Below are 144,179 nucleotides of genomic sequence, written 5' to 3'. Positions count from 1 at the left end.
GTTGAAGAAGGATGAGACCAAAGCCACCAATCAGAAGACTCTGTACCATCCTATATTTCAGTTCACCGTGGTTGTATGTGTCGCCTTGGCAACAGTTGGCATGGGGATGTATGCCTTTTAATTTTTTTTTAAAACATATTTTGGTAGTGTACATTTCTGTACTGGCCCTACTTATATTTTTCCCACATCATTGAGGCAAGTTTTAAGATGAGGTAAAATACTTTTAATGGCATTACCTAAATTGCACATATTGACAGCTGTTAACCTCTATTGCTGGTGTCTGAAGTGTGCAAACATTACCTGTAAAAATGAAACTGTAAATAAACTTGAAAATTCAAAATATTGTCAATACATTACCACATGATTAAATAAAACAAATTGAGAAAGCATTTTGATGCATCTATGTCATGCTTTATATAGCCAAATGACAAAGGACAAAGAATTAACAATAATTTTCTTTATTTTTTGCCACAAAATACAAAACACACAGTCCTCTTTATTAATTGATAACAGTTTTATATATCTAGTGCTGTGCTTTCTTCATCATCATTTTTCATAACTAGAACTGTCACCACAACATCACAAAGCGTAGTCGTCATGGAGAAACATGGGTTCGCATTCAAACGCCACAATTTGCATGTTTGAACTTGGCAAGTTTTTTTTCATCCACCAGGTGTCAAATGTTTTGTTTCAGAAGCTTATCCTATTCAGGATATCAAGTATCTAAACATATACCACACCCCTTCTGTCTATTTACAAATACATGTGAAGTAATACATGATGCCTTTACATGGACTCCCTCACAACCTATGGTCCAACATAAGCCACAACTGGGAATCACCAGACTGCTATTTCGGTCTGCCCCAAAGAAACCTCCAAAAAGCAGACCTATATAGACCAGAGACATCCAGCAGCTCTACTTGACTCTGTAGAGAACCTTCCTCTGCATACGGTGCTGAAGCTCTCCCCTCCTCAGCATGAGGTGAAGCACCTTTAAGATGGCATGATCCGGGTACTTCTGCAGAGTCAAAACCGAAGAGGAAGAGGGAGAAAAAGGGTTCTGTTAAAAGAAGCTGGGCAAAGGCAAGTGTTTTCTTTCCGTAACAGAAGCATTAGATATTCATAGTAAATACCAATACTATTGCCCAGAGATCACTTTGCTGTCTGCACAAGCCATTCATTCCTGATGATGTGCGTGCTGGTGTACATAATATACAATGCCACGTGTCCCACACCTGTTTGGTGAAGTCCTGGATGATGCTGTGCTCAGACACCTGGGAGCCAATGGCGAAGCGCCTCTTCATCTGCTTCTCGATGCGGGAGAGCATCTCCTGGTCCTCCTGAGATGTGAAGCCCTCAACGCCTGCCAACCCAGCAGCAAACACACTTAACATCACAATGACGTACATTTATGTGAAAACATAACATTTCTAAATTTGTGTAATCCCATGACAATAGAAGTGTTTAAAAAGACTAATAAAAAAAACACACACACACACACACACACACACCTGAGAGGCTGCCAGAGTTGGCTGCGTCAAGTGTGGACACCTGGAACAGGCGGAGGGCCTCGTCCACCTCCTCCTCTCCAGCCACAGGCTGCAGTTTCATTTTGGCCAGAGACTCAGCGATGCGCACCACGGCCTCCAACTGCCTGCAGGGAGGACACAGGGTTAGGGTTACACCACGCTCATTACGGTGTCAACCCTAAACCGCACTTGGGCCAACACCGGTAGCAGTGACATGTTTAACTGAGTACACAAAACAGTATAAAAATGGGGCAGTCTCTTTTGCTAGTTTGTAAAAGTGGGTATGACCTTAACTGTGTAAGACTGGTTGAGAGGCCAGGTGTGGCTTACCTGACTGTGATCGGGATGGATGCTCTCTTGTCGCTCTCTCTCTCGTGCTCCCTGGCTCCGCTCCTCATCACCACGTAGCGGTTCTTCAGCTTCTCTGCCGCCGCTGCAGACAGACGTGGACCGCACTTCCTGTTGGGAGAGAAGATGAAAGAATACAAAATAAAGTAACGACGCCTTCCCCCTTCCTGTGCGATGACAGCTCACTGAATCAACACAATCAGGGCCCTGTTCGGCGTACAACTGAAGCTAAGATAATTAATTTAGCTCGCGACATGAGATAATATAGCTCGCTAAATGAGAACAGGCCAAGCCGGTCTGGCGACGTGCGCTAAAATAAAAAATTGTCTAGTTAAGTTATCTCGTCAGCTAAATCGCGCGTGCACGTCCTGCTTCAAAAGGCAGGAAAGGTCGATCACCAAAACCATGATTTTTAATAGTCTAAACTCAAAGAAAAATAATCATTTTTGTCTCCGCTGAGGCAGGATATGACCATGAACGCGTTATGAAGAATTCAAGACCATAATCATAGCAAAATTCAAAACTGCCGCGGTTTTGACACCAATATAAGAAACTGTGTATAGGCTGACTAATCCGTGATATTTTTTCCGATGTGGAATATGTGACTTTGGTGTAGTGGGTTAGAGTTCATGGATTGCATGCAACAGATCGGTGGTTCAACCCCCTTCGCCTCCGCAATAAATGTAGTTTTACATCTCCTTGTAAATCGCTTTGAATAAAGCCGTCTGCTAAATGACTGAATGTGAATATGTTAATAAGAAATTCAATAAATTGAAGCAATGCAAATAAATAGTGTTTATTTCTCCCTTCTTATCATGTATCCACCTTACCATCCACATCCACCCTTCACTACTGCACAAAAACTAGACACGTTTGCAAAACTAAAGGTTTGCAATGATGTAAGTTAATGTAGGTAAAACAACTTCAGCCAATATCTCCGTAATGGAGATGGGTTATGTGCTCAAATGTCCTGGGATCAAAGAAAACGTTAGTAGGCTATTCATGTGCAAACTAAAAATCACGTCTCAGGCTGCGAATGAAAGTTATTTCGGGTTTATCAACTCTACCAATGTCATAATTTTGAGTGCTTTGCAGTGGCGGTTTTAGACACGGGCCACCAAGCCACGTGGGGGGCGGAACGACCAATTAAATAAATAAATAATAATCTGGGCTGCAAAGCGGTTTTCTATTATCTATCATATCACTGTGTGGGGAATTGGCGAATTGGCGCCCCCTGCGGCTGCAGGCGCTCCTGCTTGCGCCCCTGCTTGCTAAGAAGGTGACATCTATGTGTGAAAACGGGGAAGGGGAGGGAGCGCGGGGGAAAAGTTCACCTTGGAACAGACAAGTGGGGGAACGGGGGGGGATCAACTGTAGGCTATAGAGCAATACTCTAATACAATTAGTGGGCGCAAGTCAGTCACACCTCGACTTTCTTGCAAAAAACGCACATTCATAATATTATAATTACAGGCCTATAATTCCTGCATGTTTTTTGTTTTTCTGAATTGTGTGAAGTGGCTTATACAAATAGGTAATGCTGAACGATTAAGTGTCACCAAGGGCAAGGTGAATTGGTTTAGTCTAAACTTCTGTACGAATGACAGTGTTGGGGGGATGGGACATTTGTTGATTGTCGAGTGCAAAATAAGCACAAAGATGGATAGAAAAAGGCAAAAGCCATCAGGAGCGCATTTTCGAAAAAAAAGAAAATAAGAAGAGGAGAAACGATCTAACAAAAAGGTATGCCACTATGTTCTCTCTGTATGATTATTACAGTATCCATGTCATGATGAATGGCTAATGTTAATTGGTGGAATAACTCTTACATTTGTTAGCCTGCTAATATGATGCCTATGATTATACAACAATAATTCGGTTTTAACTCAATAAACACGAGTTCTAATTTCACGATAAGATTGTGCTTTGCAACAAAACTGATACACGTTCAGTTATTATTTATTTCCATCATTTCAGTTGACGTTGGGCCGTGTAATAAGCCAACGGAATGTTCATCTTCTGAAGGCAGTTTCAAAGACCGAACATTTGCCATTCGCTCCATTTCGTGACAAAGTATAGTTTACCAGTCATAAGTCAAATCTATAGAATTATATGCAGTAATCAAGCAGCTAATTGTTCCTCCCTGAAAGATAGGTTAATATAGCGTCTTATGGCAGATATTTAGCATGTAGGCAGTAAGGGCATGTTTATTTAAATTTGTTTATTTGAATTCATGGATGTTTTGTATAGAGTTATATTGTAGCCTCCGGTCTTTTGATGTCAATTTCAGGGGCACTTCTAAAATATTTTGGAGCATCCTCTGCCACTGGTCATTGGAGGGCTCGGAGGGGTCTCGCCCGGGGTGTTATTCCATGTAGAACCGCCACTGGTGCTTTGTTCTCCGCATCGCCGACATTACAAAAAGTGAAGACATTCAATGTTCGACGGTCGTGTATGCAATAAATGTCTCGAGAAGGTCTTTTAAATTAATTATTCCTTGTCGGGTGGATCGGTAACGCTCCTACAAGAACTCATCATGATGGACAAATGGATCTTCTTGGCGATCACAAAGAACTCTTCCTACGCTAATCAAACTATTAATATGACTCCTTGTCAGGGATCCCTCCTTTTGGCGTGGGTGTGGCAACTAGTTTAGCCAGCTAAACTTTGGTTAGCCTGCCCTGGAGCAGGTTAGTGCTAAGCGATTAATTACCATGGTTATTGAGCAGAAGTTGGTTCGGCCAACTCGATAAAGCGGTGTTGTCTTTTTTTTGCCAGGAATTTAGCTCGCTAAACCGCTTAGCGAGCGTCGCCGAACAGTACCCAGAACTGAGACACTAAACCTGAACTTTTAGCCTAATGCTGCATGGTTTGGGAACACAATGAAGAGATCAAGAAACTGGTGATGTGTCAGTGACTTAAGGATGAAGCTGATAGAGAGGGGCTGTAACTCACGCTCTGGCATAGCCAATGAACTTCTTCAGCATGGCCAGCGGGATCTCCCCCTCCACACCATCCGACTGGGTCTGGGCACTCAGGTGGACATTCATCACGTGGCGGGCCAGAGTCTGAGCACAGAACAGCAAACACACTTAGCATACTGAACAAAAACACACTTAGCATACGGAACACAAACACACTTAGTGGGAGGGGGGGGGGGGTACATGTTAAGATCATGGAAATGGCAATCAAGCTCACTGACCATGTCCCTTTGCTGGTCGTGATGGTCTTTGACGATGAAGATCATGTCGAAACGGGACAGAATGGTGGGCATGAAGTCAATGTTGTCTTCGCCCTTGGTGTCGTCCCAGCGGCCAAACACGGAGTTGGCAGCTGCCAGCACAGAGCAGCGAGAGTTCAGAGTGGTGGTGATGCCAGCCTAGAATGGGCAGAGTAGACAAATGTTACACAATGACAATCATCAGTTGTACTATACCCAGGGTAATGGTGTTGCACATAGTAGCATAACATACCTTTGCAATGGAAATGGTCTGCTGTTCCATAGCCTCATGGATGGCAACTCTGTCATCTTCCCTCATCTAGAAGAAAGGAGGCATTGCATTGCTTAGAAGTCATGAACCGAATCATTCAAGTGAGAGAGCCCTCACAATATATCTTTCAGCATTCTTTACTAAACAACTTTAACACATTTTATAGCCTTCAGGAAAAGGGAATCAACTTCTCAACATTGACTGTTCCTGATCCTCTGTGCAACAGACTACACGAGGGCACACAAGAGAAAGACATGGTACGGGCAGCCCCATCCTCACCTTGTCAAACTCATCAATGCACACCACACCGCCATCAGCCAGCACCATGGCTCCTCCCTCCATGATGAACCCACGTGTGTGGGGGTCACGCAGGACTGAAGCAGTCAGACCAGCAGCACTGCTGCCCTTCCCTGAGGTGTACACCTGAGAAGAGCAGAGAGAGGGACATTACAAACACAACACCTAAAAGCAGAACACATAACAAAACAACCATAGAACTTATAGGTAGTTAAAACGGCAGCCATTAACTATCGGCTGCCATTCACAATATCCAAATAGCTTCACACAAAAAAATCAGTTTGTTCACTATGCATGTTTGCTGCTACCATCAAGCACAATCCAGACTAGAGCTGCAATTTCTGTAGGAATCACTGTTATTAGTCAAATAAGACATAAGACTGTTTGCAGTGGTATATTTTCACATGTTGCCTCACCGCAATAGGAGAGCACCTCTCCACAAACTTCAGCAGCTGGGACTTGGCTGTTCCTGGATCTCCCAGCATCAGCAGGTTGATGTCACCCCTGCGAGTGAGTCCATCTGGAAGCCTACGTTAAAAAACATTCAAAGATACAACATTGAAATTTCAATTACCCTAGGACATTGTAAGTTAACTGGACAAGTACAATTTCATTGTGACCAGATCAGGGGTAAAAGCATCCATGCCCCCATCTCCCCACTCACCTCTTCCTGGACCCTCCGAACAGCAGGCAGGCGATGGCTCTCTTCATGTCATCACTGCCATAGATAGAGGGAGCTATGGAGCTGGAGAAGGAGGAATAGATGTCGGGGGAGGCAGCCAGGGAGCGAAGCTCCTCTTCCTCCTGAGGGCTGACTGAGCTTGTGGCTCCACGACCTGTTAAGAATGAGTTCAGAGAGTGATTTCAGTGCCTTTGGTCCCACGTACAGGTGATTGCATTATTAATGATTGCTATGCAGAACCAGTGCAGGAGTAGTTCTCAATCGGCGGTGCCACTCACCACCTGCTCCATCCATGTCCACCTGGATGCCCACCACACGCAGGTAGGCAGCGCGGATGCCCACCCCCGCTCCCTTGTCACGCCCCTTGGCCTTTGTGGCTGCGCCCTTCTTGATGGAGTAGATGCCCATGATGGTCACCCTGTTCCCTGGCACCACACGGTCACAGAGATACCTGGGGACAGAAAGGGCAAGATTTGGTCAAATTTATATCTGTGATTCTTCATAACGGAAGCACTTCTTTCGTTCTGCTTTTCCATTTCAGCTACAGAGTACAAAGACCTTCACCCACTGTTCCTTCTCCATCTTCAGTAACAAAGCAGAGTGTGGAACTCCAGAGTTGCCTTCGGTGTTCATAAATCATTTAATTCTATGCTGTGTGACGCTAAGGCCCTACCTGTCACAGTACAGCTGCATGTGTCGGGGCATCTCTCCGTGAGGGACGGCGTCTGGTGACTCCTGCAGCCGCTGCGTCTGGAAGTCCACGCATACGCATCGGTCTGGAATGATGAAGTACGGATCCATTGGACACTTCGCACGGCCTGCTTGGTCCCTGTGGGACAGAGGAAGGGGAAGAGGTTTAACATGTGTTACATTCAGATAAAGCTTGATTATCTTGATTCACTAAAAAAATATATAATATAGACACTTGTTTGGGGTGTCTTTTCTATAACTCTACACACAGAGGGATACTAATGTGGGGGGGGGCACAGTGGCACAAGCAGTAGCCCCAACCATATAACAACAACGCCCACAGGGACACGGGTTCGAATCTGACCCGCTGTCATTTCCCAACCCCACTGCCCACCTTTTCTCTCCATCACATTTCCTGTCCAAACCTTCACTGTCCTCTCTCATTAAAGGCAAAAAGCCCAAAAACAAATAAATAAAAAAAAGGATAGGAATACTAACGTGTTGCATTTGCGGGGGAGCGCGTAACCCTGCAGGCCGGGGGGGATGGCGATGTTGCTGAGGACCGAGCGACAGCCACGGCACTGCAGACACACACGGGTGGCCTTGGCCCGCACCGGCGTGGAGGAGATGATGATGCCAGGGATCTTCACCAGACGGGACACCTGCTCCGACTGAAGAGAACATGGCATTCAACTAAAGTGGTAACTTTAGCCAGTCACGCCTACATTTTCTGAGTAGTTATCATTTATTTTCCTACTAAGCATCAAGTGCAGGCATGTATCACAGTCAACAATACGTAACAATCTGAAACATTGGAATAAAACTGGAGGCAACAGTGGGCTCTGTTTTACCTTCAGACTGCGAATGTTGAGAGGGTGGGCATCACTCCTCAGCATGACCTGGATGTCTTGCACAGCCTCATCTTCTACAGGACGAGGGCGAGTCACCTCATCAGCAACTTCTTTGGCAGCTTCCTCCAGCTGTGACGTAAACCAAAGATTTACACACAAACAGAAGACAAAAATATATATTGTATAATCACTTGCACTATATTGTCCAAAACACTGAACTCATGAATTGGATTATTTCACATTACCAGTGGCAGATTATCTGTGGGCAGCTTGTACAGGCAGTCAGAGAGATCTTCATCAAAGCTGGCCAGATCCTCCATTTCAACATCTATCCAGTACTCCCCTAGAGTGTAGTGTCTCTTCAACTCATCTCTAAGGAACAGAGAAAGACGGATTAAAAAGTACACATACAGCATACATGTGTTAGGGAAGCTTTGCGACTAATGGTTTAATTTCCAATCTGGATTCTGGCTAACTAGCTGGCATAGCATACCTAACTTTAACCTTAGTCAGCTAATGTTAGCAATGAGTTCAGTGAGGCCATCTAAAAATTGGAGGCAAGTTATGCCAGTACAAATGTATAAAGCCTTACCTGTATTTGTATGTGAATCCAGTGCGGTCGGTACCAACTCGAAACTGCCTAAGAAATTCGCGAAATCTTTTCTTTATGTGACTCCTTTTCAAGGATCCCTCATCTCCAATTGATTCTCCACCGCCGAAACTATCACTGAAGTAGATTCCTGGGTTATCAAAACCGGACATTTTGTTCAGATTGCTTTAGGATGTATCCTACTGAAAACCGCTGTTGATAATCCTAATGGTAACAAATCACTTAAACGTGTTCTTGCGGAAAAAAATCTGTTTATTCCCACTTCGTCACACGTTTGCGTACCCCTCTCAGCAAACAATACCCAACACACTCTGTAACTTTCGCGGCAAAACTTTGCGTCACTTTCCATTAGGAGCCCGCCCCCTGTTCTTCTTGATGTTCTCATTGGCTGTCATAGTGAGTCAAGTTCGCGGGAATAGCGACATGTGACTGAAAGGAGGAGCTTAGTGGGATTGTTGGCGCGAAATCTTTACAGGTTAGTTCAGATACATTACAAAGGCTTGAAAATAACGCTTTAATTCGTTTGGTCGAAGCAGAATCCCACCAGCAATTCACCGACGCAGTTCTCAAGTTACACATAATGTCAACGTGAGTGGATAAAGTCCGATTTTCTTGGTTAGGGTTACACAGTATAGCTCTATCTCACTGCCTTTGTCCTTGTAAAATAGGTCTAATGGAAGATAGAAAGGTCGCATGATTAGCCAGTACCCTCTGTTAATAAAACAACATCCATCTCCTTTTAATGACTGTGAAATATATCCCATGATGTTGAAATAAAACAGATAAAGGTCGTCCACTTATAATTGGTTTAATGTTTAACAGCATGGTGAATTAAGATGCAATATTAGATTGCCTCTTTCGTAAAGTATGCTTAACAAAAATTACTCCTGCAGCCAGATGTACTGTCTGTAAGGTAATTATGCTATCTTGATTCAGTATCTAGCGTTGAAGGTTGCCCTGCATGTGTTCACTGTTTAACAGCATACTGAAACTGAACCAACATGAAAGATTAGATGGCCTCTCCTTTCCAGGAACAAACATACATTGTCCCAAGCATAAGACTTAAAGGCACAGACCTTGATCCTGGTGAAATATGATGATGTTTGAGTTCAGCAGCCAATCAGGTACACCCCTTCTGAAGTATCGCCTGGACTAGTGTATGGTGTTGTCTGGGCTTTTTCGAAAATAGCAAAGGAATATGAATAAATAACTGTTTTCAGAAATTGTCAACAGCGCCCATGTTGCCCAGATATCTACAGTGCCCTCCACAAATATTGGCACCCCTAGTGAATATGAGCTAAACAGGCTATAAAAAAAAATATGTCTTTGCTGTTTATCCTTCCAGTCTTTCACTCGAAATATACACAAAAATCTTACCTTTTCATTGAAGAAAAATTGTTAAAAGAAAAAAAAAAACATTGACATTAAATAAATATTTTCCCCCAAAACATGTGTGCCACAATTATTGGCACCCCTTAATGTAATGTTTTGTGCAGCCTCCATTTGCCAAGATAATAGCTCTAAGTCTTCTCCTATAATGCGTGATGAGGTTAGTGAACACATGGCACGGGATCTGAGACCATTACTACATGCAGTATCTCTTCAGATCCTTCAGAATCTGAGGTCAACGTTTGTAGACTTGGCTACAGCTCATCCCACAGATTTTCTATGGGGTTTAGGTCAGGGGACTGTGATGGCCATAGCAAAACCTTTATTCTGTGGTCGGTGAACCATTTTTGTGTTGATTTTGAGGTGTGCCTAGGATCATTGTCCTGCTGGAAGGTCCAACCACGGCCCATTTTAAGGCTTACTGGAGGGGGCTTTTAGGTTTTCATTTAATATCTGCTGGTATTTGATGGAGTCCATGATACCATGTAACCTAGCAAGATGTCCAGGGCCTTTGGAAGAAAAACAGCCCCACAACATCAAAGATCCGCCACCATACTTCACATTGGGTATGGGGTGCTTTTCTATATGGCTATCTTTCTGTCTACGCCAAACCCACCTTTGATGTTTGCCAAAAAGCTTTATTTTGGTCTCATCTGACCATATAACTTGGTCCCATTGAAAGTCTGACTTACATTTGGCAAACTGTAGGGGCTTTAGTTTGTTGTTGATTGACAGCAGTCTTTTTTCTGGCAACCCTCCAAAACAACTTGTGGTGATGTAGGTGGCGTCTGATGGTAGTTTTGGAGACTTTCTGACCCCAAGACTCAACTAACCTCTACAATTCTCCAGCTGTGATCCTTGGAGATTATTTTGTCAGTAGAACCATCCCCCTCACAGTGCGTGGGGTCAATGTACAGACACGTCCTCTTCCAGGCTGATTCTTAACATCTCCTGTCGCTTTAAACTTCTTAATTATTTCCATGATAGTGGAAATGGGTATTTCCAACTGTTTAGAGATTTTCTTGTGTCCATTTCTTGATTTGTGCAGCTCAACAAATTTTCGTCGCACATCGTCACTGTATTATTTGGGTCTTTCCCATAGTGATGAATGACTAATGGAATTTGATTTTTGTGAATGTTTTGAGTGAAAAACCAAGAGGATTAACAGCAGACATATTTTTGTATAGCCTGTTTATCTCATATTCACTTGGGGTGCCAATATTTGTGGAGGGCACTGTACTACATTTAGCATGCTAACCAGCTTGAGCCGCTTGAGTGAGTCACTTGTAGTGAAAACAGCAAGGCAAAGCAAGAGTGGCATCATAAATTGTCAGGAATGGTGTTTTTAACAGCAAAAATCCCATTTCAGAGGCTAGAATAATTGGAGCTTGATGGAGCCTCAAAAGTACAGTCGTGGCCAAAAGTTTTGAGAATGACACAAATATGCATTTTCACAAAGTTTGCTGCATTGTCTTTAGATATTTTTGTCAGATGTTACCATGGAAGGCTGAAGTATAATTAAAAATATTGAATAAGTGTCACTGGCTTTTATTGGCAATTACATGAAGTTAATGAAAAAAGTCAATATGTGCAGTTTTGACCGTTTTTTTTTTTCAAGACCTCTGCAATCCGCCCTGGCATGCTGTCAATTAACTTCTGGGCCACATTCTGACTGATGGCGGCTCATTGTTGCATAATCAATGCTTGGAGTTTGCCAGAATTAGTTTTTTTTGTTTGTCCACCCGCCTCTTGAGGATTGACCACAAGTTCTCAATGGGATTAAGGTCTGGGGAGTTTCCTGGCCAATGGACCCAAAATATCAATGTTTTGTTCCCCGAGCCACTTAGTTATCACTTTTGCCTTATGGCAAGGTGCTCCATCATGCTGGGAAAGGCATTGTTCATCACCAAACTGTTCCTGGATGGTTGGGAGAAGTGGCTCTCGGAGGATGTTATGGTCCAGCAAGCGGCAGGACCGTCTCCTAAACATGATTCAGCTGCGGGATCGGGTCACCTCCAGCACAGAGCTTGCTCAGGAATGGCAGCAGGCAGGTGTGAGTGCATCTGCGCACCCAGTGTGAGGCGAAGACTTTTGGAGGATGGCCTGGTGTCAAGAAGGGCAGCAAAGAAGCCATTCTCTCCAGGAAAAACATAAGGGACAGACTCATATTCTGCAAAAGGTACAAGGATTGAACTGCTGTGGACTGGGGTAAAGTCCTTTTCACTGATGAATCCCCTTTCCGATTGTTTGGGGCATCTGCAAATAAGCTTATCCGGAGAAGACAAGGTGAGAGCTACCATTAGTCCTGTGTCAAGCCAACAGTAAAGCATCCTTAGACCCTTCATGTGTGGGGTTGCTCAGCCAAGGGAGTGGGCTCGCTCATAATTTTGCCTAAGAACACAGCCATGAATAAAGAATGGTACCAAAACATCCTTCGAGAGCCACTTCTCCCAACCACCCAGGAACAGTTTGGTGATGAACAATGCCTTTCCCAGCATGATGGAGCACCTTGCCATAAGGCAAAAGTGATAACTAAGTGGCTCGGGGAACAAAACATTGATATTTTGGGTCCATTGGCCAGGAAACTCCCCAGACCTTTATCCCATTGAGAACTTGTGGTCAATCCTCAAGAGGCGGGTGGACAAACAAAAAAAACTAATTCTGGCAAACTCCAAGCATTGATTATGCAACAATGAGCCGCCATCAGTCAGAATGTGGCCCAGAAGTTAAATGACAGCATGCCAGGGCGGATTGCAGAGGTCTTGAAAAAAAAGGGTCAAAACTGCACAGATTGACTTTTTGCATTAACTTCATGTAATTGCCAATAAAAGCCATTGACACTTATTAAATATATTTAATTATACTTCAGCCTTCCATAGTAACATCTGACAAAAATATCTAAAGACACTGAAGCAGCAAACTTTGTGAAAATGCATATTTGTGTCATTCTCAAAACTTTTGGCCACGACTGTAGATCGTAAAGTTATAAATATTAACTGACGTTGATGGGGACAGGCATCTTAGATAGCTTTCAATAACGCTTTTATGCTACAAGGCTTTTACCCTCTCCCACCTTGGGCAAACATTTTGTTTTCTTCTGAAACGGGAGCAGAGGTAGCGGTATACAGCATAGTAATACACTGGCCCAATCTGCCTTTGGTAGGGATTATGAAATCATTTAGTTTGCTAGCTGACAGCTATTCAAGCTTACAAATACAAAAAATACCCTTAAGCCAAGTGCTGCAAGATTTTTTTTTCATGATGCTAGTTTAAAATGGTACAGGTCATGTGAATTGTAATATTGAAGAACAGCAGACATAATTTCTTAGCAAAGTTATTTATTGGGCACTTATAAAGCAAATGCAACTCACGATTGGCCTTTCATGATTGTAAACCCGATCAGCTTTCTTGACCCTAACCCTCGCCATCTATAAGATAAGCACTTCAAATCTGACTGTAACAGTAGTTGCCGTCCAAGCCCCCTTCCCGTAGCTGTAACAGTTGATGGTGTTCTCTTGCCGCTCTGGTTATGAAATGACACCATGCTTGCGGCCTGTCTGAATGAAGCAGTCCACGGTGCGGTCGATGTCCTCATCAGTGTGGGCCGCTGAGATCTGCACACGAATACGGGCTTTCCCTTTGGGTACCACAGGGAAGGAAAATCCAATCACATACACGCCTAAGGACATAGAGAGAAGGAAAGAGCAACAGAGAGGGAATTTAATTTTCTGATGTTCAAGGCTAAGGCATAGGCATCCAGATGTTTTTATGTTTAATATTCAGGTTCAATTCGATTTGTTTTACAAAGCAAATGACAGACTTTGATTGAATTTGCATCCATGCTCAACAGGTTACATACAGGGCCGTTGATCCAAATGAAAACAGGAATATTTCAATCATTTTAGATCACATCAGCAGTTGACTCCTCACCTAACTTCAGCATGTCATCGGCCATCAATGAAGCTAGCCGTGCATCCCCTAGCATCACAGGGCAAATGGGATGGGCTGTTCCAGAAATGGTGAAGCCAGCTTGGGTCATAGCATTTCTGAACCTGAGGTAATCAGTGGTTCAACAAGTTAATGAAGTGTTTGTTTGACTTGTTTTACCTGTCTGGCTACTGGAAAATATTAGATGATATTCTAGTTAGTTTTAGGTAGAGAAAGTAGTCCTTTAAGCCAGCCACCTCCCATAATCACTCACAGACTACTAACAACCATGCAGAGCACCTGCTATTAGTTTGTTCTTGCTAGATACAAATGTAATACAGAGAGGTGCATAGTGTACAGACATTCATACTGTCTGATACTGTAGTCTCATGGGTACAGCACCTTGAGAATGGCCTCTAGGATATGTTTGCTACTATTTTGGAGTATATAACATGACATGGATCAAAACCAGAAATATATTGCTATCGTTTAAGTTAGTGTAGATCCAGAGTAAATTTAAAAAATATAGCTAACAAAGTGATACGTTTGTGTCAATTCTGCTACATATTCCATTAACAAATCCTGCCTTCTTTGAACAAGACAAAGACAAACACTGGGGTCTTATCGTCTTTCTGCAGGGAGGTCAGGTGACTGTCAAACAGTTGCATAAGCAATAGAAGAGGCAGCATTGGACACTTGCCGCAGCAGTTATATTCCACCCCTGGAATCCTACCTCATGGTTTTGGCAGTCATGCTCTCAGCAATTTCAGTGGACGCCAGGAGCAGCTCCACAGCTCGGGTGGCACAGGCCACCACAGGCGGGGGAAGAGAGTTTGAGAAAAGGTATGGGCGTGCTCGTTGCCTCAGAAGGTCAATTAAAGGCTTGGGCCCCACTGTATACCCACCTACAGAGAACAGAAACATCCAGCATAACATTTTTAAATTCAGAGTAAGAACATCTTTGCCAGAAGAACAATTAAACAGTATAGGGGAGTTAAATTTGTATAGCACTCATTATGTCCCCTGTTGTAAATCATGGCAGTGTTACACACAGCATTAGGCCCAATCTCAATACTTCCCCTTACCCCTTATCTTCCCCCTTACCCTTGAAGTTGCGCGTTCATGTGAGAGCTAGTGGTGTCTCAATACCCAATTTGATCAAGATTAAGGGGTAAGATTAAGGGGTGTATGGCCCTCGTTTTTGAGATGATCGGAGAGCTACCTTGCTCCTCCAAGGGCTATCCCAGAGCACACCGCGAAACCAGCTCGGGAATTTTCAAAAAAACATGGCTGCTTGAAGCGAGGAATATTTTACATGAATAAAGCTATCTACACAACTTTTTATATGTTCATAATGACTCGGTTTGATCTGAAATGTGCTACTCGAACGATGCATAGTATTGTAGGTCTTAACTGAAGCTTTCAAACGGTAGTTTTAGGATACAATTAGCGCGTATACCACCACTCCATTGGCTTATATGGTAGCTTGCCAGCTATCATGCTACATACACTACATGTAAGTATTTTTGGCTTATAATTAATTTAAAAATGACGACAGTCTTGTTTCGTGCTCTACACAGTTGTATACATATATATTTGCAACCATGTTCTTCATTAGACTTTTTTTTAAATCGCTAGCTTCATAGCTCATACAGTCACGCATGACGTACCCGAAACCGAGTGGCGTCTCATTTCATAGGGGAAAGATCTCAGCCCTTGGCCCTTACACTTGCAAGTGCTAGGGTTAAGACAAAGACAAGACAAAGCAAAAGGGGCAAGGGGAAGAATCGAGATTCGGCCTTAATGTCTATCTGATACACTCACCAGCTGCTCCACCCAGGGCTTTCCCCAGAGTTGAGTTGACAATGTCGACGCGGTCCATGACTCCCAGCATCTCATCTGTACCTCTGAAAGATTATTCAACAATTAGCCCTAAAACCCCATTACTACACCTGCAAACAAAAAGGTTTATAGCAGGCGTAGTATTTACCATGGCTTTGTTCAAATACAAATCTCAGCAGCAATTCTTCTGCAATTCACATCCCTGTCATGTTTGCTAAGTAGCCTGACGATGTCATACTCATAATTCTAGTCAGAATATGAGTCTGATACTGCTCCATTGGGCTGTGATTATGGGGCGTGTTTCAGCCGAACCAGGAAAAAAATGCCTCTTCGCTCAATTGGAGCAACGTAGTCGTCATCAGGGCCAGCTGATAAATAAAACTTTTACCGAATCCCTTAGGAAAGACGGCAAAAATATATTTTCGATCGACAAATGCCTTGGTCGCATTTCTCTGTTCCTCTTTCAATATGAATGCGCTGTCGATGTCTTCTAAAACATCTCTATCTACACATCTCAGCTTTCCATTTGATTGGTTCGAACCAATTTTTGATCGGAGATAGTTTCTCCCCAACGGAGCAATGCCAGACCGTACTTCAAGACCGTACTTCCAGACCTCAAATGTTATGGGCGGGGCTAAGTTCGGCTGGTACCCAGGCTAGTTGTTAAGTGCTTAAACACTGACTCACCTGCCCCTAGGTCCCAAGAAACCAGTAGCATGGCACTCATCGATGAAGACCATGGCTCCATACTGCTCAGCCAGGTCACAAATTCCCTTCAGTGGTGCCACATCACCGTCCATTGAGAACACACCATCGGTGACGACCAGACGTAGGCGTGACGACTAGGGATTCAAAAGACACATGTTGATGACAGAATGTGTGGTAATGTTTATGCAGAGGAACACTCTAACTTGTATCGCCCTGTTTCGATTGTCAACACATTTTCAGAACTTAAAAACCTACACATTCCCAATCACTTGCAGCATGGTCTTCAAAGTCATGTAGAACAGAGGGTAACAGCTCTTCACTTGGATCATATTGTTGTCTTTTTGCCTATATTATTTACCATTATTAGTAACTATTTTGGTCTCCATTCTTTGATGATTAGGTGAAGTAATGAAAATACCTGGGCCTCTTTCAGTTGGGCCTCTAAGTCATTCAGATCCATGTGCTTGTAGCGCATTCTCTTGGCTCGGCACAGTCTGATGCCATCGATGATGGACGCATGATTGAGTTCATCTGAGAGCACTGCATCATCAGGTCCTAACAGCACCTGAGAAGAAACCACATTTGAGCACACTGCCCTGACAGCTTGAGGCCAATAAGACAAGCACAGAGAGAATGCTGTACAATGGAGGAAACAAAACCATTCACAATGATGCTTACGAAGTGGTGAGTCAACAAGCAATAGAGACAGAGGTCAGAGGTCAAACAGAATAAAGGCCAAACCTCAAAAAGTCCAGCGTTGGCGTCGAAACAGCTAGCATACAGGATACAATCCTCCCGTTCATGAAACAGGGCAAGCTTCTTCTCCAGGTCCTTGTGAATATTCTGAGGGAAAGGGTCAGAACTAAGCTTGCTCACATTTCATTCAAGTGGAATTTAGACTTATTATTCCCATCTTGAACAGTGGAAATCAAGAACAAATTTACGGTGCGAAGATGGTTGCAGAGTTTACCGAATGTTATATATGGGAGCAATAAATTGTAATCTATTACAGAATCAAATCAGTACTTGCTGTATCATAAAATGTAAAGAATCGCAATATGTATCGGGGCCCAAATATCGTGATAATATTTGAATCTTTGCTTCTGGCAATTATCACCACTGAAAGACATTGATCTATGAAGTATCTACTGACTGTTATGTTATGGTTCTGCTGTGCGGAGGGCAGTGTTAATGTACAGTACTTATAAATGTATATAAATGACATGCCGTTTGTATACATCAAACTGAAATGCAATTGTTTTTCAATACTCTCAAACAAACCATATGTCAGGCACTTTTCAGTTAATGAGAGACGTCATGAATGTGATTACCTGTGTGCCACAGATGAATCTGACAGAACTCAGTCCGGCACCATACTGCTGTAAGGCTTCAATGCCCGCCTTGACAACCTCTGGGTGACTGGACAAACCCAGATAGTTGTTCGCGCAGAAGTTCAATATATCTGCAAATATAAGGAGACATTGAGGGCTCCTTTAGAATTGATGAATAGTGGCGTGTCACTGGCCTGTATAGGTCATCAACAATAAACAGCTGAAGTTGTCTAGTTTGAGAGAAAGATAAATATGTATAGTTAACAATTACTATAACATCTGTGTAACTGCTGTGACAATGGACTGAGACTAAGCAAAGGGAGAATAGTGACAGAAGTCTGGGCGATAAGCCTTTTCCATGCCAGGCTACAGACGAGACAAATTATGACCAACAGCCAAGACACGGAAAAGTTACCACACACCACACACATCATTTCAGGAAGGCACTAAGATGATACGCACTTGCTGTACGAGAACAGCGAATCTGCATTTCCCAACTTTTAGATAAAGCCGACTTCGTTAGATGAAGCTAGTTAGAAAGAGCTAGAGATAAGTTCATACACAGCAAACACCCGAACGTTGTTAACACGGTTTTACATGCATGCATGCCCATGTTATGTATATCAATTTCGTGTCTTTCGAGGTTACTCCACACGTTGTGTGGACACTTGTTAGCAAAGCGACGTTGCTCACCACCACGACTGCCGTCCACGTTGATATGTGGTCCCTGTTTAGAAGTGATCACTCGCTCTCCTTTCCAAGTGCCTGCCGCTCGGATTGTGTCAAGTTCATGTTCCAACACAGAACGGGCTTGTGCAACAGCAGAATATCCTCGGCTAGGGTTTGCAGCTGAGGGTCGAAGAACAGCCCTCAATGGGGTACTAATAACACGGACAGCTGATCGTAGCGGCATGCTTTCACCTCTGTCAGACACACACCACGCAAGACAACGTACAGCGTTGATGAGGCGTGGTTTAACGTGAAAACGTGACGTAAAATAGGATATGTAACATTCGTGGGCGTAACAAAATCAACCAATGAAATCCGTCGGGTGTATCTGATTGTCTGCTTATGCCAATACTAATGCCCAACAATGAGTTAAGTAAACATGACTGCAAAGTCTCACACTGAAATTGAATGTGACTTGAAAATACGCGATAACATACAGCAAGACACTCGTGGCCTTCAAATAACCTCCGAGGCATTAAAATGAGGAAGTTTCGCCACTGAGGAATGAAATGTTGAAATATTTTACAGTAACAGGCAGCAAAAAGGCTTACGGGGGACAATTTCATTTCCATGGAGATTTTTTCAGAATTTGTGCCAACCATCTGCCTAGCCCTCTCTCCACAGAGGACATGACTACTCACTGTGTAAAGTCAAAGTGTAATCTTTGCACCTAAACCCCCCCCCCCAAAACTTTCATTGCATGCCACCTTTTGACAATGAGAAAAAACCTTGTCGCAAAGACTGAGATGCTCATAGCCTATTAGGTTACCTGTTTTAATAATTTAATAATAATAAAAACATTCTACATGAACTGGTAACAAAAACACAGATGTCCATCAGCATTATATAAAACATTTCAATTTGATCAGAGCACTGCCATACTTAATTTGACCAGTAGAAAGTAGTTCACGTTGTTTTTTTTTTAAACCCATAAGCCTGCTCCCCCACTTTGGGAACCACTGTCCTAAACCGTAGGTGATGCCACTGCTGACTGGCTCCTGGCCATTTAAACAATAGCCTACTGTGACAGCTGACAAGAGCCAGCCACTATACTACAGAATAGCTCAAAGACCCACAATGGCCCATGTTTACATAATAGCAGCCGAATGGCAATACAAGTCTCCAAGTTCAACACAATGCTTCTGTAAAATGAGGCCTATACTAATAGTATTCACACCATCATCATCATCATCATCAGTATTCATTCATGATGCTTTAAGATAGCTTAATTAGCAATTGATCCTTCTTGCATTTTTATTTCTTACATTTGATTCTTTAGGACTTTATCTTTCAACCCTGATGAATACCCAGACTCACCTGTCTGAGTGAAGATTAAAGTTGTCCCATCTGTAAGTGTTGAACAGTGTATTGCTCCTCCGTATTTGCATTCCTTTCACTGGTAAACTTCTATAGTGCTTTGTGAGATAACCAATGCTTCACAAATCTGAAGAACTGAAAGCAAGTAACTGCAACAGATTTCATCAGAATTTTAATATTTCATCTTACCGTACCATATACATACGTACACATAGCACATGTGAAAAATACAGTGTTCTGTCATTTAGTACAGTTATCAGCTACATTGCATCAGTGCGGAAAAGAACTCAGTGACACAACAGTTTTTCTGTGGCTAAAAATAAGCTGACCTAATGCAGGTTGAGCTAAGTATGTCCCCTTAATACGCCTGACGTGTCTAAAGGTGAGACTGCCATGATTAATGACTTTGTTTTACACAAGCTAAAATGTGATTCAGGAAAGTATTTATTCTTACTTGCAATGGTCGCTCATAAAATACATGTTTTCACTTTAATTTACAGGTGTAGTGTTTCCATTTAATTAAGTCTGAAAAATATTCACTTCCTTTATATTATCACGTCAATAGAGTGCAAGTGCATGAGAAATATGTACAATTCAAGGAGTAAAGGTAGTACACAGTTTGTGCTTTTGTAACCTTTAAAACTAGTAAATGACATGCTGGCTAACACTTGTTTTTCTATAAAATGTTAATATACAAAAATATTAAAAGACTAAAACTTTGAGTTCAAAGTAATACAGTTCACACCTGAATGTATCTGGAATAAAATAGTAAGGTAAGGACAGGGGGGTGAGTTCAGAAAGTAAAAGCATGCCCAAGACAACCACCTCATTGTGCTAATTAGCATAATTAGCCTAACCTGGATGTAGAGGTAAGGGTTAATATCTAAAGTAAAGGGTTTAAGCCTTCACTAAAGGGTTAGAGCCAAGAGACAATACTCAGTGTTAATAGAGAAATGTAAATGAATGCAACCTGAAACCAAATTAAATAAATAAAGCAGCTGATACGAAGGTGGGGCATGGCTAGAGTTATCTAGTTCTTAAACCTGAAATTTTCCTCCACGCAGTTCTGAAATGACTGCCTGTGGGTGTTTGAAGTTACTTGGCTGCCCACTGTTTGCCATGGATGAGGGTCATGTTAAGTAACCGTTCTCAGAGCAGCCTTTGAGTTTGTCCTTTGAAGGGTTGTATCTAATGATACACTGGTGAAAAGTACTTTGTAGATCAGCAATTATGCTGTGAATTGCTTGGGTCTTGTGATGCCCTCACTGAAGGAAGGCGGTCTGCTGCTTTCGCCCTTTCTGCCAGAAACCTGTCGAACTCTGAAGGAGATATACGGAATTAAAAAGATAGAAATGCAGACAAACACACAGAATGATATAATGTGAAACACACAGCCCAGTGTCTGACACAAATAGAAATGTATAAACTATTTTACAAACCTTCACTGGTTACTCCTTCAGTGTCTCCCATGTCCTCTTCCTGCAACATTTCACATACGACGAAACAAGGACAAATATTCCTGTTTATAGTTTTTACCTTATGAACACTTTGGCAAAACATATTTCCTCAGATATGAAATCAGTTATTGTAAGGAATAAATTGATGAATTGCCACACAGTCAAAAACATCAGATCACAGAGAAAGAGAACACATAAAATACAAAAGGAAAATACAGAGAGAAATGTTGTCAAGGTGATGATAAAGAGATGGACAGACTGACTTACATCTTCAAACTCAAGCCATTGCTCAATGTCATCCATTACTGAGGCCTGATTGAGAGGAATCTATCAGAGATAGAGGGACAAAAATATGTCATTGGTTAGCAATTAGTCAATGCTGACTGTATAACCACCAGATAATCTTTTTCCAGAAATCGATGTGATTTTTAGAGAAAAGTCCTCAAACCCATTCCACACCCACAACAGTCTCCTAGAGATCACAGAACAGCCTCCCAACAACCATAGAACAGGCTGTCATAGATCAAAGAACAGCCTCTCATAGACCATAGAACAGGCTGGCATAGATCAAATTATCTTTAAGAGATGGAAGAGAGTCTTAACCACCAAAACCTATTCAGAACATGCAGAAGCCTGAGGTTATCCACACACCAGTCTCCAGGTGAAGGAGAGAAGCGTGCATGGGAAAAAAAGACATGTCCCTTGAAAAGAGCTTGCTTTGATTCTAAAAGAGATGTATGCCAATGAGCCCCAAAGCAAAGGGTTCATTGGGTTGGCAGAGGGTAGCAAGAAGCACACAAGCATTGCCTCATAGGCCAGAAGCACACAAGTATTGCATCACAGGCCAGTCAGACCCACCATTCCCTTTTCCATCATCCAGGCAAACTGTGGAGAGGAGCTGAGGGGGGTGGAGTCTTGGCTGTCAGTCTTCACATGCCGCCAGTGAGAGCATTTTCACACATACAAATAATGTAGTAGGGTACAGCAAACATGTGTGTATGGATCCAAAATGATCAGGTGAAACAAAGCTTTTAAATGATACTGTTATGGAATATTGACACATTCAGCACATTCACAACAAGACCGAGATTAGCTGCGAGATATTAGCTGCGATATGGTTGTTTCCATAGACAACACGTCTGATACATCTCTACTTGGTATAAAATGCCAATATCAGCTGATTGAGGGTGTTTCAGGGTGTTGTACTAACTAAGAACAGAGTAGGCTTGTGCTGTATGCAGGTTCAAGGTTAGGGTGAGATATCAAGTCCAAGTAGGAAAGCTCCTTTCAAAAAGGTAGGCAGGGGGAAGAGGGATGACAAATACTGACCGTTCCACTGTTTTGCCGTACACTGTTAGAAGCCCCAACTGCAGAGTTGACAAGGTGGTCACTGAAACACATGCAAGAGTTCCCCCACTTATGTATGAATGTTTTAACTAGTGATTCTTCATGAGCATACACACTATGTATTCTCTTTCCATTTCTGTGCTTATATCTTCTACCACTTCGATGATAATAACACTTGGTTATATCTTAAAGACTTTACCTGTTTATCTGTTGGATTGCCGAGTGATTCTGCTTCTGAGCTGATTTCATGTCTTCTGTATCTACAGAGGAGGCCCAATACACCAATATTGTAAAAGGCCCTAATTCTGACACTGAACACAAGGTCATAGTGTATGAAATTATTTATTAAAGGGCACTTACGAAGATCTGCCATTTGGCTGGAAAGACTGCTGATTGGGGGCTGTCTGCATGGCTTGAGTTCAGATGTACCAACTGACTGGTTAGAGGATGGGCTGATGTCTTTGAGGTTAGCATAGGTGGGGCACTAAGGGTTTTATAAGACACATGAATAAAGCTTTTAACAGCAGGCAAAACATGAGTTACAACACCACACACGCAGACTATGATGTGGAGTGTGTGGATTCTCTCCTTACCTGCCGAGGGGAGTCTGATTGTGTGTAAAGTCTCTCAAACCTAAACAGAAAAACATAAATTAATGAACTATTCTCCCCTATACCCACTGGCACTATTATGACCGTAATGCTTGATTTATACTTATTGGAAAGTTGCGCCGTCATAAGTATAAATAAAGCTTAAGGGTGAATTTGTTATCTCCTGAAACTAGTAAAACCCTGTGGGAAACCTCTTGTATCTTGTGAAGGTGGTGTTGATTTCATCGTTGGTGACCAGAAGCTCCTCAATCAACTTTTCCTCTGAGATCCGGGGGATCAGCTCCACAAGCTTGTCCTGCATGTCTTTACATGTCCCATACAACTGCTGGAGATAGGGAAACACAGACAGGAAGTCAGAGATGCTTCACCAAATATAGTTTCAGGAAAACATAAATTAACATATCCCACAATGTGAATCAAATGATAATATTAAACATAAGGAGATAACACACATCTCTTAGTATAAAATGTGTGTACATTGATAATGTTAATTATTTGGTTTGCTGAAGCCTGCCGGAAAGGAGGTCTCACCTGCAGCAACTCTTTATCGGACAGCTGAGCACAGCCTGGGTGCATCTGAGTCATCATGTCCGCCATGACAGTCAGGTTCCCCCTCACCACCTGGACATCTGACCTCAACCTCTTTAGCTGAAAGATGAGAAATAAAATACAAAACGTCCACAACAGATTTGACAACTGCCAGTCTACTAAATAATATTTCTTCAATAACTTCATAGAGAAATAATATCAATTAAAAATAGATAATCTCAAAGGTTAACGCTTAATTAATTGCAAAACCACAGCTAGCGTCAGTCTGCATGTTACTTCATGTAGTCATTCTCTTGTGCTGACGCCCAACTCCCTTAAGTATCTTTTAACCAGCAAACTATTTTAGGATGTAAACATGGCAAGCAGAGGTGTCACCCTTGAAACAAGGTGGAGTTCTGTTTGCTCCTTTGTTCCTTTGTAGTCACAGGACTAAGCTTAACAGCCACCAGCTGCTACAGCAAGAAAATAATTGTGCAGCCATGGATCACCAAACTGTCTTTTTATGTCTGTTATAATCACCACAGAGCCATTTTTGCATCATGAAAGCTGAAAGGAAATGTGTGTGTGTGTGTGTGGGGGGGGGGGGGGGGGGGGGGGGGGGGGGTGTGCAATTGTCAGTACAATGAATGACTAAAATACTGTCCTGTGCAGATGCAAAGGAAAACAACTGTCCATTACAGAAAGGCAAACAGGAGACCTTGAAAAATGAGGATATAAAGGAACAAAATAACGGATGCTAATGTTGACAAGGGCAGATTCCTTCATTTCATTAGTCCCATCTAGCCAGTCTACTCATCCCCTGCATCAAAATGGAGGTTCATTACAAAAATACAAACCAGGAACAATAAGACCCATAGTAAGCATTTTACAAACCTGCTGAGGTGAGAGTACGAGGGGATCATCTGGGTTTTGGTTCTGTGGAGGCTGAGGCTGAGTCTGGGGTGGCTGAGGATGGTTTGGTGTCTTGGATGACGGCTTTGGAGACTGGGGTACAGAACACATGGTGACAGGAGGGAGGGGATCTGCCATACTCTGGTGGTAGAGGGAGAGAAACAGTGTTTGTAAGCATATAGACTGCTGAAAAGTATGAGCTCAGAATGCCCTGGATGATAAATCATGTGTGCCATGAGTATGTAGTAGCCTACCCTACTAGGGGTGAGGATAGGGGGGAGAGCATCCAGGTCACTGTTGGGGAACTCCAGGCCTTTCCTCCTGAGGTCTTCATAAACAGAAACCACACCCGTCAAGTCGGGGGAGCTGCGGAATGCATCCGCCCACGCCTGTGGCACAGAGATATACAGTAAGGCCACAGTTCAGACTCACACCCTGGAGAGACTCACACCCTGAAGAGACACACACACCCATAAATGCATGCCTGATGAAAATATATTGCAGACTTTTAAAAACACCACAGGGCCCCAACAAACACGCACAGAGCATGTCTCGCAGATCTCCAGGCATGAGAGCACCTGTTGACTGACTTAAAGTGTACTTGCCTGTATGAGGCTGAGTACACGGTCCTGCATCACCAAAGGAGGATTGTTCCTGGGCAAAATGGCTCGGACCAGAACCCCTTCTATAAACTCTCGGGTCGACACCAGAACATGGAATCTGTGACCACAGTTCTTCACACATGCCTCCAGTACCTGTCACCATACAAAGGACACTAAAGCATTAGCTCTATTCATCCTCAATGGGCATACAAAATAGATATTGTAAAAAGGCACATCATTTAAAACACAAAATGAGATGTTGATATAATAGGGGAACTAAAAAAGAGAGGAAACAGAGAGAAGTGTGATGATGCACTTACTGTTAAAGCCAGGGTGACTTCTTTGAAGTTCTTATTTCCCACAATCCTCTTTTTAATTGCCCTAACCGCATCTCTGGGTCTTAAGAAAAAAAGGCAAAATATATAATGATGATAACATAAGCATCAATTGCTTTACAGTACATCTGTGCCAACAGTGCTGTTAGCTTATAATATATCTATAATATATTTGTAGTCACAACAACACAAAATACCAATAGTGCATGGTTATTGTGAGGCGTCTGACACTAACTGGTGACATACCCCTCTTCTGTTTCATTGACGATGTCACAGATCTCCATATTGAGGGCCCAATCTTCTGATGGTAATGTTGGGCTGGTAGCATGCTCTATGGAGAAAACATTAGCACAAAGAGGAAGAACACACTTTTAATTGGGTACTTTGATACTTGGATCAAGCATTTATAAAATACAGGCTTGCACACAACTGTGGCATTATTGTTTATGGACTGTGGCAGGGGGGCCGCAGTTTTGTGAATATGAGCTTCAGTCAACATTATTGTGGTATGAAGTTACCATGACAGATACAAACAACCTTTGGAAAGTTCTGGAGCCTTCTGTTCTGATATAATACAAGTAGATTAAAATTAAATTCAACCGTGACTATGCCAAGGCTACACCTACTTTGCACACAGAACACAACAGGGCTCTAACTGACCATATTCGGTGCCCAAATCAGGCTTTTGGATAGTGCTTATCTGTCTGCAGTTTAAATCCCTCTTTGTTAGCCTAACCTCGTCTCGTATTTTATGCCACGTTCATGTGACAGTCAGCTGCTTTTGCTATTTTGGCACACATTAATTATGGTAAATTAAATGTTATTCAATTCATTCATATGGTGAAGAGGGGTGTGGAAGGTATGCAGCGTCGATAGAATGCACTAGTTTGACCATCCTGCTTCTTCAATCTTCTTCAGAACACCCCAAAACAACCTATTTCTCAACTACACGTCTTCCCGAAATAGTAAAATTTACTAAACCAAAGCAATTACATTGACAAAATCTCAAACCATTATCAACCCATTGGCTTATCTTTTATCTTTTGAATTATCAGCGTAGCATCATTCTTCTAGCATAGCATACAACTCTACAACTAGGTCACAGCTTACACTTTGTATACATGGGCTATAGGAAGTTCATGCAAGTTTTAGCCTCTGCTCCCACCTATCACCAGCCAAAAGAATACCCCTTTCACCAATCGAGTCAAAGATTAAGAAAAGTAAGACCCGCCTCCGTATTTGGATAGCATACCGAAGGTGTCAGTCCAACCGTAATCATATGTTATACTGTCAATCTTGATCAATTAATTAGGTACATTTCACACGGTTCAAGAAGTGCATATGTCTAACGATCTAGACGTTTCTTTATTCGTATCAACTAAGGATCTATTTGGAGTTTCTCGCCAGCACTAGCATCCTAAAAAAATCATTCGAATGTAACAATGGTAAACTGGTATAGCTATGTGGGATCATTGTAGTTGCCAACTTAGGTTTAGCTAGTTAGTTTAATAGTTTTGAAAATATCATAGTTACCTATTTGCTGACCCACTGGTGTGGAAAAAGGATTACCGGTTAAAAACTCCATATCTTTGCCGGTCCGGACACCAGTGTCCTCGCTTCGTTCTGCGATGCACAGTCTTTATTCAGGAGGGAGTTCAGGCGGCGTTGAAGAACGCCAATTTAACCCGGTTACGTCACCTGTTAAAGGGAAAGTTTCTCGTACGATGGAATTAAAATTATTCGTAAACCTTTGCTTTTCACACTCACGAAAGGAGATACATTGCCTATTTTAAACGTTTCGATAGAAGACTACTTATTAAAAGTATGCCGGAATTCTCGTGAGGGGATTATCCTGGTATACACTTGTTGAATGAAAACCCTAAAATGAGCATCATTGGAAAACCATGCAACAGCATCTCCATTAAACGTGTTGTCCACACAGTGACGCTGTTTCATAACAATTGTGAAGACATCATCCGTGCATCACTTTCATGCATTTGCATTTATGTTCACAATCATGAGTAACGAGAAACATTTACATAAAATACAACGGAGATAATACCAGGTCCACTCTACAGGATCATAAAATGTTCATTAGCAAGACCTACGAGTCACCAGAGATAGCTCACATTGTTGTTCCATGTGCAAAACATATGGCTTACTTTAGGATGCCCAACTTCATTATGGGCGCACTATAACTTTGTGGTCTTTAGAATGAAACTGATTAAATATGGAGTGACACGTCTTGACCTGTACAGCATCCTCCTGAGCCTCTAAGGCCAGTTTGCGTGTTGTCTATGGGAAGTTCAGGGGTGTTGGCCTGCTGTCTTACAAGGACAGTCCTTCACAGCTTACACCACAATCGTTGTCATCTCTAATATTATACTGGTAATTTATATGATGTACACAGGTGTGCTGAAACGAAATTTTCCTCACATGTCAAATCACTACCAAGATCTAGGGATATCATGCTCCTGCTCAGTTGCAGCTTTCTGGCTTAAGGAGGACGGCACCTCAACATAACAGGTGTCATTATTTGGGAAAGGCTCAGGATATAATTTCCATGAAAGATTCGTTAAGGACTGTGACGAAACGAGCCTCGGTTGCCGTCAAAATGTGTGGGTTTGGCCCGCAAAGCTCAGAGACGGAGTGAGGGTTCAAATATAACGTTTTTAATGGGGTTCAAACTACCCAGAAGAACTGCTAAGCCTCTCAAAATAAACAGAGGACAAAAAGCAACAGTCTCCAGTTGCCTCACCTGCTCAGCCTCTAAATGGGGTAGAGGACAAATTGCTGCAGTACATAACTATTTAAATTCCTGGTAAGCCTCAACTGTAGTTGAGGTAAAATATCAGCAGTCACAAAAGGTCCACATACAAGACAAGACTAACTGAACTAGACAGAACAATGAGCATATATACCTGGCGGCCAGCACCATTTCTACACACAGGGGTAGACACAAAAACTAAACCATACAACAATGACACACAGACCTGGAGACATAAACATAGTATTTCCTCAATATCAAACAAAGAAATAACTATGTTAAACATAAATACATAATGTCTCACATGTTTGTAAAAACCACCTTACTCAAGTGGTATGGCCTAGACCATTTGTAGTGTCCCCTCTGCCAGGCTAGGCAATTCACATTTTCCATTAGGTGGATCCAATTCAATCAGTGGTCTTTGTGTGTGCGTGTGTGTGCAAACCATGTCTGTTTGGGTGCAATAGTGGTTGAAAAGATGGGGCAGGAGTGTGCGGTTCATGTGCAGTCACACCACGACCGTCACAAGGACATATAATCCTTCTCTTCATCTATTAAGGGACTGCTCTGTCTGACTCATTCTTTTCTGATGCCTGGAGCAGTTTCTCAGGCATAAAAATAATTCAACACCTCTGCTGACTTATAACTCACAAGCCACATCTGGTGCTTTCAAGGCGTAATTAAATGTAATTACCGAAGCCTGTAACAAGCCAAAAATGAGCATGGGCAAAATAAATGAACTGGTAAAAAGAAGCATCATGAAAGCGAACATAACTATGTGCCTTTAAGTTATCCTTTCAAACAAAGGGAAATTAAACTCTTGACACTACCTGAAGCTGGTGACAAGGTTAAGACAATGCCTAGTTTTTCTTATTTACTGAGCAAGGATTAAGGGCTTATGCTCCTCTCGGAAATAGCTTCACTACAAAGTTGCACTCCTCAAATTGACATGAGGCTGATGAAGAATATGGTGGCATAAGGGCAAAATCAATAAAATCAGAATTCATCATTCAATCTACTGATAGGGTTTCCATGCCTTTACCATTTCAAGGAGAATAACTAATGTGTCTGTATACTTCGCATTATACCCCAATTGTATCATGCTTAGACTACACAACAAACATTCAAAGAAAACTGCAGACCATTTAATTTCTTCCCTTATACTAATCTTCTTGCTCTAGCTTTGCTTTTGCAGTGCCATGGTATCTACCACTCAAAGTTGAAACTCCAAAAGGAATATTAGAAGTGCGTAAGCAGTACCCTTTACAATCAGTCAATATCAACGTTATGCTCAGGCTCACCTTCTGACAGGTTGCTAGGGAACTAAACTCAGAAGCGTGACTGCCTGTAGTTCTAGAACATGTATGCCATTAAGGCGTGCTGTGATCTTTCTGTGTCTTTGGAGCTGTGGCATGAGAAATCTCACTGTTAAATCAAAAGCCAAGGTCTCCCTGTGTATGGCTTTTTGTCCTTTTTTGAACCTGTACACTGATTCCCTCTTCTGATTTTGGCTCAACTGGTTGGTCCTGCAGATGGAAGTAAAAAAAAAACTTAGTGACATTAACACAGACTTCCCTAATGTGGAAAATAGCACTTGTGTAGACGATGCTGAAGGGACAAAATGATCTGTGGTTTAAGGAGAAGCAACCGATGGCACTTGAACCTGCTGTTTTGCTTGCAGATGAGCCTGTTGAGAATTGACTGTGTGCTGCTTGAGACTCAAATGGAAGCGCAGGGATGCATGGTATTCATTCCCAGTGGAACCTGCCACTAATTGCTATGATTTTGGTATCTAAAAATCTTGGGAATTGAAATTCGCTCATTTTCAGTCCAGCAGTTTTGGTTTGCAACAGCTGGAGCACTGGAGTATTATCAAATCATTTTGCAGTACCAGTAGACAAATGACTGTGTCCTTTTTCTACATCCTAAGAACACAATGTTTGCTGATGGATGTACTGTTTTTTTAGTTTGAAGTTGACATGTAATAGACCGTCTCTAACTGACTTGAAATTAAATTGTGGCATTTTACTCATCACCAAAGATGTTTTGTGAAAGATATGAGTCAGCAAATCTGTTCTAACCATAATGAAGAGGCTAGATGTGATATATTACAGTTGTTTGACTCAGCGAACTCTTCCGACGTACCTCTATAATTGCAGTGATTAGGGTAAGGGGAAGTCATAATGACCAATCCAGGAGCCCAGACTGGAATGACTGGAATGTCTGATTAAGGTTGTCAGATCTCCTCCATCAAAGCCTTGCTCTCTGCCAGTGGATGGGTACATGCACAGATGTTCTTCAGATAGGCGACCCTACATCCCTCACATCACAATGCGTCACAGCGTCCACCACCCCACCCCCACATGCCCTTTATGAGTCATGCAGCTGGGTAGAGTGTGTGGGTGGGTTGGAGGGAGAGAGGGCGTGGTGCTGCTATTGGAAAGAGCCCTGACCTTTTTTTAATGGGGAGAACAGGGGGAAAATCTCAGCATGAAAACAATAATGATGTCATGGCTGTTGACATGACAATAACTATGGGTTATTATCCTCGTTAGCAAGGTCAGAGGCTAAGTTCAATCAAGCTTTGTCAAGATATGCTTATGGTGTAATGAGCAGAGGTGTCTGTGTGAAGACCCCCCCCCCCCCCCCACACACACACACAGTATGACACAGAGGAAAACCTCTCTCTAATAAATCTGCCTTCTACCATGCACAGCACTATCATCCCCATGCGTATGTCCCACCATCACATTTCGAGATGGTGTAAAACTTTGGAAAGCATAAAACTGACTAACACAAGCAACACTATTTCATGAATCCATACGGTGCATGTGTGTGTATGTATTTGATGATGAGGATTAGAATGTAGCATCATAAATGTGAAGCATTTTATTATATGTCATTCATATGATTGACCATTGTCAAATATTTAGTATGAATGTGTTTCAAGATCAGGCTAGGGCGGGCCAGTTTGCTATAAGATGAAAACCACAACGTGCCCCAGGAACACAGACATCACAAAACATTAAGACGTCATGTATTGTGAAAAAAACTTTAAATTGATTTATTTAATTGAAATGACCAGCTGTAACCAAAAACATGCGAAAACATCACTTCACAAAACCACCTGGATTAACAGAGTGCATGAGCGCTACTTGAGAACACGCTACACAAACTGTAGCTCAGACCAAGTGCAATGATGCAAGTCATATACAGACACCAGTATCACACTGTAGGCTATACGTAGTTCTCCCCACACTGCAGTTGTGTATGGGAATTCTCTGAAAAGAATTACATTACACACACAACCATGTAACATCTTTGCATGGAGTTCTCCTACATTTAACAAAGAGTTGAAATAGCCATTTAAGTTGAAATAAATAAAATAAATAACAATGATGAAAAAATACATTAGCTAAAATTAGTCTTTTGTTAAGTGGACAGCACTGGTACTACATCAAAAGCATAGCTGGGAAGTGACATGTGATTCAACATGCACAGGTCAAACAGCAGTCTTTGTGACATGTCGTTTTTCATGGCGTTTTCCATATCCTCTCCTTGTGGTATGGTTTGGCATGATTTGGCAAACAGAATACAGAGTGATAACAAGTAGTTCAGGGGAAGCTTTGACACCTTTCGTGTGGTCTTAGTTCTTCACTGTCTTTTCCAATAAATTGTCATAATATAGTTTAATTCTGTGCTGAACTTCTTTGTCTGTCATACGCCAGTTACAAGGTAATAATTACATCACATTATAGGCATTCATGTGAAAAGAAACTTTTTGTGAAAGGGGAAAGCTCTTCAACATTAATAAGACGTGACCACTTAATTACTCTTGGAGACCTGTGGCTGTGTTGGCATCAGCTAAAGTGAACACTCAAGTTTCAGAACACTGCTTTTAGATTTCCCTTGAGAACTTGAGAACTGAAAGTGACTGAATCCTGCAGGACCACTTTAAATAATATAACTATTGTTCTCAGCAACTTGCTACACAGACAGCCAGACAGATCACGCATTGTGTGTGGTTGTCTGCTTGCTGCTAGTCAACCCACTGTGCCTTTGCATAATGAGCTTTGCATTCATGTGATGGCCACACAGCTGTCCAGCAACTACTGAGCATCCGAGAATGTTGACACATTACCTCAGAATAACCCTAATATCTGTGTTGAATAATGATGTTAGAGGTAAAAAATAAATATCACTCATATTAGCTTTGACAAACACACACACACAGGCACACACGACAGACACACTCACAACCTCACACACACACACACACACACACACACACACACACACACACACACACACACACACACACACACACACACACTCCCTCTTGCTCTCTGCCTCTCTCTTGCTCTACATGATAGAGCAGGTGAACCCACAGCACTCTTTAAAGAGCGTCAGTCCTGTTTTTGTGAAGAACGGCGAGGAGGACTGCTGAGGCAGAGCACTGGGGGTCAGTCTTTGCTCTTTGAGAGCCTCTGGAGAGGAGAGAGAAAGCAGAAGAGAAAGCATATACATTTATCATCGCACTCGTGACGATACATTCATACTGAATAACAGATCTCTGTCAAAGGTTGTGAACAATCAAAACTGAGATTGATGGAAATCGTATGTGTTCACGTATGAAATAGTGTTTCGTAGAGTAGAGAAAGCACTGAGGTCTCTGGAGTTCACTGTTAGGCTCCATGGAAACAATGCTAATGTGTTCTTACTGCTCTTCCTGTAGCTCAGGGGGAATTTAGCCTTCAAGAAGTCAGCCATTTCTTTGTCTTCCTCCCTCTCCCTGTGGGCACAGAATCAGAGGTCTGCTTACATGAGGTGCCATAATGCAACCCTGCATTTGGGCGTTGATCACATTTGCATTTCAGAAGAAGAGTGCAGCTGCATCAGTTAGACAGAATGTGCATGCAGGTAGCCCCGACTTAGAGACACAAGTAAATAAATATGTAAAAATGTATTCATTTGTATTAATTAAGACATAGAGAGAGAGTTATACAGCAGATGTCAGCCTTCTGGTACAATGTCAGCATACAGCACATCATCATCATAGAAAACATATAAAAAAAATAAGGAAGGTGAAACTTTTCGAGGCAACTATTATATTTCAGTTGCCCATGCATGTTTCTCTTGGTAAACGCACTTTACTTTCTGGCCTACGTCCTAATTTTCAGGAGGTGTTTGAATTATTGAGTACTTTACAAAACGCCTCTTTCTGTCACCTGCCACAAGCTGTCAGCCAAGCCACTCTCACTGGCACATTCCCATGACAGCTGTGTGATGTGGAGGATGGACAAATCCATATTGTGCATCTGTGTGTGTGTGTGTGTGTGTGTGTGTGTGTGTGTGTGTGTGTGTGTGTGTGTGTGTGTGTGTGTGTGTAAAAATATGTCAACATCGCTGTGCTATGAAGTTACCATGACAGACACAAACAACCTTTGGAAAGTCCTGGAGCCTTCTGAGCTGATATAATAAGAGTAGATTAAAATTAAATTCAACCGTGACTAGGCCTAAAGGCTTTGCCTACTTTGCACAGAGAACACAACAGGGCTCCTACTGCCCACATTCTGTGCCCCAGCTAGTGTTTGAATTATTGAGCACTTCACAAAACACCTTTTTCTGTCACCTACCACTGAAAGCTGTCTGCTAAGCCACTCTCACTGGCATATTCCCATGACATCTGTGTGATGTGGGGGATAGGTGAATCCATACTGTGCATCTGTGTGTGTGTGTGTGTGTGTGTGTGTGTGTGTGTGTGTGTGTGTGTGTGTGTGTGTGTGTGCGTGTATTTCTATATCTATAAAATACAGAATATAGGGGAGTTCATTGTGACAGTGTCCTAAACTTTGAACTGGAAAGGTGTTGAAAATGCGATCCATTGCTGGTGTTTTGAAAACTCATTTACTCCTTTTTACACACCATCCATTTGGTGTTAAGATGTTTGTGTGAGAAGGGTGAGAAGAAGATATGTGAGAAAGATTAAATGATTAAAGCATCTTTTAGTCGATGCACTCCCAACAGTGTAAAAGTAATCCACCACACTGCCAACAATTCCATGAGCACACAGACTGTCATTATCTAAGGCTGGGGGTCTGCTTTTTTAAGTGGGTGAGTCTATGTCACACCCAGCCACTCCCGCTAAATGCACACTCGGATGCACCTCAAAGATCTCAAATTTCCAATGTCTTTGGAGCCTGAAGTCTGCCAAGTCTAGAGCTGTGAGAAACCCTTCCAATTTCTACCCCGCCAGTGAATGAATCGATTTTCTTACTCCATACAATTAATGTGAGACTGTAATTTAGAGAAAATTGGTGGTGGGGGGGGGGGGGGGGCAGTCACGGTCAATAGTGAGAGAGTAGGATGGGAAGATAGCAGAGGAGGTGGGTGCCTAAAAGGGTTTGGAGGTACCTCAGTCGCTCAAACTCCACATCATCAACCAAGAAGTCTCGCGTCTCCACCAGCTTGTGAATCTGCTGCAGCAGCTCCTCTTCTTTCTGCCGGTCATCATTAGTTTTGTCCTTGTCTGTTTAACAGGAGACCATAGACTAGAGGACTCACCTCACCCTCATTTAGTACATGTTACAGAGGATGATACCAAAGGAATATAATCTATACCTCTGTGCTTTGTTTTATTATTTATATATATTATTTATACATTGTTGGTTTATTATGCTGAAACAAAAGACCAAGCAATCCCTAAACAAAAACTGAAACTGAGCTGTCACCTCTCAAATGATGAAGCAAATATATTTTAGTGTGGAAAAGATGTTCAGATGCATACCAGGGATTGGGATTAATTTCTGCAGCTCCTTCTTGAGTCTGGTGATCTCTTTACAGAGCTGAATGTCATCCATCCTGAGAGAGAAGCAAACTTGTTATTTACTGAGAGGTGATGTCTTCTCTTTTGTCGTCCCAAACTATCTGAATTAATCTGGTTCAGTTCTTGTCACCTTTCCCACTGTTGTATTACGACATACCTTTATAGTGTTTGATATCACAATACCGGGCAACTTTGCAGAGACAAAACTATGTGAAAAAAGTACTCAGAATCAGAATCAGAATCAGAATAGGTAAGTACTAAGACAATGATGAATAATATTCCTTAGCTTAGTGTGATTATATCCAAGGATATCAGCAACGCTACTTTTGTTGAAAGAGGAGTACGTACTCGTGTATAGGCTACATATTCATTTAAGGCTGATTTCCCTACAGAGCTACTCTTTAAACAGGGAATGGAAGCTGTGTAAGGAAATCAGCAAGCGCTCAGTTGACATCAGATATAAAAAGCCTCCATGATGACTGATACAGATGATTGGGAATGTAAAGAAAGGGGTGTGGTGGTCAAGGTGAAGGAAGAATGATTTTTCACATCGGATCCTTCAAACAAATCCAGATACATGATTCTCAGGCGCTGAAAGCATAGTGGCTTTAACATGGGCAAACATGGGTCAGGCATGCTGTTGAGAAAACTTTGTGACTATGACTCATTCTGCTTCCATATGCAATTCATCTTGTTCAGCATATTTGCAGCATCGTTAGTCTCATCTTAACTCCAAAAGATCTCTTCTCACAAATCCAACATGCATGAAATACCTGTGAATATTAATATTATATTTACATTTTTAGACAACAAAAACTTCACCTAGAGCCCTCAGTTTTCAACTTCTTATGTTAGACACATCTATGTTTTTTCTATGAAACAGTTGCAAGCAATGCAATGAAAGTCAACACTACGTTTCATTTTCTTTGTCCACACAGCTCACAGAGGGTAATAACTTTGATTGATATAATAATAATAACTTTCTATTTTGCAGAGATAAACGAGCAAATCCGCCTGGAGGATTACCACAGATGGCTACGAGTCATACCTTGGAACCAACCAGGTAACACCTTGCAGAAGCCTACATCTGTGTGCTCTTTCTGACCCTATTTTTGTCGGAGCTGAAAATACCATTTAATATAAAGCAATTAAATGTTAAACCTGTTTACTTCAGCTATGGATGGAAAGGTGTGAACATAACTTAAAACAACATGAAACATGGTTCAAAAGGGTTGTTTTGAGATAGTAATGAATAGACATATTTCAGGTGGTGTGGACAAAGTAGTCAAAGTGTATTCTAGACCTAGTTTTGTCCTCCAGGTCTCCCTTTCATGTTGCTTCCTCTTTCATCCCACCTCACTCACTTTTTTCTCAGGCACACACACACACACAGGCACACACAACGGCACACACACAGGCACACACAACTGCACACACAGGAACACACAAAGGCACCCACACACACACACACGCGTGCACACACACACACACACACACACACACACAACGGCACACACAGGAACACACAAAGGCACACACACACACACACACACACACACACACGCACACACACACGCACACACACACGCACACACACGTGTTCTCAATCTGTACACAGATTATGCTGTTATAGGCTAACACCTATTGTACACTTCACCGACCAGAGGTCCTGGGGTCATTTGGATGTTTATTGAGAAGCCCAGGCTTACTCATTTGTACCTGTGGATAGAGAAGAAAATGAAGAAGCCTAACCTGTTAAAGGTTTCAGTCAGATTGCCCTTCCCTTGTTTGCTACTGGTGTATCTGTAAGTGTGGTTTTAAACTGAGAGAAATGGTAAACGTTATTGTAAGTGCCAGTTTAATAAAAATGGTAAAGTAACTTCAAGCCTCTAGGGGGCAGTATCAGGGGAAATGTTTGCAACCAGCCTTAAGTTGGGGTACATGAACAAGACTAGGTTGTAAGCATGTCTGTAAGATTGGAGCTACACCTTTTTTGACCGTAGTGGTAAAAGTAGTGGTAAAAGGATAGGAAGATAGGATAAAAACAAGATATTGCAGGAATTACGAACCAACCTTTTTTGTATTGTTTGTTTTGTGCAACAGTGAAAATAAATATTTTGTTTGGGAAACTTTACCACACGAGTCAGAACATTGCTAAAAAAAGCCAGCTCTACATTTAGTCAAAAAAGAGGTTTCGAATGGATGATGGAAAGGATGAAGGATGACAGATGACCCAAGGAAAAGGAATTCAGCCATCTACATGCAAGTATTTCACAAGAATTTGATATTGGTCAAAGAATAAGTTAGAAGTGAGTTGGAATTGAATTAAACCATTGGAAGATGATCATATAGGATGACTCATGTGCTTAGCATATATCAACCACTGGCATGCGGGATTTGCTGTATTAACAAGCTACTGGAGCTAGCCATATTAGAAGTGTGGAATATCAGTGGATTTAACTCTGTGTTAAGAAGAACATTATAAGGAAATAAAATGGAAAAACAAGAAGTTGATGTTCGCCCTAAAAGGACACAAAAACCAACTCCTGAATCTATTGAGTATAGGCTTGGCCTGATAGTAGGATCTAGGAAGGCTAAGTACAATCGTCTTTGTCACTCAATGAAAGAGATGGATAACTTAATGGAGGATCATGGAAATGCAGGTGTCGTGTCCCAGAAATTATCTTCAGAGTTCACACAAGATTATATGGAGTTTTGCAGCTTGAATGATCAAGTAAAATCACTTATGACTGCTCAGGACATGATTCATGATCAGTTAACCTGGTATGAGCCTAAGGCTACAGACCTCAAGTGTTTTGTAGAAGAGGTTGGTGATTGGTTTCAAAATGATCAAGCGCAAGCTCAAGAGGCGAGGCAGTATGATGATGAAGTAAGTCCTGCGGACCGTGTTTCTATGGTTAGATCGGCACAGAAGTCTGTAAATGTTACACGCAGCAGGGCAGCATCTGTGGTGTCTTCTACAGCCTCATCTGCAAGATTAAAGTTTGAGGCAGAGAGAGCAGCTTTGATGGCACAGGCCAGCTCATTGAAAAAGAAACAAGACATTGATATAGAAGTGGCACAATTAAAGGCAAAGAGGGAGGAACTTGAGTTGCAAACTGCTATTGCAGCAACAAATCAAAGCGAAAATCCATGTTCTTGGTTTGCATGAGTCTGAAGTGGATTCAAAGCAGAGAGTTGTACAGGACCTAATGAATACATATGCAGAGGAAGCATTAGTTAATGGTGAGGTGGATAATGTGGATAGACATGCACGGCCAAGAGCACAAGGCTTTGTTCAACCAAGAAAACATTTAGCTGGAAATAGACATGTAAGACAAGATGTACATCGAACTGTGCCACAGCGTAAACGCTTGCTCACAGTCAGTGGACAGGCTGATGGAAGACAGCAAGGTGACATGAACATTGGAGGCTTGCTTAGTGTCATGCAGCATCAGAATTACATCACGGAGATGCTGGTGATTCAACAGCGATTGTCGTCTTTGCCATCGGTGGAAATTCACCAAAGCTTTTGAGCATGGGATAGAGGATCGGACCACTAGTTGTAAAGATTGCTTATATTTCCTTGAGCAGTACACTAGTGGCCAACCTAAAAGCCTTGTTCGTAGTTGTCAGCACATTCCACCTGATGCAGGCTACCGTGAGGCAAAAAGACTTTTGCACAAACACTTTGGCAACGAATACACTATTGCCATGGCCTATGTGGAAAAGGCATTGAAGTGGCCCACCATAACCAGCAATGATGGGGAATCTTTAACTGCGTTAGCGGTATTTCTTACCAGTTGCCTTAACACTGTTGAAGGAATGGAATTTAAAGAAGAAATGGATAGCCCAACCAATGCGTGCCATTATGACAAAGCTACCTTTCAGATTGAGAGAAAGATGGAGTAGTGTATGTGAGATCCAAGAGAAGACAGGAAGAAGGGCCAGGTTCAAGGATTTGGTTTACTTTGTGGACAGACAGGCAAGAATAGCTTCTGACCCGTTATTTGGAAACATCCAGGAGCCTGTGATTTTAAAAGATAAAGGAATAATAAAAATTGACAAACCAAATAGGACCAAGGGAAAGAAAAGCACCTTTGTGACAAGTGCAGCGCCCATGGCTGACTCAAAGGAGGCTACAAGCAAAACTAAGGAAGTATTGAGTCCAACAAGTGAAAAATGTCATTTCTGCCAGAGAGACCATAGTCTGGGTACTTGTAAAGCCTTTGAGCAGAAATCACACAAAGACAAGTTGGAGCTGTTGAAATCCAAGGGCTTATGCTTTGGGTTTGGATGATAACTCCTACATGGCACTTCCCCAGGTGTTCTCACAGAAGGTAATCCCTGTCAAGAAGGAAAGTATTCCAAGACAGAAGGATTTGGATAGATGGCCTTACCTGAAGGAAATCCGTGTCCAAGAGATTGAGGCTAGTATAGGTGTGTTAATAGGAACAAACGTACCAAGAACCTTGGAGCCATGGAAGGTGATTTATAGTGAAGGCAATGGGCCTTACGCTATTAAAACAGTCCTTGGGTGGGTTGTTAATGGTCCTCTGAAGGTAGACACTGCAAAGGAGAATAATAGGTGGCCACAGGTTTCAGCAAACAGAATCTCTGTGGCATGTCTTGAAGATCTCATTCAGCAACAGATGAAGTATGACTTTCCTGAAGATCAGCAGGCAGAGAAAGTGGAAATGTCTGTAGAAGACAGACAATTCATGGATTCTGTGTCTAAGTCAGTGCACCTGGTTGATGGACACTTTAGGATTGGACTCCCTCTGAAGAACCCAGATGTGACATTGCCAAACAACCGCAAGATAGCTGTGCAGAGGGCAGAGAATTTGCGTAGGAAATTCACAAGGAACAAGGAGTTCTACAAGGATTATGTCAAGTTTATGAACGAGATGCTGGAGAAGGGTTTTGCAGAGAAAATTCCCAAAGACGAGGTCCACAATAATGAAGACGAAGGCAGGATCTGGTATATCCCGCACCACAGGGTCTACCACCCTACCAAGCACAAGATCAGAGTAGTCTTCGATTGTGCTGCCAAATTCAAGGGAATCTCTCTGAACTCATAGCTTCTTCAAGGACCAGACCTAACCAACTCATTGGTCGGTGTGCTGTTAAGGTTCAGACAGGACCCAATAGCCTTCATGTCTGACATAGAAGGTATGTTTCATCAGGTTAGGGTTCCTGACAGAGATGCCAACCTTTTAAGATTTCTGTGGTGGCCACAGGGGATCCACAGGCTGGAGTTGGAAGAACACAGGATGGTTGTGCACTTATTTGGGGCAACCTCATCCCCAAGTTGTGCCAACTATGGACTCACACTGCATGAAATGTGGGATTTACGACAGTCTTCGACCCTGTGTATTGCCGTAGAAGCCCACATTGGTGTGAAAGCCCCCCCACCCCCACCCCTTCCCCTTGGCCAGGCCTAGGTTTTATTATGTTAATTGAATTGACCTGGATTGAAAACAACTCAGCTAAATTTGCGTCTGGATGGAAAGGTGTTATCTTTCCCCATCCCACCCATGCTAAGCCATTTCTAGCATAACATGCGATCTACCGTGGAAAACAGAAGGCAGGCGATTTTTTTAATCAGTTCTCACCACACAACGACGTCATCTTTGCTCCTTGAATGTCCAGTGGTGTAGTCCAGTGTATACGCAGGTATACGGAGTATACCCACTTATTTTTCAGTCAGCATTGGGTATACTCACTTCTTAAAACAGGGTGTTTATCCTGTGCTGTATGAATATATAAAGAGTATACCCACTTCTCCAGGGACCACTACACCACTGTGAATGTCGATATGTAATGGTATGGTGTTATTGAAGCTTACTACGTGTAAAAAAGACTAGAAATTTAACGTTTATTATTCGAGTCTAATGTTTCTAATGTTGCCTCGGGCGCCTTTACCTGAACATAATTAAAACGTCACATAAGTCCACTAAACAATTCCCAATTCGCACGCTCCAGTAACAGAAGAGAAATACCCCCAGAGGAGGGAGGAATGACAAACCAGGTACTTGGTCGCACCGACGAGCTAATACCTTACCAGCAAAGGTGGCTAAGCGGTTAGAAACAGCACCATTAGGTACACAGTACCACTAACCTAAAGAGCGCAGGTTCGGATCTCGCGAAGCTCGCGTAAGATTTCAAAATCTACCTGAAAAGACACAGGTTAGATATATACGAGTGGCAAACATGTCCCAAGTTGCGAAATGACTATCTCAATATCAGAGTAAGCCCGACTCTGTATAATTACATGCCAGAAGTGAATCTCAAGAACATTACAGAGAAGAAGCTCCGAAATATGAGTGGAACAGCCTCGAAAGTACATTGCAACCCTCGAACTCTGAAAATGGAAGGCAAAGCAAGTATCGTGATGTCCCCGAAATCAAAACCCTAAAGACAGAACTCTGAAAACGGAAGGTGAATCAAGAAATGTGATAACCCCGGAGCAAAACCCTAAAGACAGAATATTAATTAAATTATTATCGTGTACATTTTAATTTAGTTTTTATGGGGCAATAGCTGTAAATGGGAGGGGATACGTTTTGTCAGTTGAAAGCTGACCTATAGACAGAATCTCATCCCGTCTCATCACAAGACGTTTTAATTCAATTCCTTGTCATTTTCAACCAATGGCTGCAGCAGGGTGTGTGTGGCTAGACTGCTGACAGTCAATATGCTAATAAGAGCATTTCACACCTCTGTCAGCGGGAGGTGAGAATGCTAAACACATCGGCCCCCCTTCCCTCGCAGGTTCCTTTCCGGGAAATTCCGTTCGTATGCGGCAGACGGATATTTCGGGGGAATGTCCGCGATCAGCCAGGAATGGTGATCATTCGCGGCTGTATCACAGCGTATACGGGCCCGATAATCTTGCTTTTCTTGCAGTGTCAGGAAATGTGCAGAAAGCCACCAAGAGCAATTCAGTTCAGATGCCTGTAGGACAGTGATGCGGAACTTTTATGTGGACGACTATCTAAAATCAGTTGAGTCTGAAGACCAGGCAATTGCGCTCATACAGGAGATAAGGACCCTCTGCGCTTCAGGAGGATTTAAAGTGACCAAATGGATCTCTAGTAGCCGTGCAGTACTTGCATCAGTGCCTGAAGATGAGAGGGCTACGGGGGTCAAGGATTGAGATTTGGACAAAGACGTGCTCCCTCTTGAAAGAGCATTAGGCGTACAATGGTGTGTTGAGTCAGATGTTCTGAAGTTCAGGGTCACCATTCAAAGGAAAGTTCTGACAAGACGAGGGTTGCTGTCTATGGTCAGCTCCGTCTACGACCCACTAGGCATTCTCTCTCCAGTACTCCTCCCTGTGAAGGGTATCCTGCAAGAGTTGTGCGCAAGGAAGCAAGGATGGGATGATGATATGCCTGAGTCCTTGGCAATGCAGTGGGAACGCTGGATGACAGACTTGCCCCAGTTGTCAGAGTTAGAGGTGAAACGGTGTGTCAAGGACGATGATTTTGGAAGACCTACTTCAGCCAGACTCCACCATTTCGCTGACGCCAGTGAAAAAGGTTACGGCACTTGCACCTATTTGCTCTTGACAAGTGAGCAGCATCAAGTCCATTGTAGTTTCATTACGGGAAAGGCCAGAATTGCACCACTGAAGGCGGTCACAATACCGAGACGGACAGTCACAACCAACCTCCAATTCAGGGTCTTGAAATTAAGGAAGCTGCAGTATTCACCGTGGTCAGTGAGAGTGCAGAGGATGCAGCATTCAAACTCATCCATCATTACTCAAGCTGGCATCGTCTGAGGAGAGAAGTCTCTTGGATTATCAAGCTGAAGAAAGAACACACTCAAACTTCTAAGTCAACGGAGAAAAGAGTTTGTGTCAGCTTTGAAGGAGGAGAAGCTAGATCCTGGAAAGATGGAGCTCGAACGAAAGATGGTGGGACTTAAAGCTTCTCTGTGTACCAGTCCTCTGTCATTGGATGACATTTTGGAGGCAGAGTTGGAGATTGTGCGCATCAGCCAAAGAAATGCATTCTCAAATGAAATTCCCTGCATGTTAGAACAAGGGAAATTGGTTTCAAAGAGCAGCCCCCTCTATAGGTTGTCACCCGTCTTGCAGGACAACATTGTTAGAGTGGGTGGCAGGCTGAACAGAGCAGCCATGCCAGAGGAATCCAAGCATCCGGCTATCCTGTCAAAAGAGATGCATATTACACCACTTATTCTAAGATCAGTTCATGAGGAAATAGGCCATAATGGTCGGAACTACATGCTGTCGAAGTTGCGACAGAAATTCTGGCTACCAAAGCCTCATGCAGCCATCAGGAAGATTCTGGCACAGTGTGTTAAGTGTAGACGTCAACATGGTGCTGCAATGAATCAGATTATGGCAGATCTTCCAAAAGAGAGAGTTCTACCTGACGAGCCGCCATTCACTAATGTCGGTGTCAACTAATTTGGGCCATTTTACATCAAGAGAGGCCGTGTCAATGTTAAGAGATATGGCGCGCTTTTTACTTGCCTTGCTGTGAGAGCTGTCCATATTAAGGTGGCAAGTTCATTGGATACGGATTCTTGTATTCATGCCACACGAAGATTTGTTGCTAGACGGGGTCAAGTCAGTGTGATCAGGTCTGACAACGGCACGAACTTCGTCGGAGCAGAGAGGGAACTACGGCAGGCAGTACAAGAACTGGACAAGGTATTGATTCAAGCTGAAATGGTTAAAAGGAACATCAAGTGGATCTTTAATCCCCCAACGGCATCACACCATTGCGGGGTATGGGAGCGCCAGATAAGGTCTGTGCGAAAGATCCTGAATTCAGTTGTGAAGCAACAGACTTTGGATGAAGAAGCCTTGCAAACGCTTATGTGTGAAGTTGAGGCAATTATCAATAGTCGGCCTCTCACAAGAGTGTCAAGTGATCCAAGTGTTTTGGAACCTTTAACTCCGAATCATCTGCTTTTGTTGAAGGCCAAACCTTTGATACCACCAGGCATTTTTAATGAGACGGATGCCTACTCCAGGCGTAGATGGCGCCAGGTCCAGTACCTGGCAGAGCTGTTTTGGAAGCGCTGGATAAAGGAGTATTTACCAGAACTGCAGTAGAGACAGAAGTGGCTGCAGCCAAGGCGTAATGTTGCCATTGATGACATTGTGCATGTGATCGACGATTTGTCACCCAGATGTTCCTGGATTATGGGACGAGTCATTGAGACCATTGAAGACAACAAAGGAAGAGTTTGTCAAGTTCAACTGAGAACCAGCACAAATGTTATCTTAAGACCCGTCACCAAGTTGTGTTTACTACTTGAAGCCGATGTGTAGCATATGGCATATGGCTGTACTTCACCTATGAGACAGTGGTAAAGACTGATCTCCACCAGAGTTATGTGCTTGCTAACCTTTGACTCTTTATCCTGTACAGTGGGATTAGTGAAAAAAAAAATGAAAACAGGAGCTACACCTTTTTTGACCGTAGTGGTAAAAGTAATGGTAAAAGGATAGGAAGATAGGATAAAAACTATGGAGCTTTATTCCTATCTTTATTCGTAAGCGTGTTCTTTCAGTTTGCAAGCATGAAACCCTGCCCTCGCACTCAAAAACCCAGTCTTTGCACGCAAAATGTGCTCTGCTTACGCTCAAACTGTGTGCTCGCACTCAAAAACCTAGTCTTTGCGAGCAAAATGTGCTGTGCTTACGTTCAAACTGTGTGCTCGCACTCAGATACACCGTTGCGCGCACACATTTCCTGCTCACACTCATATTTTCCGCGTGCTTGCGAGAAGTCTCCTTGCAGATTTTTCCTGCTTGCGGATTTTTTCGTTGGCAACCAATAGAATGCCAGATGTAGTGTTGACCAATGAAATGCTCGCTCGCCTGGTTGATGGTGCGTTCGCTTTAGTTCAGGACTGACACTGGATGCCCACGGTAGATTTGTCTTGCGTTTAATCGGTACGCGAAAAGTTGTCTGGGGGGCGTGGTCAAATAGGGATAGCTTTTGAGCGCTCGTGGTTTTGGAAGCACCCAACACAGTACGTGTTGTAGCCGAGGGTATAACCGCCTATTTTGTGCTGCCAATAAAGTCATCATTAAAATACATAATTAAAAACTCAAACTGCACGTAGTGACTGAGATCTCTATGATTGGAATGGGTCATTCGCCCCAAAATCTGCTCATATGAAAAGTAAACAAAAATCAATGTAATGTTATATGAAACTTATTAGCAGCCAGCTAGCTAGCCACTTTGTGTTCCAATGGCAAAGACTAGGTTTTTGAGTGCGAGCACACAGTTTGAGCGTAAGCAGAGCACATTTTGCGTGCAAAGACTGGGTTTTTGAGTGCGAGGGCAGGGTTTCATGGTTGCAAACTGAAAGAACACGCTTACGAATAAAGATAGGAATAAAGCTCCATAAAAAAACAAGATATTGCAGAAATTACGAACCAACCTTTTTTGTATTGTATGTTTTGTGCAACAGTGAAAATAAATATTTTGTTTTGGAAACTTTACCACACGAATCAGAACATTGCTAAAAGAAGCCAGCTCTACAGTTATGATGGTCACCGACAACAGCTGTTTTATGTGCAATTGAATAAAATAAAAAAAAGTGGCATCAAATGATGCAGCACAAAATCGACATGGAACTATATGAAATCTGCCAGTTACTGAGAGTTACACTTATAGGGCCCTATCTTGCACCCAGCGCAATTGACATTGTCACCGACGCATGTATCATTCCTATCTTGCACCCGGCGCACAGCGCGATTTTCCCTCCAGAGGCGCGCTTCGAAATTAACTTGCGTCGACATGGGCGGGGGCGGAACAGAGAAGGCGTTTCTCTGGCGCAAGTGGCAGTTTCAAAACAACGCCGTGCGCCGTGCGCCATTGACCAAAAAAAAGCTGGTCTAATGTGAGGCGCAATGTCTAAAGTCTGTAACGCGTATTCAGAACGCTATTTTAAGGGCGCATGTGCTTGCTCGCACAGTATAGGACCTGTAGGCTACACTTTACTTCCGTCGTCTTCACGAGAGATTTACACCAATTGTTTGGCAAGCCATATATAATTACAAGGAAAATAAAGTATTTACCACATGAGGAAATCATTGTGATATCCGTATCCAAGACATTTAAAAACTAGGCATACATCTAGCGTACATAATTGACCCAAATGATTCAGGTTAATTGAAGCTGCGTGACATTTGATTTATTGTATGGCTTTGTTGCATTTATTTAATGCCAGTATTATTATAAATCTTGTAAACTCATCTCTGTGTATGTGGACTTTATTTATGTACCTTGGGTTTGGTCAGCTGGTGCACTGGCTTGGGTGCCGATTTCCATGCCCCCAAATCCCTGCAGGCTCTCAGGCGTGAGGGTAGACGTGGCGATGTCCTCTGCTGCCGTCAGATCCTTGCTCGAGGCAGTTCCACCTCCCGTGAAGGCACGAGAACGTGTGTTACCTTCCAGCTTGGATGTCCCACGTCTCCGGACGTCATTATAGCGTTTTCGGCAACGTTTTCGGGTGCCCCGTTGCAGAAACAACCACGGCAATATCTTGACATGCTTGCTTGACTTTGCTTACTTTTGGAGGGTTTCTCGCATCCCCATATATATCTATCTCCCGGCTTTTTACAAAGCCATACAATAAATCAAATGTCACGCAGCTTCAATTAACCTGAATCATTTGGGTCAATGTGTAGGCTACATGTATGCTTATTTTTAAAATATCTTGGATATGGATATCACAATGATTTCCTCAAGTGGTAAATACTTTATTTTCCTTATAATTATATATGGCTTGCCAAAAAATTGGTGTAAATCTCACGTCGGTCTCCTCGGCTGTGAATTTCTCCGGTCTTCCACCAGGTAATTCCGCCATCAAAATAACAAGCCGCTATGGACTATGCGTTTCTCGCTCTTAAAGGGAATGTGAAATGACGCTCGGATTGGTTTATTGCATATTACGCCCAAACCACACCTATGGCTGAGTAACCTCCTTTGGACCAACCCTTTTGACACTTGCGCTGGACGCAAGTGTGTTTTTTCCGCCGTTAAAATAGCAACTGCGCCATAGAGCCGCCCACACAGCTACTTGCGCTTGGCGCCGTCCTACTTGCGTTTCTGATCGGCAAGATAGGGCCCATAGAGTTTTTGGCAAAGTAATTTTGGCAATGGAGACTCAAGAAATCATGTTTGACGAAACTGGCAAACAGGAACAAATTACCTGCTTAATCACCTGAGTTGTGGCATGGCCATCTGCTGAGCCACAGTGCATGTTAGACCTTTGGCACAGAGTTTCTCTAGTCATTTAGATAGAATTCCAATAGAAACTATGGCTAATTAGAAATCAGATGATTACAGAATAACCACAGTATGATCTGATGTGTTTTGTCAGGTAGTTCATTGAGATATCTTCTTTTCTGTTTCTGTTGAGAGCCGAGAAGCAGAAGAATATATTGTAGGCTTACGTGTTATCTCGCCTATGTGTGAATCAATTCACTGTAGAGTAATACGCGTCAAGTTACACCATTTTTTTATTGTCAAGAAATGAAAATGCCACTGATGACATATTGCTGTACATTTTTACATTTCCTGTTGCTCAGTATCAGCCCTTTATGTGCGTCTGGCCTTTTAAACTGTCAACACACGCAGCAAGAAATACAGAAGACACGGGAGTAATTGTCCTTCAGAACTACCTCATTATTGTGTTTCTAGAAGCATTTCTTACTGCATCTTTCAGGCTTTCCAACTTGATGAGCTAACCGTGAAATGCAGAGAACGAGAGGGAGATCATTAGGCTATTCAAGTAAGGCGGCAGAGGACACATTTTAAACAGCAAAAAGCTAAAAGTGGGAATAAATAACAAGGCCACTGTAGCCTGCAAACACCACTCCTCCCACCCATTTTACTCATTTAATAGATGAACAAATAGAAAAAGACAGAGAGTGTTAAATGAATTATAATAATTCTGGACAAAACCTCTCCTTATGAAACATGCAATAGGTGTGACTCTACCAGGACTAGCAGATCTCATGTGCAACATAAATCATCTCACACACACACACACACACACACACGTAAGTACGATTTCCACAAAGCCATGTAAGATACTGTGCTGCGAGGGCCACATGGTATATTATAGCAACAGGAGAAAACCAATATTACCTTTACTGGTGAATGAATGACTGGTGGATGAATGGATCACTTAATAATGATTACCACTATTTAATGATCGAATGAATCTTATATTCATTTTGTATTAGTTGCTTTTAATTGGACTTAGTGGATACTGTATAAGAACTGAAATGTTACAATGGCTGACTAGAGTGAGACATGGGTTTAGCTTTTGAGTGAAACCTCTTTCTCTCCCTTGATGCGCATCACTGTACAGGTACTGAACTATTGACCGTATTGGCTGTGTGAAAACAGTTATTTCTACACCAAATAAATCATCACGTAATGACACACCTCAAAAGCCACAGAGGCTAGGATGGGACATGAGAGATGGGAGCACAGCGTGGCTCAACTGTGAATGAGAGAGTGAGAGGGAAGATGCACTCACATGTATCTCAGCTCAGACTCTCGCCGCACCAGGACGTCCCGAATCCTGTCGATCTTGAACAGTTCCCCCTCAATGTCGTCCACTGTGACAGAGGTGTCGGCCATGGAGACGATGCTCTCAGCCCCTGGGAGACACACCCAGACCCCAAAGGGCAAGCTTGGGTTAGTACTTCACTAGTATCTGTCTTCAGTTCATCATTGGGCATGTTCTTGCCTTTTGTGTTCTGCTTCATGGCACAGGATTAAGTTTGCTCATGTTTTTTTACCCTAATTAAAAACCACAAGTAGCTGGCCGTCTCACAGTCTCTGGGGTACCTGATACAACCCAGCCAGTGAGTTCGGCACTGAGCCATGACAGCCATGCCAAACCTCTAACTACCGCCCCCCACCCCCCCATCTCTCATCACGGATACTGGCCGTAAGTGACAGCTTCCTCCACTGGGTCTGTTTCTCCGTGTCCACCGAGTCTGAATGTGACATCAAGGTAATGAGCCAGCAGAGCGGAACTCCCAGATTAAGCCGTCATTTAGTCAACGACAGGCAGGCGCAGCATCCGCTCTGTGGCAATGGAGCACCCACCCCAGAACCAGAGCTAAAGGTCAGAGGTCAGAGCAAGGTCAGAGACAGTTTTCTTGGGTCAGAATTTCCAAGCTCACATTTTGTGCTTTGAATTTCCAAACTGCATAGTACAGTAAACTGCTACTGGTTCTTTATTCTTTAGCAATGCACCGCCACTAAGAAAATAGTCTGTGCACTCTCATGCAAGAGCTGCCTTTTAAAATACATCTGGTTACCTTTCTTGTAAGGTGCATTAAGTCATCCTTGGGATGTTGAATCTGAATTATGTTAACGACACTGGAGATAACTCCCTTCATAAGGGTCTGTTTAATGTGAAAACACCAATCTTACCCTGTTCTAAAAGTTGTTCTTCATTGAATTCGCAATCTATAGAGTATGTTTTGGTCTAAAACAAGCGCACCAACTACCTGAAAGGCAAGTAAAAACCTTGCACACATAACCATCAATACACGAATTTAAAAATTATGTGAAACTAGTTGCATATAAAAACATAACTCCAAAATGGTTGATTTATGCATACTGTTGTGTTGATATATGTCTTATCAAATGGAACATAAACAAGGAATCATGCACTAGTATTTGACGTAAACTGTGATTTAGTCATTATGTGCATTAATCTTCTTTTGTTTCCTTTTGGCGTATTTCCAATTACTTTTGAAAAAAAAACGAAGGGCAGGGCATCTGTCAGTATTTTTTTCCAGAATGAATACATTTTATCTGAATATTTATTGTTGGTCCAAGACATGATTTATGACACTAGCGTAGCCAAGATTTTATGCAGAAGACTAATGACATATATAGACAGCCCATACCACTACCTTGTTTAATTAAGCTACTGCACAGCAACACCTTGAAATGTCACTACCTGGCGTACACTTAGAGACGGAAGCACAGGAGATAGGAGCGAAAGAAGAAAAACAAGACAGTGGTGAGTCAGAATCTGTTACATTGACTGAAGTAGGTATGGCAACTGTTTAATTTGTCCCTGCAGATAAATGGGTTTAAGTTAAATTAAACATATTATTTCAGAAAAAAGCTTTAAAACTCATATAGAATATAATATTCAATCTGTTGCTTTGCATTTCGCAGTAGCCTATGCACTCAAATTTTGAGTGTTGCATTTGACTGGTTCTCGTATTAGAATTTGCACCGCCTCTCCTCTGCCAATCAAAAAGTAATATAAAGTATTCAAATGTAATAAATTACATTCCTTTGATGAATTACATAAAATAGCTTCATAGCTTATTACATTATTACAAGGTAACTTCTGATCTGTAATCTATTACATTTCAAAAGTAACCTTCCCAACCCTGCCTTTAACAAACTATGGATTAAGCCTATTAGTGTCATGTGAACTATGCTGGCCTTGTTCTCTCAAAACCAATAGAAATAAAAACAAAGTTAGTTTATCCCAATATGAAGATGACAGTTACTTGCCTTCCAAAATTCCTTACATTTTTCTGTAAGGTGTCGTTGTGAAAACATTTTTAATTATTAGAAATAATATATAATTCTATTCGTATTAATTATTTACTTTTAAAAACAAAAGATTCACCTGACCAGAGTTAGGGAAGGGTGACTGGGTGTCCAGATTAGCGCTGAAGTGCGTCATATGGTGTATGATTGTAAAAAGAACACATGGATACATTCTTTATCCGGCCAGTGCATGAGCCGCTTATGCAGTAGTGGCATAGCGCTACGTCAAAAGCAGCCAGCCTGGCTCATACAAATGCAATAAGTAGGCTTTTCTAAAACCCTGGCTTTCATCCAGTGGCTGGGGAGAGAATTGTTTAGAGGACAAAGTATAGGTGTTTACGAGCCAAAAGGCAGAATACAAATGTTTCTTTTTCAATTAGCAAAGTTATGGGTCACCTCTCAGCATTGGTAACATGTCCCACATTGTCACACACAACCTATCTACGTACCACATTTGGTCTGTTTGCACCTGGTCACCCTGGGTGGAGGTCAGTGGGTAGGGTCAGGGGGTCCATAAAAAATGTATTAGCTACAAATAAAACAAATCTTAATATTATTTCTTGCACGATTGAAATTAATAGGAATAAATAGACTAATGGAATCATATGTTGCTAGTGTACTAACAGTAAACAAAACCAGTAGTATTATGTATCACTGTATGATACTGACATCTAATAATAAGTGTAAAAAACACACTTATGTTTGATCTAGACATTGTTTTTCTCTGGTTCTTGCACCCCTTATATCCCACAGGTCCACCCAGATCCATATGTCAGGCTGCACTAGTGATCTCCCCTTGGCACGGCATAGTATTAACTAGCTCCCAAAACCCTCTCTGGCCTTCAACCTCAGCCAAACCTCATTTCAGCTCCACTCATTTCAGCTAAAGATACACTAAACCACCCCTGTCTTCACAACAAACACTCCTTGATCTGTCTCTCTCTCCCTCTCTCTCTTTCTCTCCCCCCTCGCTCACTCTCTCTCTCTCTCATTCTCTCTCTCTCGCCTTGCTCACTGCAGTGTAGGCTATAGCATGACTCATCTCAGTGCACAGGGATCGGTTCTTACTGTAATTGCCTGACCTTGTCGGTGGGAAGACAAAAAAAATGGATGATTTCAAAACAAACATCGGGGAAAATCATCAGGGACAAACAGAATAATAACAAGTCTTCCAAAATCACTTATGCACATGGACAAATACCAAGCGGCAACATTTTCCTTTTGTTTTGATCCAACCAAAGGAGTCAAGGTGGGGAGGAGCTGTTGAACAGCAGGAGGCTCTGGAGTAGATGGAGGCAAACCTTATTGCCCCTCTGTTTCCTCACACACCTTGCTCATCCAAATGACTCCTGGCACTTTGACTCCCAAATGCCACAGCTGCTTACCAGAGAATCCTCTGTGATGGATCACCCGCTGTTTTCCACCTTCCCGCATCATGAACAGACAAATAATGTACTGAGCAAATCTTACACATTTGTATTGCTTGTCAGATTTAGGCTACGCTTCAATGCCAAACAAAAGGCTTGGTTTTGGCAATCAGCATAAGATGTGCTACTAAGACAGAGGACAGTCCCTCTCCTGTACCTGTTCAGGATATATATATATAATTGTATTGTTTTTTACCAAAATAACATTTAAATTATTAGTGTAGCACTGAACTGAGTGCCTTCTTGCATTGAGGCATCCTGCTAACTGCACACAGCCACAGGCTTGCTGACGGCAGCCTCTCAACCATAATGCCTTCTCCACAGAGGCTCTGGCGTTCCCACACCACTGGGGTGCTGGAGCACAGTCAGTAGATGAGTCACAATGCAGGAGACGGAGCAGCACGTCCTCCGCAGGGGTTAGAAACAAGCCTTGAACACACTGAACACACAAGGAGTGTGTGGGTGGGTGTGTGTGTGTTTGTGTGTTTGTGAAGGGGAAGACTCTAACATGCATTTGATACATACATAAAGAGAAAGAGCCTCTAATAACCTGCACATCCACAACATGAGTTAATGTGAGTATGTGTGTGTGTGTGTGTGTGTGTGTGTGTGTGTGTTTGTGTATGTGTGTGAATGCATGAGTATGTGTGTGTGTGTGTACGTGTATGTGTGTGCGTGTGCGTGTGCGTGTGTGTGTGCGTGTGCGTGTGCGTGTGAATACATGAGTATGAGTGTGTGTGTGTGTGTGTGTGTGGGGGGGGGGGTTACCATGTGTGTGTGTGTGTGTGTTTGTGTGTGTGTGTGTGTGTGTGTGTGCATGCGTCTGTATGTTTGAGTATATGACAGACAGGGGACTTTGTGTTCCCTACATATCCATATATCCATGGGGAGGTGAGCTGCTGCCAGCAGAAGTGGTCTCTTCTCTCTTGCTATTGCAACATTTGACAACCACAGGCACAAACTGAAGGAACCAACTCCATGAAACTGATCTGCAGACCACAATATTTCATAGTCTTTCTCTGCTGGGCATCTCCATTTCTAGAATAATCCGCTGCCCATCTCAAACTGTGAGTACACCTGCAACAGCATCGACACTCTCAAAGAGTCTGAGAACATGGTCCATGGTCTCTGACGCATTTGTGTAACAACAAAGTGATGTTGAGTCCTTATTTATGTAAATATCTTCAGTAAAGACTGTTCATATAGACTCTTTAGGAAGAATAAGACTGAAACTGTTGAATTTGAACAATTTACTGTAGTCACTGTGAAAAGTTCTATTCAAACATTATAGTGATGATAATAACATTAACAAATATATGAAGCAGCCACTGCACTGCACTGCCAAAACACATAATGCAGGTTGAGTGTAATACTGAGAAAGTGTTAAACTGTGCACAGATGCAGACACCTGCAGGACCACACATTGCTCAGTCTCCTTACATATCAAAATAACATCAATATACTTGTGATAAGGTACACAAATTTATAAGAGAGGCATCTGCCAGCCGTAAAGCTCAATTTACCTTCGATTTCAACATGAGACACCAAGGTTGGAAGACAGCTCTCTTACATTTAAGACTATTAAGACGCACCCAAGGTCTTACTGAGAAATATCTATCTATAGTAAATATATGGATCTCTATAGCAATGCAGTCAGTTCTCTGAATTGAATATTTTGGGGTTGGCTCGAAATCTTTGTAAGGTCGCTATTTGGACATGGAATACAAATGCTGAAACCTGTCTTTGTTTTAGTTTTTAGTTGTCAGTTGTATGACATTCTAAAAGTAAAGGGCGCACGAGAGCATCATGGAATATAACCCAAGTTCCACTCGTCAGCTCAACGTGTCTCTCTTAGTAGGCTACTTCACATCTATGTATTGGAATACCGGCATTTTGATGTGAATAACCTGACTGAAAAAAGGTAGTTGTTCTGACAAGCTGTCATCTTGTAATTAACTTATTCATTAGATAAGTCCCTGTTAAAATATTATCAAAAGTACGCTAGTTCTGACAGGCATAGGCTAGTGATGTTCAGTATGTGAACACTTGTAAAATGCATAGGGGACTTTAAGCAACCATTTAAATAAAAGAGTGTTTACCTTTACTGCACGCCTCCTCGTCTAGTTTTGTTCGGTCCAATGAGCCGTACTGAGTCGGTGGCTGTTGGTCATTTTCCATTATACACTTCGAGTAAAATGCCTCCTCATGAAACTAGTCGAACAATAAAGCTTGGAATGAAATAAAGGTATTTTACTTCTCAGAGTTATTTGTCGGGCAACACTATAACAGCTGTTCTGCCCTTGTGCTTGCAACAGCTTGCTACATGTAGCTGTGAGTGAAGACATCGGGATGAATGAAATCGCAGCTGTGACATCAAGGCGCCACCTGCTGTGTTACACAGAGACAAGTTGTTAAATTACTAAATAAATAGCACTGGTGACATTTTTTGCCGCTACAGCCTGTTATCAAACAAAACCATTTTTTTTTTTTTTTTTTTTACAAATAATAAGTTAAAGTCTGCATGAATCAAAGTCTGTTCCTAATCCGTCTCCCTGAGTAGGCCAATTATAGACACAATAGGGGGAAAAAATGCCAAGATGAGTCATTGCCTCAATGCCTCTCTCTCTCTCTCTCTCACTCACACACACACACACACGCACGCAAACACACAAGATGGTAAAATTGGCCACCCTCCTTCTTTAGGTTGGTTGTCAGGTAGAGTGGTGTCAGTCAGGTAAGTTTGTCAATCCCCTTAGAAATGTTTGAAAATCTGCATTGATATGACCTAAATGAAAACTCTCTATCTATCAAAATGTTTGTAGAAAAGACCATTCATTTTTATTTATAAAAAAATGTGTACTGATGTATTCCTTCACAGACCAAAAGAAGCAACATTTAATGAACAAAATATCTGGGAATACCCCCTACATGTGCTGGGCCAATGAGCATCTTAATTATGGACTGAACATTGTCTTCATTTTGTAATTAATTGGGCATCATTTACCACTGCCTTTTACCATCATTGTCCACTAGGGGGCCTAACACCACATGTTCAAGGAAACTGTTACCCGTATGAACTTAGACTACAACATTATTAAAGCAAATGGAACTCTCAGACTGGAAATCAATAAGATACTCAAAACATCTCCCTGTGTATTGCACACAGAATAGTCACAGAAAAGTCTGGTTTTCTTATTCATTTGGACATTCAAGTCAATCGTTTAATTTCTTGATTGCTGCTGAAAACCCCTAGCCTGGATACCAGCCCAAACCCCGCCCACAAACATTTTTGTCAGGGAGATTTGGTCTGGCTCTGGGTTAATTGGGAGAGAGTTTCATCGGTAGGATCAAACCGGACCAATCAAATTGGCAGGGCGGGCTTTATACGTTGATGGACAGATACCAACGCTTGAGTTGAATTAACCGGTAGATTCGAACTCCGACCAAGATGGCCGCGTCTCGGGTGCTTAGTGGGGAATATTTTATGTGAATTAAGCTATCTACACGACTTTTTAATGTCTACATTGACTCGGTTAGTTGTGCATGTGCAACACGAATGTTACAGAGTATTGTTTGTCTTAACTAAAGTTCTCTAGACCATTATTGTTATATCATTGCTAACGTGTACACAAAAAACCCATCGAAATAAACTGTAGCTTGTAGCCTTAATGCTAATTAATTAACGTGAGCAGGCATATCTCAACAGAAATTGACAGCGCATTCATTTTGAAAGAGGAACAGAGAAACGCGATTAAGGCATTTGTCATTGAAAATATGTTTTTGCCGTCCTTCCTAGGGATCAGGTAAAAGTTTAATCTATCAGATGGTAATAGGCTACTACGTTGCTCTGATTGGTTCTAGGTATCCAATTCAGCGAATAGGCATTTTCTTTCCTGGTTCGTTGAAACACGCCCCATAATCACAGCCCAAAGGTCCGGTATCAGACTCATATTCTGACTAGAATCATGAGTATGACATCGTCAGGCTAGAAAACCCCAGCAACTTGAGGGAAAAAATGAGCTAAGTTTAAGTTGTGAATGTTCTAAACATTGCCGTTGAGTAAGGACATGATACATCTATAGAACATATTGTAGCTCTGTTCGAAACCCAGTGTTCCTGAGGACAAGCAAACAGTGTATTTCCTGAATGTACTGCAGCTGATATCTTTCTGCTTTGCAACGACACGGGACAAAGTCTGATAATAAAAGGCGAAAGTGGGTTGGTGGGGAAATTGTATGTGATGTGTTGATCTGGTCATCAAGCAAAACTGGTCTGTTTGTTTTTTTTTGTCCAGCATCCCATTGTCTATGGAGAGCTCCTTAAACATGAAAAACTGGTTAAACTCCCTGCCAGCTCAAACATGTTTGTAGAAACTTCCTTGTATCTTTAATTTCAAGAGCACGTGTAGGTTGCATTAGGGTCTCTTTCTTCTGCACGGTTATTATTCAAAACTTTTATAAAAGAAAAGTGCTTTCACAAATGTACCAGACCTCAAGTCAAGACAAACAATGCACTTGCAAAACATCATTGAACAATGAAGAAAATAAATCTAAATGATGATGAACACAACCTGTTATATCTGCAGACACCTTACAGACAAACATAGCACATTTCCCATACATAGGTATAGTTAAAAGAGTTCATACATTTGACCAACTTTAACCCTCAATAACTTTAACCAGCTAACTCATCAAGGCACTGCAGCAGGTAGTAAAGGCAGCAGAGAGAATCACAGGGACAGACTTCCCCTCTATGACCATATGCTTATGGGCCTGCAGTGTCATTAGGGATCCAACTCACCCAGCACACACACTCCTCAGCTGAAGCACAGGTACAAAACCATCCAGACTTGAAACAGTATGTACCCCCAAGTGTGTTTAATAAATGTCCCCCTCTCCCGCTCCCACGTGTACCCCACCACACACATGGCATGGACAAACTGCATTAGGCACTTTGCAAATGTGCACATCAGCCACAAAGTATCAGTCACTTTGCACTATCCTAAAAATGTAAATATACATTTTATGTTTATTTCATGTGTGTATTTACTGCTATGTGTGTGTGTCTATGTGATTATATTGTGTTTTCATACCTTTTTTTAATACTATGTGTTAGTTATTATCCATTTTAAGTGTGTCTGCAGCGTCCAAAGATGGAATGAGCTAAGAGTTTCATTGTGTAGCCACTGCACATATAACAAACAAACTTGGACTTGGCGTTGGATTTGGTCTCACAGATACAGTAGTTGCAGCAACATCTATTGGTTGAAAATATTTTTTTACTTCCTGTTTGCCAATATAATGGCCAAATTAAGCAAAACAACAGCTGAAACCTTTAATAAGTATAATGTTCTGAGGTGAGGGCAGCTGGTGCATTCCAGTCATCATCTGTATTTATTTCTGTGGTTGTTACTGTTGTTGCCATTCTCCTCCTCTAAGGCATTGTCCAGCCAGTCTCTCTCCTGGTCTGTCTCGCTGTCGCTCTCTTGACTGGCGTCCGCTGCGAGGAGCCGGGAGTAGTTGATCCTCCGCTGCCTTGGGATCTTCCACTGGAGGAGGCCGAGGACGAGACACCAGAGGGTGAGCGAGGCAGCCAGGCCCTGAAAGAGCACAGCCACACCGAACCTCTGCACCACCACTCCCCCTGCAAAGCTGCCCAGCCCGGCTCCCAGATCCAGCGCCAGGGCCTGGTAGATTCGCTGTATGGCTCTTTCTGTGCCTGGCGTCGCGACATCCTTGCACTGTGCCTCCAGCGACCACCAGAAGGCGCTCACGCTGAGGAAGTCCAGAACCTGGGCGGGGAGCGCGGACCATGGGCTCCAGAGGAAGGAGTAGTAGAGGCACTGAAGCGCACGGCTCGCGGTGCCCAGGAGCAGGAGTCGACCGTGGGGCCCCAACAGCCGTGAAACCAGTCCAGTCCGGAGCAGCGGGGGAAACACCACCTGGAAGAGCAGCGCCATGCCCAGTGCCACACCGATGTGCATCTCACTACTCCCGTGATCCTGCATCTGCCACGGCAGGAAGTCCTCAACGGCTGCACCGGCAACACCCACCAGGCAGGCCGTGATGGCACACAGAAGGGCGCGGGGGTCCTCCTTGACAACCCGGAGCGCTTTGACTCCATTATTTGTCCTTCCTCCTCTCTGCCGCACCTGTTTGCGGTTAAGGTAGAGGGGAAGGAATACAGCTTCAGGGATAGTCACAAGCATCAGTAGTGCGTAACCAATGAAATGCACAGCACTCCTGGGAACACTAGCCCTCCCAAACAGAAAGCAGTCCAGGTTCGAGACCAGGAGCCCAGCTCCAAACACACCGCAGGCCCCACCCAGCAGTCTCCACATCCACACCCGACCATGGTGCTCAGTGGCATCCACAAAGTCCAGGTACTCGTAGAGTCCATCATCTGCTGTCCACTCCAGAGGGGTAGCCACAAGCTCCCATAGTCCCATCACAATTAGAACCAGGAAGAAGAGCTGGTGCTGGGCATCCATCCCTTTAAGGCTGCCCAGGAACTCAAAATGGGCCTCCTCCTCCACCTGCGTCTTAGACCTGGCTGCTCTCCTGTGTGGTGCAACATACCCGTTTATATTATTGCTAATGTCCATGGGCCCCTTGCTGTACTTCTCTCTTCTCACCACATTAACAGTCACACTTGGACTGGTGTTCCCACTTTCACTGCTGCCCTGGGCAATGGTGGTGATGGCATTTCCAACAGTATCCATGCCAGTCAGATGCTGAGCTGACATAGTGAGCCTCACTTGGGAAAGAACACCAGCAGTGACGACCCCTGGGGACACTGTTTTGTGGTCCACTGGGACACTGTTGGAAAGGTCTGCGGTGGGTCTGGGGAAGAGGGGAGCGGTGGAGTTACAGACACTGACTCCAGTGACCTCCCCTGTGGGCGGAAGGAGCAGGAAAGCCAAGCCTAGTGCAGCAGAACAGACCAGCGAGCCTATGATGACCGCCCGCCGCTTGTCATGGTGCCTAGCCAGCAGGCTGGAGAGGGGGTGCCATATCAGGGAGATAAGGTGCCGAGTTCCCATGACAATGCCAACCATGTAGGCACTGAGACCCAAGTGCCTGAGGTACAGGGTGAGGAAAGGCAGCAGGCAGCCTCTACCACAGGAATACAGGAAGTGTAATGCCCCTGCCACGACCATGGCAACCTCGATATCCCATTGTTTGCTTAACTTCATGCTTGCTTTTCCTTCTTTTCCTTCATAAAGATAACCCCTAGATTGTAAAAATGAAAAAATAGTTTTGCTGGTTTAGGAAACCTGCATTAACTCAAACAAAAACTTACCCTTAAGATAAATAAAGCATAAAGTAACAGTGTCAGATAAAATAATAATCTGTATAAAATGTCTATGTGTTCACATGAAGTTAAAGAAATTAGACTTGTATGACGATGATTCAGTTTGGTTGAATTAGGTTGTTGGCAATAAACAGTAGACAACAGTAGGCAACATCAAACTCATGATAAGAAACATTACGGAGAGAAGAGACAGCCTCTAAGTAACGAACGATAATACACCTGTTACATTTCACGCAATCCCGAGTTGTACACGTCATGCAAAGCGGTTGGGAACGAAGTTCTTCATATAAAAAAGACTTACCGTGCTTTCCAAGCTTAACTGATATCGTAAGAAAGATAGCTGTTGCCTTTATCCTGTTAAACCAACTTTATTTTACTTAACTAAAACATAACAATGGAGTGAATAGTTCTGCTTTGGCGCAGAGGTTGTCAAGTATCACAGCTGCTTTCGAGTGTCATGTCAACAGCGCCGACTCTGTGTGGAGTGGATAACTGCACCTCCGGCCAAAATCACTCCGAATCTGGTAAAATAGGGAACATACAGTATCTTCAAGGGAAAACCTTTCTTTGCTGATGGTTGATATATTCTGTTCAAGGCCGCCAAACTGCGGTGGCACTTTAATGCAAAACTCAAAGACAAAAAGAAAACGCGAAAACAAAAGTATTCCAAGTATGGTTAATTAACCTATGACTTGGCTCGGAGAAAAAAAGCCATAGAGCTCTTCTATTAGGAGGTTTACCACTTATTCTGAGTTAATTTCCCCAGGTTGGCCTATAAACCATTTCAGGTTGCTTAAGGTAGGCCTACAGAATCATAATAAATGCATTCGGTTAATATTTACAACAACCACACAGATAAACTTGAGGGTACAATAATTTCTCCCATTTCATAAGAGGTTCAGGCTGGCAAAATCTCCATGCAACGTTGAAACGTGATAACCGTTTCAGAGCGTTCAGTTCTATGATGACAGTTAATCCATTGTTATTGAGACAACCACAACATTTTCTCTCATTGAAGCGCCATCTTCTGTCAGTGGAGCGATCATGCACCAGTATGGGTTAGCAGAATTCTTATGAAGAAACCTGAATCTTATATCTGTTGAAACATGCAGCCTACTACAACTTAGACAACTATAAAATATTTTATTTTATACTTTTATTTTATAATTCAACACAGCAAATATTTACGTGTTGCCACACACACACAAGCACACAAACAAATACACACACACACATGGATGGATGGTTGGCAAGTTCTCAACTTATTTAAAAAAAATAAAATATACACAAATCACTGGAGTTAATCTATAGTCAATGAGTTCTGAATACTTTGCAATCAGTGGCCCATAATGTAAAATATGTGAAGTACCAATTGATTCGATTTTGACAAGACACACACAACACTGAGAAATACAGACACAAACTAACACAAACCAGGCAATGTGAGATTCACATCATGTAGTTAGTTCAAGTTCAAGTATGTATTTGTCAGATGTGAAATACAGACACAAACTAACACAAACCAGGCAATGTGAGATTCACATCATGTAGTTAGTTCAAGTTCAAGTATGTATTTGTCAGATGCACAGAAAAACACAGAGTCAGACTGGGCACTGAAATTCTTAGGACAAGACACCGCACAACAACCTACCATAGCATAGCATAACATAAAATAACATAACATAACATATAAGCACTCTAATAAGTTAGTCTGCTCTTTTGACAGTTGTCTGTGAAACCTTGAATGCAAACACCAACCATGTACAACAAGTCGACAACAAATAAGTTCTATACATGTAATTAGGCCCACCCATAGTCTTTAGCATGTCATAGAGCCAGCAACATAGACCTGTTTTAGTTGAGTCCGTTAGGACAGGTTATATCTACAATTGCAAGTTACATTTGAAGCCCTAGAAGCCCTAACCCTAGAAGCCCAATCAGTCTTACAGTATTTGTGTAGGTCTAGGATATGGACTGTCACTGTGTGTGTGTGTGTGTGTGTGTGTGTGTGTGTGTGTGTGTGTGTGTGTGTGTGTGTGTGTGTGTGTGTGCGTGTGCGTGTGTGTGTTGTGTGAGTTGACAAAAAAAAAGAGTGGTTTGATTCAACAACCTGTTCTCTACAAAGAACAAGTGAAACCCTTTGTGGGTTTTAAACAGAGAGAAAGCAGATGGTTGGTGGACACACAGCAGTGTCTGCCAGTAAGCATCCTCTTCAACTGGTATCCCTCCTGTGTGAACTTAGAAAGGAACCAACAGGTGCAATTAAGCCAATCCAGAGCATTAGTCTGGGCTTAGAAGTCTTGGTTGGGCAGTGTTTTCTTTTTCATATGCATTCAAAATCCATCTGAGCAGACGGTCAGTGAATGACCCCTGAGAAGGTGTTGATAGGAAGAGTCAGCGTTCTGCTCATGTACTTGCTGAGGGCTGACTCCTCCTCCTCCTCCTCCAGGGTGTGCTTTGACTTTGCGCTCTTCTGAAGACAATATCCAGGATCCAGACAGGGAGTGATGTCAATACTAAACGGTAGAGAAATCACAGCATCAGGCATCAAATTAATCACAATGAAGGACTGCTTCACATCTAGTTATATCCCATTGTCTGGTTTCACTGCTCTGACGTCACATCTCACCTTTGAACGTCACTGAAGGTTCTGCGGGAGTCCTTGTCCAAGCATACAGTGAGGGGCCGTTTCTCCAGCGACTGGATCTTAATGTTATTTGTTCTTATGGCAGAACCCTGGGAAATGAAATTTCAGCTGTGACTAGTTGGCTAATTGGGCTGGCATCCACGTACAACGGTTTGTGAGAGTACTATTGCCAAATATTGAAGTCTGTCAAAGAGGCAGAACTGATCTAATACAGGTTTTGGCATTCACTGCGCTCATGTTTTCGCTGGCCACTTCATAGCTTTGTCTTACATGCTGGCCATTCATTGCATAAATCAACACGGTTTATTTACCAGGCAGGGTCTTGGGAAGAGGTCATTGAAGGTCACAGAGAGGCTGTTGAGATCTGACAAACAGAGAAACATAAAAAAAGATATACATGGGAAGCTGTTTCACAATGTTCTACTATGTCAAAGGTAATGTTTCTCTTTGATGATTTTATCATTGAATCTGTCATCTGGTCAAGGATATTAAATTACAGGTGTTTTTACAGCGTATTGTTTTTGAGAACTGATAGCTTCCAGTTCCAGTTCCTCCCATGCTACTACAGAGCAGTTAAACTTGACAATTTAATTCAAGATCCTATTTGTATCAGAACCAGTGAGGTCACGCTTACTGTAGACGTTAACTGCCACACAGATTTTCACTTCCCTTATTTACTCAACTGATCCTGTGTGACAAACACTGACAATGTATAGAACTTCTATAATTAGTTCCCAAATAAAGATGAGGTAGGTGGTGCAGACCAAAACATTGTTGAAATGAAACAGAATCACTTTCACTGTCACATTGTCTGTTTCAGTTCCCTAGGGAATTTGTTTGCATAGCTGTCTCTAAGGAAGTACTGTGATGCGGGTATTTCCCACCACATAGTGCTGTAGAGTGATGATCACCAACCTTTGGTGCCACTTGAGGGCGCTGCACCAATTACAACACTACATGTCCTCAGAGTGATTCCTGTGTCCACCTCTCGCTTGCTCAAGGAGGCCTACAAAACATCTCCATTAACAGTGGATGGCAAATGTACACATACAGCAACTTAATATTATGATATGAATATGACGCCTTCGAAAACAGAAGTCCAGTTAGTGTTAGTGAGCAGACTCACTTTGGTGTAGTTGACAGCAACGACAGCCCCTCTAAATAGCTGTGTGGCCCTCTTATGTCGAAATGAACCTTTAGAGACACAAGTGAGAAATAAATGATCAAATGAACTAATCATCTTAGGTTACAGTACATTTTCAGAGTATATTTTCACGTTTATTGGAATGGCAGTACCCTTCAGAGAAGCTTTGAGTGATTTAAACTCTGGGAAGTCCATCTGGACGTGGGAGACAAAGACATCCTCCACAGGGCTCGAATTCAGCTTGGAGAAGGTGATCTGCAGACACACATTAATACACATGAAATATAGGTTATATAAAATCAATCAAATATATCTATATCTTTGTTTTCATTGATAGGTATGCTACTTTGGAAACTCAAATGACAAATCGTAGATCATATAATGCCTGTCCAGAATATCATCCATGAGGATACATGTTTTTATAGAACGGCAGTGGTGCTGATAAGGACGCTGACCTTTATGGAGTAAATAGGGAGGTGAACAGGCTGGAATGCAGTGCGGATGTAGTATGAGATAATGTCGGCCAGGAATGGGCTTGGCTCTGAAGCTCCTTTGGTGCTGCTGGACTGCTGGACCAACACAGATTAAAGATGGATTTGGCAGAATGTGACACAACATTGACAAAGAATATGTTATCTCCAAGAATAAGTCTGGATCATGAGTTGTATTGTGGATACCAGTGGGCTATAAAATTGATGTAACATTTATTTCTATGTATAATGAAACAAAGAGAGAAAAGATCTGATGTGAGTGTTTATTACCATGTTTGCCAGCTTCAACATCATTGCCCCCAAACTGTTGATGTTGCAGTCATACCATGGATCAACACTGCCCAGAAATCTTGCTAGGGTCAACTTATTATCCTGTGCTGTGGTGGAATCCTGGAAGAACCATTGAAAGGTGGTGTTAACCATTAAGAAATTACACATTTCACAATTGCATGAGACTGATTGCTACTCAAAATACTGGTTTGCATTTACCTCCTCTGCTGAGACGAGCACAGGGTCATTACTCACAGGGATGTAATACATCTCTAGGTTGAGCCTTTTGGTCAGGAGAAGACGTCTGGCCTCCCTTTTCCTGCACAAGAAAGCAGCAGAGCTGTACATTTCTGAATGTTTACAGTGCCTCAGTAAACACAGAGTAGTCCAACAGGTAGAAATGGCTAAATCCTGCAACAAAAGAAAAATAATCACAAACATGCCATGGAATCTGCCAGTGAGCAGGAAAGTCCCAGGGCAAGACCAAAAAGGGTTTAAATAGGGGAGATTCCTTCCAGCACAGTGTCCAGCTAAATGTTTGCCTCAGTGTTATAATACAGGCTATGCTTTTTAAACATGCAGTCATTTAAATGCATTTACAGCAGCAGGTGGTCTTGGGTTTTTAATGGCCGCTGACCTCCATCTTGCAATTTCACAAATTCATGAAAATTTTACAGATTTCCTGCAATTGCAGTTGTGGGTTACTATTTTTCGTTTTAATGCAGTCATGGAATTTCAACAAAACTATAAGTCACCGCAATTTCAAACAAGTCATAACATTTTGTCCCAACAAACTCCAGCAAGATCCTGGATGGATCACAGTTTTGTAGAAATCCTTACACCGAACTGAACCAACTGCATTTTTTACTTTTAGAATTCCCACTGCACATTCAGTCACAATCGCAAATAAACCCTCATACCAAACAAACTGACACTAGACACCAGGCACCATAGTCCAGGACAAGAGATAGTCCAGTATGGTAAGTTATAGGCTATACATATTTCATTACTTTGACAACATGTTAGTTAGATACATCAATTCAACTTTTTTAAGCAAATTCAATTTCTGTTTCACCCATTTCATTTATATGATTAATATTATCATTCATTCAGATGCAAAGTGGTGTCAAATACAATTCATATAACTAGCTTTGAAGACCGCCTCATACCGTATTGACAGATATGTCTTAGCCAGCCTGCCGAGCGCCCGGTCATCCCCCATGATCAGCACACGCCCCGTGTGGTTTCGCTCCTCGTGGGGGAAAGGGTCGCTCCGGCTGCTTGCCCTCACCGACTCCCTGACCAGTGCCATGCGGTCGGACAGCTTCATCCTGCGGACGCATTTCCAGCGGATGATCTGCGGAGAGTGCCTCTGCTCGCTCTGGGCCTCGGAGGCGCCCTCAGGCTCCAAGCTGAGAGTGGAGAACTCAACTGCAGGCATGTCCCCTTCGATGCCGCTGTCATTGGACATGATGGAGCCCCTCCTCTCCTCCGTATCATCCTCATCACAGCCTTGCTCGCACGGGGTGATCATCAGCGCAAAGTTTACCAGCTCATTCCCTGTTGTGGAGAATTAAGTTCAGTGATATGGGGTGTGTGTGCGTGTGTGTGTGTGTTTGTGTGTGTGTGTGTGCGTGTGTGTGCGTGTGTGTGTGTGTGTGTGTGTGTGTGTGTGTGAGTGTGGGTGTGTGTGTGTGTATGTGTGTATGTGTGTGTGTGTGTGTGTGTGTGTGAGAGACGTACATATCTGCTCCTCTTGTTTCCAGCTGTTGAAACTGATCTCAGGGCAGGGCAGGGGTACTCCACACATCTCTCCAGAGGCTGACGGGTCTGGATAAAAGCATAGCATAATAAAAGCATACACATGAACAAAGAGCTCAACTTGACACTGTACATGTATAGTCAGAATTTGGATGTTCTATCTGGAACATTACAAACTCCACTCCATCAGCCTTTCATTCAAACCTTCCTTTTGCCTGAGATGAAATAACTGAAAGAGAATGCACCCCTCCCTCCCTTCTCCCTCCCTCCGTTCATACTCCATACATTGACTCCACTGGTGTGCCCACCTTGAGCCCACCTTGATTAGCAGCGTTCATGATGTCCGTGTAGGTCTGCTGCAGCCGGGTCCGCTGGTGGCCAGGGTCACAAGGTACAGCCTCCACACTCTCCTCCACAGCCGTCACCACTTCCTGGAAGTGTTTTCTCAATCGCACGCCACAACCCTGTCACATACAAGGGGGAAGTGTGCCGTCACACACACATACACACACACACACACACACACACACACACACACACACACACACACACACACACACACACACACACACACACACACACCAGCAAACAGAAGTGGTGACAGTTCATGTGGGGTTCATTTGTACTGGCTGACTGCACATGGGCAGGTGCTTGTCAAGCTTAAAAGATCTGGAATCCAGGTGAATGACTAATTTGGGATTTTGGGAGCACAGTTGAAAGGTCTTCTACAGGTGACGTGAATGATCTCAGCTCCATATAAATGTTCTCTAAGCTACCTCCTAAACAGTAATGAAATACAGACACATCATGTTGGCTATCCCTCCCCCTAACACAGAAATATGTTCAGACAGACAACAAAGAACACAAAACCGGATCTGTTTACAGACCCTTTCAACAAGGCATGAAGAAATACCACATAAAAACATGTTTGAACTATTTAGTTTGACAGGATGACTTAAGATTCTCTCTATGTGTCATTCTCTCCTCCTTTGACAGACAACACTCTCTCACACACACATACACACATACACACATACAAACATACACACACCTCCAGGGCCTGTGCAAGTCTGGGGCCATGGCAGTGCCTTCCCAGTGTGGCCTGAAGGCAGTGCAGCACAGCTCGTTGCATGTGACCCTCCACACCACAGTTTGGGCTGGTGAATTCCACGTCTGCCCTGACGGCTGACACTAGGGATTCTGGGAAAACAGCAGGATCCGCAAACACAAACACCCTGTTGGGTAAGAGGGATGTCGTGAAAAAGAGATAGAGAGAGGGATGTGTCAAATGTGTGACTGAAGACTGAGACAAACAGGCAGAGGCACACCCCGGCTCCTCACTTCCTCATTGCAAAACACGGTCATCTGGACCACACAGTCATTCAAGGCAGGGTAACCAGCAACTGCAACACGTACAACATTACTGCCATAGATAGGACATTTCGACAAGTTTAACTGAAAGAGGGCGTTGTGGGTGGACTGGAGTCTAGACACTCACTTCTCCTGGAGGGTGTAGCTGTTGTTCTTCAAACCCTGCTCAGTGATTAATCGCCTTTGGTAAAGGAGGCCTTTAAAGGAGAAAGAGCCCAAAATGAACGATGTACCCTGAACTTGTGGGAGTGAGATGTACAGCTATGTTTATCACATACACCTACATAAATAAGGGAGCTGTTAAGTTAACAGAAAAACTAGTTTCACTGATTCTGAGAACATGACTCTCCTTTTTAGTGAGGCCTCAACAAGTGTTTTAACACCCGCACAGTTTGATCAATCAATCATCTCACAGTGGATGGGGTTCAAGTACCCATTAGTAGGTTAGCAGTAGCAGTAGTAGTTGCGAAGAACTAAGCTAGTGTTAGAACAGCAATTAATTATGCTGTGTTCATGTTAAGGCATACACAGGTAAATCTGTCATTAAGCCCGTCAGAGAAAATGTCATCAAAGTTGAAGCTTTTCCTATTCGCCACACCTGGTGTGCCCATCTCCGTCTTCATAATCTGGGCATAGGCCAGGCTCACGGTGCAGTAAGGTTCTGGTAGTGTGGTCAGCTTTTTGATGGAGATATACATTCTCTCACAGAGGTCCTCTGGGATGTGGACTGACTGTTAATACAGAAATCAAGAAGTCAATGTCCTCCTCACCATCACACCGGTACATTTTCTTTTTTACTTCAACACCAAACAGCCAGTGGTCAATTTTGCAATGGTGCAAAACCGCAATAATTCTATAGAGTTAGAATAGTTTCAGAGTTACCCCAAAATGTCATGCAATTCACAAATGTATTTCCTGTCTCACATATAAGTGTAAATACTGTATATTACATATAAACTCATTCACGCTCACTGTTATAGACTGCATCTTTATCTATAGACTAACAAACGTGTGAACGGTGTGGTGCTTTAATTTCTCTTTTTTTTTTTTTACTTCATAGAAATCTGGCTAACTGGATCGTCAGAGTGTAACTATTAAATTACATTATAGTCCAAATATTGAGACACACCAACAGAGAACTATTACAGACGACAGCTAGGAAAAGCAATCTCCTGAGCTTAGCCAAAACAGACAAGCAAGAACACTTAGTTTGAAACATTATACAGAGAAAACCATCATGTCCCTGCCTCTCACCCAAACAAAATAAAAAATGTCAGTGAGAGTTTTTGTCTTCAAAAAGTGAGAAAGAAAGATGTGTGACCTGCAGAACAACATAGGCCGAGATGTGGAGGAGAGGAATAATACGACTCTTGTAGTCCACTCTCTCGACCTGCACAGACAGAACACCCGGGTGAGTACCATCCTCACACGTACTTTCACATTTTACACATAAACAGATCTCACTTGGCCCTGTGTGGGACATGTCTACTATGAAAAGCATGAGACATAACATAGGATTAGCCATTCATAACTGGGCATGTAATTCAAAGATGTTTAAGACAAGTGTTCAGACGTTTAGTGGTGGTGAGATTACGAGATCAGAGTTTGTAGAAGACACCTTTCACATTACACACTGTACTGGACTGGGCTGTTAAAAGGCCACACACTACATTGAATGGTATTACGTGTACCTCTTGTTTTTACCAACAAAAAACTTTCCAATCCCAAAACAACCATAAAAGTTAGGCAGTATGACCAACATCTTTAAAGGTGTAAAGATTTAGGACGACATGATTTGATCTCATATTACATGAAAGTCAGCACACCATGTTCAGACATTTAATGATCAGAAACCTTTCCGACATTGACTGCACAAGAGTTCTGATTAGGTTATGCGTTGTTCATGATGAATGCAAGTTAGTTTATTTCTTTTTTCATAAAAGCATAACTAATAGTACTGACCCTCTCCAGTTCCTTCACCAGAACTCTCAACAGGGAGACACAATGTGAGGGGTTATTCTCAATCCTCTTGTGCAATGTCCATCTTAGCATTCCTGGATGGGAAAAGAAACGCAAGAACTGCATCACTCGGTGAACAGACACGACTACCTGGTCAGAGACACTGGCACAAAAGATAATATCAACTCCGTGGGGGTGAAATGTACGATATGCAATGTATGGTCTCACCTCTGTTGCATGTTGAAGCAGCTTGACTGGAACAGTCGAGTTCCTTGAGGATGGCTTGGATGCTGCGATAGAAGTTACATTCAACAGCTGAGGACATGCTTCCTCCTAAAGAGACAAAGATATCTGATTGACTGGAAAAAGAAAGGCAGACAGGTGCAATCTGTTCTCTGACGTAGAGTCTTTACTTTGTGGCTGTTTCCATGAAGCATTTTTCTACAGACAATGACATGGGTGAACAAAGAGAAGTACACGGCAGGATTTACCGAAACACCAACAAGCATTAAGCACTGTTCGGTTCCACATTTAGGCCTGCACGTAACAGCTTCCCTAATCTACACTGGGACTACACTGGACCAAAATGGGGGTATATATTTAATCAGAGGTGGTTCTGTGTTACACATTTCTCATTACTGCTTGCAATATACTATCAAACAAAAGGACCTATGAAAACAAGAGGAAATGTTTATTTAAAACAAAGTAAAGGCCTAGGGCCTGCTTTCAATCAGACCACACCATTTTAGTCCAAATCACTCAGCATTCTTTACAAAGTTATAGAGATATACTGTCCATCCCTCCAGAACCTTCTGGTCTTACACCAAGTCATATGTCCTAGTTCAGAACACCATGCAACTTTCAATGATCTATCAATGATCTCTCCATGACTGTTAAGGTAAGAGAATGTGTAAGCGCAGTGCTACTTACAAAATGGCAGCCTACCTGAGTTCTGCACGACAACCCATAGAATGAAGGGGTTAAGTGTTAGTTTCTGTATCACATACCGACTGCAAGTCTGTCTCATCTGCAAAGACACATGTTCTTAGGCTCCATGGTGAGTACAAATATCACACTACACACAAACACCCAACCTCACAGGATGAAAGTTGCTGAGCTGAGAAAGCCAGCATGTCACATGATTTATCTGAAGCTGTGCTGTTTACTTGAGTGTGAACAAAGAAGATGGAGATCAGATAGTTACTCCTACCATCGCCATGACTCCCACATGGTACCTTTAGCACACTGAATCAGATTTGATATCATGGCCATATCAAATCAACTATAGTCATCCCAAATTCAACTTATCCAGTGTGTGAGAGAAAAAGCCACTGTATTCAGTATCTGCAGGAAGATTCAGAATGATCAGATAATGTAGTTTGTCAGTAAAGTAGGGGATTGTAAAGGGTTATCATTTCATTGTCATATCTCGCTGGATAAATTGATTTGGAGAGAACAGTTCAGCTCATCGGAATTCAACTGTCCGTAAAGTGTGTACTTAACATAAAGGAAAAGGAAATCCTTGAACTCATCACTTCACTTTCTGTGGTCATTCTGACCTTATAATGGACTTTTGGGGCAGAAATGAAACCTTGTGGTATATTTTATTAAGAACATGCAATTTATCAAGATCTCACCAATGGTATGAATATGGTCTTTTTATAATCAATGAACAAGTGACACACCAGGCGCCAATTATGGTAACCAAAGTTAATTCCCCTGCACGTACAGTACAGACATATGACTAGACGTCTACTATAAACAATCAGTGAATAACCAATTAATTACAAGTACTTACACCACTATTTAACAGATAAAAAAAAAGTTGTGGGCACTCAAGGCCTTCAAAGCTAAGAACATTAAAGGTAAAGAAACACGATGTAGATGTTAATTGTCCAACCCCAAACCATTTTCACAACAATGTTGAAATATTTATGGGATTTAAAGCTTTTAAAATTAAAAGCAACGCTTAACCTGTCACCCTAGTCAACACAATGGTTTGTCTGTTACTTTTGCTTTACGTGTCAAGCAGATGGCACCCAATGTAAGGTGACTTTCAACTACATTTTAATTGTGAAAGCAATAAATGGCAACGTGGCGCATTCAACATAAAACAGTTTCATTTCTGTATCTGAAAACTATTGCTTTCACCGCATGCTATAACATTAAGGCTGCCTCGTTTGTCAAGGCGATAGGGCAATCTGAGTTTTCTGAATTCCTTAATTCTGAACGGGATAAATTATTACTTACAGAAGTGCTGCCTTCAGGTTGCGCTCACTCAGGCAGATGTCCAAAGCCCATTCAGCAACTGCCAATATCGCACCACCACATAAATCCTCTTTAGGTATTCCTCGTCTACAATGGCGTCAGACAAATTGAGGAAGTAGCCTTCATAATGGATCGAATGACCGAGGATTGTTTCAGACTTTTATTCATAGGACAGAAATGAAATAATAAATCGGCTTCATGTATGGTATTACCTTAAGCAACTTTCAAGGCTAGGTAAACTTGTAACTGTGCTGAGCAGAGGAAACCGTTGCCACCGCATGATAGTTCTGGTAGTTAGAGATGCTTAAACGAGGCACACACAGGCTGGCTAAAAACATGCGTGCAACAGTTCTCTCACTTCTCTCGCATTGCCCAGAAGTGTGATCAGCCTCGCACCACGCTGTGCGCTGTCTGCAAGTTGCAAATGTGTTGAAGGAAAGTGACAGAATTCGGTACAGTTGTTGTACCCGATTCAGCACCCCCGTCGGCAGATGCACCCCCTTGACGCACCACTCGCTTGATCGGAAAGGAAAGCAGTTCGCCTAAACAAACGCAGGGAAAAATACTATACTACGATGGAAGAGAAGAACACAAGTGATTACAGTCTTTAGAACTGTTCTAAAGAGTACAAACAACCGATGTTTTTCTTCCAAAAACCTCGGATAATAGCGAACGCAAAAGAACACCTTTTTGTTCTGTGGAAATATATAGCCTACCCCAGCCATGACTACAAAATGAATGAACGTAATTTTGAATGAGCAAGTTGATGTATTTGACACGGCGTTTCACAAGACTAAATAACGAAATGCAGTTTAGTATCTAACAGGAAGTGCAAATAAGCAGAAAGTGCAGAATATGTGCATATGAATGGCAGTGGTATATACATAATGAGGGTGCATATCACGACAGGCCTATTTTCACACCAGGCAGAATAAGCACCCCCTGTTCACTTTTACTAGGAAGGTGGCACATGCATGAAACTCACTCTGCTTACTCATACTAGTCCTATGTCTGTACTCTGAAAAGCATTTGATGTTGGGGTCAACAGAATTCTTTTAAAGTCTTTTCATAGTTTACAACCTTACTGCTCACATTGCACATACTGTATCTTATTATATACTATCTCATTAAGTATATACCACTGCCGTTCATATGCACATATTCTGCACTTTCTGCTTATTTGCACTTCCTGTTAGATACTAAACTGCATTTCTTTATTTAGTCTTGTGAAACGCCGTGTCAAATACATTCAACTTGCTCATTCAAAATTACGTTAATTAATTTTGTAGTCATGGCTGGGGTAGGCTATATATTTCCACAGAACAAAAAGGTGTTCTTTTGCGTTCGCTATTATCCGAGGTTTTTGGAAGAAAAACATCGGTTGTTTATACTCTTTAGAACAGTTCTAAAGACTGTAATCAATTGTGTTCTTCTCTTCCATCTCTTTCACAAATAATGAAATCGTAGTAGGCTATAGTATTTTCCCCTGCGTTTGTTTAGGCGAACTGCTTTCCTTTCCGATCAAGCGAATGGTGCGTCAAGGGGGTGCTGAATCGGGTACAACAATTACGGTGTTGCATTGACCCATATTCAAAAAAGTGAATCAAAATGACTTTTCTTGACAGCTAGCCACTATAAAAAATAGATAAGGGTCTATTCGAACGTTCTCTCTAATAACGAAATGCAGTTTAGTATCTAACAGGAAGTGCAAATAAGCAGAAAGTGCAGAATATCTGCATATGAATGGCAGTGGTATATACATAATGAGATAGTATATAATAAGATACAGTATGTGCAATGTGAGCAGTAAGGTTGTAAACTATGAAAAGACTTTAAAAGAATCTCTCTAAGGTCAGCACTACATATCCACAAGATGGCGCTATTGCCTTTTTTTTTTAATTAGACAAAATTATTTACTTCCCGTTGTACACTTTCATGTTAATGACACATGAATAATTAAATCAATTTAGGTTCTTATAGACAAACCGTAAATAGCCACACCAACCGTGTAGTAGCAGGCTAGATTTCCTTTCCTCTATCCAATTTCACGGATCTTTTTTATTGCTCCTGCTGCTTGCTTTTATTGATTTTATGTAAAGCACTTTGAATTGCAACTCTTGTACGAAATGTGCTATATAAATAAAGTCTTACTCTATCCAATTTCACGGGCTCTCGTAGGCTTATTGTGTTACAACTAATTGCTGATTGAAAAAAAAAATACTTTAAAGATGAATGAACAGTGAGCAGACCTTTTAATTTGCTTTGTCGGAAATCTCGAGTATCCTATCCTACATTTCCATCGCATACCTGCTCCAATTACAGCACGAAAAAACATCACACTCATTTTTTTAATGTAAACTATGACGGCTTCTAGGAATTTCTGAACTAAAATATGAAGACAAAAACTAATGTAGTGATGAAGCATGTCACTCTATCGCAAAATACTGTTGAAAATTCATGTAAAGAAGCTGCTGTTTCTTGGTGACCATATGAATCAATATTTATCATGTGATATGTATTATATTTAATTTTACGAGCTGCATACAATAAATAAACTCTTGTTTCCTTACTCTGTCAAGCTGCCACGGCTCCCTTCATGGAGCCACAATGCCCACCAGGGGATGTCGTTGTACCCCAGGTTTGCACGGCGTGCGTCTCTACTCCATGACCTCAGACTAGGCTGAATTACGGAATCTCACTTTCTATTCAAACAGTGAGAGCGGCAGAAAGAGAGAGGGACAGGGTGGGAGGCAGAGGCAGAGGCAGACAGGAGGAGAGGCAGAGGTGTGACAGAGTGAGAGAGAAACGAGAAAACTAACTGCATGCTCTCCCTATAATATGTTTAATATCTATTTTTAGCTCTAAATAAATCTGAGAAAGGTCTGAGATAGGCAGATACCCCGGCGGCGTTTTTCAGAAACATCTATATTTTTCTAAGACGTCTGCTAAACTGTTCTTCTAGACAAAGCAGTGCTTCCAAGGCACTGTCCTCTGTGGACTTTTTCTTTGCCTCGTAAGAGGAATCACTTTGCATACTGCAGTTGCACGGTGAGCAGTAGACTGTTGTTGTCCATTTAAAAGTAAACTTATGGATATTTGTTTTTTCACTGGTAATTGTGATACCAGAATAGTATCCTTTCTGATGTAATTTTGAAGTTGTGCTAAAGTCATTTAAATAGTTAGTTGCGTATTTTACTACTTTGTCTGTCTGTCCTTGTAATGCTTTACCTCAGTATGCACCGCTAACAAGCCACTTTATGCAATTGTGTGACAAAGCTACTTGTTTATAAAATGTCCTAAAACTCAAGTGTATTTTCTCCCTAGACACCTGTGTATTACACCGCAAGCGACATTCTAGGACTCGGATTACAATGTTTAGCAGCACAGGGACTTGGGTCGCTTTGGTGACACTTTCCTTGGTGGTGAGGGAGACGCGGGGTGGTTACGGGATGAGCATGTTCGCCGCGCAGTCATCCCCTCCTGACCCATGTAACGACGAGCATGGTAACCCAAGGAGGTGCATCCCCGACTTCGTGAATGCCGCGTTCGGTAAAGATGTGCGCGTGACGAGCACCTGTGGTACCCCCGCTTCGCGCTATTGCGTAGTAACGGAGAAAGGAGATGAGAGGTCCAGCGACTGCCACACGTGTGACGCCGAGGAGCCCAAGAAGGCTCATCCACCTGCATACTTGACAGATCTAAACAACCCCCATAACCTCACCTGTTGGCAGTCAGAAACCTATGTACAATATCCCCAAAACGTGACTCTAACCTTGTCTTTAGGTAAGAAATTTGAGGTGACCTATGTAAGTCTACAGTTTTGTTCACCACGACCAGAATCCATGGTAATTTACAAGTCGATGGACTATGGCAAAACGTGGGTCCCTTTTCAGTTTTACTCTACCCAGTGCAAGAAAATGTTTAACAGGCAAAGTAAAGCGGTTATAACCAAACAGAACGAACAGGAGGCCATCTGCACAGACTCTCACACAGACATGATTCCCCTGACAGGGGGACTTATTGCGTTTAGCACTTTGGACGGTAGACCGTCAGCACACGACTTTGACAACTCACCCGTGTTGCAGGACTGGGTGACAGCCACCGACATCAAGGTGACATTTAGCCGGCTGCACACCTTTGGCGACGAAAACGAGGACGACTCGGAATTGGCGCGGGACTCGTATTTCTACGCAGTATCTGACTTGCAGGTTGGCGGGAGGTGCAAGTGCAACGGCCACGCTTCAAAGTGCGTGAAGGACCGGGAGGGAAACCTGGTTTGCGAGTGCAAACACAACACCGCAGGACCAGAGTGTGATCGATGCAAACCGTTCCACTACGATCGTCCATGGCAACGCGCCACTGCCAGAGAGGCTAACGAATGTGTTGGTAAGTTTATTTTAGATTTCACGCACTATTTGTGTAGCCTAGCTACTTTGTGTCTCCATGGAAAATCATCAAAAGAAGTATGAGTGCGTTGAACAAACTGTAACAAGAATTCGTTTGACATACAGGCCTAATGGAATAAAGTAAACATTTGGCTATTTTATTCCAAGTAGCCTATAGGAAAGGAATTATTGACTTGGTCAATGATCTATGCCTGAGCACTAATCAGTAAACCTGTAATTGGACTTAATTCGTATAAAAAAGCAATACAGCTGTAGTTCTTCCATTTCAGTTTACTACATAAATGTACAATTCTATAAGTACAAGTGTAGGCCTATTCTATAATTTATTGGCAATTAATGCTTAATACAAAACTACGCAAAATTCTTAAGAAGCACTAGAGGTAATTGTGTTGGATAAGTTATTGTTACATTCTAGGAGTTTATTGTACGTAGGTACAAATAGGTTCGGACCTATTTCATTATTACAAAACGGTTATATTGTTACATTCTTGAGGTGTATTTAAATTGTTGGCCTTTACTGTAGCTACATGCTTACTGGCCTAGGTGTAATTTGATTCCTATGGTATGAGGCAACAAAGTGAAATGCGTGCAAATGAAACTAAGTGAAACGAATGAACTCAAAGCAGGCTCTCTGATATATCATGTAGGCTAATCAAAAGTTCGTGGTGTCCTACCTGGATTCTATGTAGGCCTATTGGCCCTGAATTTTCTTTAGGTGGGAAACGAGAGTTTCCTAATCAACCAGTAGCCTATCTTCTTTCTTCACCTTCCAAACTTGGCAAAACATACGATTTTAACAATACCCATAATCATTTATCTTTTGTAAAATAAATTGTATTTATTGTAAAATTTGAAGAATCCAACAAGCAGCCTGCGCGCTTCAGTGTTTGGATTATGTGAGGGAGACGGTGGAAATAGTATTCAATCCATTTGTGTTTTGCGTGACGATAAAATACAATCAAGGAGTCCAGAGGAAGTTATTTCATTCAAACACAGGAGTGTTCAATTGTGTGGTCTAGTTTATAGCGTTGTGTTTCTGTAGTGTCTCCGACTCCTGTTCCATAGGAAGGAAAGGCAGCAAGCAAGTGAAGAAAGCACTGAAGGCGTTCACTGACTTCCTTCTCTGTTATGTGGCAGGTGCCATTATCAGATTGTATACAGACGATCTGGTGGTTTGGTTGACATTTTTTCGAACGTGTTGTATCAACTGCTTCTCTGAGCCAAGTAATCTTACAAAGCAGAGTTCATGCGTTCTATTACCCTGTGAAGGCAATCACCACCACTAGCGCATGTTTCCCCAGCACTGTCTTGTAAAAGGCTCGCGCATAACGGCATTAGAGCTATGGAATGATTGGGAGTGTCTACAATGTATATATTTCTCATGCAATGCGCTGTCAAACAACATTGCCGTGTAATTCGCTGCAGATTTTTGCGGACATTTGTGGACCGTGCACTTAACGATTGCACTGACTGCTCGACAGATGTTTTCGCACGGCATAGGCCTTCTGTGTGACAAGAAAAGAACATTTAGCTGCGCTTTGAATCATCGTGCTGGCGGTCAGTCATTTCAATACAGATTTAATGCACACGATGTGATGGCAGAAGTGCCAAAAGGAATGAACCGTTTCTAACGCAGAAAACACCCAACAGGAAATTGAAATAATACTATTGACCCTACCACAGGGCATAACTTTGGTCTTTTGGAAAGGTGTTGGTATAAACAATAACTTGTTAGTGCAGGTCCCCTATGCTCAGTTATATCAGAAGGCACAGTAGGCCCACAGGTGCGCGCTAGAACAAAAGTTAAAATCCGACGTCTAAGAAACGATTGGTGCCGATATATTTTATTATAGAGAGGTGGCTCTGAAGCTCTAGGTTTTTCTCACGAAGGCCAGCGAATCTTGTGTATTTTATATACTGTACATAAAATAAAAACTATGTAGGCCTATATTAACTCAGCTTACTCACTCACGTTAGAATTCGCTCATTCCGTCAACAGACTTTTGACACAGCACTTTTGACACAACTGGGTTTTTGCCAGCAGCCATTCCCAAACTAGAAAAAAAATACAAAACCCTCAAAATTCATACAATTAATTGAAGTTGAACAAGGACACAATCAATTGTCTCTTCTGGCAAACAATATTAACTTAACTGAGTGTAAAAAGTTCAGCCTCATACAGAATGACCTCACTTATTCTAATTACATTGGCCGATGGTCATTGTTTGTCCTGTTGCAGGGAAAATGATACACCCACATTTATTTAACTATGAACTGTTTTAGTATCCTAAAACCGTTTTCAACACCTTTTATTTCGAAAGAAAAGAGATATCCCTGGAATATCAAAGGAGCACATATTATGGGAATAAAAGCTTACATTTGAAAAACTATGTTCACTTTGGACAGATGCATCTCTCCATCCCACTCAAACATCTAAAGTATTCTATTCTTTCAGCGACCACCAGTGTTTCTCATTTCCACTTGCAGTTGAGTGGCTGCTGTCTTCATATGATGCAGTTGTGTGTGCTGTGTCCACACCCCCTTGCCGCTCATTGGCTGAGAAGCTCCATTAGGGAGGTATACTGTCCTGATGCTGCTATAGACCAGGAGAGCCTTCTTATAAGAAAACAGTTATTTTGAATTCAGACCAGCAACTCCACATCCCTGCAAAGTTTATTCTCGACGCCCCAGTGTCCTCTGGGACAGAATTGTAGTCTCGACTGAGGTTAGGTCATGAGGTCTGAAAGAATTTGAACAAAATGAGTTGCCAAGTTGGGTCAGTTTGAGTCGGGGTGGGAAGCCACAGTCACTCGGTCCATTTTTTAAATTCACCATTTAAACCTCCTCATGTGTCAATCATTCAGTATGGACACCCACTTTTCAATACTGGCAAACTCTTTCATCCCTTTGTTAGGGGTTACTTGGCTCCCTTAATGTATTCTGTAGAGACACAAAATAAATGTTCTGTTATGTTCGTAATTGTTAAGCGTTATGAAAATGTCAGCTAGCCTCTTGGCTTCATTACATTGGCACTCCGTCCCCAACCAGCTATGGGTATGAAGTGGTTCACTCTGTGGTGACCAAAAGATTTCTTCTTCTGGGACAGCTCAGTGTTTTAGAACAACTTGTGGAATTATTTCCCATTTTGTCCCATTTTTCTCATACCTCATGCCCAAAGGAACACAACAGTTTAGAGCTGACTGGGCAGATGTGCCCATTGTCATTACCTCCAGACCAAAAGTCTTACCCTTAAAACAGATAACTTATACAAAATGTCTGCCTCCCACACCTCCCATATAACACTACATAGCATCTGGTCAACCGCCTTCTCTTTAGAATTGGTCTTTACTTTGAGGAGATAGGTATTAGACATAGATTCATTATATCAAAAAGGTGTCTACCTGTGTGGCCGTCCTCTGCCCAATCAACACACCACACAAGCACTGTTCTGCTGCACATGTCAACAAGAAGCAACAGAACAAAACATTATTCTTAAGAAAATTAAACACAAAGTTACAGTAGCTACTGTACATTCGTCTGCATATGCGTAAAGGATGCTGCTGAAGCTAATCATAAACACTGAAAGTTAAGTATCACGGACGACCATTTGTGTGTAGCAGGGTTTGAGTGCAAATGAAATGCAATGAAAAGGAGACAGCATCTTGTGGTGAGTAAAATTGTGTAGCGAGGCTTGTTAAAGAAAAAAATGGATAAATGTCAGCTTCTGACTTTGAGAGAAACATATTCTGCCCTCACTTGGCCATGTCCGGTGTGTCTCCTACTGAGAACGTTATCTTTGATGTCTGCACTGGGATCTGTGATTTGAAGCAGGATTCCTTGTTAACTTCATCTGAGGACGACATGCCCTGGATACTCGGTTGAACTGTGGTATTGTGGCTGGGCATCAGGAACAGAAGTCACTGTGCCACAGGAGTGACTCATACAGAATGGGGTTTTGAATGGGATGTGATTATATCAATAACACACTGGCTCCTCTCCTGAGCGGTCCTGCACGTAGTTTACTCCACTTTGGCTGGCCCTAAAAATAGCAGGGAGCACACCGATCGTCTTAGATCTGTATGTTCGTCAGCAGACAGAGGTAAACGTTTTCCCGAATAAGTCGTGGGCACCACTGCAGACAGAGCAGTCATTTTGAGGGAACACTTTTTGAGTTCTGAGCAAGACTGAACTGATTTTTTTCAAATCACAAAGTCACAAATTCCTTTTTAAAAACATAAATTTCTTTTATTCAAGGATTTCATGCTTGATTACAATTATTAAATCTCACATCATAATAAAAGTTAGGACAGGCTGTGGATTGAAGTCATGTTCACATAAGCTTTTACTTTCCTCTGCGGTAATACAGGTATTACCAAATTAGGTGTGGCCTCACAAATCTTCCACAGTGGTAGCCAAAATTTGTAAGGAGAAGGACATTGAAATACTCACCAGTTTGAAACCGAACCAACCCAATACCTAATACACTTTTGAAAAGGAAAATGAGCTACTTGTTCAGTACATAAAAGAAAATGACAACTTTCTCTAATTACGTCTCACTTAAATGTCGTGCAATGACTAAAACATATTAACCACCGCCTGATTTTGGTACAAATAAAAGTAGAAAGAAGTCATATTAAACAAGTTCATTTATTTAATTACAGATTTTAAGATTTATAATTTGGACGCCTGCATGGGACATCGATATCAATTATTTATATGAGCAGGTCATTGCTGGAGAGAAAACAGTGAAACTAAGTGGATATAAGTGAAATGCCAGTTCTTGTATTATAAGTGAATAGAATGTTAAAATGCTTTTGAATTTGGATTCTGTCCAAACGGTGGGACACCTGGCTGTTAGGGATCTCAAAATGTGTGGTAAACTATAATATTTGATTCCCAATCATTATTCTACTGGAAGATTGGCAAAACCTTATTCCCACTAATGGAATGAGATAATTATATTAAATGATGTATGTCACATACATTAATTCATAAACATGCTTAAAATGCATGACTTTCATTCTTCATGCTTGTCAGTTCCGTGTAATGAACAACACCCCAGAGCTTATTGATGAGCTTTTAACTTCCCAAGCTCAGACAGATTCCTAGATGCTAAATGTTACACCCACGCAGGTTCTCTCATTCCCACTGCAGCAGTGTCAGCAGCAGTGTAAAGAACAATCACTCCCTAGGTTAACTCTGTGTTCCTGAGGGGCAGCAGAGACCACTGGTTTTGTTTCTACTGATATGACTGCTTTTGACTGCTTGTTTGGTCCCAGGGCTGCCCAGATGGACTGGACCGGACTGGGCCAGCTTGGCCTGTGAGCCATCTGTATCTTTCTCTATTCTGAGTTCCGCTATAGGCCCATGTGACTGCAGAAAGAATTTGCAAGAAAAAAAGTGACGTCATCAAGGGGTTTATTCCTTTGCTTTAGAAACATCGACTCTAATGCCAAGCAATGTCATGGCTATGCGTCTCCTCCGAATGAAGAGAAAATGAGCCCTCGCATGAAGAACATACAAATGAAAACAAACACATGCGGCCGAAGGAGCTGTTTTCCCTGGGATTGTTAATCGGAAGCAGGTGCGCCTCTCACCGGGCAGCCCTGGGGGCCGCTTTGACACAGCTTCGGCGTTTTGCACCGCACAGTGGAAACTCAGACTCCTCCCAGCAGCCCATGGGAGAGCAGAGAGTGGCTGCGAATGGCCACCGTCACGGAGGGAATCTCAGGCAGGGGCAGAGGGAGGTGAGAAGCCTGCGATTAGACTCAGGGGAGAGCACATGTGTGCCTCTGGTGTTCGCCCCAACCTAGCCCCAAGCACATCCACATCCACAACACAGCCTGCTGCGGCAGTGGATACTTTTCAAAAGATGCCAGTATTTAAAGCAGTTTCTTAAGGGATTTAAGGAGGGACTAATAATTATAACTGTACAATGCAAACAGAAACCATTTTAATGTAATTATCTTCTATAAGTATTTGCTATCGTTGTATTTATGTAAAGATCGAAGAAACTCCACTGCAATCAGTTCTGTACTAATCCTATTGCCTTTGACACTCAGTGTGGGCCCCTGCAGTCATAACCACTCATCTCTAATTACTGTAGATCAGTGGTTGTATCATTAAATAATCTGTTTGCATTGTTGAAGTGCCTGCTCCGTGCTACTTAGAGCTAAGCCTGGTGTGGTTGTAGAAAGAAGGTTCCTTCTATACTCAGAGGGGGAAAAAAATGACAGAGAGATGTATTTTGGGGATTTTAAAATCCAAACCCTGGTGGAATCTTGTGTCCTCTGGGCAAAGGCTGCATGTTTTTGGGATTTTGTTTTGTTGAGCTCATAATTCAAGACAGACATGATTTGTAAGCCAAAAAGCTTTTCTCAGTCTTTAAGGGGATGCCATTAAAAAAAAGACTTGAAGAGAGAGAGGGGGCGAAAAAGAGATGGACAGAGAGAGAGCGAGAGAGGGAGAAAGAGATGGACAGAGACAGAGAGAGCGAGAGAGGGAGAAAGGGAGAGAGGAGACTTTAGAAGGTGGTCCCGATTTTCTGTATTTGTTTCTTTTCTTGTTTCTGGCTGTACATGCTTGCTTTGGCATGGGGATTGTTTCCTCCCTAATATTTACGTCTTCTAATCCTCAGACCTGATCAGCCTCTTCATACTCCTTCGTCTCTCTCGATCTGTGTGTGTATGTGCATGTCCCTATCTTATCTCCATCTGCTTGTGTACTGTAGAACACAGGCCTGTGTGACACGGCATGGCCTGGCGGTCTCTGACACAGACTGCCGTTTGATTTGCCCCTGGTCTTCCGTGGAGGACTCAGAGGCAGAGTGCGATGGTATCAGACGTAGGGATCGGCTCTGAAATGTTGTTGACGAGATGATGGTAGGCACATGTTCACGTTATCAGATGCCCTTATTGCCTCCGCGTCACCTCCCACTGCGTGAGGGTGTGCTTAGTGCATCCACACAAACACACACACGCTCACAGAGCGCACTCAAAAATAATCATGTACATATATAATGTACATGCATGTTACATGTGCACATATACTGTTCATGCGTGTTCTTTTTCAGCTTTGGTCTATACCTTTGGTCTATACCTTACCGTGTCACATGATTTCTCATTAGATCTTGCTCTCTCACATACACAGACAGACACACAGCCCAAAGTCTTTTAAGACGTACATAAGTTATTAAGTATAGTAAGCAAAATGTATCAGTTAAACTTGAGACTTTCAAAATAAAACCAGAGTACTAATGGCTTCACACATCATACAGTTCACATGGGCTGTCTGTCAGTCGATTGGGGTCTCTTTTCGCTTTGGTTGGAAGAGCTGGAGCTGAAATAGCTGATTTCTTTTTGCGGGCTGCTAAGGCAACCACAATAACAGAGGAAGGGGAAAAAGAAGCAAATATGGAATGTGCTGCTTGGTGCTTGTATGATTTTTGTGTTAAGGCTGATGGGTGTTTGATCACTGGCACTGTGTTTGAGTATTAGTGTGTTTCTCTGTGTGGGTGTGTGTGTGTGTGTGTGTATGGGGGGGGGGTGTTGACCCCCGTGCCCCCTGTGTTGGGCTGCAGTATTGCCAGCGACAGGACCACCCTCAGAGTGTGTGAAGAGCAAGTGACTGGGGCAGACGACTGTGGGCTGGGGGTGTGATGATTAATAGCCCTCGTGCAAACAATATGCTCAGGCCGTGTGCTCACACACACACACACACACAACATGCACACACACACACATACTAATACACATCTTCATACCTTTAACCCTGCAGTCTAAGCTGGCTCTCCTGTTTCACAGTCACCTGACAGAGCTAGTGTGCGACACAACACAACATAACACACAAATATGTACATGCACACAACACACACGCACACATGAACTCGTTCACATGTTTTAAGACAGCTTTGAAGTGATGTCTTTGAATAATGAAGACTCTCAAGAGACATAGTGGCCCCTAGTGGTTTAGTTGGGAAAAGCGCCACTAATCTTCACTGGAGTGAAAGCGATAGCACTGGCAGAGAGCTCTGCCCCCTCCTCTGGCCTGGCCTCTGGCATCTCCCCTCCCTCTCCACAGCCTGTGGGCACCAGCTCCTCTCTCAACCCACCAACCACCCCCCCATCCCCTCCCCAGCTCCAGGGAAGAGAGTGACCCAACCGTGACGCATGAATGGAAGCCAAACAAGGGTACCAGCGGGAACGAGCCCAGCCAGCAGGAGGCTAATTGTTGGGGAGGGGGGCTCTCTTCCCTCCTCTGCCAGGGGTGCAGTCAACTGGGATCAGAGCTGGAAGGGTGGCCCCGCTGGGTGGCCCTGGCTAGACCCCAAGGTCCCCTGCCCACCCCAACCCCATCCCCCCTGCACCAGCCTCTCTCATCCTCATAGCCGCCATTCTCCAGCACTGTTTGCCAAAGAGTGTGTCACACTTCTTTAAGAAACTGATGTCAGACCGTGTGTTTTGTTTTCCACTATGTTTGTATGGGTTTGGTTCATTGTCCATCTCTTGCTCACTGGTGTTAATTTGAAGAAAGTGGTTCTCGCAATTCTCTCTCTAGATCCCTCTCCATATCCACTCATGGTTTTCTGCATCTGTTGAAAAGCTCTTCCACCACTGCTGGGCTGGGTTGCATACCTGAGGTTCTTAGGAACCTCTCTCGCCATCTGTCTCATAAAACCCAACTCTAATCTCCATAATGCACACAAGTAAACAAACACAAAACAAAAACCCAGTGCAGCACAGTCTTGGGGAAGGGTTCTGTTTTCCACCCCTAAGGTTTTTGTTAGAATAAAAAATACTCTTTAATTTTCTTTTGTGTTTATGTAAAACATGTCTGTTTTCAGTTGGATTCCTTACGGTCACGTAACCTGAGCACCGAAACGCTTGTCAATGAGTTCAAGGCACAGTGGCTAGAACGCATGTTTTTCCTTTTCTCTGTGTGAGAGAATGTGCCTTTGCTGATGGCTTTTCTTTACTGATTAAATATCCCGACTTTAAGGACATAAGGTAGAGAAAAAAAGAAAAAACCTCTAAAAATCAGCAATAGAGACACTCCAATTGAACAGCTTTCCTCTTGTAATTCCTCACACCTCCCTTAACTTGCTCTTCCTCCTTTCCATCCTTTTAAAATTAATGAATCACTCATTCTAATTAAGCTTAATATGCGGTGGCTAAATGTTATTCGTTCCTGTATAGCCTCATCTCATCTCATAGTTTATATAAGGAAATGCATGATACATGGTAAGGCTTCTATACTTGTCAGGGAACATTTGCTCTCTTAATGTACAGTGTGTGCTTTGAATTTTTGAATTTTTCTTTCCAACAACACGTGCACAGCTCACATATGGTGATGTGTGTTCTGTGTTTGTGCATACGTCCAGTCATCTCCAGATGACCAATCTCTTATTTCTTTTCTGACCCACTTCCTTGTCTGTTTCTAAGAGGTATGAATTAATCATTTCCATCAGGAGTTTGGACTGTTTAAAAACATTTTTCATTGTCATTTTGAACAACTGACTGAGATATAAAACTTCTAAGGCTGTGGCATCAGTGATACTAATACGATCAATTTAACTGTCTTCATTTTGTTTTAAACTAAATAACCAGATCACTATTTTGTGGTGCATCTCTGTTCACCACATGTGGACCTCTCATCATTTCTAACCCGTTCCCTTTAGATCTCCCCCAGCACACTGGAGAAATCAAGGGCAAATGACCAGTGAGACCAGATAAAAGAAACCTTCATTTTCCTCAGCTGACTTTGGAACTCTGAAACTTAATTGGGCCTGTGAAAGGGTTGTTTTTAAAAACACAAAACATTTGATGTACTAAATATACAAATGCATGCACAGACACACACACACACACACATGACACAAACACAGACACACCACCATGAGTGACTTCTGAGAATCAGGAACCACTTACAGGGTCTCAGGCTGGGAGATAAATAGCAGGCAGACAGAGTGAGAGGGCTGGAGGAGGATGACTACCAGACTCCCAGCCCCAGTGGACCCCTAAATAATCCCGGGCACATCGAAGCATCTGAGAGGCAGACACGGCACAAGACAGAGAGGGAGAGAGAGAGAGTGACAGACAGAGAGGGAAAGAGGGAACCTGGGGATTCATCCATTCATCCCGGGCGCTGTCATGCAGCAGACATTAATATTCTCTGCAGGGAGAGCCGTGATGAAGGGGTATCCATAACTCCTCTCTGGCTCCAGGAGCCGATGGGAGGAGTGCCAGCTGTCCGTCCGCACGACGGGCCGCTAGCTACCATGTCTCCTGGGCTAATGTGAGTAGCTGCTCCCCTCTCCACCCCAAAGCAGAAACCCTCCAGACGTGACCTTGTCCATCCACTCCCCACATGCCAGTTTCCCCTTGGAGACCATAGCTTACTCTTCTGCTCTTCCTTTTCCCTGGACATATGCAGTTTTACTGTCTATTTGTGTGTATCCATGTGTGTGAATGTATGTGTGTGAATGCGTGTGTTTCTGTTTGGGAATGTGTGTGTGTATGTGTGTGAATGTGTGTATGTGTGTGTGAACTTGTGTGTGTGTGTGTGTGTGTGTGTGTGTGTGTGTGTGTGTGTGTGAACTTGTTAGTAAATGTGTGAGTGTGTGTGTGTGTGTGTGTGTGCGAATGTGTGTGTGTGTGTGTGTGTGTGTGTGTGTGTGTGTGTGTGTGTGTGTGTGTGTGTGTGTGTGTGAGAATGTGTGTGAATGTGTGTGTCTATGTATGACACAGGGCCTCAGTTGGGTATTAAGATAGAGCAGTAGTGAGGAGGTGCTTTCATGTCACAGGCTTTATTTTCTCTGACAGTGAGGCCACTTTCCGCAGGATAACTGCGTGGCGATAGGATATCTAGCTTCCCTTCAGACGGGTGGGAAGAGGAATGAGTGGGGCCCCCCTCAATAATAAACACTGTCCAGTCTGCTGCTGTGATGTAACCTGTGGCCTGAGTCTGACCTAATTGTCCTGCACAGATAGCCCGTAACCCTAAGGGAGCTTCAGAAGTGATTCTATGAGTATATACACAAGGGATTGAAAAGTCCTTCAGAAAGAATATGTCCTCTTGATATACACAAACCAACAGATTGGGATTGAGTAGCATGTTAGTTCTGCCCCAAAAGTCTAACATTAGCAGGTGGACAACTGAACTTTTGACCCCGTTCTGTGGAATTCCTCTTATACACTTACTCACTTGGGTTAGGAATAGGTTAGGTGACAAGCTGGGAGAACGGAGCTGTTTGGAAGAAATTATGTGGTTTGCAGGAGGCTAGTTTCAGTCAGAGAACAACAACAAAGCTGACAGCATGGTTTCCAGTCGTGATGCAGGGATGGATTATAACTCAGGTGTATATGTCAGTGTTAAGTGTTTAGAAGGCTTTTTTTTGCTGCTTTTTAATTCTATAAGACCTGGGGAAAAATAGGATGAATAAATCATTTTTGGATCACCACAGATTTAGACACCAAGCACTTCCAGATTTTGTCCATACGCAAATAACTTCCCCATACCACTCCACTTACACATGCCTACTCAAACAGACACATTTGTTGAGGCCCATACAACTTGCAACTTATACTTTTATGTCTGATTCAAAGCCACAGAGACAACAATGAGTAAGAATTGTTGTTCCCCATGCTCTGTGTCTGTATGCGTGTGTGTGTGTGTGTGTGTGCCTGCCTGCCTGCAAGAGTAGCATATAAATTAAACTTGTAAACTTAACAGGTCATACACAAGAGGTGTGTGAATGGAAATTACCCCCGCAAATATAATTAACTGGCTGCTGCCACCTTTAAAACACAGCTGTGCTCCCATCGCAACCTTGTGGTATACAGTGATTGCTCTAATGACTCTTAAAGCCCTCTTTTGTCCCTTTACTGCTGAAATGTCCAAAGTACACAGACTGCAATTCTGGAAAACGTCAACACGTTTGAGCAGGAGAATGTTCTGAAGACCAGAGCAGACTTACTGAGCTGTGTGAACCCCCCCTTATGTGTGCTAACGACACTCTTAAATGGGGTTCGACCCTACCAACACCATAGAACAGTTAGGTGGTCCACCAGCCATCTTATACGCACCTCATATCCCAGGGATCCTTATGTCAGTGATCAAAAAAAGGCCCAAACTGGCGCTAATGGTTTTAATGGTGTTATTGGTCTACTACACTGGCTTGGCATGGATTTCTCCTGTAGTCCCCTGAGGTGTCTCTGGAGAGATATCTTCTCGCTTCATGTATAAATGTTATTGAGAGGTTCTAGAGAAATTTCAGTCACACTTGATGTATTTCTGCTGTCGAGACACTTTACTGAACCTGAACCTCAGTATGTTAACACTCCACTCTAAAAAAACGCCTCACAGTAACGGGTCCTAAATTGCAACACACACTGATGATGGCTGGAACCAAATTATTGGCCTATCAAGAATGTATTGGCAGCTCACTGGGAGAGCGGCAGGTTGCTTTAAATGTGGTATACGTTAAACATTACTTAGCATACAGAAAGTGACCAGTTAGAAAGAGTACCCTTCTCTAAAGCACAAAAGTTGTCATCAAGGCACGATTGTTGCGTCAGTGAGTACAAGCACATGTGGCCTCTGACTCTGGGGGAATTCAGTCACCTCATCTTTCCACAGCTTGTTAGTCTACCTCAACCCATCCAAGGACATGCCAATTAAGCCCTACTGTTAGCAACTTCATAAGCACCCCATTGAACACAGACTTGCTGAAGAGATGACTGAGAGGTTAGCCAAGCATCCTATCCCACCCAAAGCACGCAGCCAATCACACGCTCCGATACGCGCAGCCAGAAATGTTTAAGACGTGCTCAGGCTGGGGTTCTCAATGGTGGGAAAGTTCAGTGTCTTAAACCATGGGGCCAGTCAAAATAATGCACTAATGATGGAACAGATACCCCATAGTGCTTCCATATCTCCACCATGAACAGTATTCACACATTGGCCTCACAAGTGTGTGAGGAGCATGTGTCTCCCATTTTGTAAATCTGCACAAATCAGCTCCCAGCGGATGGATAGCCCTCCCCATTTTTTTCCCTTCCTTGAAGAGCAGTTGTGCTGGGATACTGTATGTTCTCCAATAACAGCTGAGCTAATTTGGGACTTTGTGCCATTGCTCCTCCAGGATAATGATGATGAACATTTTTACAAGTGTGTACGTTGTTCTCACCATTAAGCTTTGTGTTCTAAGGCTGTCTGGAACCATACCATTTTGTTCTCGTAAAATAAAATGTATTCATTTAGGGCTTTGGAGAGGAAAGATGTCATGTAGCCTGTTACCATGGCTCCCAGTCTTCTTTACTATGCACAGACTCTCTAACGCCTAATAAATTACAGCTAATTAAGCTTTTATTTGAACTATGTTCCTGATGCATCACACTTGAGCTACCTGTCCCACATCAAACTCTCCGCCAGCTGTCCCCAGGAACTAAAGAGCTGCTAAAAAGGCACCCTGTCTCAGCCTGGATGTATCCAGTAAATCCCTTAGTCCTCCATTTCCATCTTTCTCTCATCTATCTCTTGCTCTTTCTCAGTCACCCAGATAATTTTCACACCCAGTAATCTTTGTGAAGAACTTGCCCCCACCCAACTGTTGGGCTGCATTCCAAGCGAGCAGCATGAAAGGGGTGGGGTGTGGGGGTCGGGGCTTATTAACACCCTCCAAAGGGCTCTAAATCCTGTGAAGGGGGGCCAGAGGCGACGGTGCGCATTGATGACACCTGTGGCTGCGCTGCTGCGGAGCGCGTCTGGAAGGCTTTGGCTGTCATGCTTCAGAGAGACGACTGGGGCTCGGGAACCCAGGGCCACACATCTGCAGACCTGCCGGTCAAGGCAAGAAATTTATGGACTGCAGTGAGAAAGACAGAAAAAGAGAAAGAGAGAGAGAGAGAGGGAGAGAGTCAGAGTGAGAATGAGAGAAACAGGAATGCTGGTTGGAAAGGAACGTCTGACAGTGTGGTCCTCCGAGACGTGATTTATTGCCTAGAGAGAAGAACATCCATTCACCCTACATTTTTCTGCATTGGTGTCCCGACGTCTCTATCTTTCCTACTATCCAAGTGTTTTCTAGGCTCTTTGTCTCTGTCAGCTTGGCACCATCGTGCGTTATCTCAGAGGTCATTATTCCTTCATGACAGCAGTTTGATTGATCCAACTCATTGTCCGCAGGAGGGCCTGAGCGTGCAAGAATTTAAAAGCAGTCTGTAGATTTTGGAGCATTGTAATGATTGATGCAATCAGTTCATGCACTAAGGGTCCTCCACCACAGCCAGACCAGAAATGATGAAATCAGGGTAACGTTTTAGGCTGCCTAAAGAGATCCCTTGCCCATCCATCACCCAAACATCTGTTTCCTCACAGAGATAAGTATTCCCTGATATCATACATATTCTGGCCTTGGACAGGTCATCTCATTTTGAATTTGAGCCTGACACTCAATTCACCATTTTAGTTGTACTCATTTACAGGAAGATTTTATCTAATGTAACACATATTCGATGCCATGTTACAACACCTACTCAATCAGCTGAGCCACACAAACACTCACAGTGCTAGACACGAAAGATAGACCTTGATTATTAAGAGGAACGTAGAGAGTCAGAAAGTCTTTGGTCTCGGCCCCAGTCTTTTGTTGGCAGTTGTTGTGCTTGGCTTCACCCAACGGGGCCTCTGTTGTCTCTCCAGCTCTAAGGGAGAGCCACATCCATTTTAAAGAGCCCCTGGGATCTTTGTGTTCTGTGAGCTCACCGTGTTACAGACAGAACTTTCCAGAACCCTCATTAGTACAGTGGGCAGTCAGATCTCGACTTTAGAGAGTGGGGGAGAAAGGAGATGTCAAGATTGCTGAAGGTTGACTGGGTGGTTGCAGGAATATTATATTCTTGATTTTTTTAACACACACAACAAGGGTGAGTTTATCACAGGGTGATGACACAAAGGGTAGGGTGGGGGCAGTGTTCATCTTGGCACGCGTGTTTCCCTTATGCAAGGAATTGGACAGGAAATTAAACGTCTTAACTGACACCTCTTTTCTGAGTGTTTGCTTTTTTCACTCAGAGGCTCACTGCACAAAATGCTATCATGCAGCTTCTAATATATCAGTCACACTCATTCTCACTCAGGGAATTTTACAGCATAACACCTACCAGCCATTAGAACTGAAGTGTTCAATCATCATTATTATCAAGAGGGCTAACTGGCTTGCAGATACTTGACTTTTTTGGCTTTTAACTTCTCATAGGGGCACAGTAAGAGAGAGTAGAGTCAGTTGAAAGGGCGGATCAGGTCGTGCGTGGCGTCGGGTAACTGAACATATTGTTTCGGGTGCAAGCTAGGAACCATGAGAAGAGGACTCTTTCATTCAGAAAGCAACTCTCACTCCAGCTTCTTTTGATATGATGCTCATTAACACAGGAATTTACAGGGCCCTCCTGTGTAGGACACATGGTCGGTGTAAGATGGGCGTCCTGTGCTTTGTAACTCTGGCAACGGACCAGCATGTATTTTCATTGGCCAGTGTACACATGGTGTTTTAAAGAAGCTTCATAGGGGCTGTCATTACTTTCACAACCATATCACTTTTAAGAGCTCTCATGGCACCAAGCTCTTTTCTTTGAATGCCAGGTCAGGACCAAGGAGGAGCACCTAACAGTCACTCTGAGCTGCACTCTGGGGTACCAACCTCTGCTCATCCCAGTCTGCTCTATCTCACGATGCCAGATGATATGGCAAGAGACCGTTTAGACACGGGGCAGGCAGTACATGCCCAAACCGTGGTTCTCAGTCCAGAAAGAAGCCGGTGACATCATCTTGACAAAAAGAGGCAAAACCCCAGCACCAACCGTGATGAATTCCCACTCATTACCTCGCCAAAACATGAAGTAAAAATGCACCGACTTGGGCCACTCTACTGGACCTGTAGCAACATGGACTCATCACCCTGCTCAGTCATGTGCTATGTTGCATGGTATGCATGCATATAATGCCAAACCAGACTATTTGAAGTCCAATAATAATATATTTCTTCTAAATCATGGACCGCGCTAAAGCCTCAATAGCCAATAAAACGTACAGTAGTTTGCTCTGTAATCATAAAGTCCATCCCACCCCTACTTCATGCAGCCGGCTGTTTACATAAGTGAATAAAAAGGTAGGTCGAGCCCCGCCATTCGGGCAACGTGACACTTTTATAGTCTACTTAGTGAGAAAATGCTGTATTGCCACGTCAGACAAACGTACTGTGCATTCATTTCTCCCCAGTATTTTAGCCTTGGTTGTGTTTTGTTGAGACGCTGCACTGCACGCTCTGCCTAGGCAACCGCACCGGTTTACGAGGCGTGACTCACCCAGCGAAGCCGGGAGGTCCGATTGCTCAGCTAACTGAAGTCGGCTAGAGATCACAGGCTGAGCCTCAGCCCCTCAGCCCCCTCGTGTTACAAAAATTGCTCTCAAAACCCATTACATCACAGACGCCAGGAAGACAACAGGATGCCTTCTCCCCAGATGCCATTGGGAGAGAAACACCATGTTTTTCCCTGGGAGAGGCTTGTCTTGTTAGTTCCACATATTTGCCTCATAAGAATGATTCCCACCATAAAACAACTACAGAAGATGAGTTACTTTCCAGAACACAATGGAGGGAATACTATTCTATTCTGAAGGGGATACTACAGTCTTCAAACTCAGATTCCATCATGCATCGTGGATTATATGAGCCACTCAAGTCGTTGTGCTGGAGCAGAAGGCCAGAAACTAGGGTGTTAGTGTTAGCAGGAGCTCATTAGGTATCTTTTGTTGTCCGTAAGTCCAGCCTCAGGCCTTTGCTGGGGACAAAAAGCCCCATAAATCTTCTGGCTAAGGTGCCACAGCTCCTAATCCAGCAGCAGCCCCTTTCCATCCAACACACTGAATAATGATTAGCGCCGCTCAGGCTTGTGAAGCACCAGCGGTCAGATGTGACAGTGAAGTCCGCCATACTAAATCTTTTATCCACACAAGTCCGATACATACTGCTCTCTCTGAGATGAAGCTGCCGGGAGGAATGTGACATGTGGTCAATACTTTTGTGTCTATCTGTCCCACGGGCCTTAGGGAGTAGAGAAAATTAGCCAGGATTTCAGCTCGTGTACAGCTGGCGTCACACTGGTTGGTTCTGTCCTTTTATCAGTTGGTTAAATCATGCACTGAATCATGAAGATTTAAGACATTTAGAAATATTCCCAATGCACACAGTCATTTCTTACCTTAAAGTCATTTTTTCTGAACAGTGGAATTTCACAGTTTGGACATGATATAACGGCTGGTGCTGATAACATGAATTATGTTACCCACATAAGTTATGGCATAAATTGCGGTATGCATTGGCTTTGATTGGTGTGACTGTATATTTTATTTGAAACATACATCTGCCATTATTTATGTTTCTGACATACCAAAAGAATGCTGCAAACTAACTTTAATTGCTGATCCAGCAGCACTTTCTCATAGTCTGTTTCCCAAGGCTTAATCATGATGAGGGAGAAACACAGACGCTTGTCCAACATCAAAATATTACATCATGTGTCTTGTTTCACTCAACGTCCAGTGTGCGGCTAATTAAAAAGTATTGCCACCTCCACCTCTCTCTCTCTCTCTAGCTGTCTATAGTCTGTCCCCATTTATCTGTTGGTCTTTTTTCTCTGTCTGTCACTTTGAAATCCCTCCATTCACCATAGGCAGCACGCTCCTGCACCACACAAACTGCTGGTTGGCGGATTCTCTTCATCTTTTTATTTGTTTTCTGAATGCCAAGGTGACGTGTTTCCTGACAACAATGAGGCAATGAGGTGATTCCCTCTATAGAAGCAGACGTCCATGGTTTCGTTAAGTTTTTCCTTTCCATTTCTTTTATGTCCCCGGACTCATCATCAAAAGCGTTGCGGCTTGTTGTAAAAAGACTCATCATCGCTGAGGTTGAGCCTTAAAGGGGTGTTTTCCTACCAACTCCCAGCAAAGCAACAGCTGCTCCTGAGGTGTGCCGATGGGAAAAGCTGACTGTACGACATCTCATAACCTAGTTTGCTTAATTACACGGTCCGCACACGAGCCATCTGAATTCTCCCGAATAGAGATGGAAGCCCTGTTGTAATATGTCTGGGAGACAGCGTCAGAGCTCTGTAAGACCAAGAGTGGGATGAGAGTGATGTAATGGGCTGAGGAGCACCTCTGGCCTTTATCAAGCTTGTTTGTGCTCCGCTCTGTTGCTTACATGGCACTTGGATCCCACTGGCTACGTGGAGATTGGAAGCCTTCTCAGATGCTGAGCGTTGTTGTGACTCCATCCAGTGTTGGGGACTGGAGAGCATGAAAATGGAGGCTCAGCGTACCTCATGCCAGCAGGCCTGTAAGAAAATAATGCGATATGCTGCTCACACCTCTTATTTGCATTCCTCTGTCCTCGCCCCTCTCTTTGCAGTGATTCTAAAACTCGCTTTGAAATTAATACCTCGTATTATTTCCCCTGCGTGGACGTGCATGAGATAATAGCCGTTGTCAGCCCTCTTGAGTTTTAAGGGGTATTTCTGACACATCTCCCACACATTACACAAGTGTTACGCAAGTGCAATGAGAGCATCATGTGGGCTTGGTAATGAGCACTTTCACTAAGCACTACTGAGCTCATTTCTTTCTCTCCCTGAAACATAATTCAGTTTATAAGTGTAACTTAGCTTGCTGCCAGACATTGCATTTGCTGTGTGCTGCAAAGAGTAGTTGAACTTATAGTATTACTCTTTATATGACCCTGTAAACAGAGTATGAAATCAATATTCAAACAGGAACATCTTTCCTCTAGTGAAGCTAGATTTTGTGTCCTGAGAACAGAACAAATCCTATAATATCTGACCACAAAAAAGAGTTGGTAAGCCTTTACTATGAACTAAGTAATATTCACAGCATAGCATTATTAAAAAAGTAACACATTTATACAATTTGATATCAGAATGAATCTAGTCTAAATGCTAAATTGGGATCTTGTCGTCTTCTAGCAAAGGATACTGTTTGAGAGCTATGCTATGCCCTTCACTCTAGTCACGGATGGGCTGGTAATGATCTACTGATGATGATTGCTAAATTAGCTGATATTGGACAGGCTTGTGTTGAAACAGTGCAGGAACATATTCTCTCTAATTGAGAAAAAAAATCTGTGTAAGTGAGTGTTTTGTGGGAATTCAAACTCCCATATGTGGATATTACAGTCCCCGTGTGACTTTAAACAACTGGAAAAGAAGAGAGATTCATTAAAAAAATTCCATTCACTTCCGCCACAGCTGGGAAGGATGTCAGCCATGTCTGGCTGGGATTGAGGAATGATTTCACCCTGTTAAACACATTGCTGTCAAAAACACAAAGTGTGACAGATGCTCGGTGAGACATTGTGAGGCAGCCGATGTAAATAGAGTTTATCGGAGCAAAGCCATTGGCACTGAGAGACAATTAGGCTGGCGATAAGAGGGGCTGGACAGGGGGGATGTGTGTGTGAGATAGCACAGCGCCCATTACCATAGACTGAGGACAGCTGCGAGATAGCACCTATTCATCACGAGACATGAGATAAAAGAGAGAGAGGAAGAGAGGGAGAGAGAGACAGAGAGTGAGAAGGAGAGGCAGAGATAGACAGAGAGAGAGAGAGAAAAGTAGAGAGAGAAAAGGGAGAGGATAAGGAGGAAAAAAGTGTGATTGCAAACTGAGAGAGAAAAAGATGAAATTGAATGAGAGAAATATGGCACAGAAAAACTAGAGCGAGAGAGTGGAAGGGGAAGGCGGAGAGGGGGAAAGGGAGTGTGAGAAGGAGGGAGAGAGTGGAGAAAGACATCATGTCGAGTGGCCTGAAGGTGAGGGGGTCTGAGATAAGCTCCTCATAACTGACAAACACCGTGTGTGTGTGTGTGTGTGTGTGTGCGTGCTTGTGTGTGTGTGCGTGCGTGTGTATGTATGTGTGTGCGTGCCTGTGCTGAATAAATAAAGGCATTTGCCACTCCGAACCATAGCAGGCACAAGTGCCATAGGAGCTGTTGAATAACATGTCAGTGTGAGGGTTTTCAGGCATATGCATGTAACTTATAAGTCTTACTGGTCTTGCAAATGGGCCACCATGCCATCTCTCCTAGATCTATGCACAAGACATGAATGTGAAAGAGAAACACAATGAATGTGACTTATATATTAGATTCATGAAGTAAAGATAATCATGAAGTCAGTGAGAAGAGCACAATCAATCAAGGCGAGGTCATCAGGGCCCAAAGCCCTGCAGCAGGTGTCAACAAGGGTCTTAGCACGTCCAGTGACCCCTTCACCTCTTCCCAGCCTAGTCGAGCGAGGTCCCTCAAAGCCTGGCCTGGCTGCTTCAATAACCTGGTGTTCCTTAATGAAATCCTGGGAAGCACAGCCCACAGCTCGCTGATGTCATTAGAATAACAGTCCTTTCTCAAGTAACCACGGGAACCTTGGATGCTACTCAACCACTGGTGATACTCTCAGCTTACCAGAACTGAGATTTAAGACAGTTGTAATAGGGAATGAATAAAAGCCTCAGAGTTTTTCGGAGTCTCTGTGTGTTATAATAAACTGATGTAACTGGTGGCTTGGGGATTTTGTTATTCGATGCTTGTTCACTTGTTAAAACCAAACCAAATCAATTTCCTCCGTCTGTTTGTTCATTTCAGAGAGAGTTGGATGAAGTGGGTGCTAAGTGTACGTTTGAGAGTGTGTGTGTGTGTGTGTGTGTGTGTGTGTGCATATGTGGTGTTGGAGTAGGTTGGAGTGGTGTTGGAGTAGGTTGAAAATCAGGAGAGTCCACCAATGTTGAACTCTCATCCCCCTGCTCCCTCTCTCTCCCTCAGCTTGTCACTGTAACCTGCACGCCCGGCGCTGCCGTTTCAACATGGAGTTATACAAGCTGTCGGGCAGACGCAGCGGGGGGGTCTGCCTCAACTGCCGTCACAACACAGCTGGCCGCCACTGCCACTACTGCAAGGAGGGCTACTACCGCGACATGTCCAAGGCCATTTCCCATCGCAAAGCCTGCAAAGGTAATGCTTGCATATCAATGTTGTTGCATTTCTAATCTACTATGCACAGATCTATCAGCGTTTCTATTATGAATATGGTACACACCCTGTCACTGTCCGCTCTTCTCAGTCAGCTGGTGTACTGACCTGCAAAGGTATAACTGAAGATTAGGGTTGTCTTTTAAAGCTGAGTAAAGAAAAGACAAAAGTATATTCCATATTAAAACCGTCAGGTTTGCTGTTGTGCTCTTGGATTAATGTATATATCATTGGATTGATGTATTATAATGGATTAATTATACATTTTTCAAGCATTTTTAGAGGAAAAGTACCAGGAAAAAGCATATGCTTTAAGTACAGTTACCTTTGCTAGCTAATGTTGCGTGTTTTTGAAATAGCATTTTACATAACCACTATTTTGCATAAGTAACAGCCGACCACCAAATAAGATTCAGAAGATCAAAGCAACGGCACTACGAGAGGAAACAACTTGCGTTACTTGTTTATTGGTCAACAACTGTAAAACGTGGTATAGGCGAGCAGAACTGCTCCTGCTAAGTAAATTAGCTACTCACCCTGTTCTCAGGTTGCTAGCATCTCTGATATATAGGTTACTATTTGTATTACTATTTCTGTCTTACTATTTTATCACCATACTTTTTCACAAATATTCTATTGGTGCACGACATTTCCTCTTGAAACTTCTGTGTCTGTGCTGTAGTTGCACAGTACTTTTAAGTAGTGGGCACACAGAGAATGTGCAGAGGGATTCAAGGCCTCAATATACTTCTGCATCCCTCTCCATCCTCGAAAAAAAATGGGCGGCGGTGGATTCAGAAAAATTTGAACGTACTAGTCGGCCCTACATACTACTCCGACGGCTATCCGTGCTGAAACCTATTCAGCGCCGGACCACTGGGTGGGGTAACGACTGTTTGTCGAGGCTGTAGCAACCCCACTACCTCTTTGTTGGAAGTCATTGATTGTTTTTCCTCCCTCCTCCCATCTGTCACTGACATGACATGTGGGCTCCCTCTGGACATTGGAGACATGTAGCTCAGTCATAATTAGCATGTCTAATGCTATATATTCACTTGAGAAGGCAAATGTATCTCCATCGTGGTGGTAATTTTTTTGTGAAAAACATAGTAGCGATTTATAACAAAACGATATGCTTATCTTACATACAATAGAGAAACTATTATAAAACGATCCAATAAAATGAATACCTTCTTATTTTTTGGGGTATATTTGTCACATTCAGATTTGCAATGATTGCTGGGTAGCCTTTATATCACTACAACGCTATGACAACGCACTCATTGTTGGCCACGAGACGGTTGCCTTTGTCAAAAAGTGGTAACGTGAATGTGTCACTATGAAACAAAGCATGCAAACTTCGAACAAAATTACCCCCAAACACTGAGAAAAGGGCCAGAAAAATAAACCCACGGTAATCATCATACCAATCAACATGCAGTTTTATAGTTACTAGTGCAGTGCCCGTAGGAATTATGCATTCTGTAGTGTTAGCAGACGTCGGTGTAGCTGTTGGGTAGTGTAATAGCAAGACATATTTGCACTCCACATAGGTACAGGTTACACTGAAGTATTATTGTGATGCATGTTTCCTTTTCATTAAGAAATGTTTTAATGTTGTATAGCCTTTTTGGAGATACACCAACAAATAAAGTTTGAGATTATGTATGGATGCAGTTGAATATAGATGTCAAAGTTGCTGTCTAAACTATAAACTAAATGTCATAAAGAAAGAAAGAATTTTAAATGAAGTTATGGTTGAAATAGGATCACTTCTTTATTGTAAGGGTAAGTGTAGGGTAAGAATGGTCATGCAGTTGGACTCAAATGTAGGTTAATTTTAATGAATGTATGTACTGTACTGTATGTATGATCCACGTCTCATATCCACAAAGAAATGCTTTTACACACGGTCCGAAATACAAATATAGTTGACATTATGTGTGTGATTCAAAGGTATACAGAGACCATAAATGGACATGCAGTTGGACTCAAATGTAGGTTCATTTTATTGAATGTATGTATCAGACAGATCGTAATCTAATTATGTCCTTACAATGGGAACACAGTTTAAATACTCTGACTGGAGATGGCGTTACTATCCCCCACCCGAATTCAGTGCAGGACTGGGAGGATAACATGACGACGTGGGCCCAACATAACTTACAGCGAGATTTGCGCATATTTCGTGGACTCCATAGCAACAGACGGGAAAGCAATGGACAATCTGAAAGCCTCCGAGGCTTATCAAAATATTCATATTGTTTATTAGTAAAGCGTATTTTTTACAGTACATTTCTGCACTTATTTGACTTACAACTTGGCAAACTCATTTCATAAGCATGGTTGAAATGTAACTGTGATTACAGCACTTATTCATGGCATATGCAAAACGCATGAATTTTACTCTATACAACTCTCTCTCTGAATTCATAGTTCGCGAGATATTTCTATTTCATCGTTTGCGTTTGGATTACGCGTGGATTACTATTCCCTGTCTGTTATATGACTACAACTCTAGACATTACTTTGAAACTTAATATAAAGAAGCTTATATAAACGAATAGATAAAATCAATCACTGTCTTAAGATTACCTGAGCAAAAGTCTGTATCTGTTCACCAAGAAGAATTTGAATGCGGACCTCCTTATCATATCCAACGCTATTCTGAACTTTGAGTGAAGGCAGGATAGTTTTAATACCGCTAATATTGTTTGTGACGTAATTTGGGACGTCATTTCGGTGCTATGGGAAACGATAACCCATAGTGCCTACGGGAAACGGTAAAATACAAATATCTCGCAAACTATGAATTCAGAAATCTTCAAAATCAAGGATGCACAGGTTCATGACATGCGTAAGCTACATGCGAAATCTCATAACTAACGTAACTACCGTCAGGGAGATACGCCCTAGACAGACTGACACACATAGATTCCTGGATTTATAGATAGATATCAGCCACACAGCAAGAGCATGCATACCTCAACATACAGTTGTGGGACTGCCTTTTCAACCATGAATATGTTGAAAAACACATACAGAGGCGCAGGTGGTATGTACGTTTACTAGATTTTCCGCTTGATCAAGCGTTAGCGTATTCTCAATAACACTCAAAAGTGTGCTGCTAATGCTTAGACCAAAAACCCATTGAAACACATAGTAGCTAGCCTCGCTGCTAACAAGTACAACGTTATCCTGCTGATATGCTCTCACACGCCACCCTCATTGAGGCAAAAGTAATGTTTGCCTCAAATGTCTTTCACATGCCGTTTTATGTAAAGTCAGACATTCTAAATAGGTTCTACACATACATAAAATACATTTCCTATTTAATGGATGCAAAATGCTGCCAGCATTACTCCGTAGCAAATTACGTTAGATGTCAGTTCAAGCTGGTTGGAGAAGGCACTTTCAACACCGAGCCACCAGTCAAGAGACCAACAGTGGTCGGGAGCAATGTACTTTTCGAGGGTATATATAAAATACGGTAGGGCTCGGATGGGCGTTAACACCTGGGTGAAGGTGATGCCAAGGCGTGCCAAGGCGTGCCAAGGCGTGCCAAAGTGTCCCTCTACGACCAAATCGGAGAGAATCGTAGAAGTAAAAAACGGCCACACACTGAGAGCAATGTGGCTCTGTAAATCCTCTGATCTGTTGTATGGGAAGAGAAGCAGATTAGAGACAAAACCCCTCACCTGTCTCCCACCTGTCTTAGTCAGAGCCCTTTGACCCCATTAGGTTTAAAGTATTCAGACATGAGAATTCACACACACACACACACACACACCCTTAGGAACAGACCCCCCCCACACACACACACACACACACACACACAAACCACACACACACACACACACATAATATAAAACCCATCTTGTTGAAGATTCATGACAGAAGCGACACCCTTAGCTTTGCAGGGAACTAATGTAAGCTGCATATTCAAACAATCACACAAGACTATTTGCTAATCCACACACCATACAAACTCAATGGCACATACACACGTATGTACACACATAACAGGCCAGGTGTCTACAAGAACTCATATTTAATTCTGCTACTACAAAGCATGTAAGGACAATATGCAGTAGATAACACAAAGCAATTTCCTTGAGATGCCTTCCCTGAGACAAGCGATATTAACAAGACCCTTGAACCTGACACCTATATCCTCTCTAGCCCTACTCCTTTCTGGGAACACCATAAAGAATGAGATCTCACATGATACCTCTCTGCTGGGGCAGGAGAGGACCAAACTCATTTAGGATGAATAGGCACACACTGAGAGAGGACCTGGGAGAAGACCGCGACCCAGAGGCACAGCATGGGGCGCAGGAGTCCCTTATGGCCACGCTGCTCACATGCTTTATTGGATTTTATTGACTTAACTTGGAGGACTGTAATGAATCGAGCTGCGCCTGGGTGAGTTGGGATCCGGTGAACCCAGAGGAGTTATAAAAGAGGGGGAAGAAGAGAAGAAGAGAGAGAGAGCGGGAGAGAGAGAGAGAGAAAGACTGACAGACAGATGGAGGGTGAGAGAGAATGGTGGGACCACAGACTAGGCTGCTAGACTGCAAGTGTAGGCATCAGCTTTGGTGTCCCACCTTGTCAACACGCTATTACCCTGGCATGCAACAGGCCGGTTAGTACTGAACCATCAAATTAGCCTCCCATTGCTGTACCACACACCTGGACCAGCTTCAGGTAGATTAGCGTTTTGGCACTGGAGTCTGTAATGCACCCCAAGCTCCATTTCAGTAGGAGTAACGGATACGGGTGGAGCAATCCACTCCCTAAAAGTACCGTATTCGAACTTCGGATCTGTATCGGAAAGGTGCCCCATTCTCCTCTGCTCGCCCTGCCCTGAGCCAATCAGGCACAGGAAGCTTAACAGCACGGAGCGTTTCCTCCAGCGCGCCGAGGGGACTAGGATCTACAGTGCTCCCTCCCCTGCAGACGGGCCCAACATCCCCTCACCAAATCACAGCATCAACAGACCTCACCGGCGGCTAATTGGACTAAGCGCCCGCCTGGTGGGTCGCATGGGGCCGTTACATTCGTATAGCTGTCAGGAGCCCGGCCCCAACTGTAACTGATGGCAAACACTGGCCCTGGTTGGCTGTCATCACCCCTACGCTCCTGCCTGCCGGCGGAAGGGAGGGAGGGGAGGGAGAGGTGGGGTGGTGGGGGAGTCTAGTGGAGGTTACAAATGGTTTTTCAGCAATGCTGGTCTTCTTGCCCACTTGCTGTGCTGCCAGCCCAAACATTTACACAGTCTATATTTGGGATGTTGTTTTTGTTCAGTGCAGAGGAGGAGAGGATGTGGGCAGGTTACTCACTTACAGTTCTCTCTGTAATCGCTCACTTTATCGCTTATGTCAGGCATACACACACACACATGCGCACAAACACTCTCTCTCTCTCTCTTTGTCACTTGCTATAAACACTCTCACACTACGTCCATCTGTCTCTCTCCTCTTGCCTGTCCTGCTGGTAATGAGATTAGCACGTCCACCTCAGTGGGAGGTTTGGAGGGTGTGTGCAGGAGAGCAGCATTGAGGGGTTCCAGGGCGGCCTGTTTCAGCTCTCTGCCAGAGAGTGGACTGGCTGATGTGCAGAGCGTTACTCAGGTGACGGTGCTCCCTTCTCTGTGACATCACTCGGGGGACGCCGGTATTTATTGTTGGAGGCAGCCAACCATCTCGCCCCTGCTTGGCCTGGACAGGGGACGCCATGGCCTGCCAGCAAAAAGGCAGAGAGGGAAAGAATAAAAAAAGCAATCTCCTTCAGTGGCTGGTACAACTGTAGGCCACAGAAGAAATAGGAGGAGAGAGAGAGAGAAAATCAGAGAGAGAAAATATGCCCCCTACACACACACACACACACTTTCTCACACACACTCTTAGTCATGCACACACGCACCCGCACAAACAGAATGAGGTTTCATGGCCAGGGCGAATCTGTCTCTAGTGGTGCTGTGGAATGCCTCATGCTTTATTTCCCAGATTAACGACTTCATCCCTCATCAAGCGCCGTGTAAACACCCTGCTCCCCGTCCCCAGCTTGAGCGGTTTGTTTTACCCTCCCGCCCCCTCCAGCTCACACACACACACAACACACTCTCCTCACTAATTCTTTTTTTCTTTCAATTTGCTCACAGAGGGACTCAGAACCACTTGTTCCTCTCTCTGTTCTGTTCTCTTCTCTCTTCTCTCCTCCTCCTCCTCTCTCTCCATCTCCACCTCAGCCTCTCAGCGGCTCTCGCTGGGCTGTCTGCGTGATGAGGGAAAAATGAGTGCCTGCTCGCGGTGGCGCAGCGAGGCCCCTCCGCTGTGGGCTGTGAGGGCGGGAGGCTGCTGCTGAAGTGCCTGAGTGGAGCGGGGGTAGGGTGGGGTGGGGAGGCAGCTGTGGAGGGTGGGGTAGGGGGGTTCAGTGAGGTGGGCGGTTGGAGGCGCAGCCGGAGCGGGAGCCGGAGGCGGATCTGAAGTGGAGGTGCGCACGGCGGCATGCGTCAGGGTGACTGATCTCACACCGCTGCTGCTGCCACTCCAGTCCCACTTCACACGCCTGAGCCAAAGCTGGGGCCCCCGCCATCTGCCCATACACTCATCACAGTCCAGCCAACTCAATTATCCCAGCCCACTAAAAAAAATGTATCTGGATGGTGAGCTGTGGAGCAAAGGCATTAGGATGTGAGCTCACAAGATGCCGAGTAGAAGAAAAGAAAAAACAACCTAGATGGATTATGTACCTTTGAATAAATGGATTTGCTTTATTTGTCTTTGTGGTTTTGGATGGTGACAGAAAATCACCACGGGCCACAACAGCTCAGGCTTCTGCAAAGCAGTAACCATGAACTAGACACAGCCCCAGTGTGTTGACTACCCTGTCCGTACCACACCCTCCCAAACTGCAATTTGGTAGAGTTTACATTTCATTCCATTCATTTCAATGGAACATTCTATCAAGCAGAGGTCGGCCATCAGACTGTTCCATACCTATGCTGTTTATAATCTTTGTTTTGCCTTTGTATTGTGCAACTTAATTCCATTTTATATGAGACCGCTGTGAAATAAATGTGTAACGTGTGGCATTCCTGTTAAGTCGGGACTCTCCCATGTGTACGTTCAGATAAAAGCCGATACATAAAGCTATAAAATGGCTCACCCTTGGAAATTGTTTATGACCCATTCTCTTGGATGGAGAACGAAGGATAAACACCCCTGTTTAAAAAAGAAAAAACCTGTTTTATTCCCTTTCATCAAATTTCAACGAGCGACCTCTAATATTCATGAAGCCCACTCAGTCCCAACTAACGTTTCAACACCATTGCCGCTGCCGCACCACTTCAAGCGCTTCTCAAACGACTCAACAGCCCAGTGAAAAAAAAAAAGAAAGCAAAAGGGAGATGGGAAAAAAAAGAAAAACGAAACCCTGCAGGCCTAATGGGCCGAGCTAGGCCGGGACTTCAAACGGCCATCTTTATGGTTAACGCCTGGCAGAGAGCACACGCAAGGAAGAAATGCTCACATGAAAATGTGCGATCCTCTGGACTAACGGCTTAAACAGACGGCCTTTGAAGCCGTGCCCCGTACTCCCGTTAACGGCGAGTGTTATTCAGCCCTCATTTGCCCAGCCCACACCGCTATTGCCAAGGGCCTCCACGCTCGCTGGAAACTCGATCGGAGTGGCGTGGCACACACATGCTAATACACACACAGAGGACAGGCAAACATGAACACACTGCTCACACAGCACACACATTTTTTACACCCTCTACAGAAACATGCATACATACATACTGTACATGCAAGCATAAATGTGAATACGCAGGTGCATGTTTAAGCAGGTCACATACACACACACACACACACACACATTTGCGGACATCCGAATATGCATGGGTTGAAGCATACACCCGTTCATGGTTTGGCCTTGTGCACATGTTTGAGCTCAAGTAGTTCTCAGGCACACACATGCACACTCCCATACGGACACATGCATCCAAGGAGAGAGAGAGGAAAGTTCAAAAGTCCGCATCACATTTGCGGTCTCTCCGCTGGCCGGCTGTGATTGCTGCTCAGGCGTGTGGCGTTGGCCTTTATTGAGTGCTGGGAGGAATTTTCATTAAGTTGGAGGTCGTTCGTTGGGCTCATCTCATTTAAACATCTGGAGCCTACCTCTCTAACATGGGAGAGGCCGGTCCCCAATCACAAGAGCAAGCTTCCCAGACTGACCTTCATGTCAGCGAGACACCAGCGCTTAAAAAGCCAGTAAAACTAAGGCACAAAGTTATTAGATTTTCTTTCTTTTCTTTTTTCCGGCTCTCTGTGGAAACCCTCATTCTGTGCCTGTTGACATTAATGCATCAGAGTTTTACATTGTGTATGTTTATATGTCTGTCTGTCTGTCTGTGTATTTATGTAGGCCTGTGTTATCTATTTAAATCCCTCTGTCTCTGTCTTCCCTCTTGTCTTGTCTCCTGGTGACAGCCTGTGATTGCCACCCGGTGGGAGCAGCGGGCAAGACGTGTAACCAGACCACGGGCCAGTGCCCCTGCAAGGACGGCGTGACGGGGCTCACCTGCAACCGCTGTGCCAAGGGCTACCAGCAGAGCCGCTCCCCCATCGCACCCTGCATCAGTAAGACCACTCTCAGCCCCACGCTCTTTTTCTCTCTGGAACTTTCCGTGGCTGTCTTTCCATTTCGTTTACCTGCCATTGCCACTGATATGTTCCATTTTCTCGATGTGGAATTTCTTACCATCCTTCTGTATGAAAGTTTCTTGTGACTCTCTCTCCCTCTCCCCCACCTTTCCCACCATCTCGGCCTTGTGGCCTTGTGTGCTTGTACGCCCCTATTTGCAACCACCATGACCTCAGATCGCAACTTTTGATCCCCCCCACCCTCCACACACACACACTTTCCTTTTCTGAGACCTTGTCATTAACTCAGCCGTATCATCCAGCCTTTTCACTGCACATGGGTCCAGCTTTTTGTTATGCATGTATTTATGGCCTGGGTCCTTTTCATTTCCGCTCGTCTCTCCTCTGTTGCGTTATTGCTCTGGATGGACGTCTTGCTGTTTGACCTGAGCTAAAGCAAACAGAGTGCGAGACGCGCTAACGCAGACATGCCCCAGTTTGCCCTCGGACGCGTTGTGACTGCCGTTGCCATCGCCCCATAAATCTGTCCCGCAGGCAACTGTGGCAAGGCGGCCGGCATGTTTACTGGCCCTATCAGCCAGCTCACAGGTTCTTGCCTCTCGGACGATAAATGTCAGGACCACACAAAAGGAAAGAGTGGGATGGACGAGGAGAGGTTAGTACCCGCCTGTCCCGCTGGCAAACACAGATAAGGTAGAGGCAGCGGCACAACGAACTCCCCTGTTTTACACGAGCACTGCTATTTTACACGGCCGATCACAGATGATGGCGTCAATAAAGATGAATTTGGACATCAGTCAAAGCTGTGGCGGATATGGCATTGTTCTGATATGTTTGGCCCAGGTCCAGCCAGGCGAAATTAAACCTATGAACCCGTCTGGAATTGGATTTCCTTAATTTTGCTGGGAAAGTTACAAATGTTCTGTAAAAACTGGAGGGGGAGAAGAGGTCCCGCAGATTGAGTGGAAAAATATTTGGTTTCACGTAGACCTGTGAGATAATATGTTCTTTTTTTTAATAGCTTGATATTACATTTTTGTGCTATCGAGCCTCTTGCCAGCAGCCACTTTAACAAGGCCCTGGCCCCCGGTGGTGTCTTACCTTACTGCGCCGAGGGCTTTTCAGAGGCCTGGAGGAATGCTTTGTGAACCGTAGGCAAGTTATTTCTCGTATCCTAATCAGAGATCAATATCAGAACTGACGATGAATCACGTAGGAGGAACCCACTTAAATCCAAACTTGAGGGGGAAGGGAGGGGACATGTATTCTGGAAGGCTCTGGGGACTGGTGTGTAGTTTATGAATGGTGCTGTGTCTGTACTCTGTGTGTGATCGGCTGTTTTCTTGTGCTTTTACCCCCCCCCCCTCCCTCCCCATGACAGAGATCCCTGTGGCATCCCCCACCACCTCCTACAGCAGCTCAGAAGAACCCACAGGTGAGCGTCTGCCATGGCAACACTGAGAAAGGCATTCCGCCAGCCGGAAGAACTCTTTTACAATAAGCTGTGTGTGCATCAGTGTGTCGCTGTATGGCATTTTTTCCAATGACAATCAATTAAAACTGTTTATCAGACTGATTGATTACATTGATTGATTGTATTGAACTGCGTGATATTCAAGTTTCACAAACGAATGTAAAAAAAGAGAAGACATTTATATTGTTTTGTTCTTATACTTACTTAGTTTACATTGTTGTATCACCTCCCAAGTAAAGATACTTAATTGTCAGGGAGGCCCAACTTTTATAATAATCAAATCAAATGGCTCACTAGGATGTGTTTGTCTCTGAGCACCAGGGTCTTGCAGTGCTGTGCAGTGTTGTAGGTTCTGACGCCCCCCTCGCTCTTATTTACCGTGTCCATTATCTCACCGCCTCGCGCCCAGAGCGGGTGGCCCGGGCTGGGGCAAGTCTCACTGACACTCAGCCTCCTCAGGCCTCTCAGCAGCTCTCTCCCACCGCCTCAGCCAGCTAAAGAAAAGGGGGGCACAGACGCGGACACTGCTTGGCAGGCTCTCTTTCCCTGTCTAGTCTAAGCGCTTCGAGAGGGGGGTCCTTCATAATGAGGAGCTGAGAGAGGGCCGAGAGGGAGGTAGCTGGAGAGGTTTGTTTCTTACGGGGAAAGACAGAGGGAAGTTTTCATGGCATCCCTGAGCCGGGTGTACTTGACAGACTTTTAGTTGATGCTTACTTTCTTACTTGCTTACTATTAGCATGGAAAAATTGAACACATTGAAACAAATAGCAATTAAGCATAAAAGGTGTACCCTCATATGTAATCCGCCTAATCATTTTAGGTTGATTTTTCAGTAAGAGCGTCTATGTGCACCTTTTTACAGTTAAGGAGGTACAGAGGTAAAAGGGGATACAATCTTTTTCTTCCTGATGTGAGTCCTGGAGCTCCACAAAGGGTGCATTAGTCAGAGAAGCAATAGCAGCCTAATGACTGGTTTGGAGGGTGCTGCTGTGCTCAGCCGCAGGGCTTCACACTGCCAGACGTCATCAAAGCGAGGCAAGGCGAGGCTGGAGGCCCCCAGGGGCCAAAGAATGGAAAACAGGGGTTTCCCACCCCCACCCCTCCCAGCCCCTCTAAGACCCTAGTCCATTTCCTTTGCGTGGAGATGAGGCATGGTTGATATGGACTGATCAAATTAATTTACTTATGTGGGTGTCCATCACCCCTCGCTCTCACACACACACGAAACCCCCATAGTCCCCCATAGTCACCATTTACACTATTGAGGCGTTTCGGCAGAAAATATTTTCTCCTCAGACACAAAGGCTCCAATCCCACCATCGCTGCTACCGCAAACTTTTCTGGGGGGGGCAGAGGCGTTTTTTCCCCCTCTCTGCCGTTGCCCAGGCAACCTTATTCACACGGAACAGAAAGGGACATAAAGGGGAAGGAACGGACAGAAGGGCCCAGGGAAAATAATGAAGTTTGTCCATATTCAGGCTAGGCTGAAAGGTCCCCACTCTCTCCTAACCACTCTCTCTCTCTCTCTCTCTCTCTCTCTCTCTCTCTCACACACACACACACACACACACACGCACACAGAGAGAGACACAGATCCCCCCACCCTTCCTTCCCAACCCACATATACACACATACATATTTATACTTCATAAATATTTTTCTCACACACAGAGATATCTTGAGACCACTGCACAGGATTCAGGTAACCACGCTAGGAGACTCGCAGCTTCCAGTTTCAGTCTAAACAAACAATGAGAGAATGTTCTCGACTTTTCTCGCTGGCCCGGTGTGTCCACCTCAATCCTTCAATATCCTCAAGGTGCTATAGCGCAAAAGCGAGGTCAGGGACACACCACCTCTGGAGCGCCTTGGCAGGTTTGTCTGAATGATGGTCACCTCAGTGCACTGAAGTGATTAATCATTCAGCTAGAGGCAGCTCTGGCCAGGACCTCCAAGACCACCGGGCCAGTAGTCATCTTCCTGGAGAAGCGGCCTGGACCCATCAGTGAGGTCACTCATTGATATGCATCCTGGGACACCGGCTCCCCTTGGAGTCACTCACTGAGCTCCAGCAACCTCCTACAATTCAAGACAAATAAACTCCTAACAACCTGTTAGTGCTTTGACTGACCACAGCAGAGACTCACAGCCAGGGCTGTGGGGAGGTAGTGAAGAGTGTGGGGGGGGGCCTTGGTTTGGGTGGGGTTGAGGTGGGGTTCTCTATGTGAATTGATCTTTTAAGAATGTTCTGCTCCTGTTTTAGGGTTTGTGGGATGCCTTGAACTTTCCTTGACGTGTAGAGGATAAAATATAGCCATGCACACATAAACACGCATGAAAAAACTGTATATCTATGCGGTACCTTAACAGTACCTCGAGGCCAGACTATACTGTTAAAAGTGTGTTCAGAACCCGCAGCATATTACTGAGGACCATGCGGCAGAGTTTAACCCATAAATATCCTGCAGTCAGATTTCTCAGCTCTCTCGACTCAGACATCTGAGGAGAGAGTTATAGCTCTTGAATTTGTATCTCCGCCTCCCCCCATTTTCCCCTTTCTTTCCCTTTGTGTTTACCTATTTCTCTCTCTTTCTCTTTTTATCTATCCCTCTACTCTCTCTGTCTCTTTCTACAGACTGCGACACCCACTGCAAGGCATCCAAGGGAAAGATGAAGATCAACATGAAGAAGTACTGCAAGAAACACTACGGTGAGTGAGCAAGTGAGCGCTCCCCTCCCCTGCTGTCCTCTGTGTCTCTCTGACCACCCGCCAGGACCAGACCAGCGGGTCAGACATCTTTATTTTATCTGCCTCGGAATCGCACCTCTATTTCCAAAGACATTGTGGTGACGGCTCACTCACGCTGTTAGGATTATAGCCGCCATATCAAAGCCCACAGCCACAGCGGGGTCCTTCCTGACTGAGCTGCCTTCAGACATTACAACACCATGTGGATACCGCTCACAGGTGGTTTTCATTGTAAAAAAGGAGAGTGTAGCCGGATTGAGGAGATTTGTAGGCTCAAAGGCAACTTCAAGAGCAGATAAAGAAAGGATGTTGGAGGGATTTGAAGAGTTAAGAGTTGCTCGAGCTATTTTTCTTCTCGTCTTCCACACATAGTTGAGGCAATGCTGGTGATGATTTCTCGCTCAAAGGTCTACCTCTGACAGACCTTAAAATGTTCCCTCACCTTTTGTTTTATGGTGGGATACTGTTATTTAAGATTCATGAAGGCCTCATGCAGGGCACATAAGAGGGTCTTCTGGAAAGAGTTGGGGAGATAGAGCTAGCCGCATACTTCAGCGTACCTTCATTGAGGTGGGGGGTTGGTGTAGGGTGGACAGGCAGATGTTTTATAGCCAACTTCATGGTCGAACACCTTGTTCTCATTCTTGCCTGCTCGTCTCTGCTATGGGGAATGTAGCGTAGCAATTCCCAGACGTTTCTCAGGCTCCCGACTTTTTTCAGCTTCTTCAACAAAGCTCCATAGTCACCAGCTAAGGCCAAACCAAGCAGCTAAAAATCTCCACCACTCAGAGTTGAGCAGAGGAGCGCTGAGAGCTGAGAGCTGAGCGCTGAAAACCAGCTTACAGTCAGGCTCAGCTGGATCCTGCTAGCTCCACGGTGGGGGTACTTTGGGCTGTAGCTTAGAGGTCAGGTTGGCACTACTTGGTGAACAGCCAGGTTTCTGATCTTAGCCAGCTTTCCGCACTCCTAGCGCCTCCCCTGGTGCCCACCCCACTCTCTTCACACCCCCCGCTGCTCTTATTTGCGGGCCCACTCAATTACAGCTAACGGGTCATTTCCTCTCTCCCACCACGCTCCGTCAATGCACCTCACGGCACAGACCAGCAAATCCTCCCCCCCCCCCCCCCCCCCCCGACCCCACCACACAGCAACCTTTCAGTGCCAGCCCCTCACCACCCTAGGCTACCCAGCTCTTTGGAGAAACAGAAGGAGAAACAGACAAGAAAGAGAAAACGGGAAAGGGAGAGATAGGGAGTTAGAGGGAGAAAGAGCAAGTCGAAATGATTTTAAGGAAAACAATAATGAGAGAAAGGAGAGAGAAAGAAAGAGAAAATAAAGATACTGAACAAGAGAGAGAGAGACAGACAGACAGCGAAAGAAAGAGTTAGGGACAGGGAACAATACTGAGGGAGAGAGAGAGAGAGAGAGAGAGAGAGAGAGAGAGAGAGAGAGAGAGAAAGAAATGAGAGGGAGAAACGTGGATGCCACTACGGACTGGCCCTTGCGATCTATTTCCCAGGGTTCAGAGCATGTACAGAGATAGAGGTAGGGTTTCTGTGCTCTGTGCCCTGTTGTAAGCTGCCATACCCCCGCATACAGTTTCTCTCAGCGGATTCCAGAGTCCTCATTAATCATCGCATTATTGCAGTGGGGATATCCTATCAGCGGATTTGTTTCTCTTAAACCACAGGACAAATCACTACTCCCACGCATTCAAGTGAGGTTCCCCACCGCACAACCACATGGGTATGGTATGTGTGCGTGTGCGCGCCTGAATGTGTGTGAGGATTCGTGAGCATGTGTGTCAGTCTGTGTTTGGTTGAGATGTATGATGTGCATGTGTGTGTGTGTGTGCACTTTGCGTGTGTGAGGCTCTATGAGAGAGCTGAGCCCACAGCACAGGTCTGCATCAATGCCATCCTCTAAGCTCAAGTATTATTTTTCATGTCAGGAAACTCCACTTTCCCAGAGAAAAGACAGCAGAACATATGAAAGTCATCTGACCTAAACCACAATGTAATTTTGCCTTCGATGTTCATCATAGGATATGTCCACCACATCCAAATGTATTCCTTGTTGTTCTGACTACCTGTTATTTTGTTCAACAGTTCTAAAAATGGCCAGAGCACCTGCCTCTCAGGTCACCTATAAACCTGCGTTGCTCAGCATTAGAGACCTGCGATTTGCTTTGAAGGATGTAGACATTGGCTCCTACCACCGTACTGGGAAGGAACATACAATAGTTTTACTTCTGTACTGGAAAGTCTGATGCTCAGAAGCCTCTGAGTCTTTCGCAATTGGGAGATAATGCAGCGGGCAGTGAGAGACAGAGAAGAAGCAAACAACACTCAGCAAACAGCCCACCCTGTCACACACACACACACACACACACACACACACACACACACACACACACACACACACACACACACACACACACACACACACACACACACACACACACACACACAAACACAGGCTATGAAGTCCCATCAATCAACCAGCAAAGGGGCACAAGTCAGAGGTACTTTTAAGAGCCTCCAAGTAAATAAAAAAGAAGTCCCAGAGCCCTCTGTTTCCCTCGTTTGCCGCCGAGTAATAAAAAAGCAAGAGATTAATGTAACCCGTCTGCGGTAACCCAGCTGTCATCGTCATTCACATTGTGTATAATTCTCAACTGTGGGCCAGAAAGTTGTTTTTGTTTTTCACTGTTTTGAAACACCAGACTAATTTCTTCCTGCAGATGATCAGTAAATGCACCTCTTTTTCTAAATGGATAAACAGTGGGTGCGTTGATGTGTCCCTTGGCGGCATAGCGTTGGTGCCTTCCTCCCTCTCTCTATCTCTCCCTCTCTCTCCGACAGAGACAACTGAAGCCCAAAAGCGAGCTGTCATCTGGTGTGCGACACTTGTCTTTGTGATGATGCCTTTAAACCTGTCCGTTGCACTCTCTGATTGTGTTAGATGTGTGTGTGTGTGTGTTCAGGGGTGGGGGCTTATGGGGGTCACTCGAGAGGCCCTGCACTACAAACATAGGGGTGGGCTCCTGATGCAACTCTATACAGGGGAGCATCAGGTGCTAAACTGGGGGTCTAACATTAAAGGGGACAGCTGTGCCACGCTGGGAGAGCACAAATATGCCCTAACATTCGTTTGCATTGTTCTCTGTAGCTAAGACGACAGTGAGCACAATGGAGCAAAATGTAGCTCAATGAGTCAAACAGGGGTAATGGGTGACTTGATGTGTGTGTTTGAATGTGTATGTGTATGTGTGTGGGTTGTGTGTGTGTGTGTGTATGTTTGAATAAGCATTTGTGTTTGTGTGCCCAATGTGTTTGTGTTTTTCTGTATGTGTTTCCATGTATGTGGAAGTGTGTGCAGTATGCCTTCCTGTGTCTTTGCATGTGGACTCTGTTAGTGTGTGTGTGTGTGTGTGAGTGTGTGTGTGTGTGTGTGTGTGTGTGTGAGTGTGTGTGTGTGTGTGTGTGTCTATGTGTGTGTGATAAACTCAGCAGGGAAAGCACAGGGGGCCTCAGTGCTGTAATTAGGCGCACTAATTTGATTAGGTGCTGCTTGTTCGGCGGCATGCGAGTCAACCCCTCACGCATCGCCAGAAAGAGACGACCCAGCGGGAGACTTGGCAGCCCTCCGTGCTATCCCCCTTCTCTTTCCCTCCCTCTCTTTTACACTCTGTCTGTGTGTGTCTCTCTCTCCCTCTCTCTCTCTCCCTCTCTCTCTGTATCTGTCCCACATGCTGCATGTCTGTGTGATCTTGCGGATGTACTTTATTGTTTGCCCTCCCTAGTGAAGAAGAAAGGGAATTGCTTTCATGGAGGGCAGGGGGGCAGTGGGGCGTACTCTGGGCCACGGCCCTCCCTCTGTTAGGACGAGGGCCCAAGCCTTCAGGCAACAGATCTTGCAGCCATGCTACTGACACTGAGAGCTGCTGTCCTGCCCTCTGCTCCTCGAGACAGCACACCGAGTTTGAACCAAAGCATCGCCTGTGCTGCTGTTACTCATACCTCAAACCACTCTCGGCTGAGAGGTGCAACTGTGACAGTTTGCACACATAACCTTCAGCAGAGTGGCATAGAGGTGGGAGAGGGAGAGAGAGAGAGAGAGAGAGAGAGAGAGAGAGAGAGAGAGAGAGAGATAGAGAGAGAGAGAGCCGAGAGAGAGAGAGGCGAGAGAGCATTTCTCATGCCGCTTCTTTTGGAAGGGGAGAGGATGCTGGGAGTAGGCCCCCGGGTGCTGCTCATGAGGTCGAAAACACGTCAAGATTCCTCTGGAAGGCTCTCTGCGGCTGGGAAGATAAATAGCGTGACACCCCACCCCCACTCTCCCTTTCTCTCCTCACAACCACCCGCCTCCCCCTCCCCAATCCCATCTCCCCACATACACACATCCTCTTTATTCCTCTGGTCGAACAAGTCGGCTCCAGCCCAGGGACTCTTTGTGAGTGAATGGCATGGGCTGTGAGACTGTGTGCTCGATTCAGCCCCAACAGTCCCTTTTTTCCACTTTACACCCCCCCCCCCCCCCCCCCACACTCCAAACCCCCCCTCTCATTCTCAAATTGTGTGCAATTTGCTCACTCTGCTGTTCAATCAGAACATTCCAAGCTTCTTTTGTTGGAGCAGGAAAATAATGCCCCATCTCCAAAAAAGGAAAGTTGTCATTCAGCGGGGGTGAGGAAGAGAGAGAGAAGGAGCTGGAAAAAGTGAGAAGAGACAGAGAGAGAGAGAGACAGAGAGGGAGAGAGACTTTTAGATCCTTTCCTCCATCATGATATACCTGCAGAGACTGGCTTTTAAAAGAGAGAATCCAGTCATCCAAGGGTCTAGTCAGTGATGTCCTATGTGTATGCATCTGGAAGCACACACAAGTGTCCTTCAAAAATGTCCATAGCCCCAAAATCCAAGGACATCCAGGCTGCATTCCCTGCGCCTGAGGTAGGTTCTGGCCCCAGCTTTATAAACCTACCCCCAGAATGCATTGCCATGTTGAAATCCCAGCAACCCAGGGTTTTCTCTACAACTACAAAGGAATCTCACCTGATTACGATGCACTGGGTGAAAAAACAAGGTGACGCCCGAGGGAAGGTAGCGCACATGTTTGAAAAGAATATTTTTTGTATCTACATTAAATAGAATTCCCGGAAGCATTATGCAGCAATGCTCCCTCACACACTTAATATTCCGTTTCACCTTGTTTACCTTTGCGCATTCACCACCCGTACCCTGCCTTTGGCTTGTGGATATTTAAGCATGGCTGCTCTTTCACATCCCAAGTGCAGGAGTAGTATCATGTGTCATACCCCCTCCCTTCTCTTTAAAAAGGTGTCGGTGGAGGGCAGGAAAGCGTTTCTAAGGATACGTCCACTGTAGTCAAACATTATAGCGAGTCCCACTTGGCTGGGAGGGGCACATTTAAATGCTCTCTGCGGGCCCTCATTGTCTTTGCACCGGGAGCACTATGGCAACTGTTGCCGCAATACCAAGCATGCTGGGTAGAATAATGAGCCGGGGTCAGAGGTTAGTGATGGAGGAGGAACGGAGAGGGAGAGGCGGAGGGAGAAGCCTGTTCTCAGGGACTGGACTGCCTCTGGTGGGTAGCCTAGTCGCTGGATAGGAGTGTGCAGAACATAGAGACACAGTGCAAAATGAGCCCATCTGTGGGCTAGCCATGCTAAAAGTTCAAAGACTGAATATATTTTCTTTTTTGAAGGATTTGAGGTCTTTTGGCAAAATGTTTGTTAAAATGTGGAATCGGACATTTTAGAGCCAAGAGCACAGTTTATGTTTATACTGGTTACTGCCAACGTCAATTTGGATGAAATGCTTCGTTGTTAGCCAACAGCTTTCAAAATGACACGCATGGAAGAAAGACTGGGAGCAATTCTTTATTTATCGTGTCGAAAAATTATTTTGTTCCTTTCAAACAACATTAGGTTAAAATAAGGCCATTCAGGACATATTGACACCTGAGCTTTATTGTGTCCAAGTATCATGTTTTGTCTGTCTCTTTTATCCCATAGCGCTCCAGGTCCACGTGCTGAAGGGTGACAAGGCCGGCGAATGGTGGAAGTTCACTATCAATGTGATCTCCGTCTACAAGCAGGGCGGACAGCGCATCCGGCGCGGCGACCAGCTGCTTTGGGTGCGTGCCAAGGACGTGGCCTGCCGCTGCCCCAAGATTAAGCCTGGCCGCAAGTACTTGCTGCTGGGCTCTGACGAGGACGACTCGCGTGGCCAGAGTGGCGTGGTGGCCGACAAGGGCAGCCTGCTCATCCCCTGGAAGGACCTGTGGGCGCGACGCCTCCGCAAGTTCCAGCAGCGAGACAAGAGGGGCAAGTGCTAGGCCCTTGTCTGTCGGATGGGTGAGGTGGCAAGAAAGAAGGAGAAAAAAGTATGAAGAGAAATAGAGGAAGAGGGATAGATATGATTAAGTGATAATGTTGCCGTGGCTAAAAAGAACTGGAGTGCTGCTACCCTGGGTAGAGGCATACTGACAATATTATAAGCGAATGTTTTTTCCCCTCCATTTCCTCATTTTTAGGATTGTTTGTGAAGGAGCCCAGTGTTGCAGTCTCTGTTTTTTCTTCAAGGGTTATGTTTCTTCATTGTGGATTTGCAGAGTTTGCACCTAACCTGGCATATAAAATACTATGTACAAGTCCTCTGTGTTTCATTCACAATAGGTGTTATTGATTGTACCAGTCTGTTATCTTTTTTAAGACGACATTATACAAAAACAACCTACTGTATCTCATTTCAGAGTCAAAGGTGGCTCTTGTTGTGTGTATTTTGTGATTCTGCGTAGAGTTAAGGTGACTGAGACGAGCTGGGGATTGAAGTAGCCTTGGACGGCTGTTTGCATTGGCCGAGTCCCAGTGAAACAGTGTAAACCACTTGCCGCCAGAAGTGTTAACACTCTAAACCGATCATTAAACCGTGGTTTTGCTGTGGTTTCAGCTCACATTGGTAAAACTGTGGGGGGTGGGATGCGTGTGGAAGTACAGTCCATCACATTTCTTTTGTGCCTTAATGTTCAACTTGCGAATACCTCACCAGTAACACTCATGTTTTTTGTTCATTTTCTTACACTACCAGGTCCTACACAGGAAAATTACCCATCTGTGTTTTTTGACTGAAATTCTTTGCGGCCTCATTTTCTATGGCCATTTTATGATCAATGAACTGCGTGTCTGAACAAGGCGCCATTCCATTTCAAAGGGAAGATAAAGGAGACGGGGTTCATGTTCAATCATTTTTCTAATCATATCGTATAGATGTGGGGAGCAGCTAACAGATTCCACAGGGGTCACCGTCCAGTCTTTACCTGTTATTGTGTGGTTAACACTCTGTGGGCTTTCTTGTGTGACTGTTTGCTAACACAGACATGGATCAAAACCTCAATTCTCTGTTGAGGAGAAAATGCCTTTTGCTTAACAATAAATATAAATCTATAAATCATAAATTTAACATGCAGGCAGCAAAATCAGACCTAACGCAGCTGATATTAGCAGTCATCACAGTGATCCAAAAAGTATTCAAACTCAAAACTGTAATGTCTTGTATACACACAAACGGTGTAATTTTCTGTGTATTGTTTTACTTGAAATTAAACTCCAAATTGATTGTACATCATCTTAACATGGTAATCCTAAAAAATGCATGGTTAAAAAAAAACAAATCCAGTCCTGTCTTATAAAACTAGTTTTTATATCAATTGAGTGTACTATAATCTCATTAAGGCATATGGCTGTGGTTGGTAAAAAGAATTGTCTTGAATTTGTGGTAATTCAGTGAAACCCTCAAATTTTGCTTAATTAATTTACCCTCATGGAAAAACATCTATGAAGTATAAATGTCTATTTTTTAAAAAGTGACTTGGTACTTTACTTTTTTTTTTTTTTAATGAGGATACTGCTCTGTTCATTTTGTTTATTGTATAGATGTATAGTTATTTTTTTGTAAGGCATTAACTAGATTGTATACACATGCTATTAACCAGAGGTTTGAGAACCATAGATTTAATAAGGGGGCATAAAGAACATTAACTTTTATCCTTGTTTACATTCATTGACAGGAATGTTTTAGAAAAAGATCAAAAATAATCTATGAATTTTGTTTCAGACAGGCACATACACACCTAGCCACACACACAAATACACACACACACACACACACACACACACACACACACACACACACACACACACACACACACACACACACACACACACACACACACACACACACACACACACACACACACACACACACACACACACACACACACACACACACACACACCAAATGCTTTCTAAATGTTATTTACAATGTTGTATCAAACTGGTAATGAATACCTTCCTTCTCACTCATTTACTGAACTGAATTACAGAAACTCTTCAGCTGGAATCATTTATATTGAATGTTTCATCCTGTGAGTGTTGCCAACATACCTTTTATATTGAGACCAATTTTCCTAGTCTTTGGAGAATTCTTCATATGCTCTGATATTTGAGAATGACCTGTCATTTGTTCATAGTTGGTCTGTACAGTAAAGAATGTTTAGCTGTGTCCAGGGCAAAAAATGTTGTGTATTGTCTTGTAATGCATACTAATATATTATGGTTATCATAAATGGATATATTTAATGATGTGAAAAAGTGTGTGTTATGTTCTTTATTTGAGGTGAAAGTGAGCAGAATGACACAAAGAGAAAGTCATATAAACTGATAAGAATGGAATTCTTGCATCAACAAGACATCCCAGTGCTATAAAGGCAGTATAAACAACATTCAAGTTATACAATGAAGAGTCCCTCTGTGGATTCATGAGAATAGAAATAGGTGACATATGAACACACACAGTTTGTAAAAAATCTGAATACATGTCCATGTCCAAACTCCAAAGAAAATGACAGAAATAGCACAAGTTCCAGCCAAGAAAGTGAGAAAAGCATGTCTCTGACTGTAATTTCATTCTCTTAACGGAAAACAAAGAGATGATCCTGCACGGCATGTGTGAAAGAAATCTCATCTCTTTTAGCCTTGCCCTCGCTCTTAACTTTGTGTTACCCAGGGATAAGTAGTTTCAGACAGGCAGCCATGATGTAAATATTTGCCACTGGGCCCTCTTTGCATTGAAGCCAAATGTGGGTTATAACGAAATGGCTGATTTATTGAAAACACAAATGTTTGCACCATCATTCATCTTCTCATTTGCCCCTCATCGTTCAAGCTTACTATTGTGGGCTACAGATGTAAGCGTAGTGAACAACAAAAGTCAAATTCTGGAGCTATTGGTGATTGTTTGAATTCTTGCTTCATGAGCATGTTAGGGCTAAAGAGCGAGTTGGAAACCTATTTTGAAAACCTATGATGAAAACGGTAAACACTAGACTTGCATGGATGTACGGAAGTCAAAATGGTGTTGATGCTGTCCACAGCCAGGGGACTATTTATGGGTAAGTGTTTGATAGAAAGCTCACTTGGCCAACCTCTCCTTATACATACTTATTTGGACTTATATTTTAGACAGACATATAACTAATGCTACATCAGCGAAGCCTGAATCTTGACGGGAATCATCATTAGAGAGGGATAAGATTTACATAAATGGAATTGCAGGGTTATGATACTTAGGTAATATGTTATAGGCTAACACTCATGCTCAAGTTCAAATTAATTCAATTTCTTCTAAAAGAAATCCACATTATAAATATCAGCATGTGCAACATGAGCACCCTGTTGCCATCTTGTGTAAGCAATGCAGTGCAATGGAGACTGACACAATACCGCCAGCCCTACTAAGTACATCAAGGTCATGGTTAATGTCTAACTCTCTCTCTCCCACATACACACAGACACACACACACACACACACACACACAGTCCAACACTTCCCAAAAAACATTACTCACACTCACACTCCCTCCATTGTATCCCTGTTAGCAGCCATCAGACTGCTTCCTAAAACAATGAACTCTGAGAGCATGCAACAGGAAAGGGCTGGACCCCAACAGACCACAGCTGTCTGAGGCCTAATAGAAAACCACACTGCCTGCTCACTAGTCATGCAGCTCCACCATTACCCCAACATCAACAATTGACCATGAGGTCACCGCAGTAGCTGTACTGTAAATTAATATGCAGGATATACTGTTTACTCTTCACATGCGACAATCACTCTTTAAATTCAGCAGGGATGGCAGAGTTCCACTATAGTGCTACGTTCTGATACCAGCGCTCTACACAGGACAATAACAACACAGACCTTAGTACAGAAACAAGACCATTTCCCAACAATGGCTTTTGAAATAAACTGTAACTCAACCATTGCATACATTGGGAAGCTCTTTTTGGGCTGCTTCCTTCAAAATAAACCCCGAAGACTAACTACACTCAGGTAGCACTCCCTTATGTGTGATTGTGTCATAATCCTTTAATGCTCCCTGCCGTCGTAACATTCCAATTTAGCATACAAACCACTCCCAGTCCTTTCCTGATATGTCTACTACTGACAGAGTGGATTAACTGAACCCAAGCTAGAGTAGGTTGTTGGGGGATGGTAGTATTGATTCTCAATCCTGAGAAACTCTCACCATCTGTCTTCCTCCTCCTTCTGATGCTCCTGACGAGCAGGGGTCCCCCAGGGACCCCGAAAGCTAATCTGCCTGTGGGTGTGCTTTGCACCCCTCGATCTTTCTCACCCCACGCTCGAGGGCCACTGACTTAGAGAGAAAGACTTCATTTACCACTTTTTAAAAAGACTTCACGTTTTCATTATGACCAGGGGTGGCACTTTGAAAGCCATCAAAACAAGGCCACCAAAGCTGGATTTTGGCCACCAGGGATTCCAAGTGGCCCCTCACTCTCTCTTTCTTTCCTTTTCTCTCTTTTATTTCTCACTTTCTCTTTTTTCTGTCTCAATAAAAACTTTATGCAATCAAGATCCTTTCTCTCCTCTGCTCTGGAATCCTCTTGGCCCCCTGATCTGAGTCATTAACCCAGCGTAAATCCAGGGCTTTATCTCAGATGCCATTTTGTTTGCCTTCAGCACGGCCGATTCAGACGAGAACAACACCATCCAGTGTCTTCTCAGCAGACCAAACATATTTGTCAAGCACTCTTTGCTCTCTGACAGATGTACTGTAGGATAGTTGCCTCACTCGTTGATGTTTCCCCCCAATACCCAAGATCATGTGCCTCAAGGCCAAACATCTGAAGAGAATGTAGTCCTGATGGCATTGGGACAAGACCTTTGAGAAAAGCCTGTTTGCCTGACCCACCAACCTCTTTGTTTTGAAACACAGCACCATTTTTGGATAGAACGGTTCATTTAGGTGAGAGTATAAATGTCCCTATCAAAATCCTAGTATTAGCAATTGCCTAAATATCTGTATCTTTTGTGGAGACCACACAAAGGCTTGTTGAATAAGTTAAGGTTAAGAATCTTCAGTGCCCCCGTGAAGAGTTGCTCAATTCCAAACAAAAATAGATTCTAAGTTGAGGCCCGTTACCAGAGTCCTAAAGATTTTCAAATAAAAGTTTAGCTAAATGATATTACTCTTACAGGTTTTCAACTTTACCCCATAATTATTGCACATAGACCGATCCACACAAACAAGGGACCTTAGTGTTTGACACCAGCTCCCTCTTCATTGCTCCCTTCTCGTCTCCTTTTGCTCTTTTCACTCAGTTCAGTTCACTTCTTCACACTCCTGTCTCTCTTTCTCACCCATTTACTTCCCACTTATTTCTGCCTTACGAGACTCCAGCACAATGGCGGCTCTTGTGTGTGAGGGAGAAGCCCCTCTAGAAGGAGCAGGAACCCAATCCTTCAGCTGCAGTCTGGAGCACACAGCGAGATGTTTGGGATGGCATGGCCTTAACCTCATTAGCATTTCCATACTGGATTAAGCCACTTGGGTCAGGGGGGAGGTATGTATTATATACATTTCAACCTCTAGATGCCTCGCTCTCTTCCCCCGCCACTCTTCTGGTGGGCTACTTTCCCCACTTTAAGGCAAACACTTGCTGAGACGGTGTGCTAATGAATGGGGTAGCGCTGCTAATGAGTGCTCACACAGTAAGAAGCCAAGGACTTCACTCAGGAGGCTTTTCCCCTTTCTTCAGTCTACACCAGATTTGACAAGTGAAGATCAGCAAAAGAGGGGTAAATGTGTATCATTACTGATAAAATTCAACAAACCAACAAACCAAACCAATAACTGAAAATAGGACCTATGTTCTTACTCTAGTTCACAGTTCTTGAATTGAAGTTGGGAAGAGGAACAGCAAAAGAATCAGGGGACTAAAAGAAACAACAGAATGATTTGGAGCAGTGAAATTTTTCCAATGGGACAAACACACACACACACGCACACACATACACACAAAGAGAGAGAGAAAGACACACATACACACACACACCACTAATGATCTCTCGCCAGCCCATTTCATCAGAATACATTAATATCCTCAAGTGTTGGCACAGACGTGAAGGCACTCAGTGCCTGAACAAAGTGCGTGGTGGCTCGGAGGTCTGGGATCTTCAAATAAACCCCCTACTGGGTGTCATGGGGACCGGGAAGTGGAATTAACTGCTATATTAGCTGACCTTCACTGCTCTTGTTTCCCCCCAGTCCTGCCTGCCTGGAGGCCCCATAGCAGGGCGCGTCACCAGGGTCTCCAGGCCCAACAATGCGGGCATTTCCCCCGCAGCAATACACACTCCGGCCCCTGGGTTTACTGAGCAAACACGACCTGGTTCTGCCAAACATAAATGGCCCCTGCGGCTCCCACATTCCGCCTTCAACCGTCTGCCACAGGCCTTTGTGAATCCCTACTGCAGAGTCCCCCCCCGCCCCCCAACAAAAAGAGCCAAACCAGTGCTGAATGGGAGTGGTGAGAGTGGCCTCTATGGTGGAGTTGGGAAGAGCAGACTTACCGCCGAAACTCAGGGTAGGACTGGACCACAACAACCGGGCTATGGCCAACCCCAACCAATTGAGGATTCGTGTCAGTGTTTGGGTTTGGCATTATGCTTGCCAGGGTCTGTGTGACAAGGATCAATAAAATACATGAATGGGGGGAAAATCTTTTAAAATTCTGTCCCTCCATTTTTACAAGTATGAATCTGGTTTTGCCATTGCCACTAGCCTGCTATTACTCCCCAAAGAGAAATCTAGGGCCAGCTGAGACGAGTAGTCCTTGACTCCAGCTACATTTGGGATTTGTATTGCTGTAACAGACATTAAGACTGTTAACACTGTTTTCGAAAGGTTTGAGCAGTGAGTGAAGAGACTGAAATGTTAAGATTCATGAGCAATGTTCTGGCATGCAGACAGAGTCCGTTAGTCTGCCTACTGATATTGTCGTTAACAGCCCTTTGAAATCTCCAACTCTTTTATGACAGAAGAGGGGTTGGTCTCCTCCAGCTCACAAACCTTGTTTTGACATAAAAGCATGTCATTAATAATTATCAAAGACATTAAGTATATTTCCACCATGTCAGTATTAACCTTGGAATTTTGGAAACACATAGCTACTTATGTTGAGTTTCTTCCTCAAAATGTTCTAAAATGTGCCTGCGTTTTCTTTTTCATATTGGTGTGACTGGTATAGTGCAGAAGTAAGGGGCTGTCATAACCCCCGATCTTCTACCTCACATTTCTCTTCTGTTTCATATTGCACCTGAACATCTGAGCCGTGATCCATCTACAGCCATCAAACAAGGCACCACTGCTTTTAGTTCATTGTAACCTTGACAACTGGGCTTTAGGACGTGTCCCAGGGAGCTCTCTGTGCCAAGTGAGGAGGGGGGGGGGAAAAATTGAAAAATAAAATGTAATAAAAGAAATAAGTGCTCAAAAAGCAATCAAACCCTGTGTCATGCAGGGCAAGTCACACAGACACACGGGTGGTGCAGGGTCAGGTGTTATCTTTTCAACCTGACCGGCTGAGCAGAAGACCAATTCCAGACCTCTGCCTTTCATGAAGCACACCATGCTTCCTGCAATCTGAAGGCCAGGAGCTGGGCCGACAAACCACAAGCATGATTCTAAGCCTGGACCCTGCAGGAGGAAGATTGAAAATGTTCTGCTGCACTCCAAGATACAGGTGCTTTTCAAAGAGTTAAGAACAGCATGGCAGGGCAGGCAATCATGTCAGCCCAGTGGTTTACAGAAGAGTTGAATGAGATTTCTCATCTGAAGACTCTGTATGCTTTTCCCAGGTAGTTCCTGAGTGCTTCAAAAACAAGCCTAAAAACAGTCTGATGGCAAGACGTCGACTTTTTCTTCCTGGTACATGACATGCATCAGAACACGAAAAGATGAAGTCATAGAAGTGTCCCTCTCATAGTAATAGTGATTTCGGTCAACAGCATAGGTGTGTCCCCTCTTTTGTGTAGAGGGAATATTCTGTGCCAAGTGTTATGGCTCATTCTGTGAGGCAACCAACAACAACATCCTCCAGATACAAAAAAAAAACATTCACATTTGTTCACAAATCTCACTTAAACAAATGCCAGTGTCTAGTGCATGAGAACAAATGAACTAAGGTCTTGCATCCTAAATCAATTTTTTATGTATTAAATCAATTTTTTATGTGTCTGGTCTGCACACTGTGACTATAAATGTCAGAGCAAACTGATATTACAGTTCCCCTTTGCTGTGGAATGATGTGCCTGCCTCCATCAAGTCGTGACTTCAGGGCTCCACCCAACGCGGACACCCATGCGAGCCCTGTGGTATCTCCATGACAGGAGGCTGACAGGAGATACGTTGATGACTGTCTTTAGTGTTTTTGGGGCGGAGAGGAGTGGAGAGCAAGCTGACACAATGATCCACTGACACACCCTGACACTTGGCTGTGTCATGTATGCATGCATATTTGTGTGAGAGTGTGAGCGTGTGTGAAAGAGAATGAAAGATGCAGTAATGGTTCCCATACGGTTCTGTCGCCCCTGTGACAGGACAGAAAGAGATAAACATTCAGGGGAAATGGTGACGTGTGTGTGTAGGAAATGGCAGGCTTTGTCAGCTGACAGTGAGCAGGTTCTCATCAAAGAGCTGAGGTATACCCTTCTACACACACATTCTCTCTCTCTCACACACACCCATCATTGACACACACATACAACTGTGCTGCTTGCAATATTATTATGCATGTACTCCCACCAAATCATAACTACAAATAGTTACAAATAACTACAAATAGTGTGTGAGCACTGTGTGCCGATAGCTTTGAGTAAGAAACTCATTTCTAATATTCTTACATTACATTAAGTATGTGTAATTATGCTTAATTACATCATTTCAAACAAGCAAGAAAGAAAAATAAAGAAGCACACGATGAAAAGACCCTCAGAGTGACATTGCCTTGACCAGCGTGGTTCTGTTATGTGTGTGTTTGTGTGTGTGTGAGTGTTTGTGTGTGTTCTTCCACATTTCTTGCTGGGATTTCACAGTGAATCAAACAGGAGGAGCTAAGGGCCACATCCTCTAAGTACACAAAAAAATTAGTCTGGATTGTGAGCCAGCCTCAAGCATTTCCACAGAGCGAGAGGTCTTCTCCTGGCCAGGGATGCACAGGAGCACCATTTCAGACATAAACACCATGGAGTAACTGAAACAACACGCTCACAGTCTCTCTCTCTAACCCCCTCTGTGTATGTATGCGTGTGTGTGTGTGTGTGTGTAACCCATGGATGCGGCATTCGGCTGCCTCATTCTCTTTTTCCTCTTCCTTTCTCTCACACTGAGATGCTGTTGCATCAAACTGGCCTCTTAAAACCGACTTCTGAGCGACTGTCACAGGATTACGCTGGGCCCCATCTAGGCCTCTAAAGTCTCCTCTGAGTGAAACACATGGGAGTAGGGTTCATTCTGTCCCTCTCGCAGAGGTTGCGTGTCAGGCACTTTGCTCTCTGATCCTCTTGCAAACCTGCGGAAGTCATTCAGAGGAATGTGGGGAGGTAGGAAAGGGTGGTGTCACTATCTGGGATCCAGCTTTCCGCTCCGGATAGATGAGGATTCCAGGGATGTCCAGCCGCACTTCACATGAGATGGATTATTTTCCCACACCATCCAGAAGCTTTCGTGTGCTGGGAGTGTGCATTTCATGGGGAAGCCGGTTGCCCAACTACGAGTTATGCCACGGCTCTGCCAAATGAAAATGTTTTCAGTCCACATCACCTCATGGGAGTAATTTATGCATTAAAGTCATTAACATCTGTCTTAGTTGTAGACTTTTTTTCTTCAGAATTTTATGTTCATTCACTCCAGTTGTGCAGTGCCATATGGAACAAAAGTCTGGGTCTCTAGACTTCTAAGTGCCATAAAGCATTTTACTTTAAGCTTATAAACTGACTCTTGACCCTTGCTTGGCTAAGCCAAGGGCTCAGTATTGAAATATTTAAAATCCTGCCAAATGACGTTGCCAAACACCATTGTAGAGTCTTGTTTATGTGGAAACACTGACCTGGAGTGTGTAAAAATGAAACAAATGTAGGGGGATGACGAGGAGTGGAAAACAATGTAGGCATATCAAAGCCAAATTAAAACAAGCAGCAAAAAAAGCCTTGCCCAGAATTGGCCCTGTGCCCTGCTGTGCCCAGCCAGTGATGCTGTGTGCAACTCTCATCTCCACACAGAAAATAGGGACACCATGCAGCTCCACATTTCTGGCCAGCTGCACACATTAGCTGTTCCCCACAATATCCACAGTAGCCTGCATTACAAGAGCTATGAAGCGTCTGGACAGATGTACCAAGACGAAGTAATCAATCATGGCTGTGTCATTCGCCCTCGTAAAGGACAGAACACATGAAATAATCACACCCTCAGGATTTTGCTTCTGGAGGTGTTTCTGTGGAATTGAAGTCACTGACCTCTAACAGAGAAATGATTGTAAATTGGACTTCACTTAATAACTCAGGTCATCACCTCCGTCATCTCAGAGTGACCCACATTTTTACGATGCTGTCACCTATGAGGGATTTATGACATAGCATCTGCAACAGCGGTATGGTAATCATTAGGTGCATCAAATAAGACGTCAGATTCTTAACACTGACAAAGAGTCAGTAACAGGCGTGACCCATTGCACCGAAGCCTGTGCGTGACTTTTACAGAGACAGGCACATCATATGGAAGAGATAGACATTAGCCAGAGCCAAATTTATTGGTGTGCTTCACCCCTCTTGCACACATCAGTGAAAAAAGGGCGACTTTCCTGACAAAAAGAAAATGTTTCCTGTCCTTCTCTGTGTATGTGATCATGAGAATCGTGTGATTATCTAGGGTGTATGTGTGTATATTTTTTCTTAGTTATGTCCAAACATGTGTGAAACATAGATAGGTGAGCACGACCAATAAAAAAAAAAAACATGCTTCAGGGCGCATGTGTGAGCTGGTAAACAATCTCTCTGACTCTTTCACGTTCATTCTCACTACCCCCCGTTCTCTCTGGGGGCTGTGGTGTGAACATTCCAGGCCCTCCATGCAGCATCTGGTCCTCAGAAGTGTCTGTGAACACTTGGGCCCATTAGTTCCACCTCCGGGCCGGGCCACGGCGTGATCCCACTGATCGCATCTCACAGAGGGGCCCGGCGGGGGCCATCCCAGAGGACCCATAACCACACAGGCACCAGAACAAATAGCTCACCGCTTACTCACGCCTCCGGACATCTTTATGGCAGGTGATTTCTGCCGGGCCACCACCCAACCCCAACCCCCATCCCCACCTCAAACCTTTTCAAACCCACACCTCTTCTGCTGTGTTCTTTTCTGGAGGCATACTTCAAAAGCCAGTGCCGTCACCCCTTGCCTCTCTCGCTCCTCTTGCTTTGGCTTTCTTCCTTCGCTGTTGCCACGTAGCACTCTTTCACTCAAAACCCTGAGACAGAAAGAGAGAGAGAGAGGGATGGAGAGAAAGAAAGTGAGAGAGGACAGACGGCTGGACCGGTGGACGAGAGAAAGAAGCCAACATGTTTGCGTGCATGTTTTACGGCGCACCGTGCCAAAAACACTGGACAGGAGCTGCCATCACACATGATAGATCGGGAGCGACCATGACCGAGCTGAGACACGGAACTGACACAGGACCAGGAAAATTGAGACAAAGTGAGACGACTGCTCTTGACAATCTGCAGATCTAAAGGAAGCAGAGCAGCTCAGCCAATTTAATGCAAGAACACAGCTCTGCCAAGTGGGAGGCCCCAATGGCTGAGTAACATTTCCAGGCAGCGATGGTCAATCCAGGTTCAGAAAATAGAAGCCGTACCCCATTCCAGGCGTCTTGTATCACCTGGATTTGCATATTCCTTTGCCAATAGATGAATGTAATTAGGGATGTAGTCACCACCAAAAGTGGACCGAATGCTGCTTTCTGAGCCCAACCTTATCCATTTCTGCTAGAAGACAAACTCTGAGAAGTCAGCTAAACATTATATCAGTTTCAGCAACCAATTTAGCCTAAAAGATGTTGCCAAGGGACAACAACAACAAGCAACAATTGAATGTTTATTAAGAACACCCATCAATCGTTTCTTCTTAACTCAGTTCTTGGATGGAATTGAAGAATCGTTGGCAAGAGAGTTGGAGAGGTGTGCGGTCTCGAAAACCTGCTGTACAGATGTGAAGTATGCCGCGCTCAGGGGTCGAATGCTTCTCACCTTTGACCATGCCGTGCAGACTGGCTTTTGATAGCCAGCCAGAACTGACTGACATACACACTCTTACCAAGTTATGACTGAAGGCCCACTGGCACTTCAGTCCAGAAGTGAATGGCCTCCCCCACCATCCACCATGCTTAGCTTTATAGAAGGATTTATACGTCGGTTCTTTCAATGAATACACTTTTTTTGTTTGGCTCACCAGTCTTCAAGGAGATGATACAAAGATCCAGACTTCACCAAGCTCCTCCTTATCTGCATTCTTCACAAAACCACACAATCTGTTTATCTAATTACAGTACATTACTGTGTTAACACTGTATGGGTAAAACAACACCAGACATAGTATAAGGAGGTTTGCATGCATGGACGTGATCTCGTTCTGATTGCTGTTGAGGTCATTCGAATTGTAATAAGGACAATTTCCTGGATGAGCTTGATTACAAGAAGATGTATTTTCTTTCCTTCTGGAATCGGACAGCTTCTTGAGTCTTACTCAGCAGCAGTAAATTAACGAATAGCCTGTAAGTCACAGAGGTCCGCTGTCAGAGGGGACAAGGGGAGGGTCAAAGGGTACAGATGACCCACCCCAGCGGGGTCCCGTGCATAGGTCTATGATTAGACTAAACAGTGTGTGGAGGAGAACTGAGAGCTATTTTACCGTGCACAAATGAAACATGCGCTGTGTGTGCGTCATGGTCAGTCAGCAACCTGTGCCTGGGGAGGGGGAGGGGGGCATTTTGGACATCTTGTTCCCGTCTCTCGGCCCAAGCAAGACACACGGCCGGCCTTACGCCACATATGAATTATTATTGAAGAGAAACAGAAGTTCAGAGAAAGACAAAGGAAAGTAAGGAAATGCAAGAGTGAGAAAGAGGGAAGAAAGTGCAAGTAGAGCAGACAGGAGGGGCAGGACAGACAAGTAAGAGAGAGATAAAAAAAACATGAAAGTGCATGCAATCAAGAAAAGAGCACAGACACTGAGAGAGGAGAGCAAGTAAGAGAGGGAGGGGGAGATATGGTGGAGGTTATCCTCCAGCTGAGGAAACACTTCTGTTGGCAGGCTGCGTCTTGCTTGTGGTGAATCTCAAGTTGGAGGCCAAAGAAAATGTTGTAGTACAATGCCTGAGCATAAACAATACCAAAGAGCAGCAAAGAGCACTGTTATTCACACAGACACAGACACACATACACTCATACATGGACTTCTTTACCCTTGTCTTGACAGTTGCTTTCATCAAATCGTAAGGTCACACCACAGCTTGTTTTGCAGATACACTCTACACCTTCTGACCATATTGAGCACACCAAACAAGGAGCTTTTATCTCAAGGCTCTGAACACAGTCTTTTTTCCCCAAAGTAAATGTGAGAGAAACTGCCTGTCATGTCACCAAATAACTTCACTTTCCTGTAGTCTGCTTCCAAGGCAGTGAAGACACAGGTTCATTAAAGACCATAATAATAACCGGTGTTTCATCTGCCCCATTATTTCTATGCACCAAATTGTGTTGTGTTTCTCACATGTTAAACGTGGCATCATGTTTGACAGGGCTCCACAGTGCGACCATTTCACTCGCATATAAGCATATTAAATGTTTAATCGCACTGGTGTGAGTGACTCTAACAATGTTCATATTGGCCCATGAAATCATCTACAACGTCAAAAAGCACAGCATAAGAAAACCTCACGTCCAAACGACCCTATTTCAATGCAAGTTACGCATAACACTACAATTGGAAAACTCACGGCTCACTTCTCTGAAATTCAAGGGCATGAGAGAAAGTGAGCCTACTAAGATGTAAAGTATAACTAATGTCTTCAAATCACCAGCAGTATTAGGCTCGCGGCAACATTGAGTAGAAACCGGATATAGCCTAGAATGTTTATCTTAACAGAACTCAATTCACCAAATGGGCCGGAAAAAGACTAAGAACAGCCTACTAGTGAAGAAGAAAGTGCCAGGAAGAAGATGAGAATGGGGAGTGAAGGAAAGGAACAAGTAAAGGGATTTTTAGTGGCTTGAATATGAAAAGCCTAGTATGTATGATGTTCTCCAAGTTTTGTAAGAATGCCCTCTTATAACTTGCAGGCTGTACTGTCACTGGAAACCTGCATATAAGGTGTGATGTAGTGGTCAAACAATGCGTCTGTGGGGCTTTTTTACGCTGCAGGAATGGGTTCAGGAGGATGCGTTCATAAGGATGCATCTGGTCACAGCTCAACAATCCACGCACTGTGCAATCCACTGTTACCAGGCAGGAGGCCATGACAACTCAGTAAGCTATTTGGCAATTGATGTGCTGAAAACTGCCTGTGTTGTGGAAAGCGGTCAAGATGACCAAAATCAAACCTGGCAAGCCGTAAAGTATGATAAAAACATTAAATTAAACATAAAATATAAACATAAAAATACGATGAACTGAAAATAAAATGTCCTGTATTTTGTGTCAGTAATTTTTTATCTTCCCAATTGTTTAATTACATCCATGGAATTTGGTGGAAACATGGCGTCTCCAAGAATTCAGTTTCGGTAACTTTGCGAAATACTGTGCGACTAAATATTTGTCTTTGCAACAAAACGTTTTTTAATTGCAAGCTTAAAAGGCAGAAAACAGGGACAGATAGAAATGGATGAAGTTACAAATCTAAGGATACGAATAGCAGTACATTGAAGAGGTAGACAGAGGCACAGAGAGACAGGGGAAAAATGGGAACCTGAAGCCCTACTATTTTCCTGCACATCAGCTTCCACACCCATGTTTCTCTTGCAATAATGACCCAATTTCATCTCTATTTCTCATTATTTCCTCCCTCTCTCATTCTGAAACAGCTCTCTGAAGCAGGTCAGAGAGTCCATCGAACCTGCAGGAGTGACTCCAACACCCTTGTAATTATCATCATCATCTTCGACTATAACCACTGAACGAGCCCAGCACAGCCCACAGCTGCACTTCTCCAACACCCCCTCACCAATCTAAATCTGGCTCAGGGGTTGAGGCACACACAGACCAAAGCACCGGCGCAGCGCGCACACAGACATGAGCACACCGATGGGCACACAAACACACTGATGTGGAGAGACACAAGCATGCATAAGCTCACACACACACACGCATAGTTCAAACATTAACTCGGCATTGTGTGGCAAATGATTTTGTGGTGACAGGACTCAAAAACCCACAACAATTACACACTCCAGACTGGTGATCCAGCCAGGGTGAAACTACATTTACGGGATGGCTCATACAATGGCAAGCACTGAGATCAGCTAATAAAACATAATCTACTCATCAGACAGGTCAAAGAAGTGGCTGAAGTGACCGAATGAGCGGAATTAGGCAAGCCAAGTGTTTATATAGCACATTTCATACACAGAACCAATTCAATGTGCTTTAAATCACTTTACAAGTGCAGTAAGAACAGAGAGCAAGGTTTAGGGCTCAATCTCAGGCACATGAAAAGATAGTTTTAACCTAGATTTTGAAATGACTACATTTGGGGCACATCTAGGATCTTCTGGCAGTTTGATCCAGTTGCATGCTGCATAACGGCTAAATGCTGCTTCACCCTTTTTGGTTTGGACTCTGGACTCTAATGTACCCAGTTTTTATTTGTATTCATATCAGAGATGTTTTCTGGGCCCAAGCCACTAAGTGATTTATAGACTGGTAGCCTCACTTTAAAATCCATTCTGTTACTAACTGTAGCCAATGTAAAGATTTTAGAACTGGAATAATGTGCTCTGTTCTCCGGGTCCTGGATAAAACTCTAGCAGCAGCATTTTGAATGAGCTGCAGCTGTTTATTGGTCTTTATTTGGAAGACTTTAAGAGACCATTACAATAGTCCAACCTACCAGATTTGGGCTCATCAAATTACTTATTTGCTCTAAACATTGACACAGTCAGTGTGTGCACATGATGGCAGTACTCCGATCCGATCCGATTCTCTCCATGGGGTCTCCATGGGGGGTTAATCTAAAAGCACATGGCAGTGACAAATCCAGAACTTGGCCGCGTCAGTTCAAATCAAATGCGGAATGTTTACATCTGCTACCGTTGATTATACAGTAAATACGTTGTGAAATGAAACAAAAACACACCACAGTTAAAGTTGTATTAGTATTGATTGAATCAAATCGATATGAATGGATTACATGACTAACAACTGGTGGAAAAGTAATATGAAAATATTTGTTCACTGAATTAGCGCCTTCTGTCCAAAACAGTTGCGTTCCAGTTTCAAAGTTTCAGTTTCGGTTTCAGTATTTCAACGTGAATGAGAGGGAGCACAAGAACTGAGCGTCTAGCAGCGATTATCATATCATAGACATATATGATGCATGTATATGTCTGTGGGCAGGATCTCAAGCACGTGCAAAAGTTGTTGTTGTCTAATTGGAATCTAGATTTGAGAGACACATGCGTGCCCAGTCCGTTTCCCAGCGGAATCGAATCGTGTAATCACTGAGAGAGTACATTTGGCTGTAGTCATCTGGTGAGTGAGTCCGATATATATCTGTGTATCATCTGCATTACTATAGTAATCAATGTTGTTGTTCTGTGGAATTTGCCCCAAAGGCAGCATATAGAGATTGAACAGAAGAGGTCTGGGAACTGATCCCTGGGGGACCCCACATGCCATAGCCTCTATATCAGAATCATAACTGCCAATGATGAAAGAGTAACTCTGGCCTTCTAAATAAGACCTGAACCAATCAAGGACTGCTCCAGAAAATATACCTAATTTTCCAACCTGTCCAGCAGTATTGTCAAAATTGTCAAATGCAGATCAGAACTGACATTTTATCGGAATCAGAATTCAGCTGTTTATCATCTAACTCTTTTATAAGAGGTTGGAAGTCTGATTAAAATTTATAAAAATGACCACTTGGGTTCAAGAAAACGGCCTTCTCAATGATCTTAGCTATAAAGAAAGATTTGAAACAGGCCTATAGTTGTTAAAAACAGAGGCACAGAGTTATACTTTTTAAGATGCTTAATGGTAGCTGTTCTTAGTGCCTGATAGCAGTGAGCCATTAACTAATTTGCTGGAAATCAGTTTTTCAGTTTTCAACGGCAGTGTGTCAATACACTACATTGATGATTTAATACGCTGTACTGTTTCCAAACTGTTTTTGGGTCCATTTATTAAAATTGTACCATAGTCGTCAAATTATTTCTAGGTGGTCGTAGAGATGGCATAGTTGTATTGTTTGACTGTGTGGTGTTGATGGTCCGCTTGATAATATCTACAGTTGCATTAATTTGGATTAAATCTCCATAAAAACAGACTCCTTATTTCTCTCGGTGAGCCACAATATTTATTTTAATAACTACCCATGCTATCATAACCAACGCTTTAATGTACAATAAACTGAAAGTAAAAGATTTCTAATGCAACTGTAGATATAATTTGTGCCAGCCATATGCATTGATGACATAATCTACAGACCCAAGATCAGATATCCAGAGAGGACAAAGAGTAATGTAAACACACCTTGTATGCTGAAGAAAAAGCATTATAATTACCAAATGGAAACTGATATAATTTATGAAATAACAATCTCTTTTTAACAGACATGTTAACAGACATGTCCAAAATGTGTCGTTATTCAAGTATTCACAAAGGAAAGTAAAATGTTACGATACACAGCTGAAAGAGGTCAATGATAATTTTGAAAAAGTAGTTCCAGAGTCATGGCATGCCATTTTTCTCCTTCTGTAAGCATGTGAAAGTCCATTCCCTCCCCTACCACTGACACTGTGCATCTGGATCATAACCTTTTCACGGGAGGAAAGTGGACAAATCCAGCACCATTCATGCGGTTTCCTTTTTAAAGTACAACTTCCATTTCCTCTGCAAGGGCTTGTTCATCAACTATTTTCAGCTCAGTTTCTGGCAAAACATACATGGTTGCAAAAAATGTCATAATTTCAAATACGCCATTGGTACGGCCTGGGTCATATCTCTAACAGCTTACTCGAGCCAAATCACTGGACCTCACAGGCTCCTACCTTTATTACAGTGATTGAGTTTCTGACATGTTCTCTGGTCTGTGTCTCTCTGACTTTGTGTGCCTGCTCCACTTATACGACCATACGCTTAAACATCTTAAACTTCATAGACAACAGTCCGTGTGTGTCTGGACGATGGGCATGTTCAGTGTCAGAACAAGATTCACTACATATACATATACGATGCACATACATGGACACTCAACACATGTGGTGGTGTAGAATCTCTTATGGCCAATGTCAAAGTCAAAGTCTGTGAAATCCACGTGTGAAGATTAGGCAGCTTTCCCTTACACTTCAACCGATGAGCAATAAAAGCTATCCTATTCCCTACGGAGGAAGAAAGCAGTTTGCATATCCAAGGCAAATTGTGCAGATACTATTAGTGACCTTTGGCCTTGCTATTCTGCAATGACTAGATCTGACTATGTTACGGTAAACACCAGCACTGAGGACCACTGTGCTGCAGTAAACTGCTGGTTTCATTCATGATCATCCCCAGGGACACTGGCAGTTCAGCATGCTTTGCTGATGCCCACTGTAGGAGAAAAGGGCAAAGTAAACCTCTGGTTTATTTCAACAAATCAGCCAAGAACTTGTTTTGTTTCGGGCCCCCCATAGCCACAACCACAAAATGTAGTATGTCGGTAGGTCTCAGGTAGGCAATAAGAGGATGAAGTCGGTAATGCGAATGCTTTACAACTATATTTATTCAAGGAGCTCTAGCATTCTGTTACACTGTACACAATATACTGCTCACTGCCTATATGCTAGCCGAATACACAGCTGTGTTGGCAGGCCAGACCTGAGTCCCACTGGAAACCCCCCGTGCCATGATAAACACAAAGTGGCTATCAGAAAATTTGTTTGCACAAATGTGTGTGATTTTCAGAACGGATCACATCTGCAACCCTTATGGCATTTTTGTTACAATTCCACAGCTGTGCAAAATAATTTGTTTCTTGAAATAAAAATAAATAGCAAATAAATCTGTCGGTCCTCATTTTGGAAAGCAAATCTGCGAGGGCTCTTCAGCAATGATGATGTGAGAGAGCTGTGAAGAGCTTGTGAGAGATTCATTACAAAAGCGCTTCTCATGCATGTGCGTGTTCATCAATAGAAGCTGCATACCAGGGCAACACTTTGCCATGGCAAGGACTAAGGAACTTAAGGAAAAGAAGAAGAAAGGAAAGAAAAAAGAATTCCACATGCTCTTGTGGTCCTCTAGAGAGACCTGAGATGCTGTCTTAGCATGTGAAGGTCTCATAGGAACTCTCGGTACTATGTGAGATAATGAGCAAAAAGTACAAGATCATTTTTGAATAGGGTTCAAAACAAACACAAAGACATTTTTTTATTATTGGTTGAGTCTCTCTCTCTTTAAGTACCTACATGCCGATAAATCATATTTCAAACATCATGCAACAACATCATTTATGGATCAAACTTTCACAAAACCTGGATTAAATAGCAGTACATTCCAAAGGATAAGCTACTCAATTGAAAATGTTCCAACAATGTTCACATAATTTAAACAGTTTTTTTGTTTTGTTTTTTGTTTTTTTACTTCATGGGCTGACTATGAATCCTGTGGTTGAGGAGGAGCCAGCACTGGGTTCAGATATGGTTCTGTAACTGCAGGGTTTATTTAGTTTAATGTGAAGATTAAATGCTTATCCCATTAATGACCCACTGTGCGCCTGCTGAGCCTATCAGGCAGTTCTAAAAGCCCGGTCATCCTGGAGTGTTGCCAGGCACAGCACCGACAACTTGGGTCAAACAGAAAAGATTTCCTGAGTTGTGTCCCTTTTATCCCATCATCTATTTGATTCTTTCACATAAAACGGGTAGGGACAGAGAGAGAGAGAGAGGGGGAAAGCTTAGATCAGTCAGCCGTGAGTGAAAGCATCACAGCTGACACAGAGACCTCACACTGAGTTTTTCACTCCCTCCATGGTTGGGGCTGCCTCCAATTTGTAATGTCGCCCCAATGATTAACAATGGACCTGCCATACTGGAGACAGCCCAAGCTATCCATGTGGGGATCAAGTCAAAACAAAGTCTCTGATACCCTAAAAACCTGGATTTGTGGACCTGCTTAGCTGATCACAGCCATTTATTACTCATTATCATTATTATCTCATCATCATTAGCTCTTCCAGAGAGCAGTGAATTGAGCGGATGTAACGGTGCGAGGATATGATTCACAGTGAGGTAAGAGTCACTGAAGTAGGACAGGGGAGTGCTCTTTGTTTGGTAGCCACGGATGACCATTGCTTACTGATGGCTATCATGCAATTGGAATGACTGTCTAACAGACTCACTGCACTGATCGATGGCTCATTTCTTTCTAAACACTGCCCCCCTCAGGATATTCATTCATGGGTGAAGTCTTGGCTATCAGCAAAGATTTCCAGTGCACCCTCTAGTATCAAACAGGCCAACAAAATTACATGAAGTAATTTAATGGGCTATTAGACCAATCATAATTAGGCCAACATTATGTGTATGCTACAAACTATACACAGTAAAATTGTATTATTACAAGAAATATAGTAGCCTATCCTTTCCTAAAATTACAACTTCTTCAAGCGGTTCAACAAATCATAAAACAGAAGTGATGCCATGTCAGTGCTAATAATGTGAAAAATGTTTCCACCAGGCACACATAAGGAACTCAGTGTTCAGCGACCCCATCAGTGCTTTTCTACTCAAAGGATCGATTCTTCATCAAGAAGAAGACAACTGCCCAGTTGCATGCAAGACATGAGTTTATGGCGTCCACCCTTCATTTTCCAACCATAACTCAACTGAAGTGCTACCTCGCACAAGCTGGCATGAATAGGCATCACACAGAGTTGGGTGGTCTTGGACGGATATGACCCTGATTAAGATACTGGCATGTCTAAGAGTGACCTCTCACCTTTGCAAATATGTGGTGAGGGCAGAAGGACATAGCATATTATGCAGAATGCAAAAGTAAGTCAGAGGTTGTCTGTCACAAGGATATGGGTGCAAAAAATTGTGTAGGGTTTCACAGAAGGCCTATACGCGAGGGCATGATGTCTTCCTTCCATGATGCCATTGGGCCTTCCTAAACAGGATGAACTTGATTCTATCTCAAACATCGTTGCTAGGTTACTCCGAAAATCATCTTAGCCTAGCTAGCTGTCTATTTGGAATATCCTAATAAAAACAAATAACGTTATAAAGACCAATATTAAGACCTTATTGCCATGGCTGGAGATTCAGAAGAAGCTCCGCAACTTGAACTTGAAGTTGTTATAGGATTTAATGGTAAAACACATTGACACATGCATTTTCGCACTTCCAGTAACATTAACTGTTAGGTGCCGCTAACTAGCAAGTTAAGGCAATGGTAAACAGCTGTGTGCCCACTCGTGTATTTTTACAGTGGCATGCTAGCTAGACAGCTAGCTGTGGTGATGTATCTTAAGAAAGAAAATTGGTCAATGGTATCGATAGCCGCTTTTTAAAATTAAGTCTGATCATTTAAAAAAAATGGTTTAAAGTTACTGTCGAAAAGTTTCCTTTTAATGTTAATATAAGTTTAACGTTAGCCTTTAAGCTAGTTTCAGCTTCAACATTAGCTTTCAAGCTTTTTGTGTGAAATTTGAACAAGACAACGTTTATTGTTTCAGGTTCAACTAAATGCCTGTACTGTAGTCATTCAACTAGACAAACAATTGATTTAATATCCTTTAAAATAAAATGTTCCATTGAGGTGTAATGGCTTGAACTATTGTTACCTCTGTTCTTTATCCCAGGACACATCGTTTCTGGAATGGTTGCACATCCAGACAGGGAGCATCTAATTTACTGCCTTGGGTGCAATATCATAATAAAAAGCCTACTCACCAATAAGCAGGATATTCTTTATGGCCATACAAACAATGTTTCTTGCGTCAATGTGTCAAAAAGTGGAAGATATCTGGCTTCTGGACAGGTCACTTTCATGGGGTTCAAGGTATGTTGATTAGCTGAGGATATGTTGATACGCTTTTCAATTTGGTTATAGCAAGTTTTGTTGAATCTTACTTCCTCTGTACTCTAGGCAGACGTTATCATCTGGGATTTTTCAAAGAAGTGTATTCATGCTCGTCTTCAGTTGCACAAGGCAAAAGTTGAAGCACTAGCTTTTTCTCCAGGTGAAAAGTACCTAGTAACCCTTGGGGGCCAAGATGACAACAAGTAAGTCTACAGTTTTTTTTTTAAATAAATTATGAGAGGCTGTGTAATGGCAACCTGTGTAATATCACTTTTATATTGCTAAGATGCACAAAACAGAAAATAGTATTACAAAGTAAACGGTACACTAATGACTACATGTAATTGCAGTGTGGTTGTGTGGAATGTGGAGACCAAAGAGGCCATTTGTGGCAGCCCTGCATCGGCCAACAGTTCTGGCCATTGCCTGACTGTGCAGTTCTGCAATAACACAGATGAGGTGTTTGTGTCTGCTGGCAAGTAAGACATGTGTTATGTTGTGAGAAACAAACTAAAATACATGATACATTGACATCAAGACAATGTTATCTTACCTCATGAAGTAAGATTCAAGGTATTAAGAAGTATGGAAGTTTTTTAAATCTCTTTATTTAAATGGCAATGCATTTTGCAATTGCCAATTCAATGTGCAGTTTTGTCATGCAATTAGAAAATGCATTTTATAATTAGTAATGTGATATGCAAAGTGGCAAGGCAATCCTTAATTCAATTTGAATAACTTATTTTAAAACTTCACTTGAATCCATTTAAGGCAGCACTGCGATTCTGGCGAAAGATTGTTAATACTTCAATAGCAATCAAATTACCTCCTTTCCTTCCAGGCTCCTGAAGCAACGCGTTGGTTGGCTGGAATTGTTTATGGTTCGGCGCGAACCACTATGTTTGTTTCCCATTTACAGCGACAGGAGGGTATTCGAAGTGAACCAAGTTACTGAATAAAAAAGTGACATCTTAACTGAAGACCCGCCTTGATGAGATGCTTGACGGACTGAATTATCAGTTGAATTTTGACACCAAAAGAGAGTGGTGACATGTAATGAAATGACTGGATGCGCTGTTTCGCTGTTTATACATTGCCATTAGAATAAAGAGACAAAAAAACTTCCATTAGGAAGTCGGTGTCTGTCAATCAGCCTCACAGAACCAAAATTGTCATTTCTTCTTCAATTAGTGGAACTGTTCGAGTTTGGGAACTAGATCTTGCCAACAGAAAAATTCGGGCAACGGAGTGTCAGAGTGGCCAACTGAAGAGGATTGTCAAGTGTGTTGAGGTGGGCTAAACAAGATGACACATGTGTGCACAAGTTTTTCAGATTCTCTTAGGGATTTGAATTGAATAGAATTACATCTTTTGTCTACAGTAACCATTTTTATCTGTTTTTAATCAATTCACTTCCAGATCCGTCAAGATGATACCTATTTCTACTGTGGCACAACCAGTGGTGACATACTGAAATTTAACCTGAAGACCAGGCTTCTTAACCGCTTTGGTCCTGTGAAACAAAAATGCATCAAAGTGAGACATCTCTCTTTCAAGATCTATATTTGGGTTTCTGATTCTGTCATTCTCATGTATTGACATTTTATATTTGTGAGTAAATGCCCTTACTTTGTGTCATTCATTCATTTTCATTTTTCTCCAGGGAGTGAATGCTATGAAAGAACTAATTACAGGTGACTTGTTGGTCGGGTCAGGAGATGGCACAATTACCCTGTGTTCTGAGTCCAACTTTAAAACTTTGAAGTAAGTATAGGATCACTGGATCATGACAACCAGACATTAAACTGTAGTAAACTAGACTGTATGCCATTTTCACTCAGAAATGACCAATCATTTTTCATATTTGGTGTCAACCACCTGAATCTATGGCACTCATAAGAAAGTAGTCAGAGGTACAGCTTAAGGTGGTAATTGAGCGGTTAGGTGGTCACTGTATGTGTGAACCAGTGAAGCATTTGAAGCCTCGGACTCAGAGAGTGTCCACCTCTTTCAGACGGGTGCAGCTGGAGGGAGGGGTGACCTCCGTCACCCTGCGGGGTGAGGGTCAGCAGTTCTTTGTGGGCACAGAGGCTTCTCAGATGTACCGCTTTAACTACGTGGACTTCAAGGAAGAAGTCATCGCCACCAGTCACAGCAGTGCAGTCGTGGATGCCGCTTTTCCCCAGTGAGTGCATTTTGTGCTGAGTAGGACGTCAGTCTTTGATGTATTCTGTTGTTTAGGTGAAACAAAAGGTTACTTGACCTGATGTCCTGTTTGTTGCCTGCAATACAGTCTCTTTTGCCACAAGAGGGTGCTATAGGACAGAATATGCAGGTGCAGGTGGAACAGGTTTTCAGTGCAAGATGTATTTGGGGACCCTGGGGCTGTAACAAAGTGTGTGTGTGTGTGTGTGTGTGTGTGTGTGTGTGTGTGTGATCAGACTAAATCATCAGTTATTACATACATTAAGCAGCCGATGTTCTGTCATTGTTGTGGTTGCAGTGGCAAATGGTAAAATTCACTTGAATGTAGTATACCTCACTCCCATATGAATTGACCTGCATGCACTGGTGCAGCAGTTTGCCATATTTACTGCTCAGAACAATTTGCTGACTAAGTACAGAGTGTTTGCAGCTAAATTCAATACGATAATATGCAATGTTTTGTGCTATCGAGGATGTGATACCCGTAAGAAAATGCAGTGCTTAAGTAATCCTTGAAGTGTTATGACTAATTGTGAGCTGAACTGTTTCCTTCTCTTAGTGGTTCCTCTGAGCTCTTTGCCACCTGCTCAGGGAGCGACATCAGAGTGTGGCACACTGACATGTCCAAGGAGATGCTGCGGATCTCTGTGTCCAACATGACTTGCAATGCCATCACTTTTACAACAGATGGCACAAGCATTATCAGTGGTAGGGTCCCTATCTCCCAAGCTGTCCAGTAGTCTCTGATGTCCTGGTGTGGTGTCTCTCACCTTTAACAGACTAGTGCAATGATCAGCAGCTCCTATGTAAATATTACTGCCAGTATTATGAATATGAAGAATAGGAATATATGAGATTAATTGTTGGTTAAAATGTGACTTCATTTCTAGATTGAGTCCTTATGCAAATGCCTCAGGGAAAGCTCTAATGTGTAACATTATCTGCCAAGTAAACAAATAGTCACATGCTTGAGACTCACATGGTGGAATGTGTCCCTCCAGCCTGGAATGATGGGAAGATTCGAGGCTTCACACCTGAAACAGGGAAGCTGAGGTTAACAGTGGAGAACGCCCACAGCATGGGGGTAACTGCCATTGCTATCACCAAGGACAGTAGCAGGATCGTGAGCGGGGGTGGTGAGGGGCAGGTGAGGCTGTTTGTGTTCTGTTTATGTCCTGTTTGTGTCCTGTTTATGTCCAATTTCATTGAAAATGTGATGACATCGTGTTCATGCATCTATTTTGCTTTAAAATACTACTAAATGCTCTGAACCTAGTTGTGAGGTTATGCCTAACTCCTACCGTGTCTGAATACCAGGACCTCATTGCTGTTGTGTTTGGACTGCCTTTGATCATTGATATTTAGTTTTATTGTCATAGCCCCTCACAATGATGCGATAATGTAGATAGCATAGTGTAATGCAACACATAGCCTAAACATGGATTTGTGGTTGGAGAGAAGGTTCGGGTCTGGAAAATCCTGAAAGACTCACACACACTACTGGAGATCATGAAGGAGCATAAAGCTTCAGTCAACTGCATTAAGATCAAGAGCAATGACAAGGAGTGTGTCACGGCGAGCTCAGATGGTACCTGTATCATCTGGGATCTAGTGTGAGTGAAATGGCGACTTTGTGCTTTACTGACTGACTGATGTCTTTTGAAGCCACAACATTGATGTTATGCGTCACATCTGTTAATAAGTAATGGTTATGTGGTAGTGTGGTTTCAGCTATTTTCAGTTACTTGTGTAACAAGACTTATGACAGGTGTAAAAAAAGAGCTTGATAACCTGGGCAGATTTGTATTTAAGTGTGGTATAGCGCAATTCATCTCCAAATTCTTTCATTGAGGCTTTAGATTAAACCAATTTTCTAGTTCTTGAACCTATAATCTTGGTGCTGGTGCCATATAGTTGAATTGTTGAGGTAATGGTAATGGGCTCAGTACATACTCTATGCTGATTGTGTCTCATAATTTTACATAAGTTCTGATATTGGTATACTATCCCTGCAGACGTTTTGTCAGAAATCAGATGGTGTTGGCCAACACTTTGTTCAAAACTGTCTGCTACCATCCTGACGAGGATCAGATCATCACCAGTGGCACAGACAGAAAGGTAAATTACTATAATTGGTATGTAAATGTGCCTTCCTCAAAAGCTCATCCTGTTTATGGGTATGCATCTTCAAAGTAAACATATATAATAACAATATAGTTTAATTTTCTCTATATCCTTAAGACTGTAGTTATAGTAGCACTGGTGAAAACATCACAAAAGCAGTCAAACAAACAACAGAGTAAAACAGGCCAACCAGGTTCAGGTTTCTTGCTGGTGCTTCATCTTAGATCCCTTACAAAGCCCAGGAAATGCGAGATAAACCTGAAACAACTCAGATGTCTGCTTCTGCTCACTGTCTTTCCCATCGTTGTGCTTTTATTATGCTTATGTAGATGAGAACGCTACTGTGGCAGTAAGCACCATGCAAACATTACAGACATTCAAACTAAAGATGTGGCTCGAGGATGGCAAGCATACCAGCATTGACAATAAAATGCCATTTCCTACATATTTTGTGTTCCTAATTACCAAGAAAGCAGCACAGTAAAAGCGGGATGTGTGTCTTAAACGGAAGTTAGGTTATTTCTATAAATAACTCCAAATAACAATTGCAATAGGAGGCCAGCCTCAGAAGGAGACAGTTGGCTACCCAAGAGACGATCACAGGCACATTCACAGGCACAAACATGTTCTTAAGCACAGCTTCTTGTTTGGTTTGACAGACACATCCAGCTTTAGTTTGCATAGGGAGAACTCATTATGAGAAACTGAAGAAAGCAGTTTGCAGTCCAGAAATAAGTTATCTGTTGCTGTTACATGCTGACACACACTATATCCCCTGATGTTAAAGTAACATAATGCAACAATATTACCTTTAAATAGCAGCTTAAAAATCATTTGTATGTGACTTGACTTGTATTACGGAGAACTGCATCTGTGCCACTGCCTCGGCATGCCTGGTGTGCCTAGTATTCACTATGTCATTTTGGGGTATAGGGCGTGAGGCCTCTCGCAAGAACTACGTAACGCTTTATGGCACCACCTTATACATCAACAACTAAACCCATGTGCATGTTGCATGTGCAACTAAACCCATATAAGAGGAAGTCTGTATGGACATCATGGTAGAGGCGACGAAAAACTGCGAAAGATGTTGTCGGAGATAGAAAGAGAAAAAGCGAGAGTAACCAGGCAACTTTGAAAACCTAACTCGGCTATCTTAAAATAAATTACGCTGTCCAATGTATATTAAGCATGTTGCCGACATAATTTTATAAGATTACACATAATACGCAACGCTATCATATAGGGGGCTGAAAACGCAAGCATTATCTCAGCAAATTTAAAATTGGTCATTCTTGTTTTAGTTTTTGGTTATGTTAGCGTTCATCTCCCATATCAAAATGAACAAAACT

At 43.3% G+C, this 144,179-nt stretch overlaps 9 protein-coding genes across 9 annotated transcripts in view; 3 read left to right on the top strand and 6 right to left on the bottom strand.

The window, feature by feature from the left end:
• The window catches only part of hmox1a (heme oxygenase 1a), a gene marked incomplete at both ends in the record, with an annotated part of 2,821 nt that extends 2,700 nt beyond the window's left edge, over positions 1 to 121 (top strand). Inside the window, 1 exon segment of the mRNA XM_080856095.1 lies at positions 1 to 121. This exon segment is cut by the window's left edge and continues 4 nt beyond it. Within this exon segment, the coding sequence (XP_080712221.1) occupies positions 1 to 121 (121 nt within the window).
• A 624-nt stretch (positions 122 to 745) lies between these two features.
• mcm5 (minichromosome maintenance complex component 5) lies at positions 746 to 8,650 on the bottom strand (the record flags this gene model as incomplete). The annotated part of the gene is made up of 16 exons (XM_080856964.1): positions 746 to 1,018; positions 1,236 to 1,363; positions 1,512 to 1,654; positions 1,860 to 1,988; positions 4,833 to 4,945; positions 5,080 to 5,256; positions 5,351 to 5,416; positions 5,648 to 5,791; positions 6,082 to 6,193; positions 6,330 to 6,501; positions 6,629 to 6,798; positions 7,021 to 7,176; positions 7,536 to 7,708; positions 7,889 to 8,017; positions 8,134 to 8,260; positions 8,481 to 8,650. The coding sequence occupies 16 exons, from the start codon at positions 8,648 to 8,650 to the stop codon at positions 917 to 919; spliced, it is 2,211 nt and encodes a 736-aa protein (XP_080713090.1). The 3' UTR covers positions 746 to 916.
• A 4,565-nt stretch (positions 8,651 to 13,215) lies between these two features.
• gcat (glycine C-acetyltransferase) lies at positions 13,216 to 18,621 on the bottom strand. The gene is made up of 9 exons (XM_080857265.1): positions 18,389 to 18,621; positions 17,696 to 17,826; positions 17,106 to 17,207; positions 16,783 to 16,929; positions 16,344 to 16,498; positions 15,639 to 15,721; positions 14,548 to 14,719; positions 13,818 to 13,939; positions 13,216 to 13,566 (listed from the first exon to the last, which is right to left on the bottom strand). Exons 1-9 carry the CDS (start codon positions 18,606 to 18,608, stop codon positions 13,415 to 13,417), a joined length of 1,284 nt encoding a protein of 427 aa, XP_080713391.1. The 5' UTR covers positions 18,609 to 18,621; the 3' UTR covers positions 13,216 to 13,414.
• Positions 18,622 to 20,929: 2,308 nt separating this feature from the next.
• On the bottom strand, positions 20,930 to 27,118 carry tom1 (target of myb1 membrane trafficking protein; the record flags this gene model as incomplete). Its single annotated transcript, XM_080856742.1, has 15 exons — positions 20,930 to 21,060; positions 21,181 to 21,220; positions 21,466 to 21,525; positions 22,528 to 22,588; positions 22,745 to 22,805; positions 22,906 to 23,029; positions 23,139 to 23,178; positions 23,348 to 23,481; positions 23,688 to 23,804; positions 24,579 to 24,737; positions 24,851 to 24,985; positions 25,202 to 25,351; positions 25,519 to 25,597; positions 25,780 to 25,864; positions 27,067 to 27,118. The coding sequence occupies 15 exons, from the start codon at positions 27,116 to 27,118 to the stop codon at positions 20,963 to 20,965; spliced, it is 1,395 nt and encodes a 464-aa protein (XP_080712868.1). The 3' UTR covers positions 20,930 to 20,962.
• Positions 27,119 to 32,662: 5,544 nt separating this feature from the next.
• LOC308379393 (bMERB domain-containing protein 1) lies at positions 32,663 to 54,336 on the bottom strand (the record flags this gene model as incomplete). Its single annotated transcript, XM_080856515.1, has 6 exons — positions 32,663 to 32,787; positions 33,022 to 33,092; positions 34,715 to 34,829; positions 35,088 to 35,161; positions 48,678 to 48,801; positions 54,258 to 54,336. 6 exons carry the CDS (start codon positions 54,334 to 54,336, stop codon positions 32,663 to 32,665), a joined length of 588 nt encoding a protein of 195 aa, XP_080712641.1.
• Positions 54,337 to 57,541: 3,205 nt separating this feature from the next.
• mfsd6l (major facilitator superfamily domain containing 6-like) lies at positions 57,542 to 59,353 on the bottom strand (the record flags this gene model as incomplete). The annotated part of the gene is made up of 1 exon (XM_080856514.1): positions 57,542 to 59,353. The coding sequence occupies one exon, from the start codon at positions 59,351 to 59,353 to the stop codon at positions 57,542 to 57,544; it is 1,812 nt and encodes a 603-aa protein (XP_080712640.1).
• Positions 59,354 to 61,828: 2,475 nt separating this feature from the next.
• pik3r6b (phosphoinositide-3-kinase, regulatory subunit 6b) lies at positions 61,829 to 70,142 on the bottom strand (the record flags this gene model as incomplete). The annotated part of the gene is made up of 19 exons (XM_080856513.1): positions 61,829 to 61,988; positions 62,102 to 62,208; positions 62,431 to 62,483; positions 63,035 to 63,125; positions 63,246 to 63,313; positions 63,416 to 63,518; positions 63,719 to 63,832; positions 64,025 to 64,144; positions 64,244 to 64,343; positions 65,194 to 65,584; positions 65,768 to 65,854; positions 66,105 to 66,249; positions 66,837 to 67,020; positions 67,284 to 67,353; positions 67,755 to 67,887; positions 68,478 to 68,546; positions 69,119 to 69,210; positions 69,344 to 69,448; positions 70,061 to 70,142. The coding sequence occupies 19 exons, from the start codon at positions 70,140 to 70,142 to the stop codon at positions 61,829 to 61,831; spliced, it is 2,274 nt and encodes a 757-aa protein (XP_080712639.1).
• Positions 70,143 to 74,276: 4,134 nt separating this feature from the next.
• On the top strand, positions 74,277 to 117,618 carry ntn1b (netrin 1b). The gene is made up of 7 exons (XM_080855819.1): positions 74,277 to 74,431; positions 74,708 to 75,769; positions 96,684 to 96,872; positions 105,386 to 105,535; positions 106,941 to 106,994; positions 109,669 to 109,743; positions 115,820 to 117,618. Exons 2-7 carry the CDS (start codon positions 74,755 to 74,757, stop codon positions 116,140 to 116,142), a joined length of 1,806 nt encoding a protein of 601 aa, XP_080711945.1. The 5' UTR covers positions 74,277 to 74,431; positions 74,708 to 74,754; the 3' UTR covers positions 116,143 to 117,618.
• A 20,107-nt stretch (positions 117,619 to 137,725) lies between these two features.
• LOC308379567 (cilia- and flagella-associated protein 52-like) overlaps positions 137,726 to 144,179 on the top strand; it is a gene marked incomplete at both ends in the record, with an annotated part of 7,950 nt that continues 1,496 nt past the window's right edge. Inside the window, 12 exons of the mRNA XM_080856762.1 lie at positions 137,726 to 137,786; positions 138,278 to 138,477; positions 138,565 to 138,701; positions 138,849 to 138,977; positions 139,690 to 139,789; positions 139,918 to 140,034; positions 140,162 to 140,262; positions 140,513 to 140,683; positions 141,263 to 141,411; positions 141,705 to 141,850; positions 142,165 to 142,316; positions 142,719 to 142,821. Coding sequence (XP_080712888.1) covers positions 137,726 to 137,786; positions 138,278 to 138,477; positions 138,565 to 138,701; positions 138,849 to 138,977; positions 139,690 to 139,789; positions 139,918 to 140,034; positions 140,162 to 140,262; positions 140,513 to 140,683; positions 141,263 to 141,411; positions 141,705 to 141,850; positions 142,165 to 142,316; positions 142,719 to 142,821 — 1,566 coding nt within the window. The remainder of the gene's footprint in view (positions 137,787 to 138,277; positions 138,478 to 138,564; positions 138,702 to 138,848; positions 138,978 to 139,689; positions 139,790 to 139,917; positions 140,035 to 140,161; positions 140,263 to 140,512; positions 140,684 to 141,262; positions 141,412 to 141,704; positions 141,851 to 142,164; positions 142,317 to 142,718; positions 142,822 to 144,179) is intronic.

This window comes from Sprattus sprattus, assembly GCF_963457725.1.
Source record: "Sprattus sprattus genome assembly, chromosome: 18".
Classification (NCBI taxonomy): domain Eukaryota; kingdom Metazoa; phylum Chordata; class Actinopteri; order Clupeiformes; family Clupeidae; genus Sprattus; species Sprattus sprattus.
Note: the sequence above shows the minus strand (reverse complement) of the source record. Positions and strands in the feature narration are given on the sequence as shown.

What these genes read in the sequence shown, in the direction of transcription:
- gcat (XM_080857265.1), bottom strand. Translation starts at nt 18,608, where the DNA reads ATGCCGCTACGATCAGCTGTCCGTGTTATTAGTACCCCATTGAGGGCT. An exon ending in GATTCATCTGTGGCACACAG is followed by an intron (nt 17,208 to 17,695) that starts GTAATCACATTC and finishes CCTTTCCCTCAG; the next exon opens with AATATTCACAAGGACCTGGA. An exon ending in AGCCCTGGGTGGAGCAGCTG is followed by an intron (nt 14,720 to 15,638) that starts GTGAGTGTATCA and finishes TGTTCTCTGTAG; the next exon opens with GTGGGTATACAGTGGGGCCC.
- ntn1b (XM_080855819.1), top strand. Translation starts at nt 74,755, where the DNA reads ATGTTTAGCAGCACAGGGACTTGGGTCGCTTTGGTGACACTTTCCTTG. An exon ending in AGAGGCTAACGAATGTGTTG is followed by an intron (nt 75,770 to 96,683) that starts GTAAGTTTATTT and finishes TCTCTCCCTCAG; the next exon opens with CTTGTCACTGTAACCTGCAC. An exon ending in CCCCATCGCACCCTGCATCA is followed by an intron (nt 105,536 to 106,940) that starts GTAAGACCACTC and finishes TCCCCATGACAG; the next exon opens with AGATCCCTGTGGCATCCCCC.